This window comes from Melospiza melodia, chromosome 11, assembly GCF_035770615.1.
Source record: "Melospiza melodia melodia isolate bMelMel2 chromosome 11, bMelMel2.pri, whole genome shotgun sequence".
In the NCBI taxonomy this organism is placed as follows: domain Eukaryota; kingdom Metazoa; phylum Chordata; class Aves; order Passeriformes; family Passerellidae; genus Melospiza; species Melospiza melodia.
This window is the reverse complement of record NC_086204.1, coordinates 25,995,061-26,107,182: the sequence shown is the minus strand read 5'-3', so window position 1 is coordinate 26,107,182 and position 112,122 is coordinate 25,995,061. Positions and strand designations below refer to the sequence as shown.

At 40.3% G+C, this 112,122-nt stretch overlaps 4 protein-coding genes and 1 long non-coding RNA gene across 6 annotated transcripts; 2 read left to right on the top strand and 3 right to left on the bottom strand.

Moving 5' to 3' along the window:
* Positions 1–13,226: 13,226 nt before the first annotated feature.
* Positions 13,227–32,867, bottom strand: SHISAL2A (shisa like 2A). Its single transcript, XM_063166118.1, has 4 exons — positions 32,615–32,867; positions 24,823–24,962; positions 18,496–18,573; positions 13,227–14,509 (listed from the first exon to the last, which is right to left on the bottom strand). The coding sequence occupies exons 1-3, from the start codon at positions 32,794–32,796 to the stop codon at positions 18,542–18,544; spliced, it is 354 nt and encodes a 117-aa protein (XP_063022188.1). The 5' UTR covers positions 32,797–32,867; the 3' UTR covers positions 13,227–14,509; positions 18,496–18,541.
* Positions 32,700–56,756, top strand: LOC134423253 (uncharacterized). The gene is made up of 3 exons (XR_010029037.1): positions 32,700–32,772; positions 52,042–52,144; positions 55,626–56,756. It is a non-coding gene; the product is annotated as an uncharacterized LOC134423253 (long non-coding RNA).
* GPX7 (glutathione peroxidase 7) lies at positions 48,159–57,056 on the bottom strand. The gene is made up of 3 exons (XM_063166117.1): positions 56,828–57,056; positions 50,522–50,783; positions 48,159–48,723 (listed from the first exon to the last, which is right to left on the bottom strand). Exons 1-3 carry the CDS (start codon positions 57,032–57,034, stop codon positions 48,560–48,562), a joined length of 633 nt encoding a protein of 210 aa, XP_063022187.1. The 5' UTR covers positions 57,035–57,056; the 3' UTR covers positions 48,159–48,559.
* A 4,046-nt stretch (positions 57,057–61,102) lies between these two features.
* TUT4 (terminal uridylyl transferase 4) lies at positions 61,103–107,207 on the top strand. Of its 2 annotated transcripts, XM_063166115.1 has the most exons (30): positions 61,103–61,157; positions 70,380–71,053; positions 72,716–72,879; positions 76,694–76,810; positions 78,826–79,003; positions 81,623–81,711; positions 82,633–82,684; positions 83,240–83,309; positions 84,238–84,364; positions 84,802–84,921; positions 85,301–85,522; positions 85,680–85,854; positions 87,198–87,940; positions 88,350–88,500; positions 89,061–89,147; positions 90,524–90,627; positions 90,997–91,054; positions 91,149–91,252; positions 91,621–91,710; positions 93,620–93,733; positions 94,858–94,935; positions 95,341–95,518; positions 95,868–95,915; positions 96,003–96,085; positions 97,452–97,567; positions 99,170–99,330; positions 100,311–100,408; positions 102,813–103,338; positions 105,463–105,636; positions 106,663–107,207. In XM_063166115.1, the coding sequence occupies exons 2-30, from the start codon at positions 70,492–70,494 to the stop codon at positions 106,752–106,754; spliced, it is 4,881 nt and encodes a 1,626-aa protein (XP_063022185.1). In that variant the 5' UTR covers positions 61,103–61,157; positions 70,380–70,491; the 3' UTR covers positions 106,755–107,207. The 2 variants fall into 2 exon arrangements, with proteins under 2 accessions (XP_063022185.1, XP_063022186.1); XM_063166116.1 differs by lacking the exon at positions 105,463–105,636.
* A 987-nt stretch (positions 107,208–108,194) lies between these two features.
* Positions 108,195–111,885, bottom strand: PRPF38A (pre-mRNA processing factor 38A). The gene is made up of 10 exons (XM_063166114.1): positions 111,701–111,885; positions 111,455–111,614; positions 110,823–110,944; positions 110,595–110,680; positions 110,337–110,447; positions 109,682–109,794; positions 109,183–109,209; positions 109,008–109,105; positions 108,615–108,663; positions 108,195–108,528 (listed from the first exon to the last, which is right to left on the bottom strand). Exons 1-10 carry the CDS (start codon positions 111,828–111,830, stop codon positions 108,486–108,488), a joined length of 939 nt encoding a protein of 312 aa, XP_063022184.1. The 5' UTR covers positions 111,831–111,885; the 3' UTR covers positions 108,195–108,485.
* Between the last annotated feature and the right edge of the window lie 237 nt (positions 111,886–112,122).

Sequence of the window (112,122 nt, the reverse complement as noted above, 5' to 3'; positions counted from 1 at the left end):
TGTAGATCAATTAGAGGGGTGTAGCATTCTTCAGAGAGACTTGGAAAGGCTGGACATATGGACAGAATCAAACGGGATGAGCTTCAATAAGTCCAAGTGCCGAGTATTGCACTTCGGCCATAATAATCCCCTGTACCGATACAAGCTGGGGATGGAGTGGCTGGATAGTGCCCAGGTGGAAAGGGACCTGGGGGTGCTGGTTGACAGTCGATTGAATATGAGCCAGCAGTGTGCCCAGGTAGCCAAGAGGGCCAATGCCATCCTGGCCAGTATCAGAAATGGTGTGGCCAGTAGGAGCAGGGAGGTCATTCTTCCCCTGTACTCGGCACTGGTGAGGCCTCACTTAGAGTATTGCATCCAGTTCTGGGCCCCTCACTTCAGGAGGGACGTCGAGTTACTTGAGCGTGTCCAGAGGAGAGCAACGAAACTAATAAAGGGCTTGGAACACAAGCCTTATGAAGAGCGACTGAGGGAGCTGGGGTTGTTCAGCCTGGAGAAAAGGAGACTAAGGGGTGACCTCATCACTCTCTACAACTTCCTGAAGGGTGGCTGTAGTGAGCTGGGGGTCGGCCTCTTTCTCCGGGCGACAACGGATAGAACAAGAGGACACAGTCTCAAGTTGCGTCAAGGTAGATGTAAGTTAGAAGTAAGAAGAAAATACTTCACAGAAAGAGTGGTCAGAAACTGGAATCATTTACCCAGTGAGGTGGTGGAGGCATCATCCCTTGAAGAATTTAAAAAAAGACTAGATGTGGCACTTGCTGCCATGATCTAGTTGAACAGTTAGAACATCGGCTGGACTAGATGATCTTATAGGTCTCTTCCAGTCTTGAAATTCTGTGATTCTGTTAAAAAAAAAAAAAAAATCAGAGCAGAATCTGCCTGTCAGAAAACAAAATATTTTTTGTTCAAGCAGGTCATTATGCTGCTTTTTACACACTTTGCATTTCCTAACCACTCCTTAAAGCTCTGCTCTGTGACAATCCATAGCAACCCTTAACTAGAACTGCAGACTGCAAGGGGTCTCCACCAATTCAAAATGAAGGAGAAAAACCCTTTTAAAAATGAGAGACTAATTGTAGCAGCAATTGTTAAGGGCAGTTGCCTTGCAGGACTCTCAGAGGAATCCAGAAGGGAAAGCCTTGTGTTATAGCCCTCACCTGATGCTGGGAGAGACACTGCCTTTAACACATATTTGCAGCGTTCTACCTATTTTATTTGTACAGCAGGGCTTGGGTTGGGAGGAATGGATTGGGTGGGGAGTTATGGCTGATGTAGACTTAAAACTAGGTTAGTTCATATTTAATTTTTTTTAAATTGTGAATATTCCACCTTATAGGAGCACAGAAGGTGAGTGGTGCTAGAAGGCCCTGGGCTGTGATGAGAGGGAGGGAGGACATGCTGCTGAAGTGCCATGGCTGGTGCAAGCCTAATGCCAAAAGAAGGGGATAAGACAAGAGGACCTGGAAGAGACTGGGAGCAGGAATGTGTAATGAAGTTACTGGATGGACAGGATTAAATGACTAAAAGTCATAAAAGTCACAGAAATCATGCTAAAGAAACTGGAATTGTGAACTTGGCTCCTAAGCTTCCTAATGTGTCCTTACCTATCCCAGTATCACTGATGCTCATTTGCATAAAATAATGCTTTATTTTATAACAGCAAATGATTTGTCAGCTGGCCTCTACATCTGCTCCCTGGCAATTAAGATTAATAGCATTTATGGCTTTTCTTTAAAGAAATTGTTGCAGCTTTCCCATGGTGCCAAAAGAAGGATGTCTATTGTTCTTCATGCTATAATTTTTAAAAGTCTAAGATGTTTTTTGATTTGCTTAAACTGAGAATATGAGTAGCAAAAGAGAATTAAATTTGCATTGCATAAAATAAAGATGAAAGCACCTTGATGGAGTCTTGATATACACTTAGGAAGCATTTTTAAAATACCCATATTCCCAAAATGTACATAGACACATTGAGGATCAGTTGCTTGTTCAAAGGCTAACGTATTATAATTTATACTGTTTGGCTACTGAAACAATCTGTTTTCTTCTTCCTGTAAGATTTTAGATTATCTGAAAGGATCAGAGTAAGATGTTTGTTCCAGTGGATGTAGCCATCCACTATCACAAGCTTTTTTGTGCTTCTGGATAAAAATTTTATGCCCAACAATAAAGATGGTCCATTATTTAGCATAACTTGCAACAGCTCTTCTTCTTTGGAGGGTGCTGGGCCAGTTCCATAGGAGGACTGCACATGGTCTGTACATAATCTGGCAGATCCATGAACATCCTGTTAATTAGAGCTGCTTTTGTAAATTCAGGAATAAAGAAGCCTAGTCCCTGTCTCACTGAAATACCAGATACAGTAGCTTAACCATTAGTTGTGCTTCAAGTTCTTTATTTCACCCTGGTGATGAAGACCACAATCTTCATCAAAACTCCAAGCAAACATGGAGAATTTAGGTACCAAGAGCCAGTGGCCTGGTGTATTGAGGGAGGCAACAGGAGAGCAGCTGTCTGTGGTGAGTGGGCCTAAGGCAGTGCCCAGGTTCTACACTTGGATGCCTTCTCTTGTAATCCTCTGGCACATCAGAATGGGTCTTTCAGCTTTTTAATCAGTGGTAAAATAGAGAGACAATCCAATTTGTTAATTGTCTGGGAAGAAGAAGAAAACAACATTGCTACAATTGTGTTGAACAATTTTGTTTTCATGATCTCCATATCCGTATTGCTGATTAATTCACATTTCCAGCTGCCCTTCACATTTTCCATTAATTTACTTCACTCTAATAATTTTTTATCTTTTAAAACTTGATTTGACTGGAGCAATTTTTTTCTCAGCTAATTCTAATTGTTTCTAATTTGGAAGGCAAAGGCAGATATGGCTTAGCACAACATTAATATCCCTCAACACTCTTCAGTTTTCATTTGGCCACGGGAGAATTCTTTAGTGGCTGAATGTCAGGTTTTAATGAAATGGTTTTTCTGGGAAAAACTGTTTTAGTTTAGTCCTTTGTCCTTCTGAGCCACATAAATAAAGCTGAAAAACTGAACTGCTATTTGAAAACTGGGCATTGGAAGACAAGATGTGTACAATAGCAGTTCACATGCTTTACTCATTGCTTAAAAATCACATGGTATTCAAACTTGCAGCACTGCACTATCCCAAACACTAAGACATTTGGATTATATTCTGGAATTGTGCTGAGGGAGTTATGATACGGTTTCCTTGATAACTGGTACACATAATTAGATTATATTTCATTTAAAGAAAGCACCTAGCAAGAAAAATTCTGACTCCAATCACATTAATTCATACTAAGCAAGATTTTTAATTACATCCAGGTATCTGGAGATGCAGCAAGGTGCTTAATTCCCATGGCCTGATGGAGAAGTTGGCTACAGTCAGTTTTATAAACCTCACTTCAACTTCATTAAGACCAGTCCACCTTTCTTTTCTCTTCTCCTGCTCTCTCCTGAACTCTCCCAGCCTGTGCTTCAGGCTGGCTGTGAGCCATACAGCACAATCCTGAAGCTGAGCAAATGCAGATACCAGGCCAGATGCAGGGCTTTGCTAACCCATTGTTTGGAGATGGTATTTTCCTAGCAAGCAGACTGAGATCATGTCTGCTCATAAAAACACGTGTAGGCACACCATTGGATTCAAGGTAATGTCAATTATTCCTCAAAATTGCTGGCACACAGAGTGAAGCAGAGATTAAAAGCAAACATGGTCTTAATGCACTGTTATGAGTTGTGCTGCTCAGGGCTTGGCAAATATTATCATGCAGAAAACCCCCAGGGATTCTACTTATTCTGCCTATCAGGCCCAGGACCATAAATCACTACACTAGAAATAAGGAGCACTGAAAAACACCACCATTATTTAACACTGTAGAGCTCTTTCTCCAGAGAAAAAAGAGTTGCTACAAGGATGAAATACAACTTACGGATTTGGGATGTACTTTTGCCATGGCAAACCAAACCTGGGGGACCATGTGTATACAGAAAATTTTAGTGAGCCAACTTATTGCCAGCTTCCTTTCCTTTTCCTTAGCCTGCTGTGCTGACTCCAGGCCCCAGCTATGGATTGTACTGCTCTGGAGTCTGGAGAACATTTCTAAATGTGGCAGATAGGTGGGAAACAGGGCATTGATTCTTATTGATCCTCCACCTTCATCCTGGCTAGATAAAATCCTCTGCTAATGTGCCTCTGGGTATTTTCCAGGGCTGGCCTGGCACTGGAGAGCACAGAGCAGAAAATGCCATCTTTCCAAATAAAAATAAGGAGTAAATGTTTCTCATTTTACTTATGTGAGCAGCACAGCATCTTGGTAATTAGTAGTTTGGAGGGTTCTCATTCTGAAGGGTTTAATGGATATTAATGATGTTGAGGAATTCTGCTTTAAACAGTAAACACCATTGGAGCTGTTTATCAACAAAAGTTTTGAATCTAGGTCAGACACAGAGGATTAAAAAAAGCCAAAACAGTTCATGAAGTACTACTGGGTAAGAGACATTGCTTTAAAAACAAAAGAAACACAGGGGAAAGCTATTATACACATTATGAAGTTAAGAAATTTGATCTTTAGATTTAATTTAATGCCTTTGTGAGGCATTCAATAACACTTCAGTACTGTTAATGCCACAGTATTTCATCAGTTTGCCCAGTAACATTCATATGTTAACACAGAATCACATGCCCTGTAATGTTTCTTATTCTAACACCTAAATCTATATTCACATCAGTGCCTTCTTTAAAGTCCTTAGATTGGAAAGTAAGAGCAACATTATGGATTATCTTAATTGAAACCAAGCTGGTCCCAGCTTTTACTTTACTTCTTTTTCCCAAGTATTTTTTTATTCTTGTCTACACCATTTATCAATCACAACTAAAAGCAGTCCTAAGCCACCCCTGACGAGATGAGATGCCACCCCTGCTTACATGAGATGCTTACAAAAGAAATGAGAATTTTAAGTATCTAGTTTTGTCCTTGGGGTTTGGCCATGGGTAAGATCCCTGACATGCAGATTTGCACACTCTCCCCACCAAAGAGCATGCAGTATCTTTCCTTTTTTAATTTCTAGAAAAAAATGTTTGTTATAAATCTGGGATTAAGGGCAGGTGTGGCTACAAACAGATTTGGCAAGGTGAAGTAATTGCTATTTGCTGAAAGTAATTGCTTCTTGTTATGATTACCATAGCAATTAATGTAATTCTCTATAATACCATAGGGAATAATAAAGTTAGTGGAGAACAGCAAACAAACACCTTTGTCTGCTCTGGAAAACAGATTAGTACCAAACCTGCCTTGTTATATGGACAGCAGGAGAGCTGCATCATCCTTTTAACTTCACTTTCTTGCTTTTAAATGCTTGGCTTAGGCAAAGTCATGAGAGACAATTAGGTTTTTGTCACTTAGCAACCAAAACTGGGTTCAGGAGCAAAGCAATTTGCAACAGACAGTACTTGACTACTAAATGTTGCCACTGCAGCACATCCACAGCCGCTCACTCCTGCTTGAAATGAGGGAGTCTGGGCACAGAAAAACAACCAAAGCACCTTTCAAAAGAAGTGTTCACATTCAAATTTTCAAGCTACTTAGAGGAACTTTGCCCTCCCCTGATTTCCCACCACCCCATCACCCACACAGAAGAGTTTTTGTAGAGGTCCTTGAGACAGGAAGGACACAAGTGAGCACCTAAGCTGTCTGAAGGCATCTCAGTGCTAATGCCAGCCAAGTCAACTGCAGGGAAACACCCATGCACCATGGATATCACATGGACCTCTCCTTCTGGGTGCTCACTTGGATCACTTAGGTGCTCTTAAGTTTCAAGTAGGCACTTAGGATGTCCCTGGATGAGTAGGAAGTTTTGAATGAAAATATGACACAATGAAATAATGAAAAATTTTTGTAATTCTACATTCCTTGTAAATTATGGGACTTTGGGTCTTCAACAGAGGTAGACAAACATTGGTGACAAAAATACTATTCCTTTTTATAAAAGTACTTCAATTAACTCCATTTTAGAAGGATCACAATATGTAGTTAAGATTCAAGGCCTAATTCTGGTATTGGTGGGAGCCATTCACACCATGGGCTCTCAAAGACTCAATTTCAGCAGTGCATAGGAGGGCAGCCACAAGCACAATCTGCTTTCAGCTCTGACCTGATGAAAGCACCCTTGACTCACACAGCATTGTCCAGAAGTGACACAAGTGTGTACTTTCTGAGGAGTTTAAACACAATCTTGAAAAATGTTTGGTGGATATTACAGGAGCCCCTGCTGGAAGCTGAAGCCCAGTGTGCTGATGGATGAAGAGAATTTTACTCTGATATTCCAGCATCCAGCTAAACCATTCAGTTCTGGAAGACTGAATAGATGTAGTTGAAAATCACAGTAGCCAAGTATTTCTCATTACTTTTTGCAGCTGAAATGCTGTGGAAATTGGAGGAAATTACTTTGGCTGGGGCATGCAATGCTTGCCTGGATGTCTTTAAGTATTTTTTTCAGCCCCAGTACACAGAAAATAAAAATGTCTGAACAAATTTATTGAGGGTTTAGTTCTCTCCTTGTCACACTTGACAGCAAATCTTTGACTGGCTGGAGATTGGTGCTGCTGTGTAGGGAAGAGCAGCTCTCTCTTTCCACACCACCCTGCCTAATCTCTGGCACTGGTGATCTGTTATAGATCATTGCTGGGAGATCCAGCTTTACAGACATCATCTGCAGGGATGCAGCAGAAAAGGAGTCCACAGAGGAAAAGTGGAACCTGCAGCTATGGGGCCTTGGCAGCTGAAGAGCAACTGCCTCCCCTCAAAGCAGCTCCAGTGGCACAAAAGTCTACATTCACCTGAATTAGTACAAGATCCAACAACATTCTTGGTATATTAGACATGTGTTAATTATGTTCTGTAGATAAATAAAATGACATTTAAATTGTCTCTAATAATGTAAGTGCACATTGAAGCTACTGAATTTCCTTATGCTAATGTAAGCAACAAAGATTGTGATGATATTTTTGCTTTAAGAAATGCTATTCTTTTTTTAACTTATGCTTCTCATTAGCACAAAATAATGGGTAACCACAGATCTAATTGCCAGGGTTAGTTTGTGCTTAATGACATGTGAAGTCTGCTCCTTGGATTCCAGAGAAATGTGAGCTTCTGGGTGTTTCCCTCTATTCCTTTCTTAAGCATGTGCAGCATTCCTGCCTCCTAAAGATTTACTCTTTAAAAGGCTGTTATGTGCCTTTAATACTGGGGGGTCCTCCTCTTCCTAGGCATCAGACTGGAAAGCCTATGTGTTACACAAACATTTGTTAAAATATTCACATTCCAAACCTGTTTCAAGATATACCTTATAAATATCCAGATGATCTTAGATTCTGGAAGTTACCAGGGATTAGTTTAATATTTTCCAGACTGACCCCAGAGATTTAGATATTGAACTGTACATGGTGTACCTGAAAGAGAAGAACAAATTGGAAAAGTGTAAATGTTAGGGGTGGTATGACCCAGAATCCAAAACTTCAAATACTTTTCCCTGAATCATCTTGTTCCATGAGACTTGAAACCTACACAAACAACATTTCCTCCTGAGGAAGAAATTGAAATCTGGAAAGCTGAAAAATAACTTTCCCAAAAACCTTTCTCTCACATCTCTGCTGCCAGGATAGACATTAGGAAAAGTCCAGGAGTGTGTGAAGGCCTGGATGTGAGCAGCTGCCAGTGCCATGCTCCTGGGTGACCTGTCACTGCAGTGAGCCACAGGGTGAGTGCTGAGCAGGACAGCCTGAGATCTGGCAGCTGCAGAAGGAAACATGGAAACAACCTCACTGAAGTCTCTGCTGCAGCAGCACTCCTGCATTCCCCCTGGAGCAATAAGCCTTGGGTGGAGAATGGCTTTGTCTTACCTGGTCCTTCCTTTCCTCTTTCTTTTTGTGCTTTTCAAGCAGCACAAGGAAACAGATGGTCTATCCCTGGCATTGCATCTCACAATTTTGCCCAGACAAGTCTGAGCCACAGATTATTTGCAGTTTATGATGAAGCTGGACATGGCTATCTATTGGCCAGTGTCCTTGATAGGACATAGCCACACAATTTCAAACATTTTGTCTGTGCTGTAAATGACCAGACAGAACAATGACTTCCACAGGCCTTCTGTTCTCAGAGTCCTTTCTAACTCCATCTTTTGGGGTAAACTTTTTTTGCTGTTCATGCTTGTTGCTTCTGTCTATTTCCCTTTCCCTGGATGCTACCATGTGGGATAAGCAATGCATACTGAGTACTGCTTAGATACAGCCCAGTGATCTGCCACTGAATTCCTTCTGTGGGTGTTTGAATTCCCCAAGACTAACTTACAGATTTAATTTAGTCCCATTATATCACTCAAACAGAATTCTGCACTTTCATTTTTCTCTGTCCTGGGATATCTTATGCTTCCTTATGCTATTCCCAAAAGCAGCTGCACAGGACATTATGTATTGTGATGGTTTTATTTTTGGCTGGTTCATAATTAACTGTTAGCTGGTGAGTTAAAGTATAATTCCACATCCCTTGTCTAACACTACAGACTGACTGTGCAGCGCTTTACAACTCCTTTTCTTCTTATTATTTAAGATATTGTGATATTCTGCATAACTTAGAAAATTACTTTATTTGACTTTATTACTTGCTACCACTGAGGACTCTTCAGGCTCCTCACTCTACCTGCTGTTGCCAAGCTGATAAACATGAAACACTGCCTGTTGATAACGTGCAAGGAATATGATTTGCCTCAAGAGGAACAAGCTCCCCAGTTGTGACGTCTTAGAGGGATCTTGACGCCAACGGCCACCCATTAACATGCTAATCAGCACCAAGGGGAACAGCCAAAACCACAAACCCAAAAACTCATCAAACTCGAAGGAAACCACAGTTTTACCACAGTGCTGTTGTACCAGCTGTACCAGCTCATGCTCAGGTTCAGTATGTTCATCCTCAGGGCAGAGTTGAGGACCTGCAGGACAAGTTACCACCTCTTGTGAAGTCACCACTTCACCATATTTTTATCCAAAAGATTTAACCAGTCCTCATGACCTTTGCTTTCCCAGCTCCTGCCTTCCCAGGGCAACAGAGAAAATAAAAAATACAAAATATTCACAAAATATACCTTAGAAGAAACATATTACTCAGACATGATCTGTACATTTAGTCATTAGAGCCAACAGCTTCAGAACTTGTTTTCCCAACTGTAGCTCAAACTGCTCTTACTATTTTTTAAAAACACATGTATTGCATGAATACATAATCTATTTGTTAAGTTACCTGTTAACTGTGGAGAGATTCTGAATTTGTTGTATTCATCATGAATAAATCCATATATTTCATTTGCAATTTCTTGCTTTTCATGCTGTGGGAAACACTCAGACACCATCTCACACGACGTTAAAGTCACTGCACCATGTCTCTCAACATCATTAAAATAAGGAATCATCTCTGCTTAAAAGTGCAAAGAAAAATTTCCCAGCTGCATTATTTTCTCCTCTGGAGAATGGATTTTGAGATCTTTTTTAAAAAAGACAAAATGAAAACCAACATTGGACTGAAAGGACGAGAATTTCCTTTACCTTTTAAAAAACCAAATGCACAAATACTGATTCTCCCATTACTTTGCTTCACTTTGCAGCTGAAAGTTCTCTTTAGCAAAACCAGTAACTCAAGGGTTCAGCCAGTCTATAAAGCTCAGATGAGGTGAAAAAATGAGTTTTGAAACTTTGCAAACGAGTTGCTCTGAGCCAATTTTCCCACAGCTGAATCTTTGCCTTGTTTGTTCTCGTTTCCCACAGGTAGTTATGGCATTGGCAATTTGAAAAACCTTGCTGATATTCAGCATGTTGTTTTATTTCCTCTCCTATAATTGAGTTGTGCTGGTCTGACATTTTGATTCAGCACTGTAGAAGAAGCAGATCCAATTTACTGAAATTTCTGTGGTTGATTCAAAAATACTGATTCAATTTCTCAGTACATTCATTAAGGGAAACATACTTAACCTCACATTTCTTTGCAGAAACAAGAAACCATTCATCAGGAACAAGAGGAACATCTCACTCTCCCTAGAATAAGTCACAGCTTTGGGCAGGGATGGATCTGACCTCAGGCTTGGTTTCCACAAGGCTTTTCTGGTTTGGAGTACAGTCCTATAAAGCCATTGCAGAGCCACTTCAGTACTCTCTCAACCCTGCATCAACACCTAAAAGGTTTCCACCTGCTCCAAGCTGTGTGAGAGAAGAGGGAGAGCAGAGGCAGCAATAATGGCAAAGGACCAGGTCAATGCAAGGTTTATTTGTGAAATCCAGATGATCATAGTAAACACGAGAATTGACAACACAAAATGTTCATAAGCCAGCTGCTCACTTTCCTTTATTTCTGGACACAAAGCCTGGCTCTTCCTTCTGCCCACCCTTTTGGAACAGATCCAGATTTCATCTGGATGAGGGCTCAGGAGGTACAAGATGCTGCCCCATCAGGTCCATGCCCCTCTGCAGAAGTTCATCCACAGCCAGCCAAAGCCTGAACAACCCATTTTCCCTCAAAACTTTTAGATCACACTGTGTGACCCAGCTGGCAAAAAGTTCAGCACTGCTGATGGAGGAAAGAAAATAATCATGGTCCTTAATACCCTTTTGCCACCAGCTTCTTTTTAAACTGGGGGAAAGGGAAGCTGTCTTTCATAAGATACACTTCATCTTTAGTATCCTGAAACATCAGATGCAAAAAAGGTGCTTATGTGCATCCCTTTGAACTTACACTGTTCCCACTAATCAGTTTCACCACTCTGTTTTGCTGCTGCCATCAAAATATACTCTCAGTATATAAAGCTCTTCAACAGTTTTTCTAAAGGATGTGGGTTGGAAAATGCATAGCAGTAATGGATGGGACTAAAAAGATGTTTTCAAGTAGCTGGTTTATAATATATGTGAAATCTAAACTTCTGTATATTGGTCACAGACTTAGGGATTCCAGAAATGCCTGGGTAGGTTCTTCCCATATAAAGGTATCTTGTACACACTCTACTCACATATCTGAATAACTTATCTCTACCTGTGCACCACACTCAGGAACTACAGGAATGACAGGAAATGCTAAGTGCAGTAATCCTGCTGAGCACTAGAAACCAGCACCTGTTCCAAAGACCCAGAAATAAATGGTGTTGGGAACTTGGAGAGATCCTGATGGTGGTTCTTTAGATGAGGTTTTCAACTTTTCAATTTCTCTCTGCAGCAGAAATCTCTTTTTTTGAACCAGACATCCTTCACCTGGCTCAGATTCTTCAAAAGCCAGTCCATTGTAGAATCCTCTCATCCTCTGCTTTTAATAAGAGTATTAGTGGATCTCTACCCCGCTATTCAGTATCTATTAAAATATGTACTTCTTCTGAAATTCCTGAAGTTCCAAACAAATGACTATGAAAATAACAAGATCACTTCAAAATCAATTGGACACATTTTTAAATTCCTTACTTCACCTTAAAAGACAGAATTCCTGTGAGCTTCAGGCTAACAGAACAGAACTTTAAAGCTTCTCATTTTTATTCCTAGGAAGTAGCTGAATCTTTATGCTTTTCCTGTCTCAATTTTTCTAAAACTTGAAGGATGTAACAGGAGGATTACATCCTCCTGTTGTGAGGATCTCTAGCATTTGTCATGTAGAAAAAGAATTAAAACAGGCATTATTTTCATTCAGTGAAACTGTGACTTTTCTTTGGTCTTTCTTCCCTAATTTAAAAATTGTGAAAGATAAAGCCTTCAGAAATTATTTTAAAAGTGAATAATTAATGAAAAGTGAATTATTATGAAAATCATTACATACTTGACTGATTGTGTGGCAGCATTGATTAGGTATTTTCTACTTAGACCCAAAGTCAGATTAAGTAACACAAGTGAACAGGCAGTTATCAATATTGCAGTATCAGAGAATGGCAGGATGACAGAAGTTGCTCACTTTGCAGTGAGCTGCCACTTCTGCCAGGGTGACTCCACAGGAAGAAGCAGCCAGGCCCAGAACTGCCAGTGGGGATCAGCCAGCCTGGTTGGGACCAGGAAATTCATCAGGGGCTGCTGCTCGTGCTGCTTTGTTGGTATCTGTGAGTGCACAGACACAAACACACTTTCTACATCCCACAGCCCGAGAGGCCTGTTTCACCCAACTTTTATTTTGGCCCTATGATTAGAAAAACTCCTCAACTTTAAAAAACAATAAAAAATGCTCACAGCAACTCCTGTGAGATTTAGTGGCTTCTGTATGGCTGATGGCACAACAGCCCTGAATTTGCTTTATGTGGTAATTTAAGCAATTTAAGCTTAAAATGTTCCCAGGGCAAAAATTAGGGCTATGTCTAACAAGTGCATTAAGGCTTATTATGCCTATTAAGCACAGGGAGTCGCCCTTGTTGTGACTGCACATTACATTTGAAAGCTGTTCTGGGCAGTGTGCTGATTCCCTAATCAAACCTGTGTGGGAGGTACTTTTTGGTGACATTTAGAAACCCTCAATTACAAAACAACTAGCTAAAAGGGCAAAGGAATGGGTTTTCCTAAGCACAGTGACAGAAAACAAAAACAGATATTGGGCATAACCAAAGAACTGGAACCATTCTTTTTGCATTTTGTTTTTTACTTTTAATTCTGTTACTTTGGTGCCGTAAGAGACTCAAAATGAATAAATGGTCCAGTATCTGAGGGGAAAATAACCTTGTTACTTGAGGAATCAAAGATTTTGAAATTGCCCAAGAGACAAAAATCAAAGATATTTTGATCTTGCAACATTCAAAATATCTATCTTGTTACTTTTAAGTATCTTTAGAATTTAAAAATTAAAGAAGTGCTGACTCAAATTTGAATGAAGTTAAAATAACCTAAATATTTTTTTTCATCTTCCATAAATCTTTTATTGGTGGTTCAAAATGAAGCATATGCTTCCAGAATGTTTATCTCATGGCTGGCATCCTCCAAGGAAACCAGATGGCAAAACTCATAAATCCTTTCCCTTCTGCTCTTTGACAGTCCCAGTCTAGAAAGTTATGAGGCTGGAAGATCAGGTTTCTGTCCTGTTGTTCTAAAAACATTTTCTTTATGCATCCAATGTGGTTTCAATTTTCTCCCAGTCCATAGTGGCAAAGAGCAGTTTAATGAGATATTACATATGGACAGCTATTGGAAGAACACACACCACATTCTCTGCTTCAATGGCAGGCACTGGTGTATTATTTCACACAAGAGCAGATGAGATCAGAAGCACTTTGGGGTTTTGATGCACAGTACCAGACAGCTACAGAGTTTAAATTTCAAGCACTATCACACAAAAAGATGTCACTCCCAAACAGTAGACAAGGATTCTGACTTAACAAGTTGAAGTATAACAACAGACAAAATTGACATGGTAGGTAAATATTTTAGGCCTGATCTGCAAATGGAAGTTATAATGTCTGCTGCCTTCATATCAACAGCATGGTTAAACAGTTTTCAAATTCTTTTGATCACTCACCTTAAAAAAACCCTCACAAGATGAAAAGAAATCATTATCACTAATGTTCATGATTTCAAGACTGAAAGCTTGAAAGAACTGACAACTCAAATATGACAGTTAAGATTGTGTTGGTTGCTCCTAGGACTTCTGGAGAAATAAAATGTGCAATTAGAGCTCTTTGATTACCTGAAGGAAGTTCAACACTTCACAAATTAGTGCTCCAAACTGAAATACTACTGGAAAATTTTAGTTTGCTTCCCAAGAAATATTCCAACATGTTTAGATGAAGAATCTGCAAAACAATTGTGGATGTTTACTTCAATTCATTTCAGTGTATACCAATGCCAGTGAAAACAGCTTAAATCTTAGCTCCCCTACAAAAATTTATTCTTTATTAACTTCACCTTTTGTTAGAAAATTCTTCAAAATAATCTCAAGATTCACAAGAATCTTCTGAGGAAACAAAAATGAAGGGAAATGATTAATTAAGAAAAATACAACGCAAATGTCAGATTTTATTGAGGTACTACATTTACATTGGTTTGTGCACTGAACAGTCACATTTGGCTAAAGACAACCTTGTTCATGAGATGAAGACACCACACTGAGATGGCACATGGGGAAAGCTTAAAATAAAGCTTGGTGAACATGGTGTGCCAAATTCTGCTCTGCTTAACAACTGTGTTATCTCACTGGAATTGCACAGGGTAGAGACAACTTGCATGGAAATGACTGAACAGCAGTAGCTGACATGTGCAAATCAAAACACACAACTTCTCAGTGTAGCAACCATACACAAACAGCCTGGCACAGCTTCAGATTGGCCCTGGCTATCAACAGGGGTTGTAAGAGCCAGGAAACACCTCTGGAAGAGTGAGTCAGGTTCTCGTGGCTTACAGTCACAGTCCATCCTTGTGCCTTAGGAAGTGCCTTGAAGTCACTTGGCTCTTGCAACAGCTTGTTTTGGCGGGGGCTTTGTCATGGATGCAGCTGTGTATCTGGAAAATACCAGTAACAGTTATGAGTTAGACTGAAAAAGGGATGAATTTTCCCCTACAAAAGAATCCAGAACAAACCACACAGCTCAATCCATTTCACTGGCACAGATACTTCTTTCCAAGTATCTCATTGTATTCCTAACCTTTATTAGGTGAGGAACAGCACCCCTAAAGTGCATTACCAGAGCTATGAAACACTAAGTGCCTCCTCTGGGGGTGTTTGTGGATGGGCAGCTCTGCTGCTGCTGTGTTGGGCAAGTGAGAACTTCCCCTTGCATGTGAAAAAGGCCCACACACAATGGTGCTGAAACAAAACAAAAAACGTTTTGTAGATAAAGACAGTCATTCACCTAACATTTCTATGCAGTGCCTCTTGGAAAATGCACCAGTAAAATCTACATCAAACCATGCATTTAATTTCTTTTTCATGATAGACATACTCTCAATGTGTGCCTTTAACCCTGAAAGGCACCAGAATATATTCCAAATGACACCTGAGGAATTTCTATACAAATAAATTGCTCTATTGCTCTACTGCTCATTAAAGCAGGATTGATTCTGATGTAAAACACAACAGTTGTTGGTACAGATGGATTAAGAAGCAAATGCTTGTCTGGATATGCAAAAAATGGACATGCACTGAAGTCTGGCTGGACAATTTCAGCTAACTCAGCTACTGACGGAAGTTCTGAAATCTTGGGCTCGAGGCAGATGGCAACTGGCATCAGCAAGAGCATCCTAACCAGCAAAGAACATCAGTACTGGCTCACTGAGAGGAATGATGCTCATCTGAGTTATCAGTTAGACTTTTTGTAGATTCTAGGTTATTTTCTGCTGAAGACCCTGAGGATGGTTACACATTCCTGATGAACTTAAATGAAAAGCTGAGACATACCTGTAAAGTTAGATTTGTACACCTCCCCAGCACTGCCATCTGGCTAACAGCAGCGTGCCCTGGCAGCTGAGGAGGCAAACCCCACCCTGGGGTGTGTCAGACACCAATAACCAACCAGCTGCTCACAAGAGAGGGTTATCCTGCTGTACTGAGCCTTGCTGCAGCTCACTGTGAATGCAGAGTGTGGTTCTGGGTTCCACAATTTAAGAAGGATGTTAAGGTACTGGAAAACGTCCAGAAGAGACCATCAAAGCTGCAGAAAGGGCTGGAAGGACAGGTGGAAGGAGTGTCCCATGAGCAGTGCCTTGGGCTTGTCTAGTTCAGGGACAAGGAGGCTGAGGGGTGACCTCACTGCTCTGTCCAGCTCCCTGAGGAGGGATTGTGCAGAGAATGGTGGCCCTGGCACAGGTTGCCCAGAGAAGCTGTGGATGCCCCATTCCTGGAAATGTTCAAGGCTCTGAGCAACCTGGTCTACTGGAAGGTGTCCCTGCCCATGAGAGCAGGATTGGAACTAGATAATCCTGAAGGTCCCTTTCAGCCCAAACCATGCTGTGATTCTCTGATCTCTTCTCCCTGGTTTCCAGTGAAAGGTTCAAAGCTGCACCAGGGGAGGTTTACACTGGATATTACGAAGCATTTCTTTACTATTTAGTCAGCTTCTTTAATTATACTTGAGGACTTGGTTTCTCCTTTTTAACTACAGTATCTTGATTTTCATTCTGTTTCACTTTTTATTTAGGAACATTTCTCAAGGGCACAGATAATTCTGAAAGGTAGTTTTAGCCCCAGAGTCTTGCAACCCTTCTCAGGGTGGTGTCATTCAAAAATTTTATTCATGTGCTCTTTAGTTCTTCAGCCAAGCTCTTACTACTTGTCTGGGATAATGTGCCAGACACTTCCCAAGATATCCTTCTTCCCTCCAAAAATTGAGAATTGAGAATGAGTCACTGAAAATTTCCCTTTGACTGCATTTTCATAATGATCTGTAATCACAGACACTTGTTCCCACTCACCTGATAGGGAAAATTACCTTGACAAAGAGAGAAATTAGATTGATTTGTCGTGATCTGTCTTCACTAAATCTGTGTCAGCTTTTTCTTGCGCATAGCTCAACTATTTAATCATTTAATGTATTATCACTCTAAGTTAGAAGCAATGCCTTCATCTGCCTAGCTCCTCTCCTTTCCCTTTGTAAAGCTAAGAGCTGTGTTTGCCCTTTTGCTGGAAAAGAGCAAGCAAACAAGCCTGAATTGTATGCTGAACTACACCAGGCACAAGGGGTCCTGTTCCTAATTAAAACTCAGTGAATTTGGCAGAAGAAATATGCCTGCTAAAGGAAATCTAATTGGCACCTTTAGCTTTCTCCCAGCAGGAGAAATCTGTAAGCACTGATGGACTCTCTGGCTTAATGCTGCACTGTGAAGTGGCTCTCCATGACAGGTGTGGGTATGAAATCTGCAGAAAGCACATGTGAAAAGCAGGAGACAAAAAACAACGAGAGACCTGGAATTTCTATCCACCCTTAGCCATATTATGTGTTGAAGTTCAGAAAAGATCTGAACTCCTCCTTTTCCATTCTGAATCAGGAAGGAAAAAGGCTCACAGGCTAAGGACATACTTTTCCTGGATTTAGCTCCAAATGAGATCTCAAATATTTTCAGTCTTCACTACAATGCAGCCTCATTTTGGCAAAAAAAAAAAAAAAAGTTGGGTGTTTCACCCACAAAAAAACTTCCAGATTATTTTGGTCTTTATATAATGCATGCATTCCAACCCTACTCAAGTCCTTTGCAGCTCTCTCTCAAGTCTCTCCCAATCTCTATAGGGTGCTAGCAGGCACCTTATAAACATCAGCCCCTCTACCATGACAGAAAAGCAGGCAAAGAGAAGCATGAGGAAACGAGAGGCTCCTGGCCTTCAAAAAGCAATGCCACATTCACAGAGCTCAGCTCATCTCAGTACTTGGTGCCTGCCTGGGATATTTTTGGATTTTCTCACTACAGACGGCTTTCTGACTGCAGGATCCATTTTAGTCTTTCCTTGGCATTTTTCTCCCACAAGCCATTTCATTTGCAACAGCAGAAAAAAAAAATGTGTGGAGGTGGTTAGGAGTTTTGAAATTAGTTTTGTTACACTTCAGTCTTTTTATAAGAATGAGGAGCCAAAATCAACTTGTTATGCTGATAAAGAGCTCTGAGAAAGGTGCATGTGCACTTGGGATGCACAGTGTGGCTTTTTTTTAAGGGTACAAGTGAAACAGGGAAGCCTTGACTCATTTACTTTCCTGCTCATCTGAAAGCAACTGCTGAGCAAACAGGACCACTTATTTTTCTTGTGCTAGACATTGGTGATCTGCAGCTATTCTCACATTCTGTGGCTGTTAAGCCATGAGCTTTCACCCCCTGCAGAAAGTAAAATGCATGTTTCATGCCATCTGAAGTCCTTTGCATTATTTATAAAGTCCTCTTAAGTCTGAAGTACAATTCATCTGTACTGGGGTACATTTTAAACACTATTCTGCATGGTCTGTGCCATAGGCAGTTTGACCTTTACACATTATTTCAGCATAAAAATCAACTGGAGATAACCCTCTCCAGTTCTGTAGCAAAATTTACCTGGCACTGATTCCTGCATCCCCAGGAAGAAATGGAAGACTAAGCTGCTCCACAGAACTTCACTGCTTTCACCCTTCATCACACAGGAGCCTTGCTGGCAATTCATCACTAAAGAAATTCTTTTGAATAAGTTACAGTGTCTGCCTCCTCAGTAAGCTCTGGTGCACCCAGGCCAGCTCAGGGAAAGGACAATAAAGCATAAGGGAATATAATCTTGTCTGGCACATAACCATGATGGAGTATTCAGTGCCAGTAAATCTGGAAGAGATTTGTCTGGGGAAGGACTCTGTCCAAGTCTCTGCAGACACATCCCTGTGCAAGGACAGCATCAGGGCAGTGTATAAATAAATCAGCCAGAGACAGTTTGCTAGTGCTTTTCAAAAAGTTAAAAACCCACATAAAGAATAATATTATAAAATCCATGTAAAACAGAGTAGAGAGTATACAACAGAATAAGATAAATGTTCTCAAGATACCTCTTTTCTTCATAACATTGGTAGAATCCATTCAGTGCCTCTGTCTTTAACATATTGAACTCCCTCTGGCCTCACTGTCTGTAAAACAAAGGCATTTTAGAAGAATTAAGAGCATTATTCTTCCATCAGTTGCAAGTAGTAATACATAAATATGCCCACTGCACTAGAAAAACCACAGTTCCTGGAATCTTCTACAATTTTTAGATGAGACAGATCAAATCCATTCCACTTTGCATTCCTGGGCCTCAGGGAGGCTGCAATTATTAACTTGTGTTAAAAAGGAATAAACATCAAAGTGAAGAGCAGTTTAAGGAAGCAGCACTATGATATGAGTTGGGCATGTAGCAGGAAATCAGAAAGTCTCCTGAAAGAAATTGCATTAAAAATTTCCCATATTCAAGAAAGCAGATCAGGAATCTCAAACTTTCATCCCTCTCCAAACATAATCAGTCACTGCTGCTTTCAGCCACCTTCATCCAGTGACCCCAAAGCTCTGAGTGTGTGTAGGGAGGCTCACAGTATTTCTTTGCAAGTGTTACCCAAGTTTTATAGAAAGATTAACGTGATGAGAGGAGCAGATAAAACTCTTTTTAGTTAAGCATTTTACCAATTTCCCACCAAATCTTTAGTTCTGGCATCTCCTATCTTCTGAGTGTTTGGTTTTGAAGCTTAGTAGCATTTGAATATTGTTTTTCAGAGCACAACTTCATAGGTTAATGTAAGTAATAGTTAAAATTCCACCAGCTAACTGATACAGACACTTGGAGCAGAAGGGCAGGAATCTTTTGATTCAGTGCAGATAACTTGAGTTTGCCCATCTGAGCAGAGTAACCAAAGCAAAGGCAGCCTGCAGTGGATCACTTCAGGAAGGGAGGAGAGAGATACTCTGCCAGTTTTCACTGATCCCTGCTGGCAGCTGAGAAAACAAAACTTTAAAAGAAAAGACTTCCCTAAATATACTCATTTTTATTTTCTTTCTTACCTGATATTTGTTCTTTCATTCCCTTCCCACTATTCTCATTCTGTTTCCAGTCCTTATTTTCTGCTACTGTCCTTCCCATAATAGTGCCCACATCCATGAATAACAAGTCAAATTTGGAGTCTCTCCTCCCATTTCTCTGCCCTAAATCTCAACCCTGTCCATGATTCCCCCTCTGCCAGGCTCCCTGTCCATCTCTCTCCCCCAGCACCATCTGCTCCCCAGCCCACCCCAGCCACTGCTCCACTTGCTGGCCCCCAGGACCTTCTCCATCCCCTGCAGCATCGCTGCCTCCCTGCTCTGTTGCTCCCATCAGTCCCATCCCTCTTCCCAAAGCTCCCAGGAGCATTCAGCTCCTTGAAGTTTCCTCCTTTATCTGCCAGCTCCAAAGGCTCTCTCTGCTTTATCCTGTCATCTGATTCTCCTTGTGGAGCTCATCAATCTTCCTCCCAGGCCTCCCTGGATTTCCCATTACCCTTTAGTTCAACACTGTCTTTGACCTCATTTTCCATTTTCCCAAGTGTGGGCCAACACAAAGAGACAGAAAAGATAAACTTAACTGGGCAGGGTACTTTTCTCAAGCCAGTGTGTGGGGAAGGGATTGAAAAACAGATTCCCTATATCCAAAAAGGGATGAAAAGCTGAGAATGCTCATATTTTAATTTAATTTTAATTTAATTTAATTTAATTCTTCTTTTAATTAAGAACCTGAAGCCAAGCAGATTGGGAAAGGGGAATTATTTGTTATTGAGTTATTTTGAAAGCTGCATTTTATTTTATTTTGTTTTATTTTATTTGAAAAAACTGCAATTTGGTTTCAAAAATACAAAAACAGGATATGGTAGTTTAGCATTTTAAAAAATCTGCACAATAGCATTTAAGCTAAGATCTTAGTTGAAAACAACTGAGTTTTTTCAGCTGGGAAAAAAAACAAACCCAAAAAGAAGAAAAAAAAATTCTTATCAGTTACAGAGGAAGACACTTTATTTTTGAAGCCTACAGCAGCTATGGGTATATTTGTAGTAAAAAACATCCTTCCTAATGAGCTGCAAAAATCTTGCTGCTACAAGAAAGTCTGGGAAATTTAAAAGCTAAGGAGTCCAATAAAGACATTTCAAAATTAAATCTGTTCTAGTGATGCACCCTTCCATTAAATTTGAATTCCCAGCTTTAAAATGGAAATTTTCTTCCTTTCCTAAAAAGAAGAAAAAAAAAAAAGTGGTTTTTTTTTCAACAGTTGAGTCCATTTGGCTGATTTTTCTCCATACAAAAATCTGAGGTAGATGTTAAAGATAAAAGTAGCCTAACAGGGGAAATTTAAAGCCAGCTACAAGAACACCATACAGTTGAAATTACTCCCAAACCTAGAAGGCAAAATTATGGGTGTACACTCCAAAAGCCAAGCAGTGCATCTGAATTCAGACAGCAGCCATCTGCTTGCACAACCAATAGTCAGATAATTGTACTGAGCTAAGAAAAACAATGTGTGAGAGTTTGGTGCTTTTTCATCAAAATACCTGAATATTTAATATATGTGAATAACTGCCCATGAGGAATCTTTGATTAAGGACAGAAATAGGGACAAAAGAGTCATCTGGCTGTTTTTCAAGCTGGTTTTTTCCTTGTTATGAAATGAAACCATGAACTTTTGCATATTGTGATGTCACTGCTTTGCAAGAGCAAGGAATTAATAACTTCTATTAAAGCACATCTTCCCTAGCACTTATGATTAATTTACAAGGCCACAGTTCTTTCACACTCCAACCCAAAGGTCTCTGTCTGACTCTGAACACATTTACAGAGGTTTTCCTGTGCTAAATTTTAAGGGAGAAGTATTAGTTACCATCATAAAATGTAATTTGCTATTCATGCTTTGCAGTGGCATGGAACACTTTATCTCAAAGGTCTTTCCAGACCTGGCAGAAATACCAGGGCAACTCAGAAAATGTGATTAAAAACTGTTTGGGTCAGCAAGGTGGAGAGACTCTCTCCACCTTTTCTATCTCTGATGGCAAAGCCCATTCTCAGGGGCCAGCAGAGATGATCACTCCTCTCCCATCAGCTGCCTGGTCAAGGGTATGTGCACCTTTCTCAGAGCCAAGGTGTGTTGGATTTCCCCTTTTCTGCCTGTTTACCACTCCCATCCTGACAATTGTGCAATATTTACTCAGTCCTCCTTATCTTGCACTCTGGGGATGTTCCAGCATTATTCATTCAGCCTTAACAAAACACTTAAAATCCTGTGACTTCTAGCTTCCCACATTTTGAAGGGGGAAAATCTTTGGCAAAAAAAAAGAAGTTTTTTTTGTTAAAAGAAGAACAAAGAACATGACCAAATTCTCTTTCACCTTGAATAAATACATCATGTTTGCATATTCAGGGCTTGGATTTCTTCCAGTCTTCTTTTACCACTATTATACATCCCCAGCCTTCATATGGGAGAAACAAAAACATCTACAATGAGTTCAATGAAAAATATTTTCTCTTGGAAAAAGCTTAACAAGCAACTGAAATGCAGGATCTTCATTTATATGTGTTTGCCTGCACATACTGTCTTGCATATTATGGATCAACTCTGCACTCTACAAACAGAAATGTCAAACTCCAGTGACATTTAAGTAGTTCTTCCTTGTCTATTCTAGTGGCTGAGCTCATTCTTCCTCAAATTCAATGCTCAGATTAAAATGTAAATTTTTGTTAGGGCTAAAACATCCTTAGCTAACTCAAGAACCCAATCTCTAACACTCAGTGCTGATACAGTGGAAGATCTGTGCTGATGCTATGGAAGATCTGTGCTGATGCTATGGAAGACCATTTGTTTAAGGACAAACAGAGGCAAATTCCAGTTGATATGCCTTTTGTAGAATCAGAAACTTTAATAAAGGGCTTCATATTCCGTTTATTGTTAGATTTATCATTGATCTGGATATTATTTCTGTAAAAATTCAACCACTCCACTTCTGTATTTTGGAGATCTTGGATGAGCCCAAGAACAATGACCAATTTTTGCTATTATGTGAGATAGGGAAAGGCATAAAATAACCAATTGTTTGTTTAATGAGATATGAAACTCCAACTGAGCTGTTGTATTATGGGTGAAATTGAATATAATAAAAAATACTGCTTTCAAAAATGAGTGCTCTCTGGGTGCTCCAGGGATCCAGATGTTGCACAACAACTAAAGTGTGACACAGCCTTCATCTAAAGGCAAAATTATGCTAGTTCAGAAAAAGCTGTGTTGAATTGAGTTCATACTTAAAACTCACAGCCCTCAGGCCTGCAGCTTTCTGAAGCATCTAAAAACTGTTTTAAGTTTTTAATTTGTTTTTATTGCTTATGTACAGTTATCCTGCACTCTCAGAAGAACTGAAAGATGAGGAGAGAGGCTGTTTTTATTTTCTCCAGGGCTGCAAGCAGCTAACCAGCCATCTTGTCAGACACTCAGCCCTTGCATGACTTCCATGCAAAAGAAACCCAAGAATGATGAAGGCAAGCACTTAGGCTTGTCAGTGAAATCCTAAAACATTTCCAAAGATCTCTCAACCTTGGCAAAGCAACTGGCTTTCAATTTCCAGCAACCCACCTCACCAACAGCCAAAGCTATGAGAATTTGGATGTGAAATAATTTTCATTTGAAGCAGCCAAAGAAGCAGAATAATAAAAGCAAAAATCACAAGATGAGAGCAGTCAAAACCATGTTTAAATACAAAGGAATTTCTCCAAGCAAAGCTCCAAACCACGCAGAAGATGGCTGGGAAAAAGCAAAGATCCTTAGTTTCCCAGCTTCATAGGGTTTGGAATTGTGGCTTGGAATGCCTACATGAATGCTGGGTCATCAGTGGGATGCTGTTCACCTCATCCTAGAAAGGGAGGAACAGCCTTTGCCACCCAAGCAGGATGTGGGATTGCAGCAGGGTTCCAGTCCCTACAGAAAGATGGAATTGCTTGGCAGCAGGGGTGCAGTAGCACCTGCCTCCTTCCCAGCTCCTCACCTGCCAAACATGTCTGGCACAAAAATAAAAGGCATGAGGAATACAGAACTGCTGTCCTGGCAGTGGATGAAGAGCTGCTGCTGTAGCAGGAAAACCTGAGGGAAGAAATTGAACGGCAACATGTTCAAAACATAATGCCTGTTTATAATTAAGACACAACCATCTTGTAGAGGAGCACTAGAGCATTTTGTTCATCCCACCCAAGAGTTTATTTAGGCTGTTCTAGCTAGCAGGTCTTAATTCCACTCTCTCTCCAGGATAAGTGTGAAGTTTTCAATTTGTAGATTAGTAGCAGTTTGCTGAATGTGTGACTTCAGCAGCTTGCTCACCTCACACAGCTACAAAGGAAGGCTTTGCAGTTCTGACAGCTCTATGAACCACTTTTAAACCAAAGCCTGCATTCCCTGGAGAAGAAAATTACACATAGGAAGCTTGATATGAAGTGGACTGTGCTAACTAGACACTCAGGAGGGGGTTTACTGCTCTATAATGAGCTGTAATTACAGTAACTCATTGGTCATTTACTGCCATGCAGGTGTAGAAGCATTTTAAAGTAACAAGTAAAGAGAAAACTTGAGCTGAGGGGACTTTATTCCGAGAATTTGTTGAATTTCCAATGCCTACATAAGTACAACATTCCTTTTATTTCCTACAACTTTACTGGTTGAATTGCTGAAGCAGTTCATTTAAATATTTAGGACGTCCAAGACAAAGGGTGAAACTTATCACACTCCTTCTTGCCAAGGGAGGTTTCACTAATGTAGTGAACTGGAGCAGCAGCAGCAGCAGTTTTCCCATGTGAGTGGGTTAGTGCAGACTACAGGCACTGTTCCTGCAGGCATCTGCCAACACAGTCTGGGCACAAAGGCATGGACTACTGCTAATGAAACAAAGAGTTTTAGACTTCATAGTCTAGATCCTATGTCAGGAAGAAAGGGAAAAAAAAAAAAAAAAAAAAGAATGACCTCTCTCTGTCACAAGAAAATACACTTAAATTCTCTCCTGAGATTCTTATTCCTAGAATGAATCACTACTATGTTCATGTACTCTTGACAGGAAATCCAGAGCAACTAAATCAATAAGTCTCTTCCTGATAAAGGGGCTAATTTACCCTCACCTAGTATTGCAAACTTCTACACTTTTCCTACTACTAAATAAATATACTAAGCTCGTGCTAAATGTTTTGAATTTGGTACAGATTTCACAGAGCAGGCATACAGCAGGACAGCTTGATTACATCTTGACATTCCCTTCAGAAAGAAAACACACACTGTTGGATTCCTCCACATCCATTTAAAGACAGAGTAAGGCTTTTCCTCTGCAGGTGATAATGCACATCAATAACAATGGTCTTACCTGCTGTCTGTAAGCTCAAACCAGTATCGAGTTTGCTGCGTGGCTTGGTGCTGATAAACAGGTAACAGAGAACACACACAGTGATGATAAAAGCAAACAGGACCACTGCTGCTATTGACAGGCCCACGAGTGCTCCAACACTAAGAGAGAAAAACAAAAATAATTAAGTGTACAAACAGCCTGGAGGACCCATTAAAACATTGGTCAAGATGAAGTCTGGAGTTTGCTTGTACTCAGGCACGGGAGTAACTCTGTATTTTACTGTAAATCAAAGTTTAGAGCTCAATGCTTCAATTGCATAAACTGCAGTTATTTCACTGCCCTCAGAAGGGTCAATGTCATTACACAGCAGTTGAACATCTGGCCCTCAGTGACATTTCATGCATATTACTCCTGAGTCTGACTTAAAGTGTATTTATGAAAATCAGAAATAACTTCATACAGTAACTGATATCAGTGAGATCGAAAAGTTCTTCAGTGCACACACACAGGGAAGGATTCCAGGGTTCCAGGCAGCTCAAACAACATGACTATTAAAGCTGTATTTTCAGTCTGAAATGCCATTTGTGTAGTATAAAAAACCATGCAATCTATGTTACTCAGTTCTGTTAGCAGCTCTGCAGAGCAGGGTGGAGTACTGTGATTGCTGTTCTGCCTTTGCATTAATGAAATAAATCTCCAATCAAGACTGGAGAAATTCTCTCATGATCTTTGTCACAGTAAAAGGAAAACTAAAGCTGAATTAATTTACTCACAATATCAAAGGCAGCAAAGAAGTAGGAATTAATTACTCTGGAGGCCAAACATACAGTACTGTAACACAGATTTTATCAAGGTGCTATCCTACAGAATAAAAGCTACTTTATACATTTCCCATAGGCACACAGTGAGACAGTATATGTATATATTGAAATCTCTCCTGATTTCCAACCCTTATTTTCAATTCTTTTCCTAGCATAAAATTCTCATGATGAAATAAAGGACGCATATAATACAGTCTAGCTATCATTTCCTACACTCTCCTGGGCCATTTGATGCCTTCCATGTTCCAGTCCTCTATTCCACAACCCATGACAAAGTTCCTGACTTCTGGTGAAATTAAACAGCAGCTTTTTGGTCACAGATGAGGAGTCTGAGGACTGAGAATCCTTATATTACTGCTCTGGTATATTTACAATTTTGACAGACGTCAAAAGGACAGAAGAGAGATGAATGTCTTGAGTTCTACAAGCTCCATCCTCTAGTCATAAAAATGCCTTTATATATCACTGCCATCAGGGAGAAGTGAACTCTACTGTGGCCTTGCAGGAAGATGAGAAGAATTGTGCCTTGGGATGTTTTTATGAATTTTACATTCAAGATACTGCAAAGCTTTTCTACAAGCTCCCACAGCAGCAGCACACAGATATGTCCACAGGAGAAATTCTTAAAATCAGCAGGATGAGAACAGCAGATATTGCTATGACTTTCACATGAGGTCTTAAGTAGTTACTGGTCAGATTCAGTAATGAAGTTTGGGCAACATTTAGCTCCATGCACAGCAAAAATAATTTATTATCAGCAAAATGGTTCTGCAAAGAACAGCTTTACTCTTCTGAAGATTTTTCATGGTATTTATCATCTGCATTAAATAGGATGTCCTGATGTGTTTGTGCATATATGTACATATTAAGCAAATTTTTCCTAACTGTTTTTTGGCTCAAACAAAATTTGCAGGCAAGCAATATTCTGCTTACTATGGAATCTGAATATGACCTACACTCAGAGATCTCACCTGGGTTCTGGCCTTATTTTGCACTTTCACTTGGAACACCTTGACCCAAATAAACAAAATAGAAGAAATACATATTACAGAAGGCTGAATAGCCATAGAATCACATGATACAACCAAGGCTCTTCAGAAATAGTTATTTGTGCTTTTTTGTTGACAGTACAAGCTTTATTGTAAGATTCCATTTAAATTCCAGCCCATAGTGCAGGACTAAGGAGGTTGCTCACCATTATCCAAACATTAAGCAGAGTCAGCTGCCCTAAAGCCAAATAGATCAAAGACATATTAATGATTATACATTTTTCTATTCAGACATCTGTTCCTTCTTGGCTGTAGCTCTCCTCCATGCAGTTGTAGAAGATGACATGGACAATACAGTTGTGTATTGCAGAGCACAAGGAATTTTCAGTATCACTACACAGCTTGAGTAAGATGCTTTGGGAGTTACACAAGGAAAAGGCAAGAAAAGCCTGAGGAACTCTCCAGGTCAAAGACTCACCATAGGTTATGTGCTACAAGAAATGTTTATCATGCCCCAGCAGCAAGATGAGAAGATCTCACCAGCATCACAAAACCAAACAGCTACTCTGATTCCACTTCCTGAATGAATCAGGAATCAGGACAATGTGTACTTACTCTTTTTAAACACACAGTGTTTTGCTACCAGATTGTTCTCAAACTGCTGAAGCTCTCAACCCACAGAGAAGGTATAATTAAGTTCTGTAAGATTAATTTTGGTTAAAGTTTGGGGATGGAGGGTTGTTTCTTAATTAATCTAATTCAGAGAAATTTAATATCTCTTCCACAGCTCTGAATACTGACATTTCTTAAACAGAATACAATATTTTCTTTCATTCTTTACATATTAAAGCTGTTATTAGAAACAAAACACCAAATAACTGTGATCACTGACCACTTTAACAATTACACTCCTGAAAATAAAGACAATCTTACAGCATGTGCTCTAGATTCTACAGCAATTACTATGGTGCTGCATATCTTTAAAGAGTCCTTGCTAAAAGCATTTTGCTTTAAAAAGTCCTTGCTAAAAGCATTTTGCCACCTTCCATTCTTTACCTTAAGCAGGGTGTGAAGGCCACCCAGCAGTCACATGGTAGCAGTCTGTGGTCTCAGGGTGTGTCTCCGAGATCAGTCTGACAGCAGAGACACCAAACAAGCAAACTAAAAAGTCCCTCTTGTCATCAGCTGTGGCCTCATTAGTGAGCAAAACCTCCAGCATTAACAACCCACTCAATCCCACAGCAAATACCTTGCATAAAGATGGCAGTAAAGGCCTGACATGAGCAATATTGCATTTGGTAGGAGATCCAAACAGAACTCTCCCAAGTTATTTTCCACATAAAGATAGAGCCATACCACACATTTCACTGCTGTTACACTGGGTGCCACATCCAGGCTTGCAGTACAGCCAAAGGCTTCACTCAGCAGAGGCTCCACTCTGCCAGCACCTCCCCAGGGATCCCCAGGCTGTGTCCAGAGAGCTGCTGAGTGGGTCCATCCACTTGTCTGCCAGTGGATAATCAGCATCACACCCCTAGAGTTATTTTTAGTTCATAACATTAGCCCATCCACACCCTCAAAAGCCAGGGAAAATTTCAATATTGGCTGAGCAGAGGCAGAATTGCCCACTGATAGACTGAGAGGAAGCTCATGAGTCACCCGGATGCGAGTAAATCAAATGTTCCCAATGCCATTGTTGCAGTGACGTGTCGTTCATAGTATTTGCAAAGCACACAGATAAATATTCTCCAGAGACTGGAAGAATGGCACAGAGAAACAAAAGACTTGCTATTTTGGAAAGCCAAAACAGATGCCTGGAGATTGGTACAGCTTGGCCTCAGTATTAGGCCACCATGTAGGTATTAATTAAGAAGGCATTTGGAGTAAAACCTATATGTGGCTTGACAGAATTTTAATCAAATATGTATTATTACATGCAACTTAAAAGATAGAGCTTTGGAATTGATATTACAATTCTATTTGATACTGAAAGAGGCCATTATAAGAATAAGACTTCATAGAAGAGGGACAAAAATAAGCATAAATTATTTTAGAACAAAGAGAAACAAAAAGGCTGACTGAACATAACTGCTGCAGTTCAGTACAAACACCACATGTTCAGCATTTCTCCCCTTCCACTCAGCTTGGGAGGTAAAGCAGATGTGACAACTGCATGGGCATGCACAGCACACTGCTCTGGAGGCTGAGCTGCTCAGTGTTTGGCTCACTGGTGTTTTATAGCATCTGTGGATTCAAAAGCTGAGTAACCTTCTGATGAATTCTGCCTTTTCCTAATGTTGCCTTCCCTGTTCCATGGGCTTCTGACAACTGTAAGAGACAGCAAAATTCATCTTTCCCTCTTCTTTGAGGAAATAAGTCTTTCAAGATCTATGATTAAAAAACCTCCAAACTTTATTATTTTATTTAGCAAAAAAAAATTACAAGACAGAAATTAATAACATTATTAATTATATATAATAAATTTTGCAGAAAATGTGAAATGTGTCAGAGTTGCTCAATAGTCTATTATCTGCGATAGTCCAGCAGCTCCCAGTTCAGCAGGTGTTTGGCTGTTGTCAAATATTGCAGTTTTTGCAGAAGTGGGAGGGGGAAAGAGGGTTCCATGTTGCTAAGGGAATGGGCAGTGTCTAATTCTAAACATAGTACAGGCAGTAGAGAATTGGCAAGAAAAGAGAAGAGCATAGGCCAGCAAGAAACTATTGATTTGGGTTGCCAAGGCTGCTGGCTTCTCCATGAACTGCTCCAGTCTGAGCTGGATGCCAACAGGCCTGGCCATGTCCCTCACACAGCAGGAAAAGCACAAGGGAAACGTGCAAGCGTTTCCTGCAATTCCACCTGCTGTGCCACCAAACTGAAGGAAGCTCTGAGATCCCACCAACCACTCGTGCTGCACTCAGGCACTGCTTTCAAATACCTCGGGGAGTCAAGCAAATGAAGATTTAGGAAAAGAACCCCCAAGTCCTGGAGTACAGCAAAAGCTAAAAGAGTTCCCCCATCACAGCTTCCTACTCCTTCCCCTTCCATCTCCAGACTTTCCTTGGCTGGTTTGCTTAACTCTTGTTTAGTTTTAAATGTTAAGGGTTTCATGTCTTAAAAGTGTGTCTTCAAAGGGTGAAAGAAGCATTTTAAGGATTATTTTATCATCTGGCTGTTACCAACCAATATCAGTAAGTCTAGTGATCATCAAAACATTCTGAGAGGGCAAAAAAATGTTATTTTTATGTTTTCTTTAAACTACTAATTGAACTGTCATGAGAAAATGTATACTGTTTCCAAAATTATGTAATGTTATAATGTTTCCAGTGTGTTAATAACTAAAATTATTCTATTTGGTACTGAAAAGATTTATAAGAAGTGATTCAATTCTAACCACTCAGTAACTTTGCTTACAGAGGAAAATTGTATTTATTCACTTATTTTCTACAACAAATATAGTAATTTATGGCAGAAATTAACAACCAAAACTCCACTAATGGCAATTTCCATGAGACCTTTCAGCAGCTTAGGGATACTGCAGAAAGAAAGAAAAAAAATCCTTAATTTTCAAAGTTTGGGCCCAAATTTCTGACTTAGATGAAGGCTAAGCAGTCATTTCTCAGATTCTACAAAATCTTTTTAAAGGAAGAGCTTTCAGAGAGGTATTTAATAAAAGCCTCTCCTGGGATTCAGTTCTTGGAGGTAGTTTTAGAAACGATCAAGCTTTAAGAGTCTTCACTACAACGTCCAGATGAGATATTGTGATGCAATATTAACTTATTCCTTCAGTTTTTCTGCCATCTTGAGAAGGTTTACTGTGATTGAAACACTCAAAGGCTATGTAAAAATATAGCATTAAAACAGAGTATTTGACATCAGAAGTGTAAAAAAGGATACTTGGAGGTGTCTCACATCAGAGAAGCCAAATAATCATGTGTCTGTCACAGAGGTGGATGGCTGGGAGATCCCCACAAGTGACCCACTCTTTGCACCAGACAAAGTACATTTTATGTAATAATAAATTAAATATTAGATCAGATAAATTAAAATAATAAGTCCTCAGTACTGGACAGCATTAACTCAGGACCCCTGAGGGAATTCACACGTGGAACTGCAGAGCTGCTGGCCGAGGTGCTGAGGGTGTCTGGCTGCACGGTGCTGAATCCGAGCCTGGCTATGATACCCAAGTTCACTCTCCCCAAAAATGAGGGACAGGTCCTTTGGGACAAAGCCTCTACCCCCAATCATCTCGTTACCATGCTCCACCCCAGGGAGCTGATGGCACTTGCAGCTTGCTGACATAAAATCTTTAATGAAAGGATCAGCATTAGGATGAGGGGAAAAACACTGCCTTGTTAACCTGCTGGAGTCTGTGAAGTGTCAATAGGCACATGGATAGAGGAACCCAGCAGACAGAGTTACGTGTCTCAAAAAGCCTTTGGACAAAGCCCTGCACTGAAAGTGGGGTTAAAAAGATTGAATTTATATAGGATTAGGGAAAGGTTTTGCTACAAATTTAAGGCTGCTTAAAAGCATAAGGAGCAATGTGCAAGGCTTAAGTCGTCCCTTTTCAGTGTGAAGAAATGTCACTGAGACTGATTTTTATTCAGATCTTCATCCATGACCTGGTGAAGAAGGAAATTTGAGTTTCTGGTGATCCTAAGCCCCTACAAGCAATCAAATGCTGAGGGCAAGGAACACTACAAGAAAACTAAGTGAGCAGTCAGAAGTGGTATACATGAGTTTCAGTGTACATAATGTAACATATAAAGAACAAAACCAAGCCTACATAGCAATAAACTCAGAACAGGCAGTTCTGAACACCAGAAAAGTTTTAGAGTCTTCAGTGAGAGCTCACTGAAATAATGGAGTCAATATGAATGGCATAAAAAGACATTAACTCATTGGACACCACCAGAATGGAACTGAGAGCAAGACCAAGATCGGAGGCAACATTTGGCCACTCTGTAGAACCTTGCCACACCCACACCTTGGACATGAAGCTCCAGATTATGCACCTCCAACACCAGCCCTGTGGAGTGAAAAACAGTATGGATGAGATGGAACCAAAACGATCGGTGTGACACAGCATCTGCCTCAAGGATAATCCAAAAGCTGTCCAATTTGGAAAGGGTGAAGCTGAGAATGGATGCCCCAAATGCTCACAACGCTTTAAACACTGTGCAGAAACTGAACCTGCAATTGCTGTTCACCAAATCTCACAATCTGAATACTAGATGACACTCTGGAAAAGTAGTAGGGAACAATATAAATCAGATAAAAGCATCTATAGTCGAACAGCAGGTAGTGACTGCTGCCACCAGGGTTGCAGAAGCAGACGGTATAAGCAAGCCCAGAGGGGATTTGACAAAATCAAGGATAATAATAAGTCCGTAAGAAACAGAGTGGAAGCCCCATGCAGAGGTGTACTAACATCGTGACACGGCCAGCCTGTGGATGCTGAGGAGCCCGAGGGGAATCAGGCACAGAGAGCAGCCGGGCTGGCTGAGCGCAGCCCTCCCTGCCGCTGCTGGAGATCCGGCCAGAGCCAGGCGGATCCCTGCACTATCCCGGGAGAGCGCCAGGCTCGTTATCCGCCCCTTCCAAGTGGAAAGTTGCGTAGTGCTTTATCTTACATGGAAAAGTAGCTCAAGTCACTGGGAACTTCATGGCACGCAGCATCTTACGCGCTCAGGCCCCGAGACAGCCGCTCCCCTCACGCCCGAAGGGCGGGAGACGCTCCGGATGCTCTGCCAGAGGCACCGAGCGTTTCCCAGCCTTCCTTCCCAAGATCACGAGTTATTTCCTTCAGAAACTACCCTGGCATGAGCAAGAGTCTCTCTGGGCCGAAGATGCAGCTCTACCGCTACTCTCGGCGGGACAAAGGCAGCCTGAAAGTGCCCACTTACAAGTACCTCACAAACACACACCCGAGCCGAGCTCGGGCGACCGCGGCTCTCCCGCCCGGCGCCTCTACCCCGGCAGGCACCGCCGCTCCCCTACCTGAGCCACCACATGTAGCTGTGCTCGTAGGGGAAGAAGCTGTGGGGGTCATCGCAGCAGTACTTGATGTCCTGGAAGCCGCAGCAGAACACGGCGCGGGCGTCGCCGCCCGCCCGCGGGCAGCTGAACCCGCTCACCAGCACCTTGTCGGCGTTGAGGTAACTGCTGCACTCGGCGCTCATGGCGCGGCCGCCCGCCCGCCCGCTGCCCGCCCGGCGCCTCGGCTCGATGGCACCCGGGCGGGAGCGAGGAGAGGCGAGGGAAGGCGAGGGAAGGCGAGGTGGCTGTGGCGGGCGGAGCCGGGCGGGCGGGGGGCTGCGCTGGCGGCGGGGACCGCCGCGCCCACTGGCCCCGGGGCTGCCACAGGGCGGGGAGTGGCGGGAGCCCTCAGGGCAGGCAGCGGAGGGCGGGAGAGCGCCGTGAGGGGCCGGCCCGCCCCGGGCTGCGGTTTCAGAGGCTGGGGAACGGCTGGCCCTCAGCGCTGGGTCCCATGTGGAGGAGAGCTTTTAGGGGTCCGTCCTTACTCATAGCCTGGGTGTGGTCTCGGAAGGCAAAACAGGGAGAGCGTGGGGAGGGATCACACTTCTGTAAGAGTCAGGCCCCTTTGGATTGATGAGCGGGGAAAGCTCCAGCTCAAAACCAGGCTCAGCACTTAAAAATGAGCTGCACAAAGTGAGAGGATGAATGACAGTGGTGTGGCTGGTGCAAAGACTCCGGAAAAGGGGACATCAGGAGAAGTCGAGTGTTGAATATCAACAAAGAAAAAGGCTGATGACAGTGAGATTTTGTGAGTTGTAACTTCATCACTTGAGTTGTTCGATGAAATCAGATACAATCAGATCAATTATTTTCATTATAAAATTGAAGATTGACTTACTTGAAATGCATACAGGAAAATGATCTACCAAAGACCACAAGGCAGCCTTTTCACCTCAGTTGTACCAATAGTGTCAGTACGTGTTAGGATTTTATTGTGTGTCTTGTGTTATTTGAGATGAAGAGACCAATCTCCTGGTCATTTGAGTCACCAAGACATGGGAGATGTTTTTCTGTGGTTGAGGAAAGTCTCTAATGAGGGAGGGATGGCTGAACCTCAGCTCAAAAGCCATCAGCTGGTTGCTCAGACCATGTGTATGAATCAGTCAGCTAAACAACATGTGGTGTGGTGGAAACCAAGAAGTGCAGGGGTAAATGCCATGGATTTGTAGCCTGATTCAAGACTTTGTGAAGTTGCCAATTCTGTGTTCACAACAGAGACCAAAGTCTTACAACTTCCCAGGGTGGAGAAATGTCCAATACCAGTCTTACAGATATTAATCTCTTTAAATGTCTTTACGTACCTTGTTCAGTTGCTAATAACTGTTTTCTTCCAAAACGTGAATTGCCATCTTTGTGTTTCTCTCTGATTCTCTTTATCTGTCTGGGATTGTTTTTTTCTTTGTCTTACAGTTTCTTGATCTGTTTTCACTGAGGTTCTGTTCATACCTGAATTCAACAACCAGGGCAGAGAGTCATGAACCCTGGAGTCATTCAATTCATGTTTTCAAGTGAACATTCCCAAATCAAGTGGTCAAGAGACTTTCAGGAATAGAGAATATTCTTGGTTGTTTTTACATTTCACACTGCTGTTTTACTTTTGGAGATTTTTCTCTCATTAGTCAGAACTCTGATAACTATTTTCCTCTCAGAATTATTACTGCAGTGATGTGGAACAAATAAAATTACCCATCCCAGTTTTATGCTCAGTCTTACACAAACCTGGACTCATTCTTAATGAGTATAAGATAGATCTGTGTCAGAGTTGGAGTAAAGGTGGATCCTTTGTCCAAACTTAAAGAAATTTAGTTTCAAAGAAAGCTGAAATGTTCTGGGGTGATAACATCGTTTTTTGTTTGTTTGTTTCATCAATCAGTATACTCATTTATACCATGCAATCAGTTTGTATTTGCCATGATTACTGGGTGACAATAATTAGTGTGCTTTCTTGTTGCAATTATTTGGAAAGATTTATATGAAACATTTGAAATTATGTTTGAGTTATCTACCTCAGTGACTAAATTAACTACGTGATTGCTGGAGGATTGAAATAAAGAACCATTCTCTTTTGATGAGACACTCAGAAACAGGATTTGAAGTGGGAGTGGGAGGCTCTTCAATGACCAGGGAAACATGTGCATCATCTCTTATGTCAGAAGAAAAATCACATTTTTTATCATTCCAGTTACAAAACACAGACCTCTTCCAGTAAGAGTTAGTTGTTCAGACCTCATAAAATATGTTTCCTTCTCTCTTCACTATTACCAAAATCAATTTAAGTTACTCTACAAATGATGAGAGAAGTTCTCTCTGCTGAGTGAAGAATGTGTTTCAACCTAAGAATGAGGTCATCCAGCTTTCAGAGAAACACAGATCCAAGACCTTTGTGGGGCACATGGAAGTAAGAGACAACATATCCAGGAATTCAGGAGCAGCTTTCAGAATTATCCAAAACAGGATACTTCTGTTCTCTGAGTGCTGAATTATCATCCTTATGAACAGGAGTCCTTTGTGCAGTGAAGCTCCAGCTCTAATTCTGGTAAAATGTGCAAACTTTCTTGGGTGCTTGCAGCCCATACTCCTCTGCAAATCTTCAACTGATTTACTGTTACTCACAATGGTTTCCAAGAGACTGCTTTGGCTGTAATTAAAGCCTGTCTTCAAAATACTTGGGACCATGGAACTGCAGCTTTCTGTTTCTTATAACTGCTTCCAAGCCTTCCAGATGAATTCCCTAGCATAAATATATGTATGTTGTTTATGCAATAATTAAAACAGCAGCATTTTTGTAATCATTAAAATAATTGTGATCTTCATCTAAACGAAAATTATTGTGAAAAGTGCACAGCCTCTTATTTACTTATCCTGACTCCACAAGATATTGGTCAGCAGAACTGGGCTGGTTTAATTTTCCAGCAAATTACAGGAGATTTTCTGGCTGATTCTGGAGTTTGGAGCAAAGGAGCCTTGAGAGAGAAGCTAAAACTTCCTGATTTAGCTATTCCATTTAGAGACAACTCAAAGTGAATTGTGCTTCTGCACTGATGACTACTTAAAGCTAAAAACAAGCATTCATATTAACTGTTGTGGGACACATTTCCACCAGCCAACCTTCCACAGAAAGTTAATTATGAGCTCTGATACAGGTGTCTAGATCAGCATCAATCCTCAAACCTACATGCAAGGTTTTCCTTAAGAGCATAACCTAATTATTAATTGGCAAAGAGCTGCCTAAATTACTTTCAAAAGGAATCTGGTGGCAAATTATGCAGTTAAACAAAATTGTCATGTCAGGATGGTGTAACAAGCTCTGATTAGGAGCAAAAAGTTCAATTGACATCAGAGTTAGTGTAGATAACATATTTTATCATGTTACATGAGCAGCAGGCACTCCAGGAAGGCAGATGACAGCATAAGGCTCAAAACAGAAAGGGGCACAGAAGTTTTAAGTGGTGTGTACTTGGAGCACAGTGAGATGCTGTCACTCAGAGGACTAAAAAAGAACTGTGTGTATTAGTGAGGCACTGAAATTATCAAGAGGATATGCTGCATCTTGGGTTCTGCTCTCAATTCAACCACCTGGGAGCAAGTTGCTTTCCCAGTTGTAGATTTGTGGTAGTGATGGGGTTGTCTGACACTTGTATGCAAAAGTGTTTGCATTTTGAGATCCTCTCTGTGCAAGTGAACACATGTATAAAGTATCATTATATGAGTTTTTCATGTCACTCTAGAGATTGGTAGAGCCTACCAATATTTCTAGTCATTTTAACTGTACTTCACACACATTATCCTCTAATTGATTCCCCCAGTCAATATAGGCTATAGATTTTGACTTTCAGCTGTCTCTGCTTCACAGAGCTAAATAATGAAGAAGGAGAAAGCAATTTGGAGCCTCAGGAAGTTGATGCTCAAAGGAGGTTTCAGTCAAAATTTTAAGGGGGAAAATCAGTGAAAGAGAGAATTAGTAAGTGTTGATACTGGGAATTCTGCAGTGAGGATGGAGCTCTGAAAAGTGATTTGTGTTTGTGTAATGGCCTCAGTCTCTGAAGTGTTTGTGTGCTGTTATTGGTAAATATTTCAGAATAATGACTCAGTGGAGCAAATCTTACCTTTTTACACTTACTCTCCTATCTAAAAGCAGAACAGTCAGATGCATAAAATAGTTTTCAAAAATGAACCTAACCAAACAGTCTTGACTGCAGTTTGTCTTTGTGGTTGAGTGGTTTTCATTTCTTTTTCCTTTCCAGAAAGGAAAATAGTTTTTACTTATCTGAGTAGAGAGCACAAAACTGGCATGTTCCTTACAAAAAAAAGGTCAATCTGACACTGCCTCAAGCATTTAACTTTGCTGTCATTTATCCTGCTTGTAAAACATAATGATTTATAATTTTAGAGACACAAATATATGCTGCAATGCATTTTCTACTTGAATAAAAGGATGCAAATTTTAAAAGGTTCTAGCAAGTATGTAGCTTCTGTATGTAGGGGATGATTATGGGGATAGTTCTGAATCAGAGTTACTCAATTACAGGACAGTTAGAAGTGATGGGCCTGTTATTTCAGACTGTTTAAGCAAGATCTCCATCAGAGGTAGCACTTGTAAAACATGTAAGTTTCTTCATCTTTTCACCATTTATTCTACACTAAGCAACAAAGCAGAAAATTATAGATTCACAGGCTTATTGTCACTTTCTATCATGCTTTGAATTTACTTTGTCGAAAATTGAAGATAAAAGAGAAATATCTAAGTAAACAGGTTTGAAGTGCTGACTTCTACATAGCAGTGAATAAATAATACAATAAAATATCTTCCCACCATTTTCATGGTAAACTCAAACTGAAGCTTTTCATTGTCTTCATTTTGTTCAAACTCTTAGGCCAACAATTTAGATTTAGTCCTATTAAGCATATTTTTCAAATACCAAAAATTGTTTTGTTATAAAATTATGTACATTCTTTTGCATATTTTTGTGTGTCTTGGCTCAGAATTCTTTCTGTCACTTAGCCATCACAGAGAACTTTTGTTCTAATTTATAACTCAAAGTTGCAATAATTCTTCCTCTTTAACCCTCCCACCCTCCCACACAAATGTCTTTCTATTTTCTGTAGGGGGTAACATCATCTATTGTTAAAATTCTGCAGCAGGAGAGAAACTTCCTACAGGAGCCTATTTACAATTGCTTCTTATTTTAAAAAGCTTATTGTTGGGACTGAAATTTTCTGTCCTGTGTGAAAGAAGGTGTTAAGGCCAAAGAGTTGGGCTCTGACCCATTTTGGGGTGAGAAACAGGAACTGGTGTGACAAATGTAAGAATTGAAGGCTGGGATTTGACAGGCTGGGAACAGGGATAGGGTGAAGAAATGGGAGTAGGAAAGAGATTTATTGAAAGGACAAGGCAAAGATGACAAGTCTTGGGAGTAACAGGAGCTCTGTGCCTTACCTGTGAAGCTTGGAACAGAACATAAGTTGTCTGCTTGTTTCCTTTTATATCAGGAAATATATTTAAATCCTCTGGAAAAATGTCAGCTTCATTTAGTTCTCTTTCGCACATATAATGACAAACAGTGACTTTCTTATTTCATTAATTCACGTGGCAAAGCTCTGTATGGTGGTTTGAAATATTTCAGATGACTCATGTCATTGCCAACATCAAATTCTGCTCTTGTTTTCTCTATTTGTTTTCAAACAGAAGAAATTACATGTGCAAAATTACATTCAAAGAATATTGGGTTACTTAGAATTTAGAAATGCCAGACTTAGAGCTAATAACCACACAACTTTTGGCAAGATTTCAGCTCCTTTCACAATGAGTTTTTAATGACTTTATTTTCATGCTCTTTTCTAATGCATGGTCAAAAAGTTGTTTGTGAATGTTAACCATACCTAGTGGGAATACAGAATTACTTCAGCCGTGGTTTTTGGTAATACTTATGATCATCTCCCAGATAGTGATTCATTTTTCCAGTGGTCTGTGACGTGAGGGTGTTTCATTCCTGACATTGTTACATTGCTCACAAGCCTTTCTTAGCAATTGTTTTCTTGACAGATACTCAATTTTATTTTCTAGCTTCAAAAGCTCAGTTTTGTTCCTCATTTCTGGTGCTGAAGGTGAGTTTGTTTTCCATCTCTGAACACTACTAGATTTGGGGATGCTGTAAAGAGAACCATTTTCCATAGCCCTCCTGTCTTTGGCTGAAATTAGAAAGCCTTATTCAGTTTCAATCCCTTTTCACTTCACCAGTGGATACAAGCAGCAGTTGTCCAAAATGTGCAGATGATCCAAAGGAAAAATAAAAAGTATTTTCTTATTTGAACACCTAACACAGCTTATCCTCTGATAAGATGGCTCTGAACATTAAAGGGATATAATAATAATATATATATAATATGCTAATAATTACTAGAAGTTTAATGGTTTTTATGTCTTCGAGACAGCTACAGGTCTTTCAGCTTAACTACATTTGCACAATAATTATTAAAATATACTGTTATCTCTTACTCTGATGTATCCCTTATTATCAGAGCACCTGATTACCACACAGTCTGTAACAAATGGAATTCTCTGAGTGACAGAGCAGACCTTCTGAAGCTGGGCCAAGGGAGCCATTGGTCAGATCTTCACCCCCTCAGTCCTGCTTTGGTGAAATGATCACCAACTACATCTCAGTTGAGGGATTCATTTCATCTGTGTTAGTGTCACTAATCAGATGTTCTCTTAGAAATTGCATGAAGCTATAAGATGTATTGTATCTGTTCATCCTTAACTATCTTCTCATCATTCTTCCATACCTGGAATTTCCTCCAGGGATTTTGACAGGAATTGTGTCTCTGTTACTGCTGAAGTGCAGCTCTTTGTGATGGGCATGATGGACATCTCAAGAGAAGAAGTCAAAGCAGAATCAAGCTAAACTACCTTAATTTACAGTAGCATTGTTTTTTGTCTTATGGAAACAAATGTAATTACTTCATTTGTCTGTTGCTCTCTATTTCTTGCTTTTACTGGTGCCAAAATAATCAACTTTCACATGATAGCTTGCTTTCTCTGGTTGGATTTACTAAAGGTACTAGAGATACCTGTACAAACGTGGAAGCAGAAGATTAAGTTCCTTTGCTTTTCTTTCATTTGTTACATGCTTTTGGGTAAATGGTATTACTCACATGTTTAGTGGCTTCATCAAAAGATCAATATCAAGCTTTTTTTTCACAATGCTCTGAGGTTACTCTAAGTTTCAGTAACAGAATATAGTTATTACCATATTAGACTAAAATTGTTCTACTTTACCATTCTTTATTATTACTATAGTTCCTTCATCAATAGCAAACACTCTTGGGTTCCATCTCACTAAAAATATTCATTTTTTGTTTTGAACCTCATTGCATTCAGTATGTATTAAATTTAGAATAAAGCATATAACATTTATTTTAAAAATTGGAAAAGCTGTATTCTAAAATTTCAAAAAGGACAATTGTTTAGGTTGCTTTTGGTGTGGGGGGTGTGGTTTGGTTTTTTTTATGTAACTAAGATTGAATTTAAAGGTTGACAAAAAGATCAGTGTTTGTATCAATGTAAAGAAAGATAAGAATAAAAGAAGATGAATTTCAATGTTTTCTTATGGTTTTGCATCACTGGTTGCTATTTTGTCCTTGAATTGCATTTTAAATTTTACATTCAAAATGTTCAGGCTGAAACACAAGCACTGCACTGCCTATTCCAATGGAAATTTGCTTTTTTATCTCATTATAGGTCTAAAATTCAGAATTTTTATTACACTAGACATTTTTACATTAGAAGCTCCCACTCTAAATTCTCTTTTCTGTTTCAGAATAATGCCTATAGGAAATCTGTAATGTTTTTATATTACTGCAATTTGTTCTCAGAAAGTCTCATATCTTGTTTAAAAAAAGACAAGAATTGTGATTATATAAACAAATAAAATTAGCATCCTATACAAGGCAAACATAAGTAGGAATCCACCTAACATTACAGCTTTCCACATTATCTGTTGAGTGTAGAAATTTTGAAATCCTAACTGTTCTACAAAGAGTCCTTATACCTAGAAATTGCCAATGTTTTTTGGCAGAATGTGAATGAGATTCTGTGAGGAGCTGGTCTCAATGAGTTTATGGGTCCCTTCTAAATTGAGATATTCTATGGTTCTGTGCTATCAGCCATATGGAAATATTTGCCTTTAAGTGTAAAAAACTTGGTGGGCTTTCTTTTGAAATAATGCAGTGTCATCTCACTGATTTAAGTTTTGCACCAATTATTGTAACAGCTTTAAAAGGAGTTATCTTCCACACAGGAATGCAAAGGGAAGAGAAATAACAAGTGTGCTGGCTCACTGCTGCAAGCCTAAACAAAAGAAAACCTGGCCTGACAGTCAGGACAGTGCTGGGCATTCATTACTTCTCTGGAAATAACAGATGCTTCACTGTCTGTTCATTTTAGAAAATAATCCATTCAGCTCATAAATCAAGGGCTGAAATGTATTTAGAATAGTGGTAACAAAATCAGTGCCCTGCCATGAGGTCACTGTGGTGAGTCACCACCGAGTCCCGGAGACGTCATCCTGCTCTTCCCAACAGGTAATTATTGCAAACAGGCAAGGGGACCAGTGGCATTGTAATTACCAGAGCTGGTGTAGATATTGAGGGCGTTTTTAGCTGGTTTTGGAAGCATAAAGTGTATGAACTAAGATCACTAACCAAGCAGCATTGATAGTGATGTGCTAGAAGCACAAATGATTCTTTTTTCAAGTGTTTTTTGCTTCATTATTCCCCAGTTACTGTGGCTCAAGATGATTCCTGAGAACAGCTGATTTCCTGCATTTCTGACATTCAAGCCAATTGAAAGGCACAAGAATGTGAGTTTATTAGCTGGCTGTTAGAGATTTAATACACAAAAAAGCCAAATATTTATAGATGCTAAGCACTTGGTCCTTCCAACACATCTCTGTAGCTATTGAAGGTATACAACATTATTTGTTTGTTAATTTAGGACTTGTGTTCATAATATACTGTATATTTTAATACCAGGCTCCATGTAGGATGTAATTTCATTCACTTGTTAATTAAATAAAAAATATTTTGCCTAGTATTATCAACTCTACTAAATGAGAGGAAAATAAGATGACAGACTGATTAATTCATATACTTTGTGTCAGAAAGGAGACATTTCCAATGTAGGAAGCCAAGTCCAGCACTGAGAGCACCCAGTCTGAACACTACAGGATGCAGAAATCTGCATCAGGTTTTTTATGTGCAGTGCTTTAATGTGTACAAAATGCTCTTGAAAGGAAGAAAATCATTAGATGTGTTCTTGAAAAAGAAATGTCTCCAACAAGGGGTTCAGAGTATTGCTTACTTAAAAGGACCAGGCACATTTCAGACTAGTACACAATATTTTGGACAAGTATTCTTCAGGAGGATTTTCAATAAATATTGAAGTGCTTAGAAATGATGTTTTGCAAGATATAAAATAGACAAGTTCTTGCTGTAAGATTGGGATGCACAGGAGGCTCAGGTAATTTTTGTTCATTGATCTTGTCATTGGTAGCAGTTACTGAGCTTCTATGCCTGGTGCAGAGCATAAGGAAGAGCACATCTTGGGACAGACTCATGAGAGATTTTCTTCAGTGAGATTTTCAGAGATTTAGTTGCCTTGATCCTGGGCACTGGAGTGGTTTTTCTAGCAGAAGCACAGCAGGCTGAGGCTCATCTTGAGTTTTGCAGCACAAAAGTATGGCCAGAGCTCTTTTTGAGACCCAAGTCAGAATGACTCCACCAAGTAAACAGAGTTAATTGTTCTAAAATCTAATTAGGTAAAATACCAGTCCTGGCACCAAACTAGAGTGATCCTCTTCCATCCAGGGCTCCCCTTTCAACACATTACCAACATAAAGTGTTAGAACATGGGTTGGACTTGATGATCTTACAGGTCTCTTCCAGCCTAGAATTTCTGTGAATTTCTGTGAATAAGCATCCTAAATATCTCCTTTATCTTTTATTGTCCTGCTGTTAATAGAGAAAGTGAGAAAATAATCTCTGATCATGAACTAGACCAGAGAGAGAAAATTGCTTCAAATCATTTCACATTCCATTGGACCCCTTTTTCTTCTTCTGTCAATTGTGTTTTGACCTACCAACAGATGCTTTAAGAATACTTCTCAACAGGTACTTTGTGGAGTGGGCTGTAATTGTGTCAGAAGGAGACATCAAGGAAAGAACCAAAAGAAATGGTCAGAGGTAAAAGGCTAGAAAAGCAATGAACTTTAAATTAACAGGTAAAATTGACACAGAACTATGTCAGACAAGGTTAATTATTCACAGGGCAGAAAGATTTCCCAGTAGATGACAGAGGATTATGCATGCACTTGCCATAGCTGCAGTAATTCAGGTTTTTATCAGAGCTTGATAACAGAAGTATGCATCTGCTCTAAAATCTTCCTCTGGCATTGAAATAATTTACCCTGAACTCTCCTGTATCTGTACATACAGTGACACCTTTTCATTGCATACAACTTCCTACCTGAAACTTGGGCAAAGTTTATCCCTTATCACCTGGCGGCCTCTTGGTGTTCTCTTACCTTCTTAAAATCTTAAAAAGAAATCTGGTTTACATCCTTTCTTCTATTTAAATTATTAAAATTATGCTGATTACATGTTAACTGCATAAATTATTCCCATGATATTATTTTTAAGTCAGTTCTTTGAAATGTTTTGGTTTTCTGAAACTGTTTTGATGAACTCTTTGTTCCCAGTTTCTTAGTGGCTTGACAAACACATTTACTGAGCATGCAGTAAACAACTAGAAACGGTGTCTTGCAATTCCCAGTATTCAATAAAACCAAGTGATTCATATAATCAGAGAGAGACTTGATATTGCAATTTTACTCAATGATATATTCCTGTTGACTTCAGTATAGCTAAAGGCAGAATAGATTGGTAGTCTCTGAAGCTAGCAAGACCTTTTCAAAAGAACAAGAATTCTCTTTTTTTTTTTTTTTTTTTTAAATCAAGCTGTTCCCTAAGCTGAAACTTGTAAAAAAATATGTCTTTTTACAAAATTCACAAAATAAATTTTTTAAGTTTTAAAATCATCAAAGCTTTTTATATTTGCATTTAGATTCTATTTCTTGGTTTGAAATAATTTTAATTTTTAGTATTTTATTAATAAAGTTTGAACATGTGAATATCAGCTTTGAAATGTTTCTCATCAGTTGCATCCAGCTAAATGTTTCAGCTTAAGCAGACTCACAGTTTAGGGCTTACTTTTGCTTGAAAACTTAAATTACTGTGCCCAGATTTTGAAGAGGAGATTTAAAATCTAAGATATTTATATGCCAGAAAAACATTTCCCTACATATCTCTAGTGGTTAGTGGTCTCTCCAGAGGACAGGAAAATACCAGTAATAAAATAAGAAGTATTTTGAATATAAAAGTAATGACAAATCAGAATGAGTGATGTGACTCTAACTAAGGGTTAGAGAAGCTGATTTATAATTTAAACAGGGAATTCAGCATGTTCTTTACTTACAAGGAACAGTTTGACTATTGTGCCCTTTTCCAAAGGATGGATAAACAATCTGTGGTTATGAATATTTTCCTTGCCAGCTGTTCTTTATTTATCATTGTCAGATTTCCTTGCTTGATAAAGAAAAATATAATGGTTCATCCTATAATTCAGATGAAAGCACTAATTATGATGAAACAACCTTGCCTTTAGGGCAAGGGGGACACAAAAACCAGAGGATTGTTTTATGTAATACACTAACAGCTTTGTCACTGCCTCTTTCACTTAAGGAAACTAAAACTACAGCTCCCTGAAGCTGGAATATCTTTAATTTCTATCTGATGGGGAAAGGTTCCACAGAACTGCAATTACAGATCAGGCATTACCAAGTTTGTTCTTTGTTTGTGTTTTGTCAATGATGCTTTTACTGCAGGGTCTGTTAATTGTCATAGAGAATACCTGATTCTTCTGCTTACTTGACACTTTCTGTGAATGAATCAGAAATAAGCTTGTTAAATTCCATCTGGCTCTATGAGTAGAATAGTATAGATTTATCTCTGCATAGAATATATTTGGTTGATTCAATAATCAAAGGTAGCATAAAATTTGTTTGCTTAACCAAAGAGATGTCCAGTCTTCTGAAGATCCTAACTAAAATCAGCAATTTCTTGAATGAGATGCTATTGTGTTTGAAAGGATATATTGAGTACCATCCTGCACAGAGAAATTGTGTCTGGTTTGCCACTGAAGTTTCTGACTAAAATCACAATAGAAACTCAAGTGAAACATCCCCAGCATCTATCTAAAACACCAGTTGTGACTGTCAGGATAACTAGTGTATTTGGCTTTGTTCTCCTTACAGTGCCAAAAAAGGAGATTTAAACCCCTGTCTTTTGCTTCATTCAATTGTTCTATTTCAATGTAGCATACTCCATTTCAAAACAGAACTTTGCTTTCATGTAGGTCTGATTATTACATTCCTTGTGAGACAAAGTTTTAAAAGATCAAAAGTGCCCTAATTTTAAACTTATATTTAAAATTATTTCTTTCCCCTGTGGCATGTTAGAGGGTGCACATGGCTGCATACATTCGTGTTCAGGTACTTAGTTTAAAGTGTAAATCAACAGGCCAAGAGTTCACACCTTTAAAGGTACAAGCTGTAGGAGATGAGTCTTAGATGATCAAGGCAATTGTTCTCTAGGCATCAATGTGCTCATCTGTTAATCCACACGACTGTTTTCTCTGCAAAGCAGATAAGTAGCAGTGAAAAATAGTTTCATGCTATAGATTCAGAGCTGGTTTGCAGTTTTCAGAACTTGCTGTAGGGAAGATTTCTGTCAGATTAAAACAGTGCTGGAATTCGCAAGGCAAAAAAAGTAATTTCTGATCTCTGCATGCTCTCTCTATAGTCTCAACAGTCAAATTCAACTCAGTGCAATTTGATTTGCAATTTTTCTGAGCAGGGATTCATGAAGTACTTACAGTGTGACCAGAGATGTATTAATCTACAACTAAGAATATTTACTTTTACTCCAGAACTTTGATTAAAAGGCCAAAGCATTTGTTCTACAAATTGACTTAGTGCAACAAGGGATGGAATCTATGTCATGCCTAATTTAATACTGAAAATGTATCTGTTAAGTTCAGAGAAAGCAGTTTTGTGCTTAAAATCATGTTGTTTTTCAAGGCTTGCATATGTAATACTTGCCTTAGTTCTCTTTAAATGGCCAAGCTTGTAAGAACATCAATTCTGACAGCATCAGTCTGGAGTGATTCTTAGCACTCAGGCATCTGCTCAGACTTCAGACCGCAGAAATTCTTCACTCACACTAAAATAATAGCACCAACAATTGCAGCCTCATTGTTCCTTGACAGAAGCCCTTTGAAAATCGTGTCAGGAAGAACTCTTTTTATCTCAACAAAAACAGAATGCTCAGGTTCCCCTGCTCTTAACTCCAGGATGCTTTAAAAAGAATCCAGCCTTGTCCAATTGCAGTATTATTGACAAGTGAAAGCTTTTTTTGTGCCTTGCAATGCTTTTAAAAGCAGCACAAACAATATTTGTCCATATAGGACAAAACCTTCCCAAATCATCTTTGCCCTTATGTCTCTTTGGACCTGAAGAACTTGTCTAATAGAGAATAGAAGATTCCTTCTATGCAAATCCAGTGTTCTGATTGAAGTTGGACAAGCTAAATGGAAATAGAAAAGGCTGAAAACATTTTTTATAGCTTAGGTTGGTCTCATCCAGGCTTTAGGTATAAAATAGAAACAAGCTTTCTAAGGAGAAAATTTTAAGCCCTGCAGCACGTGCTAACAGCATGCTGGGGCATTGCTTTAGCATCAAAAGGCAGAGAAAAGAGAAACAATCTGTGGAGTAAAAACCGACCTCCTTTTCTAGGAGTTGGATTCTCTGTCCCTGCACAGTATCAGATGGGCCTGATTTTCCTTCCTTTGTGATATCCTTAGCAACCATTGTCTTAGAGTGATCCATGTAAGAATAGACTAAATTACTGAATCAGGCATAGAGTTCAATTCTCTCACCATCAGAGGAGGAAAATACAGATATTCACTGCCACAAGCATCAATTTCCTGCACTCTTAGGTTACAGTTCAAGTGAGAAGTAGCAGATAGAGCTTGGAATGTACTCATTAGTATCAATGTTCAGACTTTAACATTTCCGTGCGCATTTTGTCCCAAAGATTATTTGGCTGCAAACTGTCTTTTCACTTTCTTCTCATTCCTTTTTTACTTGATTTCTCCTTTTACTTATGTTCTTCTATTACTTCTTCCTTTTATTCCTTTTATTCTCTCTTCCACCCCTTCTTTTTTTTTTTCACTGAAACTTAAAAAAACTTGCTCTCAGCTTCTTTCAGGCAATTTGAGATTGTTTTGTGCAGTATAATCTCTGCCTTTCGTGTTCTTCCTGCAAATCCTAAAGTCCCTGAGCTCTTACTTCCATGGAGAGCTCCACAGAATGAGTCCAGTCAGTATTCTTCTTTCCCCTCTTGTCCTGTGAGCCAGCCCATGCCAAGCCATAATATTTGCCTTTGATTTCAACAAGAGCCTGTTTGGATGCTGAACAGCTCTAATGGCACTGAGGAGCTTGGAAAACTCTTTACCATGGCAGGGTCACTTAAGGTTTATTTGTACACATGGGCCCTGACAACAATATGGACAAACATTGCTTGTGCTCCTTGAGAGCATCAGAAAGCACAAAAAAGCTTTCACTTGTCAATAATACTGCAGCTGGACAAGGCTAGATTCTTCTTAAGGCATCCTGAGGTTAACAGGATGGGAACATTGGGTTTCTGTTGAGATAAAAAGAGTTCTTCCTGAGAAGATTTCAAAGGGTTTCTGTCAAGGAACAATGAGGCTGCAAATGTTAGTGTTATTATTTTGGCATGAGCTAGAGACTTCTGAAGGCTGAGCAGATGCCTGGCTGCTACAGTTGAAAAAGGCCCCATTAAGCATCTGTAACACTAATGTGGTATTAAACTATATAACATTATGCAAGAATTAAATATTTGAAAAATTATTTCCATAGAAAAAAATTTGGATTGTCTGATCTTTGTCTGTACATGCAGCAAAATTTTGTGTCATAAACTGAAAAATAAATTTAACATCAGTTTTATGAAGGAAGAGTTATTCTAAGGCAAAATGCTAATAGAAGAAAGAAATAGCCATTACATGTAGACTCTGGTCCTACAGATGTTCAAATGACTATTCAAATATCATCTGATAATCTAGGTAAAAAATATGCAGAAATTCATCTCATGGCTTCTGGAGAATTTTTACAGGGCCTTTGTCTTCATCCTTCTTTCATTTAAATTTTACAGATGTGTTTCTCCCATGCCCTTCTAAACTCTCTATACAGATGAAATTAATTGTGTTTGGCTGTGGTCATTGGAACATGCAAAATCTGTCTGGTCTGAAGTTACCTGTTTTGGCCCTCTTCCTAGCACACACCTTAAGTCAATCATACAATTTCTGCTGTTTATTTTATTCAGTTTATTTATTTTATTCAATCAAAATATGACAACAGATTTGCAGATATCAGGGAGATCCCAGCTAGAACATTCTGATTATTCTGATCTTTCTTCCTATATGAACTAATTTCCTTTAGTGTTACCAACAACTAATAATTGAATTGGGGAAAAAAACGGTTGCTGAAGATTTCTTCTTTCCTAGAAAACTCAAACTGAATTTGGTCAGAGAAAAATATCATATTACTTTGACCATGTTAACTTGCTGGTTTCTGCATTCTTAAATGGTGAATACAGATTCAACTGGTCATAATTTCCTTTCCCTATATCCTCTCTTTTGGAATGTGAAAAGACAAAGTCCAGCCCTAATTCTCAATTAAGATGCAATTGACATGCTGAGATTTTTGAAAGTCATAATTCATCTTTCTTCTTTAGGATGATTTTCCTTACAAGTTCTGTAACATGGGGCCTTATTTCTTCAACAGAGACAGTAGAGTCCCAGGCCTTTACTACTTTCCCATTGGGGTCCACCAGGTATTTCCAGAAGTTCCAGGTTGGTTCTTCTCCTGTAGAAGCTACAGGGGAAAGAAAAAAAAAAAAACACAAAAACTTAAATATTAGAAAACCACATTAGCCAATTCCTGACATTTCTTCATGTCAATTTGATGATTAACCTTGCAGAGGAAGAAGGAATGTAAAATTAAGAGGAAGTTCAGACTGAATAAGATTAATTTTCTGACAGACAGCTTTAACTAGACAGTGGTCCCTTGGAGACTAATGGAAACAGGGAAGCTTGAGCCAGGAGAAAGCACAATAATCAGTGTTGAAGTGTGTGACGGCATTTGTGTGTGGGGCTGTGCTATAGAGATATAACTGATACAGTTGAACACTGATAGGAAAATGGAATTTGACATGACAATATAGCTTTACTAGGACTGATTATTTGCTTATCCAGAATTTTCCCTCCAAAAGCACCCATTACCATGTGCCTCAGAAGATTGTTTCAAGAAGAAATAACAAAGTAATTGTTCCAGGTTTCACCTAATTTTCATCTACAAATGAGTACTGCAGTTTTCCCCTTCCTGATCACATACCCTTTTACATGAGTCACACTCTTACCCTTTACTCTTCCGCTGTGAATAACAAAATTTCCAGGACTTTCAAATAGACCAGGAACCTCATGCCCCTGAAAGCACAAGTACAGATGCTACAGACAATTAGCACCTTTTTTTCCCACTGATTATACACTGGGCAAACCTCCCAAGGAATCAGAAGTTACTTCAATGTATCATCAAGACACAGCCAGACCTATACTTTTAACTATGTTGTCATTGTGCTGAATAAAGATGCAGCCTCCAGCAGCCTCCCCCTGAGGGCAGGCGAGCAGGGAATCACAAATTCTGTATTTCCTGGGACATGTCTGCAGGAACATCTCTCCTTGGCAAAACAGAAATGAAAGGATGTGAAGAGGATTACAGGGAAATTTGGCTAGCAAAGTGATTCATTACAGATACTTGAAAGGAGGTGAGCTTGGGGTAGTGAAAAATAATATCCACACTCCTTTAAATTCTGAGGGATTTGGGAGAACACTGTGGTGCTGGAGAGAAGCAGCAGGGATGTGGTCCTTGCAGAATGCAGCTCGAGTGATACTGTGTCACACTGGGCTTTACTAGATTTCATTGCTGAAAGACATTTCCTTCACATTGGATTAAGACTGACATTTTAATATAGCATTTAAATGGTATTTAGAGCATTTGTTCAGTGCCTTGATAGGGAGCATCCTGCCTTGCTGGCTGGTAAGAACCAGCAAAACCTCTTCAGGTGTCAGTGTGGCTCTAAAGCAGATTGGAACTGCACAGTGTGCTGTTCCAGTGCTGGGGAGGAATGAGGAAGGGAATATTTAAGGACATTGTCTAGTGCCTGGTTTCACTTTTGATTGTTGAAGTAAATGATGAGGTGCTTTGCTTCCACTTATCCTACAGCCCTAGAGATGAATCTTATAAATCCAATCTGCAGCACTCATGTCACAGGAGGGGGACCTAAGAGGCTGCAAAGTGGAAAGAGGAAGGTCAGGGTATTGTATGCCTAGAGGACAGAATTTCAAGGCCTGTATTCCATGTAGAGGTTTATTGGACCAGTTTTTACAGGACATCTGCTATTGATGTGTGCTCATCTCTGGAGATCTTTTGAGAAGGTAAGACAAAGGTGGCTGAAGAATTCCTGCCTTGTGCAGAAGGAGGGACTACATGACTTCTGACCTCTTCAAGCCTGACAACTCTGTCAGCACATCATCTCTTGTTTCTTTGGATGGTATTTTGTGTCAGAGGACGTCTATGCAGGAGAAACAACCCTCCAGCATTCCAGGTTACTCACCAATTAAGTACTTGAAGGCAGGAATTGCACCAGCTCCACTGACCGTGATTTTGCTGAACATGGGGAAGGAGGCACCATAAGTCTTTCGTGCAAAGCTCTCAATTTCTTTGTTGGTGTCTGGTTCCTGCTGCCCAAACTGATTGCAGGGGAATGCCAGCACATTGAAGTGGTACGGGCCCAGGTCTCTCTGCAGCTGCTGTAAGGCCTTGTAGTGGCTGTCTGTGTACCCACACTCACTTGCAACGTTGACAACTAGAGACACCTGATGAACAAGAGAGCACATTTAAAAATGTGTTGCACGTGTCAGTTTTCCAACAGGTAGATTATTTAAAAAGAATAAAAAATATGTCTAGGAAACTGTGACTGAACACATATTTGAAACTACATTGATTTCTCTTCACAAAAGGAAGATTTAATATTTCTTTTATGTATTCCTCTTTAGCAAGCATTAAGATAATCAACCAACTGCTAAGAAATCTTAATCTTCAGTTTACTGAGAATCTGTGTTTTTCCATTCTGCCTTTTGGACAGTTTCTAAGCATAATTAAGAAGTGACTATCCAGCTAAGAGATACTAAGTTGCATGAAAGAAAGTTGCAAATCAATGTATTTTTTGTTGCTTATTTATCTGTTGTGAAGCATCTGCTCTGCATCATGTTTCCTTGCTCAAAATTAAGTGTCCTTGCAGAAGTGTCTGTTCCATTTATCATTGCTAGTGTTGAGATCTTGACCTGGAAGTTAATAGAAGCAATTACAGGATTTGGGGTTGGTGTGTGTAGTGTGGGCTGTAAAATTCCCCATCACTTCTAGAGTTAATCTACTCAGTTGTGACAAAACAGCAACAGTTTTTGCACAAAGGTTTACTGCCTCAATTAGAGATTCCAGGAAGTGAAGGCTGCCCACTATCCTTTGAGGTCATTCCTGCACTGGATCATGTTCAATCCTGTGTATGTTGTGTCAGTCAGATATGAGCACAGGCACGTCTGCCAGCACAGACCCACCTGGGAGGGAGCTCTCACACAGGTGAGCACTACAGGAACAGCAGAATTTGTCTGGGATATTGAGTGACCTAACTCTGAACTAACACATATCATAGTTTCTCAAAGCCTTGAAGAATGTTTCATTGGTTTTTGAGATAATTTAGCCTTAATTACCTTTAAGAATTTTAGATTTATAGTTTTGTTATTCTCACAAATTTTGTGAGCTGCCACTCATTCTACATAAATTGAGTCCGTTCTAATACTTTCATACAAAAGTATTTAAGGAAAGAGGATGTGTGAAATAAATAATATTTAGTGAAAAATAAATGGCTACATGTGCATAGTGTTTTTAAAGCCAGAAAACCAACTGGCATATAAAGGTACATATCTGGGTAATATATGGGATCATAAGATGAGATGTGTAGAAGGGGTAGGAATGAGTTAAGAAAAACCTAAGGGGATGTTGGTATTTGTAATTTATTACATAAAATATTGACACTTTGTGTATTTTCTACTTTGTATAACTATATGGCTATCACAGAGTCATCGAATGTCCTGACTTGGAAGGACCCACAAGGATCATGGAAGTCCAGCTACTGAATTTAAAGTGGATTTGGAGTGGCACTGTTTCCCCTGGAAGACAGGTAATCTTTCAAAGCACAAGTTGGTGAAATCTTCTTTGTGGTGGAGTGTGTCTACAGGATACAATCTAAACAACCCCTGTACACTTGTATGAACTAGGACCTGCAGCCATCTCACCTCCAAATCATCACTTTCATTCAGACAAGCTCTGTCTGAAATTTTAAATTCAGTCTCCTAAAACATCTGAAGTTATGGCATATCATTAGATTTATTTTTTTTTTCAGAGAAGAGGCAATAATTTTATGATGCATTCCTGTTGCAGATTCTCAGCATTTGAAACAGAATTTGTATGTCTGACATAAAAAATAACTATTGGCAGTTATTTTCTTTTCAATTAATCTGATTTATCAAGCATAGTGATAACAGTAATTTAGTATGAAGTAAAGATAACTTGTATCTAAGAGCTGAAGTCACATGTAGCTCTTCCACATGTAATTTTAGAGGCTTTTTAAATTATAGCTTAAGCCTTGGGATTTTCTTGATGCAGAAGTATTCATACACCTTACTGAATTCAACTCTATTGGTACCTGCTCTCAAATAGAAGTGTAATGTAAGAATTTGTCATTGGAGGTTTGGGGTAAATAAGGTTGTGTAGGCATTGTGATCAAATTAAAACAGATATGAAGGATTAATTGTCAGTGAAAACAACTAAGCTTTTATCATTTTTACTTGATTTTAGGTAAAAAGAGGGCTGGAAAGGATTCACTCAAAATGAAACAACTATTTTAATTTACAGCTGTTTAAAACCAGTGGTTTCTTGGCATGGTGGGGAAAGGCTTGAGAGCTCACAGTGACAACAGTGCAAACTTCCAAACATATTCCCCCAAAACATATGGAAACTACATTCAGCATTTCTTGGATGGCAGACACATTATGTTTCTTTTTTTTCCTTAGAAAAATGCATTCACTGTAACTGAATTCTCCATTGCTGACCTCCATCATTTAATACTGCAAACCTCTTAAAAGTATAACTAACATACATAATGAAAACTTCTGTGATCTATTAGTGTTTCTCAATGAATGTTTAAAATTATTCTTTAAAAATCTTTCTTGAGTTATCTTTCAGATGTCTGGTATTAGATGTCTGGTATCATGCAGTGATATTTTTTGGTCTGCATTTTATTTTTAATAAATAACAATCACTCTTTTTGCCCTCACGTAGAGGCTGTACTTTGACTTCTTACAACTATGAGTGATTTAAGTTCAATATGCCTGACTTTGGGCTCTGAGAGTGCAAGTCAAGCACACCACCTAGTGTGCAGTGCAAACAGTTCAATGGACCTCACAAAAATTATTTTGCTTCAGCTGAATTCTTTATCAGCTGTTGTCTCACCTCTTAAAACTATGATTCCCTTTGCTTAGAAAACCCATGCATTCTAGTAGTGAACTCATTTAACACTGCAAAAACTCTTCTTTCTTTGCTTAATGCTCACACCAGAGTGCCTTCTTTAGGGAAAAATCCTGGGACAGATTTACGAATCTGTCTCAGCTTCAAGTAACCCTTTGTGGATCTGTCAGCAGAGGCAACAGATACCTGAGTTTTTAGACCCAGAAATTCTTAACTGGCTCCGTGTGACTATGGAAGAACCAGCCACAAGTGTCAGATGGCACCAACTCACTGAGCTGTCACCTTCATGGAACAAATAGCAATATTTGTGTGGCAATTCAGTGGCTGTGCATTTATCCACACCCAGGAGCGCCACAGCCTCGGATTGCAGTGCATCCGGGTCCAAAGTGCCTACAGTACTTTCAATTATAACATTTACTTAAAAATAATACTTCAATTGCTATAGTGCCTAATGCTTTTCCATGATTATAGCACCTATGGTTCAGGATTTGCAAAGGCACTGCACTGACACTGCTTAATTCCACCCCAGCACACTGCACTGAGCTGGGTGGTAGATTGGTACCATTGCATCAAGATAGGCACAAACACAGCAGGGAACAGTTGATGTTTGGGAGCTCTGACTCCCAAATAGGTACTATTTTTGGTAAGAATACTGCCTCTTACAGCATATCTGATGCAGATCATGCAATAAAAGACAAGATTATTGAATTAGATTAGATAGAAAACTAATCTTGTTTGGATCCTCTTGATTCTTGTTGAACCATAATCACTGTCCTTCATTTTTGATGTAGATGAGTGATGGGTTAACATTTTATGGGAGTGTGGAAAAACCACAGAAGGATGACCTCCTCAACACAGTGAACCAGAGAGTTTTTGGATCTATGTCAGTTGTGGAACTCTTTTCTCAGTGGTAATGGTCCTCCCTTTATTTGGTATATAACATAGGATAATTGGGGTTTGTATCAAGATACACTCAAATAGAAAGAGAATTAATATCAATCAGTCCTTTTTTTTCTTACTATGAAAAAATCATTTCAATGATCTGAATAGACACAAGTTTATATTAATAATGATTTATTGAAGAATGATTCTGTCGGTCATGAATTGCACTGATTGTTTATACTTAGCATGGCTCTTGTGGTTTTAGAATTAGCAGATTTTATTAATTTTTTTAAGTCTGGAAGCCCTTGGATTTTTTCAATTCCTAGTAAGTTGCTTGACTACCAATTAAGTAGTTATTTAAATAAATTAGCTGAATGACTGAATTGAAGAAAATGTCTTCTCTGCATCTGCCAGAAAGCTTAAGGCTGGTAAAAGCTGGTTTAGCAATTAACAGACTATTGTTCCAGGAGCTAACTAGTGACTCACTTTCCTTAAAACACCCCCAGCACACACGTAGCACTTTAATAATATTTTATTTCTTTTAATAGCTTTAAAATATTATGATAAACCTATGACTTTACTTATCTAACTGCAGATTTAATCAAGTTTATTTTAAGAAATAAATGGGAGTTTTAATTAACCATTTTCTATCTTGATACTGAGTTCTGACAACATAATGACAGAAAGGGATGTGTTTTATTGCTGCAATTTCCTTTAAAATTGTCCACATACATTATCAAGGAGCAGGTAGCCTGAACATTAATAGAATCTCTGAATGCAAATCTATCTTTTATTCCACACAGAAGCTGAATGTCGCTTTTTTGGAATAAACTATTCCATGTGGCCTAGCAGAGATCAAAGACTACCATTCATCAATGGTTTATCTTTCCCAGATACAGCTCTAGACCTCCCCTTTATGAAACCAGCCATGCCTCGAGGGCAGCCTGGAACCACAGCCCTGGGATGCAGCCCACACCCTGAATCTGCCTGTTCCTGGGATTCCAGAGGGTATCAACACCCCCAGAGTGGCCGTAAGGAATTCTTCCAAGTTCCCCCTTAACTCCTTTCCATGTTGATTCTGGCTCTGAGATAGAGAAGCTACAAGTGGTAATTGTTTATTCAGATTAGCAGATAACATGCAGACAAGACATGCCCCAGTAACAGGATTTATTGATGGAGCCTTTGGAAGGAGCTCATTTAAAAAGCACAAATATTGCTCAATACTAAACAGCTTCCATGTTTTTCTCCAACAGATATTTGAGTGGGCATGGGACTGGTTCTGCTGTATCTCACTTGTGAATGATGGGGGATGAGGACTTTGACCAGAGAGGATTTAGGCCTCTCATTCAGTCCAAATCCATCAGTATCCATTTCTGCTGAGCTCAAGAAAATGTGCATCTCCCTATTAAGCTTCTCTGTCTTCCTGCCAATGTTTCAGTGACCTGCTGTTCTGGACCAGTGAGCTCAGACATCTGAGGAGGGGGAAAGGAAGGTGTAACTACAAAGCTGGAGAAAAAGGCTGAAAATGAGAAGTGATGCTGCTTTTTTGGGCATCAGTGAAACTATCGGACTGCCTGATTGTATCACAGATGTGTCACTTGTGGGATTTATGCTGATTTTAGCTTCTATAATTTGTGAAAGAGGCTAAAAGAGGTTGTAGTATTAAGTATAATAAGTGTGCTAAGTTCACTTTTCCATAGGTACCGATTTTTTCTAGATGATCAAACCGCTAATAAAATGAAATGAAATAAAATCAGATTATAATCAGGGACATTGTTTTAAAATGGTATGGAAAACTCTGCCTAAAAGTACTTTATATAAGATGCAAATACAATTTAGAAGACATCATAAAAGCATATGTGCTTTTATCTACGTGTCCTTGCTGTCACACTAAAAAGCGAGAGAAGTATTTGCATGATGTTGTTACAATTTCACTATACTCTGATACTTTGTAATGTCTCATGCTTTTACTAGCTACGGTGAAATCTGTTAACTCCATTCGCCACGGATCAAATCCCTTTTTTTTTTTTTTTTTTTTAATGTAAAACATTAAAAAGGAACAGGATTTGAATAAGAATAACACACAAAAAGTCATGCAGTAAAAAGACAGAAATAAACTCCAAAAGTAAGCTACACAAAGACACAAACTTCCAGAGTTTCTAATGGAATAGGCAGAATCCAGAGCAACCGGCAGGAGGGCAGCGTTCCCCGCCTGCCACGTCTACAGGCGGCTGCAGCAGCAGAAGACGCGGACACACACGGGGGTTAGATGCGAAGGCTTTATTGAAGAAGAGGAGCCTGTGTTAGCCGGACGGGCTGGCCGAAGGGCAGAGGCACAGAGCGAGCAGCCCAGAGGCACACCGAGTGCACCGAGGCTCCGAGCTCTCTCCCGCGCTCGCTCCGCGGACATGCAAGGGCTGCCCGGGCGGGAGCCGCCCCTCCCCGCCGCACTTACCGAGCCCCTGTACTTCTCCAGAGACACAAGCTTGCCCCTGATGTTTACAACTTTGAAAGTGTAAAAATCAGGCTCCTTCTGCCGCGTAGCGGAAAAGGCTAAGAGCAGGAGCGCTGCAATTGCGAGGAGCATGGCTAGAGGGATGAGGAGGACTTTGGGGAAGGAGGAGGCAGGCTGGTGCTCCACACTGCCCTCCGGGTCCAGCATGCTGCACGGCCGCCGCGCTCTGCCCGGCCCGGCCCGGCCGCGCTGCCGCAAACGCGGCGCTGCTGCAAACGGGCCTTTTGCGGCAGCCGCCGGCTCTGCCCGCTCCGCTCCGCCGGGACGGCTTCCTCAGGGGCACAGCCTCTGGAGCGGAGCGATCCGTGCTGGAAATAATGTCTGAGTGGTTACGGCTGTAAAGCACCGGCTGGCTCAGCCTGTGGGATGCCAGTCACAGAATGGCAGAATATTCAGGGTTGGAAGGCGCCCACAAGGATCACTGAGTTGGGACCCTTGAGGAACCTCAGAACATTTGGCTTTACTTCTTCTGTTTCATTGTTCCTCCACTGCTGTATTGAAAGCCATGAATTCTTGATAATAACACTGATATTTCAGCCTAAGAAAATTTATCTTTTTTTTTTTTCCCAATTACATGGTGTGCATGGACAGTTTTGAAACCAGAACTAACACTAACATATGAATACTGATATTAGCCTGTTTTCATGATAGCAACACCATTCCCAAACTGCCAAGTCTGAAGGGACTTGGAACCATCCTTTAGAACTAATAATGTCCCAAACAGGTATTACCACGACTTTCAGTGCCCTGTGTTTCGTAAAATAGACACAGATTCACTCTTAAGTGAATAGCCCATACAGGGATCAAAGTGATGTTGTTAAAGATCCTGCTTTAAGTACATCCTTGTGATTTTTGATGGATTTGCAAAGGCCCTTTTTTGCGCACTAACTGCAGCATGTAGTGAGTACGGTGTAATGTCAAAGGACAGCAGTGGCTTGGTTGCTACTGGTTACTGAGGGAGTGCTCCGAACGAGAGCCACAGCACTCAGCAAAACCAGAATCACCAACACGCCACATAACCCAGCCACATCAGCCAGGCCTGCAGGAAATGCAGCTCTGCACACACCTGCCAGGTGAGAAGTGAGTGTCCAAACCACTGATGTCACTGTGTGAGATGGAGAAGCCACACTGCCAGAGGGCTTTCAAGCAAGAAAGAGCCATAAAGCATCAGGAACTGAGTTTGGTATCAAAGCGTTCAGACATTCAGAGCCAAAACACTGCCTCAGTGCACTGATGTCATTCTTGGGTTGTTTGCAAAAAAAAATGCTATTTGTACAGTTTGCTACTATGCCTGCTGGAAGAAAAGGATTTGTACTTACAAAGTAACAACAACAGAAAGCTTTTGATGGTCATTGATTGCTTCTTGGACCACAAAACTGGTCAGCCATGGATAGCTATGATTCTGATAGTTCTTGGCAAAGAAAAGAAAAATGCAATGACTTACAGAAAATAAGTAAAGTGGTTCCAAAGCATATTGGAAATTTATCTTTTGAAGAGAAAACTACATTTTATCATTTACATTTATTAAATCTCACTTTCTTTTTTGGGTTTTTTTAAAAAGAATTTTGGTAGACCTTTGACATTTTGATTAAATTTGCTTAGGGAATTCAAGCATGACCAGCGTTACTGTAAGGGAAGAATCCTTATATAGCTAGTTGAAAAATATTTGAAGTTTTTAAGCATTTCACATTTTTCACATTTTTTATTGATTTCAGTTTTAGCAGACACCCAACATCAAGAAATAATGTAATACGCTACATAAATATATAGATTTAGAGATGGAAAATCTTCTGTCATGGTCTCTACAGGAAAGATAGACTGTGATGAGAATGTGAATTTCTTTGCAGATAAGTGGTATTTTCCTGGATACTTTCCTGGCTGTACTATTGACCAAGCTGAAGTCAAGTTTTATTTCCTCATTTTATAAGTAAATTATCTAAGAAGCTTTAGAGTTTCTTCCGAAATATCTGGAGAAAGAGAACGGGTTTTTTCAATTTAAAAAGATTTTTAAAACCTAGTAAATTCTAAAAAAAAATCTTTAAAAATTGATCATCAGCATAATGTGGATTTTTTTTTGTCAGAAAATAAAAAACAAATCTACAATACACATGTACATTTTTGAGGAATAATATTTTAGTTGCTTGGTTATAGGACTAAAAATGAGGCCACATACTGCAATGTAAAAAGCAAGTTTTGCTCTAGAGAGGGACTTTATAAAATCTACTTCCTGCAGCTTTATGATTATCATCTCTGATTTCTAGATAAAATTTAGTCACTTTCAGAGTCATATTTTCTCCTGCAAATTGAGCCCAGAATCTGAAAATTTTTGATCACTGGCACTGATGATTTATTCTTTAAATAATGGCCCGCTGGCAGTAGAACTCTGCTTCCTCTTTTAGTGCCATGTTTCTATATTGCTCCCTGCCATAAAATATTCTTTAACATCAGCAAAGAAGGAGGTATTGGTCCTGAACACAGAGATAGAGACTATGTCAAAGGCTTTGTACTAGTTCATGTTTTCTGAGCCAAACTGCTCTACCAGTTCATATTAAAGGCTATCCAACTATTTGAAGGAAATATGCCAATCAGGTTTGCAAACTGGCGTGTGTTTGCTCACTAGCATGTCTCAATGTTGATCTAGGAGAACTGTATCCAGCAGCAAGTATAATCTAGCTACTTCTGCAATTTACTCTTTGGCCTACTAAACCTAATAGAAATCTTTGTCAAATAAATTGGAATAGGCTGGAACCACCACCCAGTTAACCTCAGGGCAGCACTGCTGTTTCTGTTGCTGCTGTCCTCGACTGGCCTATGTACCTAAAGGTGAATCCCATGAGCAATACCCTGAGCTACCCAGTCCTAATTTTGTAAAGTGTGAACTTCAAGTGAACCAAAAGAAAAAAAAATACAGGCTACCTCTAAGGATTGTGCTGACTTCACAATACATTCAGAAGTATGTCTTGTCAGTATTACAGAATCCTGTATTACAGATTTTGCAACTTTTGTGTGCCTACACAGACTCCCTGAGGTAGTGTTTCTATTCATATTACTTTTAATAGTTTCCTTTGAATCCCCTTTGTAGTTCAACACTGATCTTTTAGTGCCTTATTTTCCTGGAAAGGCCTCCTTAGCCTGGGCTAGGAAGTGCCAACAACACGACATTTCACTGCCAAAAAGGGGTAGTACTGGATCACAGAGGGATTTGCCTCAGACAAACACTTGCCAGCGCCTTTAGGTCACCGTCCAGCACTGCCAAGAGCCGGCAGGCTGGCTCTTCTCCCCCGAGACCTGCGGCTCTGCCAGCAGACACGCTGGCCAAGCCACTGTCCCTGGCTGCTGCCGGGGCCACCTGCACAGCCACGGTCAGGGAGCCTGGAGTCATTTCCCCAGGTGACCGGAGCACAGCCGCTCTTCTCCGAGCACAGGAGGAGGGGGAGAAGCCCTGGGGGAGCAGGGATCAGTGTCCGGGCTCCAGCGAGCCCTACCCTGCTCCACAGGCCTGGGCAGCGGATGCCTTCATCGCTCTCCTGACGGGAGAGTGTAGTGGGGAGGGGCGGCCCCTTCTGCCGCGCCTGCAGGGACAGGACCAGAGGAAATGGCTCTACGCTGAGACACGGGAGATTCAGATTAGATACTAAGAAAAAAAACTGTGCCCCGTGAGGGTGGTCAGGCATTGAATAGGTTGCCCTATGGTGTCACCATCCGTGAGGGTGTTTGGGAGGCGTCTGGAGCTGGCGCTGGGTGCTGTGGGTATAGCGGCTGTGGGGATACTGTACGGGGTGCACGGTTGGACTGGGGGATCTTAAAGGTCTCTTCCAACCGCGCTGATTCTATGCAGAAGAAGAGGCCTGGGAAGAGAAACAAGGGGAAAAACTAGGATGACTGTAGGGGGTAATTAAGAAGAAAAAATATGCTGCTTATTCCCTCATCCCCGCCTGCCGCTGTGGCACTGACGGAGAAAGGCCCTGAACGCCGGGGAGACGGGAAGGGGGGGCGAGTCGCCCCCTCAGCAAAGGGGGTGTTCTGAGGCACGGGGGGCTCCCCGGCAGGGCCGGGGCGGTGCGGGCACCGTGCCCGGCTCGGTCCCAGCCGCCGCCGCCGCCCCGCAGCGCCGCCGCCCTCGGGGCGCTCCCGCCCGCCTTCGCCCCACAATGCACCGCGCCGCTGACATGGCGGCCGGGCCGGACTGAGCCGCTGCCGTCGGGGCCTGCAGCAGCCGCAGCCGGGCATGGCGGGGGCGCCGCGCCGGCTCCGCTAGCGCCGCACACAGGTACCGGGGCCCGGGGGCTCTCCGCGCCCGGGGGCGGCGGCCTGGGGGGAGGCGGGCTCAGGGGGTCCTGTCCGCGCCGGCGCCCCCCGCCCCAGCCCTGCCCCGCCTCGACGGCCCGCCGCGGCCTCGGGCCCCGCGCCCGGGCGGGGGAAGCGCCGGGTCCGCGGCGCGGGGGCCGCTGCAAGGTCAGCGGGGGGCCGGGGGCGCATCCGGGCCGGAGCCGGTGCGTGCGGTTTGTTGTTCGTACGCCCCGTGGATTTAAATAATGCGGGGGGAGAGGGCACCGCAGCCGGCGAGGCCTGCGGGGAATGCCCCGTGTGCGGGGCTGCCCTCGAGAGCCGTGCCCGCTCCGCCGCGAGAGGTTCTCCTTGCCGTGGATTACGATCTGCCTGGAGTGACACCCAGGCATCCCTTCGCCTACGTGGTTGTGCTCTTTTGTTGGCTTATTTTGTATACAAATACAGCTGAACGACTTTGCTGCTTTTGCAATATGTTGCAATTTGCCAGTTGGCTGAATGTGTCATATTACCTGAGGCCTCCTGGCTTTTAAGGTTGTTTCTGGGTATATCAAAGGAAGATGAGCTCATAACACACAGAGAAACAATGCAATCGCATTTAAGCTAAGGTAGAGATTAGTACATTAAAAAGATAGTTGTATTTAAATATGGATCTAATAATTTTTTTTATATCCATGCCCCCTCCACATCACTTGGCTTCCTGAGGACTGTGCCCTGGTTTTAGGGGTCGTTGCATTTGCTTGAAAATAGAGGATACATGTTGTTTATGGTTTTGGCTTGTGCTCCCGGTTTCAGTGGTTGCTTTTTGGATAGTCTGACCCCAGATAGTTATGACATAATTATTTCCGTGACAAGAAAAGTAAGCTAGCCATGGAGCTATGACTTAATTACAGTACCTGGCAGAAGATGCTATATTAGGAGTAAGAGGTCTCTTTTACAATACCAATTTTGCAATGAGCTTTTTTTTAATCATTTTTCCGCTTAACTTTAGTGTAAACCTTCATGAAATTAATTTTGTGATAAAATTACCTTTTCCCAAGAGATATATTGGGATGTGTTCCCAGAAGATAGCCACAGAGGGATCAGAAAGTTCCTCCTGTGTTCTGTTCTTGCACAGAGGACAGCTGGGACTTCCTTTTCATACCTCAGCTTGCTGTGCTCAATGCCCCGGGACACCTGCACTGTGCAGGGCATTTATCCAATTCTTCCTCTGAAGGGAATTGCTGCAGCAGGGAGAAAGAAAGGGGGACAGGATTTCCCTGTGTTGTGCTTGAAAGCAAGATATTCCTGAGGAGCTCCTCTTGACTGTCTTGTGGCTCTGCTTGTCAGTCATGCTTCAGGATTGATACCATAAGGCAGTCTGACTGCCTGAGAGTATGTTCTGTGTTCAGTTTGCAGTCCTGGCTTTTTAAACTTTACAAAGCATTTCTACTACAATAAGTTTATTTTTGTCTCTATCTTAGTGAAATAATGCAATACTGGTACTGACTTGTATTGAGAACCCATAGAAAGAAGGATCCTGCAGTTTGCTTAGTGGATTAATTTGCACAATGGAAGCAATGCAGTGAAAGTCAACATTTCTCGTGCTTTTGGCACATTAACACTATTTTGATATTGCTTGATAAATCATTTAACTTAGAAATACAAAAGACCTAAATTTTGTAAGAGTGTCCATGAATTTATTTTTTACTCTTTTTTTTTTGTTGTTGTTTTCACAGAAATGCATGCATACATGCATGTATACTCATACTGTATCCTTGGTTTGTAATTTTGATTCTAAGGTTTCAGCAGTCTTTGGAAAAAACTCAATTTATCAGATGTTCTTAGATTTTATTTTCATTTCTGTTGATGCATGAAATACTGCTGCCAGCAAGAAGTAACTTTCAGATTTTAGTTTTCAGTGTCAGCAAAGCTTGACACAGGAGTCTGGAATCAGTTTTGTGTTACAAACGATTGTGACTCAGTCCGCTGAGCGTGGCTGTGTTCTTGACAGCTTTCCTGGAGTTGTGATTTTCAGCTTGTTTCTTCCAGTAGGGAAAGTGCTGGATGCTGGTGAAGAGGCACAAGGGTATGGTAGAAGATCTGTTTGCTTTCCCTGTGGTTTGTGAACTGGTTTGCAGCTGGTATGGAGCAGTTCAAAGACCATCCCTTCCTCAAGGATTCCAGTTTGAGTGATGGGCTGGTTCACTGTTGTTTAAATACAAGATCCAGATAAGCTTCTGTGCCACAATACATACTGCTGTATTGTCATTTAGCATAGCACTGAGCATAAGTGGAAGTTTAAGATCAAGGTGAAAAAATTAGTTTCAGTGTGTGGCTGCCATTTAAGCCAGTTTTATGATCCTCTGAGGCCTCTGGAAGTCTCTGAAAGGCTCTAAACCAGTGCAGTGCTGTGTTGTGCTCCCCCAGCCTCCTCGTGGGTCCTTGGGCTGATGTGTGTGTTTGGGTTTGAAGTTCGAGCTCCCTCATACCAGTTCCTGCTCTGCTCCCACATGAATGGTGCAGCACTTGGGGAGACTTGGGGCGGGTGCTGCCCCTCTTCAGGGTTCGCTGCACTTGGGTCTGAGGTGTGAAGAACTGCTGCAGTAAAACAGAGCTTCAGAACCAAAATGTGCCAAAGCATGAGGACCCTCTATGGAATAGAGAGGTGGGGGAGACTGTTAGTGTGGCTGAGAGAGGACAGCTGTGCCGAGCTTGGCACGGGAGGCAGCAGCAGTAGTAGGGTCAGAAAGAGGTACCCAGTTCTTGGCGTTGGGTGACGTTAGTTTTTCTCACCTTCCCAGTGAGTCATACGGTGCTGTAGAAAAAACAGTGAGTCAATGCAGAGTAATCTGTAACAAGCATATCCCTTATGGATCTCCCATCCAGCATATTTTGCTCCCTCCAAAATTTAATTGTAAGATATTTGCACATACCTGTGTTACTAAGTTTTGTATCAGCCAAAGCCTTTCTTGTTACTTCATTTATTCGGCAGTACTTCTGTAAATCAGATATCATGTTGTGACAGTGTTATGTATTTTCTACATATGTATATATACATAGTTATATATCTAAGGATTACTCCTTAGATGTTTTCAATCTTCCACATAATAAATACAGCATCAGAGCTTCCTGTCTTCACTGAGCCCAGAGTGCCAGTTTTGTTGCATCCTTGATTTGTGCGTTAAAGTTTATGTACGCTGTGCTGACTTCCTTCTGGGTAGATTTTGGCAGTATTATCCTTACCAGGATAAATTCTATAGCCTGTAGTAAGAGGGAGTTCTGGAACACTGTGTAGCACTTATGTTTGTTACTAAGAATATCGATGGGTTTAGTGCTGGTGGAGTCTGAAGCGCTTTAGTGGCCAGTAATCTCTGATAGTTTTAGTTTTAAGTACTTTGGAAAAACATCAAGCATGAATAGTAGGTTGTACTGAGTTATGTCTATTTCATCATGAATCAAACATAAATGTGTGATAATTTTTTAAAAACTATTGACAAAGAACATGGGAGAGGTTTGTAGGAGTTCTCAGACAGAAAAATGGGCCTAAGACCCAGAAAAGACCCCCCCACCCCAGCACATTAGGGCTGTCCGTAGACATCACCTGTGCTGCACTCTGAGCAGAGTGCAGAAGACAACCTTTCCTATTGTTCCTGACTGTGGCTGTAACCTTTGTTTGCAGAATTTCCTTTTATTTTTGTTGAGGAAGTTCAGCTGGGCTGTATTGGTAGTGAGGCGAGGGGGGCTCTGAGGTTAATCACCCCACTTAGTGTTGGAAGGCTGGCTGGGAGATTTGAGCTTAAGGACAATCATAATGGGAGAGATAAAAGCAGGTCTTGGATAAAATACAAGTCTCCATATCTCAAAGGAGGGAATGCTTTATAGAAACAGGGTGATAACACTTATGTTTGTAGTACTTTTTGTGTTTATATTTTATCTAGTACTCCCCAGGGAAACAAAACTTAAAAGCCTGTCATCTTTCCCTTTAGTTGCCTTTCTACACTGTAGTCCCTACTTTTGGGCATTTCAGCCAGTTGGGACCACATTTTAGAACATATTTGAAGTAATGGCAAAGGGTCATTGAGTTTTGGTCTGTTTTCTGGAACAATTATGCCTCAACAGAGGAGAGGTCTCTGCTGAGGGGGAAGCAGGAGGAAGTTCCATTTCCTTGTAGGGAGTAGCTACAAATCAGACAGGGCTCCAGCACGTCTGCTCTGCTTGCCCAAGGGGCTGTGATAGAGAGTGTGACAGAGGAGCACAAAGTGAACGTCTAGGAAACCAGGTGGAGTCAGTTCTGCTGTTAATGAAATTATTAAAAAAAGCTTTGCAAAAGAACAACTCAGAAGGCAAGAGCTCACTGTTTAACTTGGCCTTCATCTTTGAAGAGGCCCTGTTATGTCAGAATCTGACTCCAAATGTATGTGTTTGAGGGAGTTGAATACAGTGGAACAACTTGAGAGGAAGAAGTGGTAGAAGAGGTAGAAATATCTTCTTGAAAGTTTTTTGGTGGTTTTCTTTTCCCCCCTGTTTGGAAGTAAGCCTTAGTCTGATTCTTTGCAATTCAAATGCAGAGTTTTCTAATGCTTGTCTGTAAAGTGGAGGAAACAAAAGAAACTGGCAAAAATGAAAGTGAAACATTCTCATGTCTTCATTTTGTGAGCTGAAAATGAATTCTAGCCAAAGCTGATTTAAACATTTTTAAATTGGTTGCTGTAGGTCGGTATAGATTTTTATACTTTTCTGAAGTTTAAGGTCAGATGGTATCTTATCTGACCTCAAGCTGTTGTATTTCAGCCAGATAATTTTCCTAAAAAGAGCCAAGAGCTAGATTTCGGAGGAGTAATTGGCACTGTACACTCAGAAAGCAGGGTAAACTGAGTCCCATGTAACACTGGGATATTGAATTATTGAAATATGCTAAACTGGTTTCAACAGGTTAATCATACCCCATTTTGCAGACACTGGTTTTGTTGCCAGCCTGACTGGGAGAAAATTCTGCTTTGATTCCAGGTCTTGCAATTTGGTATGAGCCTGAGCTTGTAAGAGGTGCCATCCAGGTTTCTACAAAGATGCCACCTCAGCACTGATTCACTTCACTCCAGTGCTTTGTTTCCAACCAACTTATTTTTTTTAGAGGCACTCCTTTCCCCATTTCCCTCTCTCCCTCTGTCATGTAGATGGCCAATATCTGACAGAGGATGATCTTCTTGTGTCTGTCCTGGGTTCAGGAGAGGTTTCTTTTTGTTTCTCATACTGAGTTTTATTAGTTGGTTTGTTTTGCAGTTTGTTGTGAGATGGTAATTTGGTTGCTATTGAATATGTTGCAGGAGTTAAAATTATTTTTTGTTAGCTAAATTATTTCCATATTAAAGAGCAAAAGGAAAGAAAAAGAGACTCCAAAGTTCAACAACATTATTATTGCACTTGCATTTCAGATTCTGCATTCATTGTGGAACTGCTGACTTTTATTTCATACAGAGTATTGTCTTATGAAATGTCATGACCTCTCTTTATTCGTATTTCTTAGGAATAAAGACTATATATGCTTTTTAACATTATCTACTTACATTTGATTACATTCTTGATATGCAACACTATCGCAGTACTCAAATCATTAGCTCGGTTCTAGTTTTTACTAGCAGTTTCTTTAGTTACTTTTCTCATTTGATTAAAGATTATATATTCTCTTTGAATATTTAATTGAATGGATGAGATAAAATAATTTGAATAATTTTTGCAGATTTTTTTAAAACCTACAACGTGACACATAAAAAACCCCAAAACGCAGCCCCACTTCTCCTCCAATGCCGGAGTTTCACGGTAGCTTTAATCTGGAAGTGGTGCCAACAGGAGTTGTCCCCACCCTGCGAGTTGTTTGTTATTGCCAGGCGTGCTCCTCCTGCCTGGTGCCAGCTTTATGTTCGGCTGGATTGGTTTTCTGGTTTGGTGGCCGGCAGGGAGGGAAGGGGCAGCCCCAGGGAGGGAAGGAGCAGCCCCGGGATGGGAAGGAGCAGCCCCGGGATGGGCAGGAGCAGCCCCAGGGAAGGAAGGAGCAGCCCCGGGATGGGAAGGAGCAGCCCCGGGATGGGCAGGAGCAGCCCCGGGATGGGAAGGAGCAGCCCCAGGGAGGGAAGGAGCAGCCCCGGGATGGGAAGGAGCAGCCCCGGGATGGGAAGGAGCAGCCCCAGGGAGGGAAGGAGCAGCCCCGGGGTGGGAAGGAGCAGCCCCGGGATGGGAAGGAGCAGCCCCAGGGAGGGAAGGAGCAGCCCCGGGATGGGAAGGAGCAGCCCCGGGATGGGAAGGAGCAGCCCCAGGGAGGGAAGGAGCAGCCCCGGGGTGGGAAGGAGCAGCCCCAGGGAGGGAAGGAGCAGCCCCGCGATGGGAAGGAGCAGCCCCGGGATGGGCAGGAGCAGCCCCGGGATGGGAAGGAGCAGCCCCGGGATGGGAAGGAGCAGCCCCGGGATGGGAGCAGCCCCGGGGAGGGAAGGAGCAGCCCCAGGGAGGGAAGGAGCAGCCCCGGGATGGGCAGGAGCAGCCCCGGGATGGGAAGGAGCAGCCCCAGGGAGGGAAGGAGCAGCCCCGGGATGGGAAGGAGCAGCCCCAGGGAGGGAAGGAGCAGCCCCAGGGAGGGAAGGAGCAGCCCCAGGGAGGGAAGGAGCAGCCCCGGGATGGGAAGGAGCAGCCCCAGGGAAGGAAGGAGCAGCCCCGGGATGGGAAGGAGCAGCCCCAGGGAGGGAAGGAGCAGCCCCGGGATGGGCAGGAGCAGCCCCGCGATGGGAAGGAGCAGCCCCGGGGAGGGAAGGAGCAGCCCCGGGATGGGTGGGAGCAGCCCCGGGGAGGGAAGGAGCAGCCCCGGGATGGGCAGGAGCAGCCCCAGGGAGGGAAGGAGCAGCCCCGGGATGGGCAGGAGCAGCCCCAGGGAGGGAAGGAGCAGCCCCGCGATGGGAAGGAGCAGCCCCAGGGAGGGAAGGAGCAGCCCCGGGATGGGCAGGAGCAGCCCCGGGATGGGAAGGAGCAGCCCCGAGATGGGAAGGAGCAGCCCCAGGGAGGGAAGGAGCAGCCCCGCGATGGGAAGGAGCAGCCCCAGGGAGGGAAGGAGCAGGCCCGGGATGGGAAGGAGCAGCCCCAGGGAGGGAAGGAGCAGCCCCGGGATGGGAGCAGCCCGGCGGTGGCCGTGAGGGAAGGGCGGTGCGGCTCCGGCTGGAGCCGGGGCTGCCCCGCGCTGCTTCCCCCGAGCCTGGGGCTGCCCTCGCTGTGCCCCGGCCGCAGCTCAACGGGGAATTGCTGGGTCTTTGTTGGTTTGGGGAGTTTTTCTCCCCTCCTGAGGTTGAACAAGTAAAGCATGATTAGTTTAGAATTTGAAAGAATCATGTTGCCATTTCTCTTCTGGTTACATGAAATTAAAAACCAAACCCACCGTAGAGGTTAAAGGCCGGGAGGTGTACAGAGCTGTAGCAGCGCCCCAGTCTCTAGAGCAGAGCTTTGTACCGGTGTCAGGGACTGGAGAAACTTGAATTTAACTAACCTGGGGGCCCCTGGGCTCTCCTTACCACCCTGAGGCTTCAGCAGTGCTGGTACAGCTGGGCAGGAGTTCCTGCTGCTTTTTGGTTAGAATTGCTGTGGGAAAGACTGGCTACAATCCAAAGGCAAATATTATTTGATCTTTGTGACTTTTGGTCTCAAAGTAAGAACCAGGTGCAATCAGTGTTTAGTAGAAAATAGATGCAATATTAACTGAATTGTGAGATAAAATACTTAGCCATTGGAAAGAATTTACGAATGGAGATTTTTTTTCTTCTTCAGTTTTTATATTTTACTAAAGAATGTCATGCTAACGGCATCTTCAGGAAAATTCTTGTGGCCTTTGTTTCTTTGATTTTCACCTTTGAAAGATACGTATTTTCAATTATATCAATAGAGACTTAAGATAACTGTTTTTAGTACATGCTTTGTGTCCTGAAGTATTTTCTGATTTGTGTCTCATTAAAATGAGATAGTAACTGTATTATATAGCCTGAAAAAAGAAATACTGTACTTCATACTGATAATATTCAGAAAGGTTTTTTAGTTGTTGTTTTTTTTTTTCTTAAGCCGACATTTTAATCTGATCTTTTTTTCTGGTTCTTGTTTTTAAAGTGCAAAAGTATGCTGTGTACTTTTAATAGCTGTAATTCATAGACTTTTCTATTATTTTTTTTCTTCACTAAATGGTAAGGGATGGGTTCTTTAAAACCCAGAAATTTCCATGGGTCATGCATTTACCTAGCAAATATGCAGCTGGACAGGAAAGAGAATTTCTGCATGCCATATTTTGTTATAGTTTTACAAAAATAGTTTTCTTCTTTGTCTGATGCTTCATTCTTGGAGTTTTCAATTGCTGTCTAAATGTTATTACAAAGAAAAAAAATCCATTTTCTTGTTGCAGATCTTGCCTTCATTTTCTCTATTAGTAAAACTAATTCCTTACAAACAGACCCACTTGTGCTGAACCTCCTCCCGCTGGAAGCACAACCTTTGAGTTGTCTCCAGCATAAATCTCAGATGATCATATACCACCTAAAGGCCTGAGGTTTAGATGAGGAAAGTTAATCTGTAGCTAAACAAAATATGTACTATTTGTGTTTTTGGTTTTTTTTAATCTTACTTAATTGCTGGCAGTTAATTTATATGAAAATAGGAGGTGCAGGTGATCGGTCAGGTTTGTTATTAATACTTTGAGCTATATCTCTAAATGCTTTTTTAAATCAGTTAATAAAATGGAGCTTGCTAGCTGGAAACTGAATTAGTTTCCTCTAGTGGCTAATTTGAGCTGTGCGTTTATTGAGTGGTACTTTTTAGATGTGTTAATTTTTTTCTTTTTTTTCCCAGTGTAGTTGCAGACATCTTGGTTCTTGTTTTTGTTCAGAAAGCCAGAAATAGGAAGGACAGAAAAAAGCAAGCTGTTGGCAGGTTTATCATTGAGTGTTTTTTAGCATGTTCTGCCATTTTTTTGTCTCTTCGTAGCCCTTGTCTTTTAAATACAAATCAAAATAATCAAAGTTTTCATGAGTTTTATTTTAATACTGAAATGTATTGTGAAAATGTACTTATGCCTGTGGGAGGAATATGCTTCCTATAATAATTTATATTAACACCTTCCTTTAGAGAAGTTTACTTAATGTGCTGTCTGCATAGAGATTTATCTTTTTCCTTAGTTTTTAAAAATGTCTTCTCATTATTTCTTCAGTAGACAATCAGCTACGATCCTTGCCTGCACAGAGGATTTAAAATCAACGGCAAATTGCTGAAGAATTGCACTTCAAGCGGTCTCGAGACAGGAGAAGCAGGTCTTCACTATAATGGAAGAGGCCAAGAGCTCAAAGAATGGAAATCATGACCCAAGGAAGTCTGTCCGTCTTGTCTGTGAGGAAGGCAAAACAGTCAAAGTTACAATTAATCAAAATTATAAATATAATAGAAATGACAAATCTGTGAAGGATGTCGGGAGAAGTTCTCCAAGCGGGAATAGCAGCAGAAAAAGTAAACAAAATGATGTTTGTTCTGAAAAACAAGGAGAAAATAAATCATGCAAAGTAAATAGTTGTATTCCTGGAACTAAAGATTTGGGATCAAGTGTTCAGGATCGAAGTCATGGAAAAGGAAAAAAATTTTCTAATTTATCATCAGCAATGGAAAACGTGAAACAGACAAAATCCCAATCAGTGGGAGAAAACGCTCCAGGCTCCCATGTTTCAGGGAATGGGGTCAGTATGGAAAGCTTAACAGCTACTCAGAAAGGGAAACTGGTGCTGGAAAATCCAGTGGGAGTTCATACTTTGAAGACTAGTGTTGATCAGGCTGGTGATCCTGGTAAGACTGCTGCAGATCAAAGAAAAATGGAGCATAAGCCTGATGACTTCAGTGAGTATTAGTTAACACTGCCTTATTCCATTTTCTTCTGGTGCAATGCTGACAGTCTGAAATGGGCTTTGAAATGTTTCTGTTGGTGTTATTTTTTCACATGTACGAAGTTGCTGGTTGCATTTAGAAAGAACATGATGTTCATACGAGCATATTGCTTAGGGAACAAGAGATTATGATAATAGCTGTCCTTTTTTCTTATGCCTAAGACCTAAACATCTTTGTAAGCTACTTAATGTGCGTGGGTTTTAGGCAATTTTGTGAATATAGTGTCTTGGGAAGGGGGAACCCTTTGTAATATCATTGCCACTCAGGGAAATGCCAGTTATTACTTCTTTTCAGAAAGATCAGGGGGAAAATGGGCAAGGAAAGTTCCTATTATACATAGAGGGGAAATATTTACTTCTTTTCTGTGACTGTTGTGCTCTTTTTGTTACTAAAAATGTTTTGAGTAGGCTTTGGCAGGTGGCTTTTTGATTTAGGGAGCTCTGGAATACCTGTCATCCATCAGTGGTTACCCTTTGAGTGTGCACTTCTTACAGATGTTTTTCAATGTCAAAATTAAATATATTGATCAAGCTTTGTCTCACCAGGCTAATTCCATAGCTCAGAATTTGTCACACTTCTTTCGAATGCTTTTTTTCTTTAATGAAAATACTGTTTTAAGATGCCAGCCAGTGTAGACCTTCTGTTTGAAGTATTTCCCACAGCTGCAGCAGTTGCTTGTATGGAAATACAAGGAAAATAACAAAGTGTGTGGTTTTTTAGCTGTCTTAATAGTGTTTAACAGGAAAAACAAATTCAAGTGGCAGCATCCTGTGATCAGTCAGCTCTTTGTAGACCCCCATTATGTACTGTGGGGACCATCTGTCACTGAGAAACCAGGACTTGAAAACTTACTCAGCTTTGATTCCTTGCTGGTCTGGGGGCACCGATCTCATTTGAAAGGGAAGAAAAAGGAGAAGAAAAGACAAAGCACAAATAACCCTCAGCTTTGCTTATGTAAAAGTGACTGGAATAATTTGCTGTGGATGTTTGCAGAGATGAGTGGCCTGTGACCAATGCATAGGCATGTGGAGGAACTGGCCCTGTGGCACTGGGCTGAGTTTTTGGGAGCAGCAGCGTTGCAGAGCTCAGTGGGAGAGAGGTGTCACGGAGCGTTCAGGGGTGACTCCAGCAGCTTCCAGGCTCAGGGCTGGCACTGCCTGCTGCCTGCCTCTGTGGGGTCATTTGGGTGAACCTAAATCTCGGATTTACCTCCCTACAAAATGTGTTGTGTACAGTAATTTTATGCCTAATGTTTATTGTTTCTTTTACAGTAGGGCGTGGGGATCTTGTTTACTCCGTTCTGGATGGCAAAACCCTTTCTTGCTTTGAACAATTGAGGAGACTGTGAATTTGACTGAAACACAGAATTAATCTACCTTTTTATTTTGTGTTTTTGACAGCACTCTTAGTAGCAGATTAGTCTCTGAAGTCCTTTTAAAATACTGCTTAACTTACTGGAACAGTTTTAATGTTTAAGGTGATCTTGGGCAGTGTTTGGATAAAAAACTGGAATGTAACTCTAATTTGTGTCTGGTTCTTAGCTGCTCTGTACTCTAATTTTCACTTTTCCTCTCCTTGAATGACTCTTAAGAAAGTAACTGTTTCTTGCTTTAGGTAAAATAAAGAATTCTGAATCAACAAAAGAACATGCATTGGAAGCGGATTATTTAGAAAACACTGGTGTTATTGATGAATCTAATCTGACAGTTGAACAGCAACTAGGATTGAAACAAGCTGAAGAACGTCTGGAAAGAGATTATATCTCCCGACTTGAAAAAGTAGGTTGGGTTATTTATCAGATAAAAAAGAAAATGTGTGTCCTCTTTCATTATCATCACCATACTTCTGGTTGGGTGGTGTTTCTACTACAGCCTGCTGCCTCTGTTTCTTTCTTCTTAATAATGAGTCACTTTCTGATCTAAACTAGTGTCTCCACTATTTGGCTAGTTGTTCATCCTGGCAGATTATATGGATTAGAAACTTTGTGTTCCTTTCGTGGCACATGTAGCCTTTGCAGAACAATTTTAATTTTCTAGATCTGAACGTTTACAATTCCAGTATTTAAATAAGATTTTATCTTATAAGATTTAAGTCTGGTTGTCTGGAAACTGAGAATGCAGGACTAAAAAGAACCTTGAGCTTTCTTTAGTGTCTCTCACCAGTCTCAGTTGCTATATTGGAGATGACTGCTTAAAAATGTTCACCTAAATTGTTCTTAATATTATCTCTAGTGACACAAATGTTGAAGCCAGTGTAGGTAACCCAGAAGATTTTGTTAATATATTATGGAAGCATTTTAATCCCTCATATGTTGTCCTAGGAAAATAACCAAAAACTTATTTCTTCTTTTTCATAACACTGTGCACATAGGAAAATCATTCCCATTCCTGCAGTCAAACCTTCTTTAGGCTCTCTTTGTTCATTGGTCCTGAGGGTTTTTAGTTCCTGGTTCATTCTTGTTGCTTTTCTCTTGACACCCATTGTGTAAGTGGTGTTCAAAATTGGACATGCAATTCCAGCTGAAGTCTTACATACAAAGAGGAAAGCTGACTTCATCTCTCTGAAATATGGCATTTTCATTTAGGATCTCTGCTTTTTCAGCAGCAGTAGGATATTGGCTTAAAGTTGGACCAGCAATGATTCCCATGGCCTTTCCTTAAGAATTGGTCCATCAGGTGTTCCCAGCCCTTTATGTTTTGCAGTTGATAATACCTAAGGAATGATACTTCGCTGTGATATTATTTAGTTGGGGGTTATTTATTCAATTTCTTTAACTTTTTTGATATCTGAATTTTTGTCATTTTACATTTTTTGTATCCTCTTCCAAGTCAGTATCTTTTACATTTATAGTCAGCACACTTTCTGTTGCATTTCCTACCTCTTCAACAAAAGTGTGGATATTTCTGCCCCCACAGGGACCCCTGCTGAAGAATACTTGGCACATGCTTCTAGGTAGGAGTGCTCTGAGGACAGTTCTCTCAGTTCTCTCAGCAGTTTTGCTCCCACCTTACTGTTCTTTATTTAGGTAGTGTTTATGGTCTCCTTCTGAGACTGATACTATGACAAGTGACAAAGACTGTAAAATTCAAATACAATGTCTGCTGCTGCTGCTTCTTGAAGAGCTGTGACTGATCTTTAAAAAAAGCAACCCTAAGATTGGGTTAGTGCAATTGTTTGCAGCAGATCAGGTTGTCACCTCTGACCTGTTTTTTCCCTATGTGCTTATTAAAAATTGATTACAGTATTTTTCTGAATGCTAATTCTGACTGATGTCTAATTCCTTGGTTCATCTTATTTAGTCTTTTAAAGATATTCTTAAGTTTCTCTTTCCTGATGATCTGGAACCTTCCCATTCTCTGTGAGTTCTTTAAAATACAGCTGGCTCTTATAGATTAGCTCCTTGAGTATCCAAGGACAAATTTCATGAGACCTGGCTTATTAGGATGCATCTATCTTACACAAGTAGTGGTCTGTAACTTTTCTGTCTTGTTATTTTGAGTTTTTGCCATTTTCATTGGATTAAAGCATAATTAGATGATTTGAAAAGTCTTCACAATAAAGGCAAAATAGAAGTTATTACATGATTCAGCCTTCCTGGCAACATCTATTAACATAATACTGCAGACCAATATTGTAAAGAAACACAAAACTTTTGAGAAATACTTTTACTGCTGATACTCACTTTATTATAAAAGAATGGTAAAATATTTTTTATCTACTTCAATCATCAGACATCAAATACTTGAATCTTCCCATGTCACCAGGTGTAACTGTCTGTAGGTTGTTTTCCAAATGGATGTTTAATTTCATTTTACTAGGTACCTGTCTTAGAGAAAATAGGGTTAAAAAATTGGTAATTAAAGCAATATTTTAATTTTGAATTTACTCTGTAGTTGGAAAGTATCAGACTGGTTTTTTTTTCCAAAAGCAAAAGGTCAAACTCAGTAAGTGGTAAATGGAAAAACTTGCCCAAATTTAACAGTGGTTTAGGTCTTAATGTGGTAAGTCAAATTTGTTTAACTGATCTGTGATCCACCTCAGTGTCTTAAAATGGTGTTCATTCATTGTTGTGTCACTGTTTAAACATCTGGTGTTTTCAGTATACTTTTTGGGTTTAGTAAATATAGATGTATTAGAATTAGGATGAAAATGTGAAAGTAGTTTTTTTTCTCACCCAGCTATTGGAAAAGTCTAACAGATCTGGAGAAAATCTAAATTATTTTTTTAAACCCTTTTGTCTCTGCAGTGAGCTTTTCAAAAGGTTTCCCATCTCTGTAACTGTGATCTGTTAGAGCAAGAAGATAAAATTGCAGGATGAGACAGATAAAGTGAAGTATTTGGGAACAGCCCCTTCTCTTGCAGAGCCCTTTCTGCCTTTGAGTCCAGCAGGTCTTAATGGTTTCCTGGCTGAATAAACTCCATGGTATCCCCTCATGGACCCTGGGAAAACAGCTTCCCTTCTTCCCCACCATCTCTGGGTGTTTGGCTGCTTCTTGCACACTTGGGGATCTCCCAGGGGCTACTCTCCATTTGTGTACTCCATCTCTGCCAGGCTCTGTGTACAAAAAGGTGCTTCTTCTGCAAGTGTCCCCAACTCTGAGCATTGCAGAGCATCCACCCCAACTCTGAGCACTCCAGAGCATCCACCCCAACTCTGAGCATTCCAGAGCATCCATCCCAACTCTGAGCATTCCAGAGCATCCACCCCAACTCTGAGCATTCCAGAGCATCCACCCCAACTCTGAGCACTCCAGAGCATCCACCCCAACTCTGAGCATTCCAGAGCATCCACCCCAACTCTGAGCACTCCAGAGCATCCATCCCAACTCTAAGCACTCCAGAGCATCCATCACAACTCTGAGCACTCCAGAGCATCCACCCCAACTCTGAGCACTCCAGAGCATCCATCCCAACTCTAAGCACTCCAGAGCATCCATCACAACTCTGAGCACTCCAGAGCATCCACCCCAACTCTGAGCATTCCAGAGCATCCACCCCAACTCTGAGCATTCCAGAGCATCCACCCCAACTCTGAGCACTCCAGAGCATCCATCAGAGTTGGAATAGCATCAGGCCTTGCTGGGGGAGCCCACCTTGGCTGAGCACAGTGATTGGGAAGTGGCTGTGTTCCCCAGGCTGCCTGGCCACACCCTTTCTAACTGGGCAGAGCCAGCACCGTGTGACACAACAGCACAGCAGGACGCAGCTGAGCTGCTGCCATTTCCTCATCAGGGAAAGGCAGGGAGAGGCTGAGGTTTAGCCAGTAATTAAAAGCTTCACCTGACAGGGGAATGGCTTACTGGTCTTTAGGTCAGCCTTAAGAAGCATAAACTCCTCAGTCTTAATCTTACCTCACTAAATTTACTGAGAAATGTAATTCTCAAGTCATCCCACTTCCTTCCCTCACTCTCCCCTCTTGTCATACAGGTAAAAATCCATTTCTGTTTGTTTTTTGAAGATTGCTTAATGTTTGCAAAGCACCTTTACATTAAAAGTGTTACATAATAGTTTATTATTATTATTCAAAGAATTGAGTTTTTCAGGCACTACTGGTAGCAATATTGGTTTTAATCTATGGCAATTTTTCCTCAGCGCTCCCCAGAATACACCAACTGTCAGTATCTATGCAAGCTCTGCTTAGTCCACATTGAAAATATCCAGGGAGCCCACAAGCATATTAAGGAAAAACGTCATAAGAAAAATATAATGGTAAGTTAACAAAATTATGACTACTTTTTTCTTTCTTATACTCTTCTGTTTTTTTAATTTTGTTTTTGAAATCAAAATTTTTTTGTTGTGTGGTTTGTTTTCTTTGATCATGTTCATTTAGGTGAAAGTTTGTATGCTGAGCAGAGATCTACAAATTTCTGTTTTCTGTTTAAGAGGAAGGGCTTGATGATTTGTCCAGGCAGAGAGGAAAGGACAGTTTTGGTCATTGCTTCTGAATTAGTGGCTCTGAGCAGTGAGCAGTTCGTCATGCTTTTAGTAAGAGAATGAAAGGTAACTTAGTTGAGAAATATGTATTACACAAAAATATATTCAGTTTTTCTGTTCTCTGAAAATAATGCCATTGGTAGTAGGGATTGGAGGTGGGGCTGGGAATGTTGGTTTTATGGTTTTTTATACTTTTGCTGACTTGTGAAGTTTAGAAGAGTTACAGGAGGGAAGGATTCAGTTAATTCATAATCACCCTGGGTTTATTAATGTACTTAATATGAAAAATAGTTCTAAAGCTTACAAAGAGAAAACCAGTTTCCTTGTCAGATACCATGGTGCTATGGTTTGCTCTAAAGAGCTGTTACATGCAAGAAATCCAATAAAAGGTGCACAGATTTTCTTGCCAGCCCATTTTTGTAAATGCTGATGAAGAGCTACAGATTACCCAGGATGTTGGATTTTGTCATTTAGATGGTTAAAATTACTCTTTCTATAACCATTCTCCAAAATTCAGTCAAATTACTTTCACATGTTTCCATGGATTTCTTGCCATACTTCTGTTTTTCATTAATGCTCTAATTCTAAAACGTGTGCAAGTCATCACCTGGAAGACTCCAAATGCCATAAATCCATTAAATCTCAGAAAGTAACATTTTTACATTATGGTCAATGATTATTTGTAAAGGTTCACTCACTGTCTCCTAAATTGCATCATGCTTAAAAAAACAAGCCAGTCCTATGATTGATCTATAAATGCTTCTTTACCATGCTTTCCATCTGGGCATGAAGATGAGAATTGAGCAATGAGGTTTCTTTAGCACTGAATGGAATTCTGGAGGACAGGGAGCAGTTTCACTTTTTAACACTTAGCCCAGATAGCTTTCTGTGCAGCATCATGGTGATGCCTTTGTAACTGTCTTAAATGTTACTGCATAAAATGCTCCTGTTTATAGCTCTGTGAGATACATGACAATCAAATAAGCTCAGCAGCAACTGTGGTTTCCTAACTCAAGAAAAATCCTAATGTGGTGACATAAAAAAAACCCCATACTACTTTAAAATTGCTCATATTCTTTCTTACACTTAATTTGTTCAGATGAGAACAGAAGAGTTGAGAGATGCAGCCTAGAACTAAAACATTTTCATACTGTACTGTGTTTTCTTAGAGCATATTTATTTTATAGTTATTATTTATTTCAATCATATCTTTCATGCAGTTAATGAATTCATGGAACAAGAGGTTGTTGTGCTTAGTCCCAAATGACTTGATGCATCTGACGTGTTTTTGCTGTTGGATGGGTGCACTAAATCCAGTACTTTCTGGAACCAGCTGTTTAAGCAGTAATGGGACTCAACTTATAAAATTTCCTTGGAGCTAGGAATACTTTTTCTGCCTTTGATAACTTTCCTTCAAGTAGAATCCACTCTGAAAAAATCCATGTGACTTTTCCAGCTCAGTTACTTTTATGATGTACAATTACAGCTTTTTATTTTCTTGGTTGAATTCTACTTCAGAACTGTCAGACAATGTGGTTCAGGAATGGAATACAGAAGATTCCCTCTCCAACTGCCAGCTGTGAAATGACATTTTCTGTTTTAAACACTGAGCATCTGCTCTCATTCCTGGGACCACACGACTGTATTGCCAGTTAGGTCAGGCAGAGTTCCTGCCTTTGGAAGTGTTGCTCAGGACACAAACAGCAACCAGCATGTTCCAGTATAGCAGTAAGAGATAGCCTTTCCTCTAAAATTGCAGTTTTTAATGGCATCATCCCTCCTTTGTTCAGGAGAAGCAGGAGGAGAACGAGCTGCGGGCGCTGCCGCCGCCCTCGCCTGCACAGCTGGCTGCTCTGAGTTTCACTCTCATCCAGGCAGCAAACGAACAGGGCATCTCAGATGAGGACTTCAGAGTTCGGCAAGAGATTGTAAATGAGATGGAGAAAATTATTCAACAGCCCTTACCAGGTATTCATAGTGTGCTCCATTTGCTTTAGGTGAAAACGTTTCGCTAATTTTATATATATAATTTTGATACCTTCGTTAATGGTGAATGAGTGCATTTGGGGTTAAATTATCTTGAAAGTGTACAATATTAATATATACAGACTTTAATACATTCTGGCAGTGGATTTTTAAAGAATTAACAAATATACAAAAGGAGAAAAATATGATTGTGTTTATTTGTCCATCTTTCAGATGTGTTTATTGATCCTTTTTAAGTGATGGGATAAGATAACAAGAACGATAATATTTGATATTTGCTTCTTTGCATTGATTTTTCCATCAGCTCCTATAGTTAATGCACTGGGAGTTTGTAATCAGATTTTTGGAGCTGCTGTGATGTTGACTTTGTGCTAACAGTGGTTTGGTGTTCAGTGCATCTGAACAGAAGAAAATACTCATCTCATTGCTGAAAAAATGTTTGAAATTTTTAATTTCATCTATGTTGGAGTCAGGTGTTGTTCTATACAGTCCATTTGTTTTAGAAATACCTTTTTTTCCCTTTGCTCTATAAAAATACAGCTGTAGGAAAGATTTTGGTATGTGCAGGATGATCAGCTTTAGTTTTAGATGCTCTATTGTTGGAAAAGAAATGAAATTTAGCAAAATATTTAATTATAGTGAGTTGTGTGTGAACTGGTTTGTTAAAAGGTAGTTTTGTAGCCGTTGAAAGTGTGTTGAGTTTTGTGTGTAACCTAGCAGGTAGTCTTAGGGATTTAATAAATATTTAAACTAGTGCAGGAAAGTAAGAATGCTAACCTGTCTGGAGGCAGCATACAATGCTCTTAGAATAAGATAAGCAGAAGATTAATGATCTTGTTTGTGAACCAAGGAATGTATCACCAGGGGTCTGTGACCAGGCAAGGGGAACGGGGAACTGTTTCTTGGAGACTTTGTTGTGAATCGCATGTGTAAGAGGGAGGCACCCATACGTGAATTTGGGGGCTCGGGTTTGAGGGACGTGAGTCCCCCAGTTCCCCAGGCCCTTAATAAAGCACCCACAAAACTTATCCGAGTTTTGTGTCATTTATCAGTCGGGCAACACTATGAAGTATCTGCTTAAACATAAGGTGCTGAATAGAATAAGTGTTTGTAGGGTAGAGATTTGCTATTCTGCTCTCTAGTAAGTGACTCCTAGTGCAAACTTCTGCTCTGGCACTCTAGGGAGTTTTCCACTCATAGTGGGAAGCATAAGACAAAGCCTTTTCACATAACATTTTTTACATAAATGCTCAGGAAAACTATTGTTACTTTGTCTGGCTGACTTGTTTGGACTGATGAGCTTCTGTGGAGGTGTAGGAGTAGTGGAAGGGGGAGTCTGTAATAGTAAATGACAGTTTGTTATTCTCCTTTTGAAAGCCAGCTATGTTCTAGTGAATGTGTTTTCCTAAGTTGTAGATTCAGAAAAATTTAATTCATGCACTGTGTAGAAAACATCTGATCTTCTGGCATGATTTTCTCTTAAGCTCACATTAGAACTATGCAAAAATTCTTAAAATATGATAAGCCATTGGGAGGGAATTGTAAATTGTTATTGTTATTAACCATACAGACTTTCATTCTGAGAGGGCTGCTAAGCAATGAAAATGGGCTTGAAGCTATGTATGTGTAACACCAATTTTCTCTTTTAAGAGCAGTTTTGTTGATATTTCTGATTGCATGAGTTTGGTCAGAACACACATAAAGGAAGATACACAAGAAGAACCCTCTTTGCTGTGAGGGTGGCTGGACACTGCACAGGTTGCCTGGAGAGGTTGTGGTCTCTCCGTCCATGCAGATTTTCAAAACCCAACTGGACACAGTCTGAGCAGCCTGCTCTAGGTGACCCTGCTTGAGCAGGCTGTTGGATTTGGGAAGCATTGAGAACACTCATTTTTCAGCTGATTTAAGTATGGGAGATCCTAATTTCTATTACAGGAAATTTTTCATGAGCAAAAATTTCATTGTAAATTGGGGTATTGTTTATGGAATGGGATGGCATTTCTCATATTATTGCTGAGTAGGTTCTTCTTAGTTTAGATCTGTTCTGCATCTTTGCAGGTAACTGCATTAATTAAAACAGTGAATGGACACTGTACTCTGTGCCTTGGATTATATTGAAATTATGTTTATATACATATTTTGGAGGAAACTGTGTGTTGGAACTTGCTGATGGAATCAACAGATTGGTGCTACATACAGAAGTCTGTGAGGCATCAAAGAATTTTATAATTGGCTAAGAGCTGCAGTGAAATCAAGCTGTAGTTAACAAAAGCTGTTATATAAAATCCTACACTGAGATGGTGACAGTTATTGTTACTTCATATTTAAACTTATATTAAAAACAAACAGAACTATTGCAAAAAAATCTTTAAAACAGCTTGGAAAGTGATGGACATTTGGTGGTTACAGTATTTGAATTATTTATTTTCCTGTGATGCTGTGTTATGGAAATGCCTGCCCTTCACAAGAGTGAGAAGGGGGTTCAATGTTCATTAATCTGGGAATGCCAGTGAGGTGCAATATCTAAAGCAAGGTATGCATCATCCACTAAAGAAAAAATCATTTACTAACTGTTAAATAATTCTGTTTCTCTCTCTCCAGACTGTTCCCTGAGGATGTATGGCTCCTGCTTAACTAGATTTGCTTTTAAGACCAGCGATGTTAACATTGATATCAAATTCCCCCCTAAGGTGTGTAGGTATTATCTTGTATTAACTAAGACTGGTTTTTAAATCAAGCCCATCCACATTTATTTCTATTCCATTGCCTTCATCTTCTTTTGGGGCACATGGTGTTAGAAGAGCACAAAGTATCTAACCTTTGATTTGATGTCATCTGTGCTGTGGAGGAAGCTTTCATTGCTCTTTAGATAACTTTAATTCTTGGGTGGTTTTTTTTGGGTTTTTTTTTTTGTTTGTTTTTTTTTTTTTTGTTTTTTGTTTTTTTGTTTTGTTTTGTTTTGTTTGGACAACCTTATGCTAGGCTTTTTCTACTTTTTTTTTTGAGTAAGCACTGAAGCAGTATGAAAATAGTTGGCTTGGCTAAGTGTGCTTCCATGAACTCAACATTCAGACTGTAAAGTCTTGTAGGTTTTGATTCCTCCCACACTTTTAAAATTTGAGATAAAAGTGACATTCTTCAGGTAATAAAATTGTTGGTTCATGTTTAGTGATATTAGCAGCACATTCTTGATAGACACTCAACTGCTGCACTTGTGTTTCAAAATGATAAGGTGTTTCAAAATGATAAACTTTCAGAACTCCTGGGAAAGTCCTGACATTAAATTCTCTTGCTGTCCATTTCTAGCAGTATTCATTGATAATGAAATTGCTGAATATATGGCAAGTGCTTTTATTTATCCTGTTAATGCAGGACTAGAACAGAAGTGTTCACTAGAGCTTTAGGCTAAAGGAAAGTTGGCTGTGAGGTTTACTGGCACCTGTTTTCATGGTGTAGACAGGCACAGTTAACTTTTCATTAACACTGACAAATTTTTTCACGTTTTTGAGGAACACAGAGTTACTAGTTGTGCAACTCAAGTAGTTTGATATACAATGTAAAATGAAATATTAGTCTCAATAATGCAGCCTGCTCTGATTTTGTCATTGTAGATGAGTCAACCAGATGTTCTGATCCAGGTGCTTGAGATCCTGAAGAACAGTGGTGAGTTTTAGTTGCATCTCATTTCTATTTAACATTCCATCTGCTGCTTAGTTCTTTTTATGCTTAAGCTTTCTGTAAACTTAGAAAAATTGATGGGTTTTCAACCAAAGTATCTGGGCTGTTTTTATGAATGTGATTTTTATGAACACCAGTGCTTGTGTGAATGAGAGATGAGAAGCTGCAGCAAGAGAATTCTCCAGTTCAGGTTGCCAGAAGTTGGGGCAGTAGTGTCAGATGCCAGAGCAAAAAGTTTTAACTTTTTGTATGATGAATTCTAGGCAGTAAACTCAAAAGCTGCTTTCCACTTGCATGTGTACATGAGTGAGAGCTGTTCCAAGACTTCTAAAACTTGTAGCCTCATGGTTCTGTCAGGAGCACAGCCTGACTGTCTCATACTGGTGATGAGCATCAAAAGTAACCAGAAAGTATTGGTGCTGCTTAGCTATGCAGCACTTAATTTTAGTTGTTACATAAATATAATAATTTTAAAGACAGAATTGGGAAAACTGTAAGAAACTTTGAAACAAAGTGTGTTTTTTCTCCTTCATTGCTTAGCTGTCTACTCAGATGTGGAGTCGGATTTCCATGCCAAAGTTCCTGTTGTCTTTTGCAAAGATGTTAAAAGGTATTTGTGACTGAAAAAAGTTTTTAATGAGCTACTATGCTTGTTCATACTAGGTGCTTGCCTGCACTCCTGACAAAAAGTATTAGTGTAACATTCAGCTAACATTTGTATTAAAAGAGAATTGCTCATACACAGAAATGTAACCTAGAAGGAAAGCTACTTTTGTTTTTTGCTACACAGAACTCGCTGGGTGTAGGAATCTGACATTACCTTTTAGTTAACTGAGGGAAAAGTGGAGTGGTTTTCAGTTATTTAAAATTGTTGCCAGCAGTTTTAAGCCAAGGCTTTAAAAGCATTTTATAAGATACACATTGCCAGAAAGGACACATCATCTGACAGTTTCAGTAAATTCCTAAGACATAGCAACCTCCAAAATGAAACATGATTTCTTGACTGGCCAGAGGTATGGACTGAAGCTCTGGGGAAGTAAATGCAACAAGAGTGGGCTTGTCTTTTCCTGTATTTGTAACAGAATAGAAATAATTGTTCTGAGAAGCTAAAGGAAAGGTTTTAGAGAAGCTGTTTTGTGGGTTCACCTTAACGTAACTCTTAATGTGCGGCAGGTCTGGAGTATTAATTAATTCTTTAGTTTGTTTAAGTGTTTGGAATGTAGACAGTATATTTGGTAATTGAATTGTGCAAGATAATGTAATTAAGTAATGGCAGAACTTATGAGCAAATTCTTAATACTGTTTTGTATTCTTCACTGTAGTGATATTCTGTAAGTTCTAGATGCAGTCAGTAAGCTAATAGTAGAGAAAATGCAATTATATTCTGTAGCTTTTTGTTAAAAAATCCAGGTTCTTACAAAGGGAGACTCTGATGAATGTTTTTATTTCAGGAGGTGTGCTGCCCCACCTCCCCCTGCCCCAGCACCATCTGTATCACAGAGTGATAACCCTTTATCTGTTCTGCATTGTGATTGCAGTGGTTTGACATGCAAAGTGAGTGCTAGGAATGACGTGGCTTGCCTTACAACTGACCTGCTGGCTGCACTTGGTAAACTGGAGCCTGTCCTGATCCCCTTGGTTTTGGCTTTCCGCTACTGGGCCAGAGTAAGTTATTGAAATATCCTCAATAGTTCTTCCTAAGCACTGTGTACACTGTCCTGTATAATGTGCCATGAGTGTTTGTAGAAAGGACTTCATGCTTCACCCCACCTCCATGTGGGAGATGCCACTGTACAATAGCACATTTCAGCCTTGACTGAACTTCTACATGGCAGCATAAATATGTCCCACAATCACAAAATGTGGTGAAACTGGAAAGAATAATATATGATAAGATAGTGTTCCTTAATGCACTGTGTGAATTGCTAGTTTGTATTCTGTCTGTACGTGACATGGCATGACCACTGCAGTTTCTGAGATACAGCATTTTGTATTTCACTCTGGTATGTTTCTCACATTTCTTTAGTATTTGTCCTTTTGTAATAGATTGTAAACTAAAATTCTGGTGTTACATCAGAAAAGTAATTATTTTTCTCTTACAGCTCTGTCACATTGACTGTCAGGCTGAAGGTGGAATTCCCTCCTATTCCTTTGCCTTAATGGTGATATTTTTTCTTCAACAAAGAAAACCACGTATTTTACCGTCCTATTTGGGCAATTGGGTAAGTGATTTGGTACTTCATTATTAAATTGTTGGCATTATTTCTGTGTTCTGCAATCTCATAAAAATGCATAATTTGATTGCCAAAGAAAATGATAAATGAAATGCATTGGTACTTCATGCTCATGCAGATGATGCTTGATGATTCTGAAGACTTTTTTTAAAAAGGCACTTGTAGCAGGCTGTATAGTTGTGTCATCTGTGTTTTGGAGAAAAGGCAATTATTTTCCTCTTTATTTCTCTGAATTTCTGTCTCTGACATCTGTTAATCTTGTCAGGGGTATGAATATACCACAGTAGTCAGTGTTACATTTGCTGAAAACTGTTGGTTGTATGTATTATAGACAGTTTTGTTTCAGTGTCACTTTAATTGTTATTAGATTGAAGGCTTTGATTCAAAGAGGCCAGATGACCACCAGCTGAAAGGGGTGGAAGATGAAGAATTTGTAAGGTGGGAGTACAAACCACCCACAAATGGTGCAGCAAAAAACTCTGTTGGAGCAGAAAGCAAAGCTAAAGTTGAACAACAAAAAGGTGGTGGCAAGAAGGCAACGAGCTCAGAAGTGGACAACCAAAGCAATGCAAAAGAGAAACATGGAATTGTAAGTCCTGACTTTATCTAATTAAAAACCATTTGCTATCTCTTATCCCTGGTTTTTTATTTTTAAACATTGATGTTGGATGGATCAGGACAAAAAAAAAAAAAAAAGGAATATTAATTTCTTATTGGAGTTGAGCATTCGTGTCCATGTTTTTCAGTCTCTCTTAGCGTTTAAAACCCCTCACCAAGTTTCACTGGGGCAACTGTGGTTGGAACTTTTGAAGTTTTACACACTGGAGTTTGCTTTGGAGGAATATGTCATCAGCATACGGGTACAAGAGCTCTTAACCAGAGAGAATAAAAACTGGCCTAAGAGGCGAATAGCCATTGAAGGTAGGCTGATCCCTTCCCACTTCTGTAGTCATCCTGCTTTAGCATCTTTATTTGCTTAACTTGCAAATATGTTGCAAGGATCTGGACAATAAGTCTTTTAAATATATATTTTGTCAGCTATTTAGGTTCTTTAAACACAAGTTTTCTCTGTCTAAAGAGCAGGGAAAGTCATTGACTTAGAGAGCAATGTGTGGCATTCTGAATTGACCTTAAGAATAGAGAAATTGGGTATTTGAGGAAGGCTAAGAAACCATGTAAGGTGATATTTTTATAAAAGCATGAATAATGACTTTTGAACACTTTCTAGAGATGTTGCTGAAGTGGCTTATCTGTAACACTTGAGGCGATGGAGAGGACAAAGAGAATCATACAGACAGAATGAGGTACAGAGGTACATTGAAGGATGAGTCAATAAGGTACAAGAAGAGTGAGAAGGAAAGTAGAACAGATAAGCAATGAATTCTCGAGGCACAGGTTGAGTAGTGGATGTTGAGATCACTCCTGTGACTTCTAATTTCATCTCCCAATTCTTTTCTTCAATTACTTTTAGCTAGAGTGTAGAAAAAGTAAGGAAGTGTTTATTCAACATGTGGGATGTAAGGTGTCAGGACAAATCATTGAGGAAGAAATGAGAAATAATTTCAAAAAAACCAGATTGTATTCTGGTTCTGACACCTGCTGTTATTGGGCTAATTGTGTTGTTTGCTTTATGTTTTTTTACTTCTCATTTTTGCCTTTTTTCTTTTTTCCGATGTTGAGTTTGTAGCTGATGTTATGAAGTAACAGAATCTCAGTTTGGTACTATCTTCCAGGCAAACTTATAGCAACTATGCAGGAGCTCTTTTTGCTTGGAAAGCATGTTTGATCTAGAAATCATTAGGAAGGCCTAAGAATGGATCCTGGTGAGATTGGTTCATACAATCCTTACATTCTCAATGTTACTCTTAGACAAATGAATTTCTTAAGGAAAATGAAAATCCTTCTTCAGTGGAGGAAAAAGGTTCTGGCTGGCATCTATTTATTTTGCCTTTTTTTATTATAATTTCTAGTTTAGAAATTGGCCATAATGTAATGTTGCAATATACCCATGGTTTTCTTTTTGAGTAACACTGTTTAGAATTGTTTATGATAGTCAGTCATTCATGGCTGCACTTGGATATGTTTTGTATGGAAGAAATTTGAAAAAACTTGTAGGTCTTTCATTCTCTAAGTATATCCACATACAATTCTGGATTTTAGTATAAGAACCTCCTTAACTGCCCTGTAAAAACTTAGGGATTTCAGCTGCTTTGTGAAATGTGGAAGTTAAAGATTACTAATTAAATTGTTCTTTTTCTTCCCAGATCCTTTTGCACTAAAGAGGAATGTTGCACGAAGTCTAAATAGCCAGATGGTATTTGAGTACATCCTGGAGCGATTTAGGACAGCATATAAATATTTTGCATGCCCACAAAGTAAAGATGGGATTAAATCCAAGCCAGATACCAAGAAAAAAGAAAAAGGGAAAATGAATAATAAGAAATCCACAAGATCTGAAGAGCCTGTAGCAAACTGTTGCCTTCCACAAGGGGAAAGTGTTGTAGATAAAGAAGTTACAGAAAGTGGATGTGACATACCAGAGAATGAAGTTGAATGTAATACAGTGGTAGAAGCTGTAGTCAAAAGATGTTCTTCCCAGAACATGGACCCTTTGCTACTTTCAACATTGGACTCTAGCTATGATGAAGACAAAGAAGAAGCTTTACCCCTTATTTCCAATGAATGCTGTGAATTAAAGGAAAAATCACCTAAAGAGAGAGATGATTTAGAAATTTCAGTGTGTCTAACTGAGGATGAGCTCAGCCACCACTGTAACTGCAGTGCACATCAGCCTGATGACACAAATTCCAGTAATGAGTTTTCTGATGCTGAAAGCAGGCAGAGTTTGGTACTGGAGTCGTCTCCGCAGACAAAGTGCACTGGCACCCCAGCTACCTCGGCCAGCTGCAAAGCAGTGCTGGAAACCCAGGATCTCAAAGAGGAAGGCAGACTCTCAACAGAAGAAATGCATTATGTGTTTGATAAGTTTATTTTTACTTCAGGAAAGGTAAGCAGTGCTGGTCATGGATTGCTGGGATGTTAGTTTGGGTATGGGTGGGAGCTCTGGCCTTTGTTGAGTACCTGTTATTCAGGAAACATCACACTGTGTGACATTTGCGTTAAATGGTCTGTTTCTCTCATCTTGAGCTTTTTGATGTCCACACAAAAAAATCTGGATTTCTTTCTAGTTATTTGTGGGTTATTTCTGCCTTTCCTCTCCTACTTTCTTGTAGAATTTCCAGGTGCTTCTAGACACTGTGAGAACTAAATGCAGCTTGTTGAGAGGTGTTCTGCTCTTTGTAGAGGCTCTGTTATTGTTCATATGTCAAATGTTCTTGGTTGCTTGGAAATGTTAGGTCTGCTGAACTGTCTTCAGTGCACAAATAGAATTTTTCATTTTTTTTCTCCCCAAAAAGCCACCAACTATAGTATGCAGCATCTGCAAACGGGATGGACATTCCAAAAATGATTGCCCAGAGGATTTCAAGAAAATTGATCTAAAACCACTACCACCAATGACAGACAGATTTCGGGAAATACTTGATATAGTGTGTAAAAGATGTTTTGGTAAGTTCAGGAAGTGTTTGTGCTCCACTTTATACTATGATCTGTAACCTGGAAGAATTAAAAACTCTAGGGTTAAATTACTTATTTACAATTATTCACAATTCAGTAGGAATAAGCTCTTCCAGGTGCCCTAGGCTACAAATGGATCAGCATTTTAATTTTCAGATAATCCATGGCTGTGATAACTTATAACAGATTTGAGAAACTGATGTAATATGGGATTTTTCACCAGGTTTGTAAAAAGCTGCTGGTGTTCCCAGGAATCAGGCTTTGGGCAAAACTAATTTTTGTGCTTATTGAATTTTTTGGCATCTTTTGAGGGTGCTGTTGTGGGTTAACCTTGGCTGGATGCTTGGTGCCCACCTGGACACTTTGTGGTTGAAAAACTGGATGTTTTGAAATAAAATCTGGAAGACTCTAATGATTTAAAAAGAAAACCACAGATTTAAGCAAAGCAAACACAACAAAAAAAACCCCCATCCAATCTTTTAATTAGCTGAAAACAGTTCTTGAGGTGCTGAATATCACGTCTGACTGTGTTTTAATTTGTTTTTACTTAGATGAGTTATCCCCTCCTTTATCTGAGCAACAGAACAGAGAACAAATCCTGGCAAGTTTGGAGAGATTTATTCGAAAAGAGTATAATGGTATGTAACCTTAGCTAGTGATTCTTGAGAGTGCTTTCTTCACTCATGTTGTCCAGAGCATAAAGATGTGGTTTATCTCATTTTATTTTCCTTGCTTGAAGCAGGGGCATTTCTTTTCCTTCCATTTGTAAAGCTGTCTTGCAGACTTCAACACTGAACATCCCTTCTTGCTATTCCATGGAAATGTCCCTAGAGTGGAGGAAGAGCTGCCAGAGCAATAATGCAATAATGCAAGCGCAGGACTGCTCCAGTCAGGCCAAGAAGAAAGTTTGGTTGGGTTTAGTGTTAGCTTTGGTTGTGGGCCAAGGACTTTTGTTGCCTAGTCACCACTGCTTGAGTATCTTAGAAATCCTAATGAGTTTATCTTCACATCCCTTACCTAAAACAAGCAAAAATGTCTTACTACAGGGATGGAAGTCAAGGCACAGACATGCCAAGTGATTTTTTTATAGGAGGTGTAAAACAGTGCTAGAGCCAGGTACCAAACCCAGGTCTCCTGAATGCCAGTCCATGGAAGGCTGTTCTGCTGTAGCTGACCTGTGATCAAGGAATTGGGAATTCTGTCCATTGGCTGTGCCTCCACTTCCTGGCAGCAGCTGAGGATTGAGACCTGTTACAAAGCCTTGAAAGACTTAAGGTTTCCAGTTCTATTAAAGTTTAGGAAAAAAAGCTGTGAATAAGTGTTAGATCTATTTTCTTTACATTCAACTGAAATTAATGCTTTCTTTGCAGTTAGGAAAGAATTTGTTTTAACATAGTTTTGCCATCCAAGAATGAAAATACTTAGTAATATCATGTTTCAAACAAAAATGTAAACAAAGCAATTGGGAAAGAATGTTCCATAAAGTATTGTAATCTTACTGCTCGTGTCTTCTTCAAGAATATGCTATGATTACAAAAACTCATTGACCAAATTTACCTAGTCACAGGAGAAATATGCAACCTAGATAAACTCTGAATGGAATTTCAGAAATATTATTTTGGCTACCCTAGGAGTAGCTCTGTCTTATCTGTGGGATAAAGCTGTACTGGTGACTGGGTTTGCACATTATTTTGATTTATTAAAAGCAGGAAAATGCAGTTGCATACCACAAAACATTGCACCACATTTAGAGATGCCATTTAATGATTATAGTAACTATACTTCAGTCATAAAAAATATGTAAAATATCCTGTCTTGCTTTCTGTAAATAACTTCTGAAGTGTTGTGCTTCCTCCTTTATCAAACCTGAAGTCTTTGAAGTGACAGTGTAAGTTCTCTCTTTAAGCTCATTTTTATGGGCACCTGCACGTTGCAGTTAAACAATATTTTATACTAAGCACTTACCATTCAACTGTAAAAGAATTAACTTTTTCTTGTCTATTCTTTTGATCAGACAAAGCTAGACTTTGCTTATTTGGCTCCTCAAAAAATGGATTTGGGTTTCGGGACAGTGATCTAGATATCTGCATGACATTGGAAGGTCATGAAAATGCAGAGGTAAGAGTTTTGAAAGTTATAAAATCTGCTATTTTACATTCAAAGATTCTGTAAGGTTTTTTAATTCAGTTAAGATTTCTGCACATAGGAAAGGTAGGATTTGCTAATTGCACTCTGCACAGCTGAAGCAAGATGCAGCCTATTTTACTTTTAATGCCTTATAGACACACAGTGTAATATAGATGTCCACAAAGAGCATATGAGTTTGTGTAAATTCATGTGCTGGCTTAATGCTTGCTCCTTTTTTGACATTTCAAAAATGATTGGTACATAGACTTTTCATCTATGAAATATATGTGATAGTAAATGTGTTTGTTGGAATAGGGTCCATGTTTTAACATCTGAAGCTGTGATCTTTGTTTTTCCTAGAAATTAAACTGTAAAGAAATAATAGAAGGTTTGGCAAAAGTTCTTAAGAAGCATCCAGGTAGGTGCTTTAAATTATGATCTGTTTTGCAGTTAGCTTTTCTATAAATGTTGTTAATGGAAATGTTTTATGTACTAAAGTGTTGCTTCCCCAGGTTTGAGGAACATCTTGCCTATAACAACAGCCAAAGTGCCTATAGTAAAGTTTGAGCACAGGCGGAGTGGCTTGGAAGGAGATATCAGTTTGTACAATACACTGGTGAGCATCTGCTTGTGTCCTTTTGTGTTCAAAGAAAGCTTTTCATTCTTTCTATTTCTTTCCAAATAACCATTTGAGGGAATAATTTTGAAGCCAGAATGGAAATGCTTTTGAGTGTTTGTGTTTTACTTCTACATTATTTAAATTCAGTGGCCCACACCCTCAGCCTGACCCAGGTAGCTGTGTATGACCCGATGGCAGAGCAGGGTACAGCACAGGAAGTCTTGTTCATGTCCACCATGATGGCCTGTGTGCCATCATGAATAATACAGCTCATTCCAGCTTTCACCTGACACTGTGAAATTGCACAATTTCTTACATAATTGGCTCACCCTGACACCAGTTTAATTTTTTTCCCCTTTCTCCAGGCACAGCATAACACAAGGATGCTGGCTACCTACGCAGCTATTGATCCTAGGGTGCAATATCTGGGCTACACAATGAAAGTTTTTGCAAAGGTAATATAAAAAGAAGATATTATTTGTACAATACAGTGTTTTCTGCTGCAGCCACTGAGTTTGCCTTTTGCCAATACCAACTGGAATGGAGACAGGAGAATGCTGTTGATATGAAGTGCACTTTCCTAAGCTTACTGTGCTCCATCAGACTGTGTGTGTCAAAATCAAATCCTGGTACCTTCTGCTATCTGTTGGAAGATTTCTGTGTAAGAGAAAGCTGATGAGAGGAAAACTTCCCTTTTTTTCTTCCATTTCAAACCAGCTTCAATTATAACAAACAAAAATCCTGCCCAAACCACAAGCAAAACTGGAAAAATTGGTAACTGTAAGATGTAGGGGTATGTGAATGTGCATGAGTTTCCCAAGATTTCAAATCTGGGGCCAGTCCAGAGATTACTGCTGCTTTCTTCTGGCACACGTGCCTTGTTTGAATTAGTATAAAAGTCAGGAATAGGTAGGTATGGGGTGGTGAATGAATGCCTGAGTCTCAGTGTGCCTAGGACATATACTTACTTGACGTTAGGAGTTTGGGAATTTCAGATCTCCTGCACCTTTTGTTATGATATTCTGTCAAAATTTTATATTATACAGCCTTTTGTAATTGAAACGTGGCATTGCTTTTTATTCAAGCTGCAGTATTAAATACAGCATATCCAAAGAAAGCTTAGTGGAACTGGGGCAAATAAAAAATGGCTTTTAGAGATGGTGAATCATGCTACCAGATGTTCATGTAATAAAATACATCAAGATGAATAAAATAACTTGGTGCCAGAATGGAATGGACACGTTCATTATACTGTCACTGAGACTAGCAATGATTTTTTTCTTGATGTGGTCACAGTAGTGCACAATATTGCCACATCTCTTCTGTGTCCAAATTAAAAATGCCTTGTATTGATAATAATGAATCTTACATTTTTTGGTAGCATTGCATTCCATTGTGCATGTTCTAAACATACTACTGCAAACAAGAAATATGCAAGTTTGGGATATACACTCCTGAATGTAAATGAATGGAAGTGTCTTTGTAGCTATACAAATACTCTGTTTTTAAGCAAAATGCCTCCTCCTCTGTTTGCATTGGCAGAAAACCCAGGAACAGCTGTCACTGCTGCTGCTAATGTGAAAGTAATTTATGAATCCCTGGTTTTTCCAGCCCTAGGAGGTTAAAAATGCCTTGTTTGGTATGACACAGGCTCGAAACACAGGATAGCTTAGAAGCAGGTGCTGTGGAAAGGTTATACTGTAATGAGATGCTGAAGCATAGTAAGGTAATTCACTGATCAAAGTCACAGAAAGGCTTGGGTTGGAAGGGACCTTGAGCTCATCTGGCTCCAACTCCCTGACTTGGTCAGGGGTGTTTGTTTTGTGCTGTGTTGTGCAGGCTGCACCATGCTTTAATTAGATATGTGTGTGTTTGCTAGCAAAATGCCACATGTGGCCTAGACTGCCAGTGCAACCTGGAAATATTTGCTGTTAATGAACTATTTTTTTAAAAGGGGACAGGGAACCAAAATAATAAGGAATCATAACTCATGCTGCAAGAGCTGTTTCTAAGGAAAATTAAATTTCATGGTATTGAAACCTGGGATTTATGTTTTGGGAGTCTGGATTTTTGGTTTTTTTTTTTTTTTTTTTTTTCCAGTTTGGCACATTATACATTTTTTTAAAGTATTTTGGCTATGAAAAGCTTTTCTGTTTTTATGTTAGACAAATTATACTATGGATTTGCCAGATGGCAGTTGACTCTTGGGTGTATTTATTTTTCAGGCTTCATAAAACAATTTTTAATTATGAGGTGAATGTATTTGCTGTTACTTATGGGGTTTCTGTTTGCTCTCTGACACAGTTGTTAGTCTTGAACAGTGAAATGTATATTCAGCATTTTGTTTAAAATGTATTTTTTCAGCGCTGCGATATTGGTGATGCATCCCGTGGTAGTCTGTCTTCGTATGCCTATATTCTTATGGTTTTGTACTTTCTGCAGCAGAGAAATCCACCAGTTATTCCAGTTCTTCAGGAGGTAGGTTCAGAAAATGAGGTTATGAAAATAGATGCACTTTTTCTTCAAGCCAAATATGAGAAGTCTGGGATTTTAGGATCAAAGGGGATGAATGAAATATGGGGCCCTTCTAATCAGCAGGCTCTTAACTCCCTCTTGGTTTTAGTAGGTAAAACTGACCAAGAAAATTAGATCAGACCTGGGAGTCTGTTGTGCCTAAGTTCTGCTATTACATTTACTTTGGGATTTTGGTCTTATGGTCATATTTATATGCTGAACAGGATAGAAAATAATTGGCAGGTGGTATGGAGAGAAGGGAATTGTAATTATGAGACTGCACCAGATGCTCTTGAAATGCGAGTCCAGTTCTTCAACCAGTTATTGTCAGAAGCATTATTTATTGCTCAACACTTTATCTGTAAGAGAAGAAGTTTATTTTATTATTTGATGAGGAGAAAATAAGATAATGGATGCTTTGGTGCAACTTTAAAGAAATATTTCATATGTACCAGGAGACTTTACTAGGAAGACAATGTTCTGCACCCCCGTGGTATGGGTAGGGAGAATATAATTATTCAGCTATCTGCCTCTTCCTGGATACACTCTGGAACTCCCAAGTACCTCTGAAAATTATCCCTTTCTGCCTCTTTTGGTTTCTTTGTGCAAGAGGGAAATTGGTTTAAGCATTGCTGTTGAGACTTATGGACTTTCTTGCTGATCTTTAGTATCTGATACTTTAGTAGTGGTTGGGGGTTTTTATTTTACTGCTACCCCGAGAGTGCATTTAAGTAACAGTGGAATTTCCTCTTGGCTGTGCTAAAGTCAAAATGTAATAGAAGTCACATAAAGTCTCCTTAGAGAATCTGTGGGCTAGAGAGATGTTGGAATCTTGACAAGGTAATTCAGTCATGTTTTCTTAGTTGCAAGGAACAAGTAAAAATGAAACATCCAAATATTTTGAGAGGTACAGCAACAATGCAAAAAGTCTTTCAAACTTTTTACCAATGGGAAATTCTGTCTGTATAAGAAGTAATTGTTGAAATTAAAGTATTTATATTTTTATATGATTTTTTTACCAAAAGAACTGCAAGTACTTTACAGCAACTTTGAATTGGAGCAGTAACTGTCATTCTCTGTTCTGGCAGATATTTGATGGCAAACAGATCCCACAAAGAATGGTGGATGGATGGAATGCTTTTTTCTTTGATGACATGGAAGAATTGGTAATATTCTAAATCCAGAAGAGTAACTAAAATTTAAACCTTGCTTTTCAGGAAAAGTAATAATTTTATTGATTAATTAAATTTCCATATCCATAATATTGCAACTTCCCAAGTGAGTCCTGTTTTGCTAAAAGGAATTTCTACTTTTGCTTGGTTTATTTTAAAAAATTTCTAAGTAACATAAATCAGGAAAAATACTTGTTACTTTTAAAAATAGTCCAGGTTTAGTCTTAACTGTAATGATTTAACCTTACTTTAACCAAAAGAAACCATTTGTAGTAAACGACCTTGTAATTAGAGAGATGTTTGAGGAGAAGCAGTGCTGCAGTAAATTTCTGAATAGCTGTAGCTATTCTGTAGCTGAATAAATTCTGTAGCTGAATAAATTTCTTCCCCTGCATGCAGAAGAAGCGTCTCCCTTCCCTGGGGAAGAACACTGAGTCTCTTGGGGAGCTGTGGCTGGGGCTGCTGAGGTTCTACACGGAGGAGTTTGACTTCAAGGAATACGTGATCAGCATCCGGCAGAAGAAGCTGTTGACCACCTTTGAGAAGCAGTGGACCTCCAAGTGTATTGCCATTGAAGGTACTCCTGCTGAATTGAATCTCCATTCATCAGGAGTAGGGAACTCTATTGCTTGAGAGGCTGTTCTCTCTGCACAGGATCTTTGTGAGGAAACCACAGTCACTGTTTCAAAAAGAAGCATTGCTTGCAAGTCCTGCAGCTCACAAAATTGCTAACTTCTACTACATGTCAGTGAATTGTTCTTCTTACTCTATTATGGCTGACTAACATAACTAATTTAAAACTCAGCATTGCTGTGCTATAATCTGCTCTGCGAATGCATGTAAAATGGAATTCTCTGCATTAAAATAAAAAGTTCTGTTGCAGCAAGTTTTTTCCAACTCTGATTTTTTTTTTCTCCTTTGTGCAGATCCTTTTGACTTGAATCATAATCTGGGTGCTGGAGTCTCTAGGAAAAGTAAGCTGTTAATGTCTGCTAATGATGAATGTTCACTGAGTTGTGCCTTTTCTGTTGTTTTCTAATAATTTTGTCCTTCTCCAATAGTGACCAATTTCATAATGAAGGCATTTATCAATGGGAGAAAGTTATTTGGTACCCCATTCTACCCAGCTGTTGGAAGAGAAGCTGTAAGTTCTCAATTTTTAGTATGTTTTTCCATTTTCTTTGTCCACTGAATTGATGCAAGTCTCTTGTATGTGTTTATCCCTTTGGTATGCACAATGTGTGTAATTGTCTGCATGAAATTTATAGCTTAGCATTTAGCTCCTGGAATATAAAATTCAAAGGAATAGTTGGATGGGTGATGGATATTACTGGCTGGTTTGGGGAAAGTAAGCTTAATTTATGTTTTGTTTTTTATAAAACCTCCCACTGTATGATGTTAAAATGTTGCAGAGAACTGCAAATTTGGCTGTAAAACCCAGAAACAGCTCTAGGAACCTTACTGGCTCTTCTTGTAGCTAAAGAAAACAGATCCAAGAGATGTTCCATTCTCTTTAGTTTTCCACTTGGTGGAGATAGTAAGGATTGCTGCTTAAACAAGGAGAAGGATGATGATTGATTTTTTTAACAAATTGACCTTTAAAATTTGCGTAGTGAGTCAGGGTTAGGAATGTGTTCATGGAATATCATTTTGGAGAAAGTACTGCTCTGTGCTAGAGGGTCCAGTCATTGATGTGTAGAGACAACTATTTTTTTTTAATATGAGCAAATAAAACACTGTATTTTAATCAACTTAGAAAGGCATTTTCTAAAACAGTTCAGAGAACTGTTCTCCCAGTGGCTTTTAACAGAACTTGACTTTCTAAAGCATCTTCAAAATCTTTTGAAAGCTTTGAATTCCCTTCATCCTTCCCTATCTTCTCTTTTCCATTTGCTTCCTTTATCTGTGGGTTTTTTTCTGAATTTGTACCTCTGTTTCAGTACTTTCACAATATTTGTTGCTCAGAGGCTGTAAACTGGGCCTTTGTGCTGACACACATCAGAACTGCAGCTGTCCTGAGCAAATTCCAGGGGAGGGGAGTGATACAGGTCAGTGTGCAGATGCTCCATCTGTTTCCCACCTGAGCTGAGTTCTGTCCAAAGGGATGCAATCCTGTCATCTGGGAAGGGACATTGGCTGCTTTGGAAAGCACACAGGCAGTGACTCAGATACCAAAATAGATCATATGCTAAAAAATTGAGCTCTAAAAAGCCTTTGGGGAGGTGAAAGGTGAGCAGCAGGCTGGAGCCTGGGTAAGCTGTTCTGCAAATTCAGCCTCTGTCCCTAAGAACAAATAGCCCTTTTCAGCCCAAAGTGCTCCATATCTCTGAAAAAGCTGCCATTATCTAGGGGAAGAAAAGGACCAGGTATAATTCAGAAGTAGTAACATTCAGGGAGCAATAAGAAAAGAAAGCTGACAGTTTGACTTTCATTCTTCAGTCTTGTAAATGAATGGTTTATATTGTAAGTGAATGGTTTATGTATTTTATCTGTCTGATGTGTTTTGATAGGAATACTTTTTTGACTCAAAAGTATTGACAGATGGGGAATTGGCACCCAATGACAGATGTTGTCGTGTCTGTGGAAAAATTGGTCACTACATGAAAGACTGTCCAAAGAGGAGGAGGTAAGTAATACACAAAGCTATTGTGAAATATTTGAGATTAAATCATGAGGGATTTGCATATTTGAAGATTTAATGGAAAGGAAAAATTGCTAAATTGCAGAGAAAATCAAAGCTTCTTATCTGATTCTCAACTTCCCATCTTATTTTTTCTTCTTTTTAATACAGTTTCTGATCACCTCTTTAAATCTGAAGTGTTAATGGAAGCGCACAAAGTAATATCAGCACTCTATGGTGTGTTAATATGTAGTTAAGCTTAACTTGAAACTTGGATCACTAAAATATATTTTTGTAGTGTAAACATTCAGATGGAGAACATATTACCTGGCTGCAAAATTTATCATGTGTTAAAATGGATTTCCTGTAGTGGTCATCTTCAGAGGACAGTGTTGAATTTGAATTGTTCCATAGATCTGATAATGCACATCTGCAAGGCAGGTCAAAGTTCTGTAGTAAACTCTAGGATTAGTTAAAATGTACATAGGTGAGGTGCATTTCTGTAACATCATGTTAGTGCCATGATGTTACACAATCACCCTGTCACTTGGTGATCCTGCACTGGCACATTGATTTCACTTAGGAATTTTGGGTACAGGACTCCTGCAAAAGGAGGTCTTGATACATGCAGGTCAGTGTAAAGAGAGTTTAGTAGGAATTGACAGAAAATGTGCACTCCTCACTTTTTACAGCTTTGGCTATTTAATGCCCCACTCAGCCTAGGTTGTCTTGACTCCTTCTAAAACCTGTTGAAGCCCTTAGAATGCAAATTATTCTGGGCTCTTTTATTTGCTCCTTATGTTCAGTTGTGGGCTCATAATTCTTCAAAGTATTCTTGGTCTTTTCCTGCTACAAAATCTTTATTTACAGCCTTTTGTTCAGTCAGCAGAGTTCAAGATACATGAAAGTGCACTGGAACCCTGTGGTCACAGGTGGACTGTTTCTTTCAGATGCTCTCTGTACTACAAGCACATGGAATTCCATCACCTCTTTCCCTATATTTGCTTCAGTAAAAGTTGTGATCTGCTCTTCACACAAACTGCTGCTACAGCACAGCTACACAGAATCTCTCTCAGACTGTATATACAGCTCACATAATAATATTATTATTTAACAATCCTGCTGGTACCTTGTGGAAAAAGACCTTTACTTCTTGTCTTGGTTCCTGATCACCAGTTCTTCTGCTGTTTTAGAACTGAGTGTTTGAAAGAGCCTCAGTGCTTTCTTGCACATCCTATCTGAGCTCAGACAGTGACAGAGAAATGTCAGTGAGGGGGAGATTGGATGAAGGAGGTGCAGCTCACTTGTTTTGGGTATATTCTGACTCTGCAGTGGGATTTCTGCATAGAACTGCAACCTTAACTGCAGGCTTAGTTCTGCCTTAACACAGTCAGACAGCTTTTGGACAAGCCTGGGGAGCTTCTAACTTCATTAAGTGTACACAGGCTGTTAACCAGCCCAGAATCTGAAAGTGTTGTTTGGGATTCCTGAGATATTTGTATTCTGGTACAGCTGTTGGTTATGTAACCATTCCCAGCACAACAGCTCTACAGAGATTATGTGTTTGTGTGTGGTTTTGTGATATTGCTAATAAAAATTATTGTTCAGGTTGAAGAAAAAGGAGAATGAGAAAGATGATGAAAAAGAGGTGAAAGAAGATGACAGAGAAACAAGAGAGAAAAGGTGTTTCATCTGTGGGGATGTGGGTCATGTTAGGAGAGATTGTCCTGAATTCAAACAAACCCGTCAGAGAAATAATAGTGTGCCAGGTAAGTTAGTTTATGTCTTAGGATACTTTGGAAGCTCTGAGATCCCTTTCTTTAAGTTTCTGTACAGACTTGATAATTATCTTCAAAAACTAATCCTGCAAGTAATGTTTCAGTCACTGAAAATACAGCTTGTAGTCTGTGTTGCTTTTCTGCAAGGGGAGTAATATCTCCTGAAGTAGTCTTTGCATGGGTGGTAAAAATGTACTCAGCAGTAAAATACAGTGTACTTCAGAGTATTGCATTATTTGTCTTCCACTCACAATTGGAGCATTTCAAAGTAGTAATAGTAATAATAGTAACAATAGTAATAATAATAATAATTGAATGCATTTCCTCTTCCAAATGTTTCTCAAATGTTAGCTAACCCTCCATCATCTGTGAGAGGTAAGTAAATGTATTTTCAGCAAAAATCGGTGTTCCTTCAGTAGCATTTCAAAAAAAGCATACAGGTGAATTAGGCTAAAATCCAACTTTCACATTACTGATAGTAGTTAGAGAATATTAATTGCAAACTCTTTCAAATGAGGCCCTTGGGTGCCTGTGGTAGTTGAAAAAGTAGAGGAAGCATTCATAAGTGAACTTCCGAAGAAACCATGCTTCTGTGTTCTGTTATCCTTTAGTCATTTTTTTAGTTTACTTTCTTTGCCCAGAAGTTTCTGCTGTCACTATTGCTATTTAAAATGCACTGCTTACAGCAGTAATATGGAAACCTATATAAACCAGAGCTCCAGCCTGGTGGCAATGTGAGCCTTGTTGCTGCTAGACTTTGTTTTACTCAAAAATAGACTTTGTGTTTAGCTCCTATACCTATTAAAGTTTTCTGCTGCCAGTAGAGGGGAAAGTTTCCACTTAAAGGAGAGGAGAGGTGAAAGTGATTTACCTCCTGTGTGTCACATGAGAGTTCAGGTATTGCTGACTCCCAGTTGTGCTCATTATTCTGTCACCCTGTGGGTTTATTAACACTTGTGTTCCTCGACCAGGCACGCAGCTGGTGCGGAGCATGGTGAATTCCCAGCTGGTGGCTGTGGGCCAGCAGCAGGTGGAGCGACCCCTGCGCACCCGGCAGTCATCAGAATGTGTAAGTGCTGGGGGAACTGCAGGGAGCAGAGCTGCAGCAAAGCTGCCATGCTGGGAACAGGTTTGCAGGGTTTTTCTCAACTTGGTAATGACAGCGTTGCACTGTGCCAGTTAATGGAGCTTTGATTTATGATGCACTGTGTCTTGGGGAGCATTTATGGTTTTTCAGTATGGAAACCTTATAGTCAAGTTTGAGATGAGATAACCTTGTGATTTTGAAAGGGCAGATTAAGCTAGGATGCCTTTCAAATTCTCATTATTCTGGCAGTGTTCTGGAGTTACTAAGGGAGATAAAGCATACCTCATTGTTAACATGCTGGAGACTTAGGTTAGTGACAACCATGACTTTTTGTGGTTTGAGAGATCTGTCTTAAGGGACTGTCATGTACATTGAGTCATACTCAATGAAAAGTCTGCCAGAGCACACTAGAAGCACAAGCAGAACAATAGGGAAATTTTGGACAGTTTTGTGCTAGAATTTTTTCAAGTCTCCATAGAGCTACATAAAATATGTTTAATCTTCTGAGTGGAGATGGGGAGCAGAGGGTATTTGTGCAAATACAACTGCTGGCATTTAATATTTTTGGAGCAGACAGTACAGCAGAAATTAATTTATTTTAAGCTGTTAGTCTGAGAAGTATGTGCCTGCTAATGAGGCTGGCAAGTAAGTAAATATAGTAATCAAGGCTGCTGATCACTAATGCTCTTTATTCAGTTTGCTACTTTGCTAACTGATCAGCAAGCATTTATTGGAATGCTGGCTCCAGTAATGGAGATTTTATGACTTACAGTGTGCTGCAAAAGAGGGACTGCAGCCTAATCCAAGTGAAGGGCTGAACATGGCACAGGAGTATATTTTTTAGGAGCCTTATATTTCTGCCTGAGGAATTGAAGGAATGTGAGGAATGTGTGGGTGCACTCAGAGGCAGACACATCGTGTGCTCATTCTTGTGTCACCTGGATGTCATGGCCTCTGTGTGTGGTGCATGGTTGTCATTTGGCCAGGATTTCTTGGTGAATATATTCTGTCCAGGAACTGATGGAGAAGAATGGGAAGGGGTAATATTAGTTGAGTAAGAGGGAGAGAGTAGGAAGCAAATCAAGAGGCTGGAGTGTATTATGCCTCCTGTCCTGCTGCTGGCACATTCAGTGCATGCCTCTGGTGGGTTAATATTTGCAGAAATGTTTGAATACATGTGCTTTTTTTTATAACATTTAAATTGTTAAACTGATGATCATCTTTCAAATCCCAGGTTTTACCTTCTCTTCCTGGTTTGATAGAAAGGTGTAGGAGGCACTCATACAGGCACAGTTGCAGTAGCAGCAGGGAGCAATCCCAGCTTCTGGGCTCCAGCTTTTGCCCAGGCACAGACCCACAGCATGCTGCTCTGGCATGGGCAGTCCTGCAGACACCTCTGGTTATTGGAGACAAGTGACTGCCAGTTTAAATGGACAGTGAGCAGTCAGGGATAGTGACAAGCTGCAGAGACCTTTAACTCCAGGTGTTCAACAGCAGCTGAGGCTCTTGGAGCTTGGCTGGCTGCTGCAGTCTGTGGAGAGAGGAGTCAGTCTCAGGGGGAAAATGAGATCTGAGATTTGGGTTCTTCTCTCTGCTTTAGGTACCTGTCTCATTTGAATGTCTCTGGAGACACTTGTTCCATCAGCATCTTGTCTCAGTGCTTAAAACCAGACTGGGGAATCCAGATACTGGCATTAAGTGTTGGCACATAAACTGAGTAGCTCTTTTCCCAACCACTCAATTCCTTGAAGTGCTTCTTGTGCAGTTGCAATTCCAAACAGATAAAATAGCCTCATGCCTGTGTCTGTCGCTGGTGAAAGGGAAAGCTTTGGAAGAGCTCTGCAAAGGCTGTAATAATTGCTATTACTGTGCCTTTAGCCATGGCCTAACACCAAGATATGAAGGTTGAAACTGGGTTTTTGGAATTTGCATTTCTTGTTTAACAGATTTTTAAAAATGAAAGAAATATTAGGAGCTTTCTTTGGAATTACTTAAAAAACTGTGCAGTAATAAGAACCACTCTATTTAGAAGTAAGGCAATTAGTTAATGAGATACTGGGCTGTACATAAGTAGGGGAGGAAAGGTGCTGATTAAAGATCAGGAACAAGTGTGTGAGGAGCCTAATGAAGAGCTTGGGACTGATATTCACTCAGAATGTTGTTTCTGATGGTGGGATGTGCCACATTAACAGACCAAATTATCTGTTGGTGAAAGTCAGTGTCAGTTGAACTGCACTTACTGAAGCCAACAGGAACTTGGGTGCAGTGCTTGGGGTGTGCTTTGCTGGTTTGTAAATAGTCTAATACAGTGGGTGCTTATTAAAGAAAACACCATTAAATAGCCAGTGAACTAATCAGAAATACATAACTTTTTTTTTTCCTCCAGTCTGATTCGCATCAGTCATCTTACTCTCCACAACCTCAGCAATTCCCACAGAATTCCTCTCAGCCAGCCTCCATTAACCAGACTCAGCCACAATCAATATCCCAGTCTAAGCACGTTCCTCAGCCACAGCAGGGTGCACAGCCAGCCCATCAGGTCCAGCTGCCTTTGTTTAACTTTCCCCAATCTCCCCCAGGTCAGTATTCCACCTTGCATAACCTGGGACTACTTCAGATGCACCATCACCACCAAATTCAGCTTCCCAACACTTCTTGGCCTATTCATGGGCCTGTTATTCACTCTGCACCGGGTAACCCTCCTCATTCTACAAATGTTCCATTTTCTATGAGATCTGGCAGCAGCAGCACCACAAATAACCAGAGCAGTGTAAGCTTGAATGATCCCAGTATCATCTTTGCACAGCCTGCTGCCAGGCCCATGGGAATCCCCAGCACTTCTCATGAGGGACACTGGCACAATCCTGTGACTCCAAACTCACTGGTGAACAATGGCACTGTGGGGAATTCAGGTAACTCTTCTCTGTTGTATCAAACCTCTCACACTTTGTGTACAAGTGTTAAATGTTACAGGAACAGATAACTCTTTCAGATTGTTTGATAAAAATATGATGCTTAAGAAACCAAATCATGACTTTCACCTGTCTTAACATTTTCATAGGAAAAAAATGAGAATTGATCACCGTAACTTTTAGGCATTGATCCTGTCTGCCATTAATAGCTGTGCAACAATGAGAAGTCCTGCATTCAACTGAGAAACCTCCTCATCATTGTTTGAATCACTCACATTTCTGTGAATGTGCTGACAAATAATAGATTCCTTAGACAATCATGGAAACATTAAAGTTGGAAAAGACCTCTAAGATCAGCACATTGTTAAATAATGTATTAGACAAATGCTGAGGTTGCAATCATGAACTTAGAGACTGGCAGAATTTCAGTTGTGCAAGTTGAATATTGTCTCCTCACCTTTAGTACAATGATCTTACCTATTCTGTTTTTTCCTGTGGCTTGTCCTGCCTCACTTAACTTCCATAATCTTGATGTTGATTCCTGACATTGCATTTTCATGTGAAAAGTGGGCAACAGCCTCTTGCCTCATAGCAAAGCCAAGTACATGGGTATGTTTGAGTATATAATGATTAAAGCCCATTCAGTTTTCTCTGCTACATGAACTGTGGCAACCCCTAAATTTTAACTGTTAACCTTTACATCATTAATCATGGTGGTGGTCTTCTGATGTATTCTGAATGTGTAAGTCCTCCTGTTTAAAAAATAAATGCATAATATAATGTACTGGTGCAGTTGTTCATCCTAAGATGGAAATTCTGAATCTCCTGCCCATGCTTTCTCTGCACTAATAATGTGATTGTTACTGTCAGTAATAGTAGATTTTTTGCTGAATCTACTGTTTTGGAGGAGGAATAATTCACCAATGGGCGTCAAACATAAGGGGCTGGAGATACATGATTTTCTGTTTAAAGCTTTGTGGGGAATATATTTTAAAGGATACAGGAACTTCTACCCGTGTGTTTTCTGTGTCTCCAGTGTGCTCTGTCCCTACCTCTCCATTTTGGATCTTCTCATCTGTCCCCTTCTCCAGCTTTGCCTTTCCTTTAAGCAGCTCCTTCCAATCCCCATGTCCTTACTAAGGTAGCTGCCTTCTTTCAGACAAGCTCCATAAATTCTAATTCCTTCTCTGTGTGCTATCAGTCACAGTATTTTTTTCCCATCCCTCATCTTCCATCAATTTCCAACCTCATGACACCCCTCTTCCTAGTTCCCAATCATAGTAATTTTCTTCTTTGAAATGGAATCAGTTTTCCTTTTTGGCTTAGATGCCATTAAGGTGAATGCACATTAGAGATGAGCTGTCTCCTGGCTGTTTGAAGCATGGTTTCATACCTCCTCAGGACAATTTGACAACAGTAAGTTTGAGGAAACTGTCCTGGCTCACATAACTTTAACTTGAAAGGAGCTACTTAAATTAGAAGTATCAAGACAGCTCTTTTTCATGCATACTCAAAAGCTGTGCCTCAAATTGTGGATCCTGCCTCCTTGGATGCTTGATTTCTCATCCTTAATGTTGCAGTGATATCAGAATTGTAAATGGAATAGCTTTACAATTTGTATATTTATTTCCAAAGTTTATATTTTTCTCTCTAAAAATAATTTTTTAAGTTAGTCCCATGATCTAGATAGCAAGTTTCTTAAGCATGAAAGTATTAGTGGAATTCCAGTGTAAATCTGAGTTATTTCTTGCAGTAGGATAATAGTTTTCCTCTCACAGCTCTGTCAGTGATAGTGGATATTTGTGTGGGATCAGACAGTAGTTCTGAACATTGTTCAGATCTTGTATTTTTCACCATGAAGAAGTCATAAAAATAGTGAAATCATAGCTCTTGATTTTAATGTTGATTCATCCTCTCTCTTCCCAATAATTCTATTATAGTGAATAATGAAGTAATTAAAGTGGTAATTTTTACTGATGTATATTAAATTCAAAAAAAGTAGCACATCAGACTGATCACATTAAGTCCCCTGCAAACTGTTATTTAAGATGTAAATTGTATTTGTGACTTACTGTTTAATTATTTCAACTTGCAATGTGCTTTTCCCTTTCAATTGAAAAATAGATCAGGGTTTCCAAGGACAGTTTGGTAAAATGAACCCTCCTTCTGTCCCTTGGGACCATGGGACCCCTACCCATTTTCCTCTCCTCCGAGGAGCGTGGCCTTACAATATGCCTCAGAACTACATGCAGCAGGGAAATGCCAGCTACCCATCGAACAAACCTTTCTACCCTCAAGGTACTAGAACCACTATGTGACTCAACAGCTCATGCTCCATGTCTCTGTACTGTCTCAAAGGCTTTAAGAGCCAAGCAATCATGGAAATCCCTGAAAACATTAACGAATCCCAGAGTCAAATCAGCACTTCAGCTTCCTCTGCGGATGAATGGAAATCTTTGTGGGAGGGAAGGGTTAAAATAGAATTCTGAAATCTGAGCCAATGTGCAGCCTGTTGCACTTCCAGCCTCTTTCTCTTTGCTGCTGCTGGCTCACCTGGAGCTGCCTCTGCTTCAGTAGAGGTTAAGATGATTGGCCCATGAGCGTGTTCAGAATATGAAAAAATTTTTGTTGTAATTAATTTTGTTTGGCTTTTGTACCTTGCTTTATGGAGTGACTTACATAGATAAAAACTTGCAAGTGCAAGACCATAGAATAATTGAGGTTGGAAGGGGTTTCTGGAGGTTCAGTCCAGCGCATCCACAGTCAGAGCAGCACTCACTGCAAAGTTAGGCGAGGCTCAGTTCACCAGGGAACTGGAAAAGACTGACTTGATTTAAACTCTGATGTTTATGAAAGGTGAAGGTGTTCAGTATCTGGCAGGATGGGGAAAGGCTGTAGGAAAAAGACCTCCACGACCACAGAAACAGTGCTCAAATTTGACTTGGAGGATGTGCAGCTTTCATGCTGCTGGGGGTCACCTGGTGTAAAATGAGAGATATGGCCACCAAATCCTTTTTCAAAATCTAATCTATTGGTACTAGCAGGGTTTCCAAGTGAAAACTGAATTTACTTAAAATCCTGAAATTAGTTTTGTTAAATAACTGAAGTAATGCAACAAAATAATGTGTTTGTGATTGTTAGGGAATTTTGGAGATAGGATTAAAGTAATTCTACCTTGTCCCATTACATGGGTTAGGTGCACAGATAGCATTTGTGTCAGTCTAGTAAATGGCTTTATTTCTAAGTTAGATTAGTACACTGAATATAGCCAAGCACTGTTAAATATGTGATTTGCTGAAGTAATTGTAATCCATTTTCTTTTAGCTGGTCCACTGATGCAGAGTAACCAGCGGTTCTCACTTCTGTCTCAAGGACACCCACACTTGAATCTGAATTACATTCAACAGAAAAAGTGAAATTGGATGGGATTGTGGATGGGTGGGGGGAGGGGAGGAAGAAATTCAGGTTCTGATTTAAAATCTTAATGCAACATGTTTAGATACAAGATTATTTAAGACTGTTTTTAAACTGTATCATTTGTACATAGATATGAACTATAGTTTTTACTAGTATCACAAAACTGAGTGATACAAATTTCATCTATTTTATTACCCTATTTTTAAGGGGAATTGTGTTTTGTTTTATCTTGATAAACTGTAAAGAGAGAGAATTTTTAAAATTAAGTTCTTTATTTTCTATTAGCTGTATTCATACTTTGGTTGCTTCAGACTTTATATATATTGTTCTAAAAAAAATAAAATTAGAAGGGGATTTCATGTGTTTAAAAATTTGTCACTTCTATTCTTTACAGAACTATGTAGTGCCAAAAAACTTTTTAAAAAGAAAAATAAAATGGCAAAAAAAGGACAGAAGATTTTTTCCTCTTTTCTATTTGTATGCATGCTTGCTTTAATAGGAATAATAGAAATGGCTTTAATGTGGAGATCTTGGAAAGATGAGCAGTTTCAACAAGTGATACAAGCACCAGACCTGCTTTTTTCCATGCTGGTGTTGTTGCATGTGCTGTTGACAGCCCCTGTGTGTGTTATCCTTGAAGGAGGAGCACACCTGCTTTTCTGTTTATCAGCTTTGCAAAATCAAATGCAAATACCGTGGAAAAATTAGGCTGTGCTGGTAAGCAGTTTGAAAGAGGGCTTTCCATAAATTCCCTAGGCACACTTATTTGTGCTGTCAGCACTCCCAGGGCAATTATAAGAATCCTGAAGCCTTAAATGCAGAGTTCAGGGATAAACCTGCCTGTCCCTGCTCCTGAAGGAGGGCCAGGAATAAAGACAAGGTACACAAGGGCTTAACACAACTGATTTCAAATGTAGTAGAAGGAGAATTATATCCTCAGTAAGAGTTTAATTATTCTAAATTAAAAAAACTAATGACTCAGAGAAGGTAGAGCTGAACATCATCATGGTGTCAGATTCTGTTCCCAGTCACAGGGAGGCCACAAACTGTGCTCAAAGTAGTGGTATACTGTCTTTAAATATATTGAATTTACTCCAGAAGAATTAATTAGTGCTTTGTACTGCTTTAACCTTCTTAACTCTGATGGCATCACCAGAAGCAGCAGATTACACTGAAGGAAGATTTTTACAAAGGTTGGAGAGCACTGTCAAGTGAGCTTCTAGTGAACACACTGGGTTGTGACAGCCTTGCTTCCTCTCCTGTACTGGAGCTCTGAGGCCAGAACTGGGATCCCTGCAGTGTTTGTGACTGAATACAGACTTCCTTTGGCACCTGACTGCAGGGACAGTTTGACAAAACAAGGCCCTAATTAGAGAATGATGCCAGCTTCAACCAGGGGACATCTCAACAAATTACTATGAAGGAAACAGCCAGGAGCCTTTAAAGACAAACCTTTCTTTTTTTATTGCTCTTCTTTAAGTCTTTACAGGCTTCAAGAAAAACAATTAAAAAAAACAACCTTCAAATTCTATCACAAGATGAGTAACTAACTACATAAAAAGTATCCTTAGCTTACCTTTAATAAAAAAATTCAAGACAACAAAATGAGAAAGAGATAAAAGAAAGGGACTGCTAAAGCAGCCAGTAGAGAGTCAGCTGTCCTGTGGAGCAAACAGGACAGCATTAGACTGCAGCTCAAGGTCCTTGAACAGTGGGCTGTGTTTTGTTTGTTATTCATTTCCTCGCCGACTCTTTTTGTGACTTTTCTTAGATCTGAAACAGAAAAAAACAAAAAGCCAATACTGTAGAACCTATCTTTAATTCCCAAAGTGCACTTCAGAAATAAGCTAAGCCTTTACCTTTCAGGTGATTTGGAATGACTTCTGTGTCTGTGACTACGGTGATGCCCTGTGGGATAAAAAGCCAATAGTTATTTCCATTGCCACTGGAATTCTTTGTTGTTTTGCTAATGCCATCTCCTTCTAGGGACCAAGTGTGCTAGACATTGCCAGAACAACGCTAGCTTTAACCAGGCACTCACATTAACCTCCTGGCAAGTATCTGAAAACTTACTCAAGAAAATTTTGCAGCCATTAAAGGAGTCCCCCAGCTCTGCTTTCATGTGAGCAGCAGTTTTATCAGCCACATTTAACACCTGTGCTACCATCTTGATACGGTAACACAGATTTTTCCTGCAGTGCATATGCTGCTGATAAAGACTTGCCAGAGTGATTCTGAAGTGGCAGAAGTACCTGGAGATTTAGATCTCGATCTGTGGCGCCTCTCCCGGGATCTGCTCCGGTGCCGTCTCGGGCTCTTGCTGCGATGCCGCTCCCGGCGCGGTGATGGGCTGAGGGAAAGGCAGATTCTGAGAGAGCTGTGCCACAAATGCACAGTGCTCACCTAAATAAAAGAATTAAAGAGTACCTTCTTCTCTTTGGAGAGCGGCTGCGCCTGCAATGAGGGGAGAAAAGCAAAAAATCACTGAAAATCATCAGCAGAACAGCTGTTTCATTTCTCACATCTTCAGCAACAACACCAGGGCTTTTACTTCCCATCAGTGCTTAGGACTGGACCATGCAGTGAGCAAGAGTTTGGTGATTAATTTTTTCTGTTTTAGTATCAATAAGAGCAATTAATAGAGCAATATTCTCTGCAGCCTCTGGCTTACATGAAAACAAAGCACCTGGTTCTCCTTAATATCTTCATTGTATTGTCAAATTTAGCTGAAGTTGGGCAGCAAGTTAAAGATTTAGAGAATGACTGGAGGAACAGGCAGAGGAGTTGACAGTGGTTGTGCAATGCAATTCCTCACTTCAGGAAGTGCTAAAGGAACAGGGAGGTGTGGGAGGTTCTGGCTGAACTGCCACCTCCACTGCTGTGCTCCAGCTGTGTAACAACACTGCAGAAGGAAGAGCCCTCTCACCTCCTGGGGGATCTGCTGCGGCTGCGCCGGTAGCGCAGCACCGGAGATCTGCGCGGCTTGTCCAGGTCCCTGTAGCCCCTTCTGCGGTGGTCAGGAGATGGGATCCGTTCCAGCTGTAAACAAGGGGAGGAGGATCTGTAAGTGCTGTTTCACCAAGGTTTTATACTATCAATTAAGATTTCTGAACAACGAATATAAATTGCAAAAGCCAGGCAGCCAAGGTTCCCCATCCCCAAGTGATTATTATGCAGGAGTGAGTGGTGCTGCCCAAAACTGCCAACTGGAAATCAAACAACCACTTCTCATAGTGTTGGTTTTGAAGAAGTACAGCAGGACTGACTGATGGCCACAGGACCTTCCATCATCACCTTTAGTTTTCTCCATTACAAAGGCATATAAATCAATTGGTCTAAATAAGATCATCAAAAAGCAGACCCAGAATTGTGGAATTCAAGAGACAGGAAAACATAGCAACCTGAGAGTTGCTACAGGGTCCAAGTCCTCACAAACTGCTTATATAAAAATACGCTATAAAGGGAGATAAGAGTTGCCAGCAGGCTCCCCTCAAATATCTATCATAGACTATGAAGTGTCCTAAAGGGATTCAGCTTCAACTATTCATTTCCAATACAGTTCCATCAAACAATTTACCAACCTTTTCATCTTCTTCTTCCTCCTCCTCACTAGATTCTACATCATCCATGTCTTCCTCCAGAGCACTAACACGAGGCTCAAGTTGCTCAGCTTCTTCCAGAACATACCGTTTCTAGAAGGAATTGCAACTTTATTCAAGATAACCCAAGTAAGAACAAACACCTAAGGAGGCAACAACAGCCTACACAACAAGCCAGCAGCCAATCCAGCTACTGGACTTGGTGCAGTCAGGAATTCCATAACCATCTACATTTCCAACCTGCAGTCGAGGCAGGATGATGTCACAAACGCGTTCCTCATGGAGTAGCTCATCAATAAATTCATCCACGTGCATCAGCTCAAATTCTGGGGGTAAAGAGTAGCATTTAAAAGACAAAATTAACACCAGAGGCTAAAGTAAAAGTGGAACACTTCAGACAACTTATATCAACAGGTTATGCCACAATTTTAAAGATTTATATTGCTAAATAGACATAAGAGTGCTTACCCCCATTCCTGTTCTGACTTTTAATTTTCCGATAGTCGTTGTACAGCGGTTCCAGGTACTTGTAGCAGTCGATGGCAGTGCCTGTCAGTCTCATGTACAGTGCTCCAAGCATTCGGACATACCTGGGAAGGAAACCTTTCCATGCATCTCTGCTTCCTTAGCAGTTTAGACAAAAAAGATTTTTTTCCCACAAGTTTCTGAGAAAAACCAGTAGATGGCCAGAATACACAACCATTTATATTTGCTCCATTGCTTCCTCTACACTATCAAAACCATAATACACTTTACATACATTATGTGTGTAAGGGGACATTACCACCAACAAAAATGAAAAAAAAATACTGAAGAAAAAGCAGATTAACATGAATGCCTTAACGCAGCTCATTCCAAACACTTCAGGCAGAGGTTTGTTATCACAGACAGCACATGCCACAAAGATGAGCCCTTCCAACAGACCAGGTGACAAGGAGAGCAGTCTTAAAAGCAAGAAGAAAAGCTTGGTTTTGGGCAAGCCCAGTTTATCAGGGCACACTGAGAGCTAAACCCTGTACTGAGGTTTCCCTGGCTGCTTTGAGCACTTCCCTTCGGTACAACAACCTCAACAAGGGGAAAAAAACCACACTACAACTTACTTGAAGTCTTCGTTTTTTATGAACTCCACGATGATGTCCTTCTCGGGCTGGATCTGCAGCATCTTCAGCGTCAGGCACAAGAAGGGCGTGGGTTTAATGTTCCCTCCGTAGACTCCCCCCACGTATTTCAGCTCCATGGCCTTGTCCACCACCAGCTCGGCTGCGAGAGGGACGGACGGGCCGGGCCGTCAGCGCGGGCTCCTCCCGGTGCCTGCCCGGCCCGGCCCGGCCTCCCGCCCGCCATACCCGTGAGGCCGAAGCATTCCTCCTTCCAGTACTTGGACTCGTAGATGCGCGTGCGGATGATCTTCTCCACCAGGTACTGCGGGTTGGTGCCGTGGATGCTGTGCGCGTCCTTCACCGTGCGGTTGGCCATGGCGGCCGCCGCTCAGCCCCCTCGGCCCCGCTCCCGTGCGGGCCGCGCCGCTTTCCGCTTCCGCTTCCGCCTGCGGGGCGGAGCCGCCGCCGCCACCGCCCGCCCCGCGCGCGCGCGCTGCCGGGGGCGGGGCTCCGCTCGCGCTTTGGCGCGAAGTTCTATCGCGGCGCTGAGGGGACACGGTGAGCTGGGGCCGGGAGCGGGCTCGGGGCACAAAGCGCTCCCGGTGCGGGTGGTGACCGCGCACGGGGGCAGGCTGCCCGGGGAGCCCGGGCACTCGCCCTCGCTAGAA

Excerpts from the sequence above, each read along its gene's own strand:
- GPX7 (XM_063166117.1), bottom strand. The coding sequence starts at position 57,034 with ATGCTGGACCCGGAGGGCAGTGTGGAGCACCAGCCTGCCTCCTCCTTC. Across the intron at positions 50,784-56,827 it reads TGGAGAAGTACAGGGGCTCG|GTGTCTCTAGTTGTCAACGT; the intron begins GTAAGTGCGGCG and ends CTTGTTCATCAG. Across the intron at positions 48,724-50,521 it reads TGCCTTCAAGTACTTAATTG|CTTCTACAGGAGAAGAACCA; the intron begins GTGAGTAACCTG and ends TTTCCCCTGTAG.
- PRPF38A (XM_063166114.1), bottom strand. The coding sequence starts at position 111,830 with ATGGCCAACCGCACGGTGAAGGACGCGCACAGCATCCACGGCACCAAC. Across the intron at positions 109,106-109,182 it reads CGCTCTCCAAAGAGAAGAAG|CCCATCACCGCGCCGGGAGC; the intron begins GTACTCTTTAAT and ends CCTTTCCCTCAG. Across the intron at positions 108,529-108,614 it reads CATTCCAAATCACCTGAAAG|ATCTAAGAAAAGTCACAAAA; the intron begins GTAAAGGCTTAG and ends TTTCTGTTTCAG.
- SHISAL2A (XM_063166118.1), bottom strand. The coding sequence starts at position 32,796 with ATGAGCGCCGAGTGCAGCAGTTACCTCAACGCCGACAAGGTGCTGGTG. Across the intron at positions 24,963-32,614 it reads AGCTACATGTGGTGGCTCAG|TGTTGGAGCACTCGTGGGCC; the intron begins GTAGGGGAGCGG and ends TTTCTCTCTTAG. Across the intron at positions 18,574-24,822 it reads TTTGAGCTTACAGACAGCAG|ACAGTGAGGCCAGAGGGAGT; the intron begins GTAAGACCATTG and ends TTTGTTTTACAG.
- TUT4 (XM_063166115.1), top strand. The coding sequence starts at position 70,492 with ATGGAAGAGGCCAAGAGCTCAAAGAATGGAAATCATGACCCAAGGAAG. Across the intron at positions 88,501-89,060 it reads AGTGTGTAAAAGATGTTTTG|ATGAGTTATCCCCTCCTTTA; the intron begins GTAAGTTCAGGA and ends GTTTTTACTTAG. Across the intron at positions 95,519-95,867 it reads CAAGTGTATTGCCATTGAAG|ATCCTTTTGACTTGAATCAT; the intron begins GTACTCCTGCTG and ends TCCTTTGTGCAG.